Source organism: Callorhinchus milii, unplaced genomic scaffold, assembly GCF_018977255.1.
Source record: "Callorhinchus milii isolate IMCB2004 unplaced genomic scaffold, IMCB_Cmil_1.0 Scaffold20, whole genome shotgun sequence".
NCBI lineage: Eukaryota > Metazoa > Chordata > Chondrichthyes > Chimaeriformes > Callorhinchidae > Callorhinchus > Callorhinchus milii.
This window is the reverse complement of record NW_024704761.1, coordinates 1,305,542-1,424,521: the sequence shown is the minus strand read 5'-3', so window position 1 is coordinate 1,424,521 and position 118,980 is coordinate 1,305,542. Positions and strand designations below refer to the sequence as shown.

At 39.3% G+C, this 118,980-nt stretch overlaps 1 protein-coding gene across 7 annotated transcripts; it reads right to left on the bottom strand.

Annotated features, from left to right (window-relative positions):
• Window positions 1-1,491: 1,491 nt before the first annotated feature.
• mprip (myosin phosphatase Rho interacting protein) lies at window positions 1,492-112,871 on the bottom strand. Of its 7 annotated transcripts, XM_042342470.1 has the most exons (24): window positions 112,701-112,864; window positions 98,209-98,286; window positions 96,301-96,366; window positions 66,205-66,356; window positions 57,270-57,354; window positions 52,703-52,880; window positions 51,912-52,386; window positions 44,606-44,750; window positions 42,544-42,651; window positions 37,327-37,383; window positions 34,147-34,215; window positions 33,218-33,307; window positions 32,350-32,459; window positions 31,527-32,091; window positions 30,248-30,385; window positions 15,520-15,667; window positions 12,823-12,940; window positions 11,631-11,790; window positions 11,250-11,363; window positions 10,429-10,515; window positions 9,048-9,210; window positions 7,586-7,668; window positions 5,164-5,227; window positions 3,315-3,377 (listed from the first exon to the last, which is right to left on the bottom strand). In XM_042342470.1, the coding sequence occupies exons 1-23, from the start codon at window positions 112,824-112,826 to the stop codon at window positions 5,195-5,197; spliced, it is 3,348 nt and encodes a 1,115-aa protein (XP_042198404.1). In that variant the 5' UTR covers window positions 112,827-112,864; the 3' UTR covers window positions 3,315-3,377; window positions 5,164-5,194. The 7 variants fall into 7 exon arrangements, with proteins under 7 accessions (XP_042198403.1, XP_042198407.1, XP_042198405.1 ...); XM_042342469.1 differs by lacking the exon at window positions 5,164-5,227 and having other exon boundaries at window positions 1,492-3,377; window positions 112,701-112,865; XM_042342473.1 differs by lacking the exon at window positions 5,164-5,227 and having other exon boundaries at window positions 1,492-3,377; window positions 31,527-32,088; window positions 112,701-112,865.
• Window positions 112,872-118,980: the final 6,109 nt, after the last annotated feature.

The following is a 118,980-nucleotide window of genomic DNA, read 5'->3' as shown; positions in this document are numbered from 1 at the left end:
CCACCATGTCGCTACATTATTTTCCTCATGGCAGCCTCCTGTGCTGAACTTTTGATTCCACAAATGTTTGGATTTGCTATGATCTCCGTGCAGAAATCAATCTTGGTTAGTAGCAAGATTATTTCTTCATTTCCAGTGCTGTCTGCAATAGTGACTTACGTACCATGTCCCTTTTTTTTAAAGTATCAATGTGAATTGCTATATCAGGTCAGACACCTTTCACACTAACCTTATTGCTATTGATAAGAGTCTTTTAGCAAAGCTTATAGCAATTTCAGCTGTGCTTTAGTGGGTTGTTTGTTAGTAAAGTGATTCATAAACAGACAGCACACAGGATATGCACCTCTTCTGGACTGGTTTGAGAAGCTCTTGCCTGTATGGATTCCAGATTGAGGGAGGGGGAGTAAGACCAAGAAAGAACATATTAAAATGGACTTCAAAATATTGTGTAGATGCTTTGAGCAGTACATCCCACTACTGTCATAAGAAGCAAACAGTGATTGAAAGCTCAGCAGGCGGATGCACTGATTAGCACCAGAAGTCTCTGGAAAACATTCTTTCATTACCTTTGTTGACTGAACAGGAGCTTCTTCTGTTGGTTTCCTGCAGAAAACTTTGCTGAAAGGGCAAATTCGCGGCTTGCGATTGATTGGCGTTTCACATTCTGTTTGTTCCTCTGTGCTGGCCACTGGTCTTCAATTGAACAATGAGAAATGTTTTTTTTAAATAAAAAACAATTCTCATAAATGGGGCTGCAAGAATTTTGTGCTTTTTAAAAAAAAAATCAGCCTTAATTCAAGTTGATAGTTTCATGTCATTTCTGTATATTTCTTGTATTTCTTTCCATGAATAAAAATGAGCAGGTTTTGCAAATAAATCTTAACAATGTTTGTGTAAGATGCAATTCTATACAAGTGTAAGAGTCCCTATGGAACTGTAGCACAGAGTATCTGCCCCTCCAGGAGGTGAATATATTTACTGGAATCATAAATGTTTAAAAAAATCAAATTCAGGAAAGTGCACTTTAGTGTTTTAGAGGGAGATGGACCGTATGGGATGTTACCTTCAATTACATTACCCTGTGTATATTTTTTTAAATAAAGGATGAATTGCTGGATGAACAAATTAGGGAAAAAACTGGCAAATCTTCCTAAACCTTTTACTGGGATTTTCTAACTCAAACGAATACAAAAGCCACAAAGTATTAAATTAATGAAGATGGGAACTGGTATTCTATGCTGCAGCACAGCAGCCAAGTGTTGGTGCATGAACTCAAAATCGGACTTGTTTTTCACATGAATAAATAACCTGATTCTAGAGGTGGGTTCAGTGTTCAAACTGACGGGATGGTGAGGGAAAACACTACATTCTCTGTTTAATCAAATGTTCAACATAATTCAGAGGATTATTAAAGGAAAAACATTAATATTTTCAAATGAGGGAATGAAAGTTAGCACTTGAATATTTTATGAATGCTCACACACATTTGGACATGGTGCAAAAATATTTTATTGCTAACATATGCAAAGTTAGGTGGTGTGGTATTTACTGTGTATTTACAACAGACAGCAGTTTCCTATGACTGGGAAGGGAAGGGAGCAAATTCAGCACAATTAAATACAGTAAATACAAGGGCTGCCAAGGGCAGTAGCTACAAAAGCTACCCAACATACCTTACTCTCCACGCTTGCTCTCTCTCATATATAGTAGGATGATAACCCTTACTGTACATAAAGGAAAAATCGTACCAAGGGCTTTGGACTTCTGCACGGTTTAGGCTTTATTTTCTGAGAAACAGTATCCCTTTTGTCGACCAACAAGGCTGGAATATTAAACTATCAAAACATCAGCATGCTCCTTCACATAATTCAGGCTTGTCATCATCTAGGTAGTGTAACGCACATTTACTCAAACATACCAGTAGTACCACATAAATCAGCTATCATTACTTGCAGTACACATCTGCGAAGAACTGGTTTTGATGCATCAACCAATGCTTTAAACAAAAAGGTAAGCTTTGGGTCAATATCATTTCACACAGTTATTCATTTCATGTAATGTTAATTGTAATTAAACACAAATAAGCAAAATTACTCTTCTCAAAACCCCTTTCACCCACCCACCTCCCCATGATGTTCTTAGTGGCTGTTCAGTTTGTTTTTAATGCTTGGTCCGTTACTTAACCTTTTTTAAAAAAAATCTGTTTAATACACATTTTAGCAGAATACAATGTAGTCACACAGAGTAGTCCTACTGTTAAAAATATAGGTAAATGCAATCCACGTGTCTTTTGTTCAATCTATAGATTGTTAATGAAAGGATTAACAGTACATTATTCATTTGGTTTTGTTTATACTTTTGTCATAATTCTGCAGCACCTATAAAATTCACAGTCCACAATTACTACATTGTAGGTTACCAGCTAGCAGCAGTACAAACATTATGATGCAGTTCACAATATCAAAGGCAAAAAGCTCAAGACCAGAAAAAAAACACTGAACCTTAAAAGCAAAGGTTCAAAATTCAGAATTTTGCTCACATGCCTAATTAACAAGGTGGTTTTAAAAAGGTTCAAATAGAATTATTAGAAACCTAGGACATTTTTATAAGATTTATTGGGAAGATGCTGTGCATGTATGTGTACCCATGTGTGTATATGTATATATAATACATATTTTGATAAATATGTATTATATATTAACATAATGCATGAAGAGTTTAAGCTGCAGCCAAAGTAGACCAAGAAACTGGGATACTGTCTCTTCACCTGTACCTACTGAAAATACTCCAACATCCAGGCCAAATTTTCAGGCCAATAAACAATACACGAGCATCCCTTACTCTGGTTATATACAGGTAGTGTCGTCCGTACTTTTTTTTAAAAGGACTTCCAATCTGTTTGCACAGTAGCTTATACAGCAGTGTATATAAATCAGCTTTACAGACTGCGAGAGGGCCAACAAATACCTCCCCCTCCAAACCCCCCCCCACCCCCAAAAAAAGCTATTCCCAAGTAGTATTTACAATAAGATCGAAATAAGACTAGTTGCAGTGCATGGAACTTAAAAGTAAATGCTATAACTTTACAATAATAATCTAAAGGGAAGAGTGTGCGCGTGTCTGTGCAAGTGAGAGAGTGTGTGTGTGTGTGTGCGTGCGAAAGTTTTTTAAAAAAAAACAGCTTGTATAGCACAGCTGCAGAGCCTCAAGCATCTCATCTGAGGCTGTTTTGGAGCAGTGCGATTTCTCCGCAATGATTAGGACTCTTGCCTCATACATGCAAAGGAGACCTCAGCACTGGAAGGTTAAAATTCTTTTGACTCCTTGTTTTCAAACAGGTGAAACCTCTGTTGAACAGAAAGTCCTTCTTTGAGGCTCTGTGAAGGAAGGGAAGGAAAGGAACCGTTAGTCCAGTCGACCATCTGACAAATTCATAGTATTACACCAAAGAATTTCCAGGGGGTGAGAAGGGTTAATTGTACATTGCTGCATGCAAATTCTGAGATAATCATTTCATTTGTTACTCCCCTCCCTCTCATTATACCTATTTGCTACAAACAAATTAATCAGAGTGACTGTTATATGAAGTCAGCTTTCTGGGTTCATGTACTGCTAGATCTGTAGATACAGACTTAGCTTTTATTATTTTATGCATCAAACTGATGGACTGAGCGTTAGCACACATTCAAGCAGACAGAGCAAGATAAAGACCACAACACAAACCAGTCATTAAAATGGACACCAGAGAACTTGAACAAAACACAGTCTCTTTGTTTCATCAGCGAGACCGAATTTCACCTGTAAACCTGGGGCCAATTGCAAGTTACTCAAGAAGGAGAACAAGACTCCACAATAAAGCAGTTGTACTGCCAGATCTGCAATATTGTACTTGGGAAGAAAATCAAGCATTAAACACAACAAACCATGATCTAAAAAGAGTTAATGAAAAAGTCTTAGTTTGATTTTGTGTTTGAGCGAGACACATGCTGAGGAATAGAACATTTTCCCCAATTCAATGCCAGCAAGGATTCAAAAGACAGGTTGAGGATGGGTTAGAAGTGGGATTAAACTTCCCCAATAACACTCAATAACAAACAGGAACAAGTGTATTTCAAAACACATACAAGTTGTGGTCAGTGGTCAGGACGCAATTACTCAGTCATGTGCTAAGTAGTGCCAGGGTGAGCCTGGTTGTAGTGTAGTGTTTATTGCACAATGCCATCCCAATAGAACACAACTGATAAACAATATTTCATCCCTTCCCAAAGGCAAAACCCAACTGAAAGATCAGCTGTTGCATTTTGATCAGATTTCATAAATTGAAAACTGGATTTTTTCATCAGTGAATAAAACCTAAAATACACCTGAGAGGTCGACGTCTCCAATGTTACAATCTTTTGTAGTGTCTGAGCTTCAGGTGAGGGCTGAGTTAAGATGACATAATTGAGTTCAGTATTCTAACTGAACTAATGGAATACTGGCAGAGGAATGCTTGCATGTGGATCCAAAGTACAACATGTTCAATTCTACAGCACTGTCTGGAATAATTCATGCACAGAACAGAACAAACTCCCAACATAACACCACAACCACATCTACAGGTTAGAATGACTGCAGCCTAATACTGTACCTACCTGGTAAATCACTGGACACATGACCAACATACAGACAACAAAGCACAAATAAAACTGGCCAAGTGAATACACTAAACCTCTAATGCTGTTGCTAGGTTAAGAATAAGACTGACTACCGTGATCCCTCTCTGATCATTTCAAACATTTAGCAAAAGTACTGTGGGATCTCCATAACAATTCTTACAGAACTAGTAAAATTCATTGCCAATCCCCAAATATGTTCACAAGTCTACGTGGACTTATTTGAGGCCTGGCCCAAAGTCTACATTTTAACAAAAAAAGCAAAATAGTCAGACTCCAACATTGGGTTCCATTTGAAGCTATTGGGAGAACGAGTAAAGTCTCACGTTCACCTCACCATAACTGTAAAATAAGCTTCTGCAGACACAGCAATATGAGATTTAATTGCACACAGGCCAAAGCAAGTCTAGGAGATAAACCCAGACAGACGTAGTTGCATGTGCACTCAAAAAGTTCCAACTCCAAGTGACATGCCTCGAGTCAGTGACAATGACCAATAATGGTTTACCTAAAGGGAGGGCGTCAATCACCGAGCAGCTCTAGCTCTCCCAGGCCAGCTCTTTACTCACAGACTAAAAGAAGAGAAAGGGGAGCAAAATTCAATAAGGAAGGTTAGAAAGTAAGCATCACTATGAAGGGTTCAAAATGTCACTCGTGAGCTTCAGACTAAAATACCTGCAATGTGGCTGGAACCTTAGTGTTTATATAAGTATCTTAACGAGAGCTCAAGACATATTGTGCCCATTCTTCATAACAAGCTAATCATGAAAATCTCTCAACAGAGGGGCTCAAAGCATTCGGATTAGCTACAGATGTCTTCACATGCCCTGCCCTGCTCTGGTTTCCTGGTCTCTCAGGGTTCGGGCTGGTTACAGCCCAGAACTGTAGACTTTTGATGTGGCACAATGTGGCCTGGATCAGACCGTGTGTGAGTGGTCGCCTCAGCAACTCTGGGTGGGTAAGCACGTCACTTCTGATTGAGAATTCATTGCTCAAAATGAAAGTTACTGCCTAAAATGTGAATCCATCATTTTTAGAAACTTTTTTTCAAATTCCCATTCATCCCTTTCTCTCCCTCTCTCCTTCTGACTGAAACCCACAGGGTCAGGGGTGGCCATTTGCACAAATGAGAGGAAGGCACCCAGCAGTCACTGAGAGGTTCAGCTCCTGGGCAAACCCTTGTGCCAAGTGCAGAAACAAAACCTGCATCCATTGCTTAAGGCTCCTTTGGTGAACAATTTACTTGAACAATTGTGTTACTTGGCCACACCATAAAACCTCCTGCTCCTAAAATTTATACTGATGATCAAAAGAAAACAGTACACACATTGTCATACCCAGTTCTCTGCTTTGAGCTATTTACAAAGAGCATTTATTAATGATTGTACCACACAATTACCACTTTGATAAACTTGCAAGTCGGTCAGAATGAAATAAGATTGAAGGGTCACAGAATATGTCACCTCGAAGACCAGTTTATGGGGAAGCCAGTTACACCTAACATTAATAAGGAGCACTCGATCCGAGTTACCCAAAAATAAACAAACCGCAAAGCCCATAAGATTGTATGAAAGAGTGAGTGAGTGAGTATGTGTGTGTGTGTGAGAGAGAGAGAGCCTGAAAGAAAAAAAAGAACGGGCTTTATATGGAGTTTCTCCTCAGTGCTATATTGAGAGGTCATGAACATGGCATTCTCCTGAGCTTGTGGAACTGTAGATCACACGCGATACCTGAACTTTATGCATTAAATTCCCATTCAAATTTGGTGCCCACCCCATACCGACTAATATTAAATTGACCAAAGCCCTACTCTGTACAGATTAAGAATGCACAAACTACTTACTGGATTTTTAAAAAAAATACCCTCTGCCATCCTACCCTTTCCTGGCCTTATCCTCACTGCACACCATCCTCTAACACAGTTTATATGGGGGTGGTTAATAAATGCATGTGAGCAGTAGCAACTAAGGCCTCATCTTCTGCTCTAAACACACCCCACAAATGCACGGATGATATTGGCAGTGCATTCTTCATCGATACTTGTGTTCAGTATCACACTAAGAGAACACTTGAAACCACTGGCTGGGGTTGGAGGGTCGGGGGGAGAGGAAGTGAAGAGAAAAAGAAGATATTGTGCAGTGTTGGTGGATTGCACTGATTCACCCTGAAAACTATCTCTGATCAGAGTGAGCAAACACATGCAATGTAATTTCACAGGATCCACAAAGTAAGCTTCATGCAAACAAAAACAGAACAGTTGCATTAAATGGCAGATACCAAAATAAATCGACAGCGAAAACATAACGAACACATGAAAAACGTGAAACCGTGCATTGTAAAAGCAGGTGCAATGGAAAAAAAAAATCAGACGGGGAGAAGTGTATTTCACACGAGAGGCGATTCCGTAGTTATGCAAAATAATTGTAAAATGATGCAAAATAATATTAACAAGCACGATTACAGTTGACGGTTAAAAAAAGGTGTTTATTGCCAGTTGGGCCACACCAATGATGATGCTCCCAATAATGCAAATTCATGAGGCCAAAGGGTAATGGATATAACTGGTTATTGAGTAAACATGCACTTCTGCTCAAAAAACCTTCCTGTGAGACAGGGCTGGAAGGGTGAAAGGGGAAGCTGAGAATTTATTATATATATATTACTAGTTTCCTTGCAGTCTCTAAGCAATATCAATGCTTTGGAACAACGAAAGACTGGGTCCATAACAGTCTGTAGCATATACTACACGGACTGCATTGAGCCAATTTATTATATGGAAAAAGTCAGAAACCCTGTGCTAATGAGTGAGTTTAAAGCAGCTTCAGCCGAGTTGGACGAGGATAGGACTAGAGGGAGTGGGTTCTGCATAGCAAAGTCCTAATGGTATTGCAGAGCCAAGCGGCAGAAACATTGTCGGGGCTACAGCATACCTTGGACCGTATTGTTCGTTCCGCTCGCTTTGCTGCGGCTGCCATCTTCAGTATGTCTGGATTGCTCTTCGATTTCATTATATCTGCAAGAATATATTTTGTTTTGTAAAACTGACTACTTGTTTAATCTAGGCCTTTAGCGAATCTAGGGCTTAAATTCAAGATGTGTTTTACTGCCTTGTCAAAGCTAAAGCCTGCCTTTAGTGCACACTCCTTTCCCCTTCCAAAACTCATCTACAGGTAGACTCACCTCAGCCTGTCAAAATGACAGCAGTGTCTCGGTGTAACTCTACAACTTTAAAAACGTTTCATCTTTGATGAAGACCATGTTAAAGGTTTACCTCTACAGAGCAAATAGAACGACATAATTTGGGAATATCTTCAGTATGAAGAATTCCACGGACTATCTAATCCTGATCTTTCTACCTCGATGGACATATCGCTGAACTCAATTTCTCTTTGTACCATTATGTTTTCTCCCCTCGCCCTGTCTTCTCCTCCTTACTTCTGTTTAGCTACAGTTCCATTAGTTCAGGGAGCACTTGAATTCAAAGGGTGAACTTGGACAACGAGCAGGTTAATAGTTCATTGGGGGAGAGGGAGAGAAAGAGAACGGTGACATCTCAACTGGCCCAATCTTGTTCACATCCATAAGCACACTATTAACAGGTGTCATCGCATTGCAATCATTGCATGGCCAATTTGGACCCTCCCGATCTTAGGAACAAGAAAGATTATTTTCTGTGTTGTGTTGTGGTGGAGGATTGGGGTGGGGGGGGAAGAGAATTGTTATCTGTTGAAAATAGTGAGAGAAGTTGATTTGTGAAAATTTGGTGATTGGGGAATATTGTGAAATCTTTCCTTGATTACCTTTGGGGATCAGTGTGCGTTATCAGTCTATACTATTTCTAGATCACCACTGTCAAGCGCTCCAGGATGCAAGTTGTTGTTGTACTTGTTCCCACAGACCAAGTCAGTGGAGTGAAGCCTATGTTAAAATATAGTTTGTGTGGCTATGGATGCTGTGAGCTTGTTCTGTGGTTTTTATAAATATATATGTAGGGTCTGATAGGCATTGTTAACACAGATGCCTGGAAGTTATTACTTTACACCGAGGGTAATCAATAGCTGGAGACACCAGGACGCTGGACATGTTTAAAAGGAGAGATTGATGATGTCACGAGAAGATGGTGGATTTTCTGGAAGTTGAATTCAAAAGAGCAAAGGGGCCTTTTTCTTCTGAGGCTCTTGTGACATAACTGCTATAGCCTCAATCAGCTCCTTGGCTGAGATCAGTGAATTCAGCAGGGAGAGTGAACCGAACCCCTGCAAACGAGCGTCTTCAGCACATACTCCATTATGGCACGAGAAGAGACTCTTTACCAGCTTATGGTCGCAAAATGGGCTTGAATTAAGCCAGAAAGATATAACGGTTATGTTGAACGCCCCAACCCTGCTGTACCATATCTGCTGTGCTCGGTTTCGTCCATTGGCTGCTCTCCCAGGGACTCGTGTGCCAACTGCAGCTGCTCTTTTAGTCTGTTTACGTCACGCTCCGACTTAGCCTTGACGATGCTCAGCTCTGTGTAGATGTCCTTGTACTTATCTGTGGCATACTTTTTATCCTGTGGAAGGATAGTGTACTGGTTATAGAATTCCTAAAATGCACAGACATTTAACAATAACACACAATTTTTTTTTACTTTTGATACGGTGTCGTTCACTTCGGGAAACTCTGGAACACTCTTCCTCTATCCATCCGCCTTGCCCCTTCTTTCCCCATCTTCTGATCACGCCTGAAGACCTTCCTCTTCGACTGTGCCTACAGTCACTTCCCCCCTCCCCCAGGCTCGCAGTCGTGCTCCGCCACTGCCAAGCGCTCTGGGACTCTACCCTGAGTGAAGGGGCGCTGTAGAAGTTGTTGTTACTGAACTATATATACACTGTTCAATTCCACAAGTGCAATTTTATAACACTAGATGGCACCAACACAATAGGAAAATATTAGTTTGTAAATGGTGAGGGTGGGAAAGGCGAGGCTGAAGAGGGGAGATTCTTGAATTCCACTCCAAGTTCTTTGAAGTCAGGGAGTATTTTATGTAGAACTTTCCCTCGAGAGATTAGTTGGGTAGGGGCCACACAGGGGAGATCACAGCTAGAGCAGCTACAGCATAAACCATTTGATAATCTTGCAAATTAAACCCTCATTAGTAGGTCTTTAAAAGACATACAAAGCGAATCGTATTCTGTGTAGTTAGGCTGCAATCACAAGTGAGGTTCGGACGACAAAGGCTCTTCAGCCCATTTGATCTTAACCTGCCAGAGGATCCACCCGTCTTCTCATTACGGTATCAAACGGGTTTCCACGATCCCCAATGCCCTGCCTCAACCACCCACCCTTCCTGGTAACCATTTTGAAGTGTTAATTCCTTTCCAGCTGCTGATTTGTATCAATTAAAAAATATCTTTTTCGAAAGATTTCCTTATACTGCCAATTCACATTCCTGTTACTCTATATCTGGCCACGAGATGACACACAAGAAAATCAGGCAAAAATCTATTTCCACTCCTGACAGAAGCACCAAACAGCCCTAATCAAGCTTTTGAGGTGATAACTAACTTTCATTTGGGACAAAATAAGCAATATATTAATTTGTGATTGGCTGCTGCGCTTCACCTGCAAAATATACAGTCAATTCACTCAGTATATTCTGTGAAGCGCTTTGAGACGTGTCGAAGACATGAGAAGTGCTATATCAAATGCATTATTATTATATTGCTAAAGCAGCCGACATACTTTGAGAAGATTCTAACCATACCAAGAGACAAAGCAACAAACTTACTCTCTGAGCTGTCTGCAGTTCATCTTTCAGAGAATTAATCTCCTGTTTTAAATATTGTATTTCAGACTCCTTCACTCGCAGCAGGACCTGGATATGGAGCAAGAAATAGATTATTGTTTGACTGTTTCACACAATCCCCGAGTTCAGCCGATTTTGACCATCATCTCAAACAACATAAGAAGTCTGCGTGTTCAGAGTGGAAAGTGTTGTTCGCTTCCAAGTTAATAAGTAGATGGATTTTTGCTAGAAAATAATATCTTGGGATACAATATATAATTTGGGACGTGACATGTCAAGCGACTGTCAGGATAGTGGAAGCCGAACTAGATAGATCTTGGTCGTCTTTCGACTAACAAATTCTTATGTGAAACAGGCTGCTCTAGCACAAGTCTACAGCTCAGTGAATCTCAAGGATCTAAAATACTGGAGTTTCAAACCTACATCCGCATAGGATTCAATCCCAACAGTAACCTGACAGCAACTTCACCATCCCAACCTGCCATTACTAAGGCAGCAAGACAGATCAGTCAACACCTCACCGTAGGAAAGAGCAAAAAGGAGGCGTGAAAGGGAGGTGGAAACAGATTCAATAACAACTTTCAAAAGGGAATTGGAGAGGTAGTTGAAAAGGAAACATTTGATAGCTAAATAGCTAATCTGTCAGGGGAGGGGAAGATGAAAGAGGGTCGGGGTTCTCTTATTGTCGGTGCTGGGTTCATAATGATGCAATTCACAATTTAGGAATTAGGCAACACCGTCAAACTTGAGGAACCTTTAAAGCATTGTCTGTAATACTCTGTGTTGCAGTCATTACAGCTTACCTCCAATTCATAGACTTCTTTGCCTTGCGAAATGCCGGTACCATCTCCACTCCCGTCACTGGAGACCATTGTTCTCAGGCGTGTGATCTCTGTAGCCAGGCGATTATTGAGTTCCTGAGAGAAAAAAAAATCCAGTGCAAATTGTTAGCACAAACCAGTTTTTAAACCCATTGAAATATTTAAGAAAAAAATGTTTTTTTATCGAAGTCTCGTGAAACCCAAAATGGTCAATCTGCTCCTAACTGGGAATTATCCATTCCAAAGTATTTGGTTATTGTTTCGGATGTTAACCTGCTACATCAGCTGAGTGATATTACCAGGGATTCTTATGTTGATCATTGCAGATTTACAACTGTTTGAGTGGGTGAAGGCACCTCATACCTGGTTATGTGCATTCAGTTCCTGGTTTTCACGCTGGCACTGACGCAGTGCCTGACGTTCTGCTTCCAGAGCCTGAGCAAGGTGGGCATTTTCTAAGCACTTCTGGGAGTATTGTTCTGACAGCACTTCAATTTCTCGATGCAATGATGCCAGCTCCTCCCTGTGAAACACAATATCCCAACCTCTAAAATGCTGATAAATGATGTCCTTCCTCAAACACTTATTCAGTAACGACTATTTTCCTTCCCTGCTCTTGAGTATAATTTTGTTAAATGCTTTGAGATTTTCTGCCTACATAAAAACACGATAGAAGTGCATATTGTTGTGGTACCATTGCTCAATCAGTGACCGGCATGGGAATAAGAATGGACAGAGGTCAGTCACTTGTTGTCCTTTCAGTCAGAGAATGGTTCTTTTGTGGAGAGGCGAAGATTACACAGAAATCATTTGTTCTGAAGGCAAGATTCCAGCAGCACATTCTCTTCACAGATAAAAAAAAGGGTGGGGGGAGGGGGAGTGTTTTCACTTCTCTGCCAGGCAGGGCAGTTTTCTCGGCTTCTGTCCCTCACAATGAGGTATCACTTAGCCTCTTCTCTTTTTTTTTTCTTTTCGACCGCGCCTTTGATCACCTTCCCACCCCTCCCCCTGGCTCGGTGCCGGGATCCTAAACTGTAAAGCGCTCTGAGACACCGTCCGGCATGGAGGGCGCTATATAAATCCAAGTTGTTGTTGCTCGTGGCCACCCTTTAATTCGAGCCAGATCCACCCAATGGGTTAATGGAAGATTACAGGGCGCACAAAAATTACTGAAGGATCTGAGCTGGAACCAGACTCTTCCTCAGTCAGTGAATACAGTGATTTGCTAGGATACATCACCATAATGTCCTCATATCTAATGCATCATCAGGTGTGCCACAGGCTTTGCGTCACTGGAAAATAACACAGCCAGCCACGTACCAGTGTTCAGCCACATGTTCTTCCAAACACGCACACACACACACAAATCAATAACTAGCGTGCACACACACCACACCAGAAACAAATTGTAATGAGCACAAGGCTGTCAGCAAGAGAACTAGTAACCTTCTGGGTGTGAACGGCTCAGATGCATTTTAAAAACTGTGACTTTTGCCATATGTCGTCAGGAGCGTTCGGTTTTCATTTGGGCCCAAACCTGTTGACCCTCACTTACTCGTGCTGTTTGCAGATTTCATCCAGATCAGCATTTAAATTGCTGTTTTGTGATTTCCGCACCTTCTCCAGTTCACGCTCTAGTTCCACGCGATGTGCATTTTTCATTGCTTCAATGGCTTAAAAACAAAGAATTGAATCAAAAACACTGGATTTCACAGCAGCAGCAAATCAACGAGATAAATTAATTCAACCGTTTTTCACTGTTTTCCCCTCTGGATGGCAGAAGTGCAATGAAGGAAACCCTACATTCTAGTGCAAGAATATTTGGTGGGGAGGGGGGGGGGAAATCATACAATTCTCACAGCTCTGGTGTAATATCCCAGTACCCCCATGGCCTATATTCAAATAAGTACTTAATTATTGAAGGGTAGCATTGCAGTGGAAGCATTCATTTGACATTTCAAACAAGCTTTTCCAATCAATGTTAGGTTATGATAAACAGCTGAAATCTAAGTGACTTTTCTACTACCACTACAGTGATGCAGAGCAATTTAAACTTACTGCTACTTTGCATCAGACATCTAAGAAACAGTTCTGCGTGACAAGCGAAAACAAAGGTCCGAGCTGATTAACAAGCCATCGAGAACAGCTGTTCTGTGGCTTTGATTTAACAACAACAACTACTTACATTTATATAGCACCTTTCACATCAGGAAAGAGCCTCGCCAAGTCAAAACAGTACATCATCTACAATATCAGAAATCTAAAGATTGTCAAAGAAAGCATTTGATTTGGCAGGGGGTGGATTCAATCAGATTTTACTGACCCACACAATTATTTAACACTTCTATGATCTTAATGTCAATACAAATGTAGCATGCATTTAACTGAGAAGTTAACTATCGTGGAACAATTTGTTGAAAGTCTTATCACATCCCCAAAATATCTAACTACTCAATAAAACCAATTCAAAAGCACTTAAAAAAAGCAAATAATACTTATTTTCAGATAGTAAAAGGCAGTGCTGATATTTCTTGGCAATGTTATATATTTCCATTACAAACTGACAGACCAGCCTTTGCTATGCAGAAAGATCACTGGGAAAATTGGGCTGCAGAATAATAGCTGGTTAAACTTTAGTGGAACACCATTGAGCACTGCTTCCTCCACAGTACCCAGAAGAGTTCTGCAGCTGCAGTCAAATCTAATTATGATGGAGTCTCGCAAACTAGTTTGTCACCTTGTCGAGAACTAAATTCCTGCACTAACCACAATCATACTTCCACTGGGACTAGCAAAAAGGGCTTTTAAAACCAGAAGCTTGTACAGACTTACTCCACTCCATTATGAGGTGAATAACTCTTGTTAACCACACCTAAAGAGACGTTATACAGTTTTTTTTAAACAAACAGAAATTATAAGTGGTGCTATTCAACCAACTTTGCTCCACCTAAACAAAGGGCCACCTAGATCACATTTATGTGAATAGTTTATCAGCAGCTATCCATATGAATATTTGTTAAATTATACCAATTTGCATTTATGTATTCCTGTATTTAACTGTCCTTTTCAAAGCTGTTCCTTTGACCTTGGCGACTGCCACACCTTTCAGAATTGTCCACAGTACAAATGGTCAATTCACACAGACTAACCTTCCCTGCTGATATGTGTATCCGGAATCCAAGTTTCATAGCTTGTGTTCAAAAAGCATAACTTAAAAGTCAGCCACAGTGTTTTACCCGCAATACAAACATAATACATACATTTGGTACAGTGCCTTTCGCATCAGGAAGGCGTCTCAAAGAGCTTCACAGGAAATACTGACTGTACATGCAGTGACTGTACATGTTGTGGGCAAACATGAGCGGTTTCCTGGAGGTTTCATCTCTGCACCCTCTCAAGAGGGCAATTGGTAGTGTATATGGAAAGAATATAGAGCCAAGTCCATTTCAAATCAAGATCTACTTACAGAATTTCTATTCTTGTCATGGAAATTTGAAATGGTTTGATCCAGATTATGAAGAAAGGATTAAATATAATGGGACACAGGAAACCGACTACGCTGAAACATCACAATCAACTGTGTACACATCTACTGTGTTCAACATCCGTCTAATATTTAATAAATGGGACTAAAAGGATTTCTCGAGGGAGACGTCACAGACACGATTCTCTGAATTGAATGGTCTTCTTCTGTGCAGTAAATTTCTATTGTGCTATGTACAACGTTTATCAAAGAAGCACTAAACACTCCAAGAACGGTCAGCAACTGAGGACATTGTTGGCACAACTACTCACCATCCACCATGGTGGTTGAATTAAGAACCTCTTTTTCACTACCCCAGCCTCCCACACACACTCAGTGATCACAACACCACTTGATCTTTAATAATGCCATGTATTTTAAGTTTGAGATCATAGGGCATGATTCATCACGGCCAAAGCTAGTTTTGTTTTCCATTCAGACTAAGAAAGTGGTCAACTGGCAAATATACCCTGAACAGAAGCTTGGATACAATGCTGAACAGACCAGTGATGGAAGAAAATTTGTCCCTGAAATAAGTCATTTAATAATAATCCTTGCATTTGATACAGCACCTTATCAAGTCTTCGAGACGTCTTCACAGAATACACTGTAAAGTGAATTGAATGTATGTTTTATGGGCGAGATTGGACTTATTATATTCAACAAGTCCATAGATCAGACACGTCCACTGATCGTTTGCCCACCCAGAGACAGTGACTGTGTACGTACCAGAGATGGTGGCAGCAGTCTCTTCGGCCAGCAGGCGCTCTTTATCTTCCTGCATTTTCACCAGCTCTCGCTGATGCTGGCGATGTAGTTCTTCTATTACTTTCTGATGAGAGTCTTCCATAGCAGCAAAGCCACGCTCACATGTAGCCTGAAACATTGGGGAGAGAAGGTAATCATCGTTTTAATAATGCTCAAATAATTTAACATTCATAACATCCCGGCCAAGGTTTTTGTCAAACGTTCCTAAATTAAATCAATTCATAAAACAGTTATATTCAAGTGTTTATTGTAGTTCCAAATAAAAATCATTAATAGCCACCTATTTATTACTACCTAATTAGAAAATGTATTTGGTTTATTTTAATAAAATATAATCAATCGAGGGGACTGATTAGTGTCACACTTTAAAAGACAAGCCCTTTTATTCCTTTTATTGTGAGGATCTAGGTTCAAATCCAACCAAAGCAGATGGGCCAAACATCTGTTTTGTTTGACAGATACTGATGAATACATTTTAATTTGGTCCCAATGGAGATGAGCTCACTGCCTAAAAGGGTCAGAGCACAAAGCAGTCACTGACTTATTCCAAAGGGAGAAAAGGCTGTGGAAAGGACACCTTACCAAGCTAGCATGCTACAGTTCAACTTCAATAAACGTCAAATGCACACAAAGAAAAGTCATGTTTGGGCCCATTATAACATCATCAATTTGAGTACCCACTGGTAAAGGCACACTGCACTCAGAGATCACCCACATAATTAGATGTCAATGCCTGAATAACGTGCTGCTAATGTATACTGTGTTACAATGCTGTTTGCTGTATAAAAAAGTTATTTGCTCATCCATCTTTTTTTTGCAGCAAAGTAATATTTCTAGCCGTACACGTGAGGAAAAATTATTTTTCTAATTTTATCCTTGATTTTTCATCTGTCCAGTCTGACAGCTCTAAATGAAGAGCTTTCCCAGCCACTGCTAATGGGTCTCCCCGTGTCCAATTGTCCACAGAGACAGGCAGCCCACATCCATGTAACGCCTCTCTCTCCCCCCAATATTTGCCCCTCTCCTCTCAAGGGAAGACACCAGACACTGCTTTGCATCTCCTCACTTAATACGCCTGAGAGAGATCCACATCTCTCCATCTACACAGCTGGGGTTGGGAAAAAATCCCATTAAACTGTTCAATTGCATAACACTCGAATTCCCTTTTACTTCTCGGTGAGATGAGTGCCACAGTAGGACAGCAATTCAACCATTTTAATATAGCAATAACCTCAAGCACAAAGTTTTAACCATAAAACACTTGCACCCTTTATAAAATAAATTAGAAATGCTTCATTATTCTTAGCGCAAGTGTCACTTTGGAATTAATGAACCCTTGAGTACTGAAATTATGTTGGAAATAGTTTTATTATGTAATATCTGGCAAATTGACATTTAGGAAATTTAGGCTCTTTACGTCATAAATTAATCTCAGACTATCATCCAGTGTAGAGTTGAGTGAAAGTAATTATGAATTGGGGGGACGGGGGGAGAAAAAGAAGAGAAATGGTTGGCTGGTGGCTATTCAGTGTGGAATACCATCAGAAGCGGAGTAACCTTAGTTTACAATTGTACAGATTATGTCACATACTGCAAATTGCACAGCTATATGTCATGGCTATCCATAGAAAAGCAATAGAGACTTGGAATCATCTCCTACTACGTCTGCCAAAATCTTCCATTTCAAACCAGCCTGGCTCAACTAAAAATATGAGTTGCAAGATAAAGAATCATCTTCAAAAGATTGATGCTGGATCCTTTGTTTTGCATTTCAATGTAATTGTGATTACTTTAGAATATTGTACTTTTAACCAACAAAAAGATTACTCCACCAAAAACACAAAATCCAACTAATCTATCTAATTTCCCCCACTCTATTGTAACTCTTGTGGATCTTAAGTGGTAAAATCAATTGGGTAGCAACCACAAATAGCCTGGCAACACTCACTGTTTATATTCACATGAACATGAATTCACATGGATACCTGGGTGAAGTAATGGAGGCCATTGTCTATTTATGCTTAATAAAAACACAGCAAGACAAAGAGGGCAGCGTCTCAGGGGTGTGAAGAGCAATTTCAGAGTAAATACCAGGAACTATTACTTTACCTAAATGACAATCCACAGCTGGAGTGATAAATGTCAAAACACTGGACTAGTTTAGAAAACAGCTCATGTGTATTAAAAAGTGTAAATAGCCTATGAGAATTGTATTGGTATATTAAATAAACCCACTTGGAGGCAAATTAGTTTTACAAAGTTTAATTGAAAACTGATAAGAGTAATTGTATTGATTGCTCTTAAATGGGCATGAAGATGTCTGTTCAGGACGTACTGACTTACCACCAATTCACACTTCAACCCCTCCCTTTTGTCGTGTTGTTCAACGTGTTTTTTTCATGAACATATGTTTCCACTCATTATCCAATTTCCATCTCTCAAAAAAAATCATTCTCTCCCAGGCCCTCCTCCTATAGGCACCCAGTCACTGGAGGTTTTACAAGGAGACTTCATATTCACTCTACCTTGGATTTGTACCCTCCACGTTGCCAGTTTGAAGATACAGTAACAGCCATAATTCACCTCAGGTCTCCGAGGTATATTTCAAAAGGCGCATTACTATGCCACCCCTTTCGCCCTCTACAGAGCTTTGCTGTATTCTGGGTTTACTCCCCTTCTCCTTCATACAGCTCAATGCTGTGATAGGACAAAAGGATGGATATTATGAAAGGATGAGATCAAATGTGCCAAAGGGACTTCTTCATGCGAACATCTCGTATTGAATGGCTACCTCCACACATCTGCTTTGGTTGTGAGGATATGAGCAAAGGTGGTGTGTAATTCTCCACATATTGGGATATCATTGCATTGCACTGTGGACTTTTTGGGGGCCAAGGGCACACAAACAAGTCGTCCCGAGAGATATACAACTGCAATAAAGCAGTCCACTGGGAGTTACAAAAGTTAACTAGAAGTCACTGTCTCAACTCAAGTCCACAATCACAAATTTAAGCAATGGAACACATTGCGTGATCTTGGGCTTCATACCAAGTTTCTCATGTGGGCTACAAACTCAAAGGCAAAAACAACACTTTAATACTAATTGTAACATCAAACTCAATTGACAACCCCAAAGCTGAAATGATGCATTCAGGTGTAAAATCTGCGACTATATGCGACTATGTAAACTAGAGAATACACATCTTTTACAGCAACTTAATTATGGTTTGAATATTCACTGGCTACTAAATACGTCTCAAAACAGCTTCTTCCCCACCCGTAAATTGTTTATAATCTCATACCTATTGATCGGAGTCTGTTACTGCTGCCCACCAAAGGGCAAACCTAAAAATCCTAAAAATGGTGATCTGCTGTCCCTGGTTAGATTTGAACCCAATTTTCCAGATACAAAGGGCAGTGACAGATAGCGCCTCAAAACATATTATTTAGGACTTATTTATTTATTTATTTATTTTATGGACTAATCTGAGCCAAATGTCTTTGGCCCCTCAATTGCATTAAGCGTATTCACTGCATTATCTACTAAGCAAAGTAAACGGTTAGATTTATTAGTGCGACAGAGATATGTAGTCAACTGAAAGAGAAAGAAAAAGGAAGAGATACATTAGTAGCATAACATCAAGACAAACGGCAAAAGGTAACGCAGCCCACGGCTTCGCATAACTAAGCACCACCAGACTGGAAGTGCACATTTCTTATCAAATGCGTTCAAACCCGGTTTCGATAGCAATCGGTTATTTAAAAAAATATCGATAAGAGTGATTTATAAAGTATTATGAAGAGTGAGGCCACTCGAATGCTACCCGCAAAGTAGGGCCGTCTCACAAGTACAGTTTGTGCTCATTTTGACTTCTCAAAATTTGTGTCTGACGTTCCTTTCAATAAGAGTTCAGAAAATTACATTTTGTCAAACTTTGGGCATTTTAAAGTGAAGTGGCATTCACCTACAAACACAGTCACTCGCTTCAAAGTAATTACTGTGAACAGTGTTGGGATATTTTCAAATTATAGGATTACGCTATCAATTCAGAAATAAGTTGGGCCTGATCACAGGAGCTCAATATATCTAATAATAATGCCAAGTGGAAGCCACAGCAACAGAATATAGCAAATACTATCATTTCTTATTGAATACAGGTTTTTAAAATATTCTCTTGGCTTCCAGAGTTGCACATGTGGAGCAATGCAAGGATTATTATTATTATTATTATTATGTTACGTTTCATAAGTTAATGCACCACACAGTTTGTTTGGACATTACTGCATTTAAGCTTTCCTTCCAACGGATGTGGTACATATTTAGCTGTCTGGCAAATATACAGAAAAAAATTTAGTTGTTGAAAATCATTAGCCAGATGTATAACAGGTAAACGGGTTTCACTGCAGTTGAAAAGATTATTGAAGACTATAAGGTAAGCACATAAAAACACACACAAAACCCAACACAAGAGAGAAGAACTGGGCAATTACTGGTATGAACAACTTCAACTCTGATTGTAAGCTGGCTGGAATGGAATAACCTTTACTCAGAATTTGGATGGTCTTGTGCAAATATTTGTGCATTGAGAAAATGTAAATTGTTCCTTGTATTTCACCAAGTATTATAGACTAACCACGTTATTACAATTCAGCTTTACCCAGAATTTGAAAAGGTTTCTTTCCCCGACTTTGCCCAGTTCAACAGTACATCATGCAGGTCTACTACCTTCTATACAGTTTGGAGGACAGTACAGGACACAAACACAGCTAATTGCTGGCAGCGAGGTCTAGAGCTACAAGCCAACATGCAGTTACTAGCCAGTATTATGAAACACACTGACACCTTGAGATTCTCCAGGTCTTTATCATATTTCTGTCGCAGAGATGTTGCATCATCTTTCAGTTCGTGCTGTTCTATCTCACTTCTCATAGCATCCACCTGGGACTCAAGTTCTTCGATGCGTTCCCGGAGCGCAGTCATGGAACGTGGCTCACCTCCAGGTCTTGTACATGGCTCTTCAGATCTCTTCAGATCACTTACAAGGTCCAACTCTTTCGGATCTCTGCTTTCCTTCAAAGTTTCCATTTCTCTTACAAACTCCTCTTTTTCCCTAGCGTGCCTGAGCTCCAGCTCCCTCTTCTCAGTCTTAAATTCTTCCTGCCGTCTCTTCAGCTCTCCAACATGCTTTTTCTTCAGGTTTTCCATGCAGACCGTTAATGAATCAATTTCCTTCACATTCTCCTCGGTTTTAAGTCTTAATGTCTCTCCTGCCCTTGCTATCTCCCTTTTCAATTTCTCAACCTCTGCTTCATATGCTTCTCGAACTTCCCTCAACTCCTTCTTATGCCTTGCTGCCATGTCCTGCAATTCAATTGCTTTGTCTAGCGAGTCAATTGGCTCACCCTCAATTTGGATATGTGTGGTCCTGGCACCAGCTAGTGCACCTGAAATATTTAATTTTTGAAGCTCTGTAATATTTCCTCTTAATTTTGTTACCTCAAACTCATGATCTTGCTTTTGTTTCTCTAGATCTGCTGCACATTTGTTCTGCAACAAAGCAATGGAGTCTGTGTGTTCTCTCTCCTGAGCTTCCAGCCTTATCTGAATCTCACTACTCTGTGCAAGGTCTTTTTGCACCTGAATCCGTGAGATTACATACGATAATTCAGCTTGCATTACTGCATCTTGAAGGAGGAGTGGCCAGATGTCTTTTGCATCACTAGGCCTGCTTAATGCAGGTATACAGTCCATGCTACGAGCCAGTTGCCTGGCCAAGAGGACAAGATCATCATCTGCACCGGACTGAATAGAATGGGAACGTGTTTCAGTAAGTATGCATTTCCCCGAATGTGCTGTGCCAACTCGGTTCTAACAGAATGTTCTAGTTCAATTTCCTGACCAGAGGAAATGGCCAAGGATGATAGTTCAGGGGCTTCAGTACAAGGGGACAAAAGTGATTCACCCTCTTCGGTTTTACATAATTCACGACCGATTTCCCCTATTAGTGCTTCAAAGCAACATGTCCCAAAACCCTCTACAACATCCCTAAGCATCCGTTCATGTTTGCTGTTGCGATCATGTATTTTTGTGTATTTCACTTTCAACTGTTGCAGTTTTTCTTCTGAAACCACCAAAATATTGTGAGCCCAAAACATCATCTCACCTTTTATTAACATACTGTTTGCCATCATGCTCAGAAAACTGTTTATGGGCTCACCCAAAGGTTCTTCCACATTGGAAGTCTGACTCTCATACATTTTGGGCAAATTTGCCCAAAACGTTCCTTCTATCAATACCTTTTTGAGAACAGAATATCCTATTTGAGCATCAACTTCTTCAGTGGGCACTGAAGGCAATGTGATGCTTTCAGAATGTTTTCTAATTTCATGCAAAGTGCTTATTAGATCGGATTCTGAATTCTCTAAAATACTGGCAACTTTGCTAAGTGCTGCTGCTTCAAGGGACAGTTTGTTAATCAGATACTTCAACTTTTCTTCTTCAGTTAATGAAACTCTCACTAAAGCATCTTCGCTACTAAATGCTCTATTCTTCCTGGCTAAATCTGCCTCCATTTGTTGTAAGTATTGTACAGAGCTGCCGAGCACATGTATCAATTCAGACACCTGCTGCCCCTGCTGTTCCACTTCCTTTCCTTGAGCAAGTTTGCCAGCTTTGGATTGTAAACCTTCCAAAACATTACGCAGCTGAAGAAGCTTGGCCTCTAGTGCTTGAAACTCAGAGTTGGTGGCCTGCACTAACATCTTATGTTTGTCTTCAGAGCTAGCAACCTGTTCAAAGTGTGAGCAGATTGGAGTCTGGTTTCCATCTAATGGCTCTTTTGGATGCACTCCAGGGTCTGACATACTTCCAACGTTTTCTGAACTGCACTGTGGGCTTGTGAATGTACTTAGAGGATATGAAGTTTCTGCTTCCATTTGTTGCTCGGCCATCAGTAATTTAGTTTCAAGTGAGTGCATAATTGCAAGATACTTTTGCAGATCCGCGATAGAACTATCTACCATTGCTGTCTGACAAGACTGTTCAGGGTCCATATCGGAAGATGGCATTACTGAAAAACAAATTGGTTCAGTTTGTGGGCCTCGTGAATCAATCAGTGCAGTTAAGCGACTGTCCAAACCCTGAAGCCTTGCCACCAACTCATTAGAAAGCTGTGCACTGGATTTCACTGAGCTCTGAACCTGCTGTTCAGATATACCAGCTGCAGAACAAGGAATGTTTTCAGCAGCTTTAAGTGTTTTGGGAAGCCTTTGGAGGTTTAACTCTGCTTTGTGTTGCTCATGAACCTCCAGCTTTGATTTGAGCTCATTGTTTTGGGAAAGTATTTCCCTGTAACTGCTTTCAGCTACTTTCAGTTTCATGTCCTGTTCAGCTAACCTGGACTCTGCATCTTCTAATCTGATCTGTAGCTCTTCCTTTTTCTCGAGGAGCAGATCTACTTCTGTTGGTACCTGCCAGCCAAGGCCCTTGAGTGTAGCCTCCTTAAGATGAAGCTTCTTTTCAGTTTCCTCCAAGCTGCTACCCAAAGCTTCCAGTTTAATTAAAGCCTCGTTCAAGTCCTTGTTTTTCTTTGCAAGCTCTCGTTCATAAGGTTCCTTCACTGCCACCAATTTAAAATGGTTTTCGGCTAATTCGTTTTTCAGGACATTCACCTCTTGAACGGCTTTTTCAAAATCGTCATTCAAATCCCGATATCCTTCTCGTTCCTTAACCAAATCCAGCTTAAGCCCTTCGACTTCTCGGTCAGCTTCAGTCAGCTGGTTAACTATTTCCTGATAGCGTTGAGTCAACCGCCCATTCTCAGTTGACAAAATGTCTAGGTCCTGCGTCAGTTTCTTCACTGTTCCCTCACTCATCTCAACATGCTCCTCCATTTGTCTGACCACTTCACTGCTTTTAAAAGAGGTGGCGAGCTTTTCTTTTTGAATTTTCTGCAACTGAACCTCAAGAGTCTGGAGGCGATCTTCATACTCTCTCACCCTCTCCTCAGCCTCTCGTACACTGCGTGACAAAAGCTCCTTTTCCTTCTCATATTTCTCTTTAAGACTCTCATACTGTTTCTGAAAACGTTCTTCACTCAGAATAACGCCCTGTTCACTGCACAGCAGTCTGCTGCTGGCATCTTCCAGATGCTCTTGAAGCCGTTTCACTTCTCGTTGATAGTCTTTCTGAAGAGCCATTTGCCTTTCCAGGTCCCTAAAAGCCTGTGTTTTTTCAAGAAGCAGTCCTTCCACTTCCCTAAGTTTCTCTTCACTATCTCGTAACTGGTCACTGAACATAATTAACTTGTGCTCATACTCATCAGCCTGCTCCTTGTATCTCTGGCGTTCCAGGCGCAACTCTTTTTGGACTTTGGATAACGACTGTTCATTAATTGCTACCTCAGACAGAGACATGTCCAGTCTGGCCTGTAAGGTTTGTATTTTTGTCTCTTGCTGTCTCAGCAGTTCCTTGGCATCCTGGTAGTTCTTTTTAAGGCTCTGAGCGTGTGTATTAGCCACCTCCTGTTTCTGCCGTTGAACTTCGAGCTCAGCTTGTAGGTCCTGGTTCAGCTTCTGTAGCTGTTGCCAGGCGTTTGAACTTGCCAAAGGTGGCTCCAGCTTAGAAAAGGGGGACCAGACAGTGGTTAACATAGATGGAAAAAGGTTTTCGAATAAACTGTTTACGTTTTGCTTCTCAGTCCCAATAATGGAGCTTAAAACAATTATTGGTTTGTAAATATACTTTTTCTTCACGTAGATTTCAAAACGTCAGCATTATTCAAGGAACAAAAAAATGTTTCTGTGAGTAAGCAAAAAGGCCAGAGTATTAACTATTAGTTGCGTAAATTAAGCAAAAAATACAGAAAGCATTCTACATCAACAAAAGAAAGATTATGGTTAGTATTTCAGAAAACATGCACATGGAAAATTAGCATTATTGGTCAGGAGGCAAGTACTATAAATGCACAGTTAGCATATAATTAATACTCAACGTAAAGCAGGATTTTTTTCCCCCCATCAAATCTTAAATCCAATGCTTTTATTCTTGGATCCCTCTATACATTTGCCCTTTTATATTATTTACACTACAAACAAATACTGTAACAACTACCAACAATCATGAAAAATAGCACTGACTTCATAGTTTGGATCCATCCAAACTTTCAAAAGCTCAGAACTCTGCTCTGTGCATCATATACCCAGATCCCAGTGTAGCATTATATAATCGCACTACTCTAATAATAAGGAAGTCACTCCAATGTGCAAGTACAATACAAGCTGTTCAGGTTTACTGTCTACCCATCTGTGTTGTGTGCAGCTATGAGCGAGTGAGCTACCGATTGCCTGATGCTTGTCGCTTGCGTACATCAAGGCCCCACCACTACCTTTTCAGGTGTGGAAGGGTGGAGATGCATCTAGGTCAAAGAGAAGCGAACTGTGGGTATGGGTGGTATAGCAAGCAGGAGGAAACATAACTGGGACTAGCGGAAATTGATGGCCACTTGATTAATTTGACCATATATGGCATGAAAGCCGTCTGGGAAATTACAGTCAATGTGGTGTATCGGTATAATAATTGATCATAAGGGACATAATAATACCTTATAAGGCAATATCAACGTATAACATAATCAATACCAAATATGGATGTCAATGCCTTACCCGCTGACCCTGTCATTCAATGGCAGTGTCAACTTGCATCATAATCATACCAACAGGCTAGGTCATTCAACAATGGCGGTCCCACTCAATAAAAAGGGACCTCGAAGGGGGCTAATATTCACTAACAAATCTCGAATTGGTGTGATAGGACTCAACCAGTTGTCGAAGTCAAAATAACCATGACCAAATTAAGATATCGTTCCAGACGCAGTCGCCCCCACAAACGATGTGGGAGAAAAATGAGGAAAACCAGGTGCCGGGGAAGGCGACGAAGGAGAATTAGTCGCAGACCCCGCCATTCAACCTACAGGAGGAGGGTACCGAAGATTGTGCACCGTAAACGCTCCTCTAGGCCACGGGAGGACTTGGATATCAATTTGAAAGCAAAGACCAACAGACGTGTTAACGAATCCTTGAAGCAGCATCGAATGTCCCTGAGGGGACTGTCTAAATGCCACGTTGCTACGTAAGAATTAAGAGTATCAGTTGAAATTGAATAAAAACAAGCACTTGAGACTTGGGTCAAAAAAAAATATTGTGATTGCCTATTTTTTTTAAAAATCCACAAATCCGCAGTTAGTACAGCAATCCTGAGTAGCGAGTTAGATGCTACACTAGGCAGGGGATAACCTGAACCTGGGTGATTTAGGTAGTGCACTTGGCAAGGCTGATAATCTGGCACTGCCAAAGTTTCTATACTATAACCCTCAATGGCAATCACACTCTAGCATTTTTAATATGAGTCAGACAACACGTACCGAATGTATACATATCCCACCTAGCATGGTGCTGTACATCTGCAGTTTGCTCTTTTGAAATATTGCTAAGTGTTGACCAGAGATTTATGAACAATCTTTCAACATTTTAGAAACATTAAGGATTGATCAAACAATGAGACCCCAGATTTCAGGTCGATAAGAGTTTGAATAATCTTGAAAATCAATGTTTTGATGACAGATCAATGTTTGTCCCTATAAGGGGTTCAGCATTTGTCAGGGATTGTCACTTTATGACTAATGTTTAACAAGCCATAAAACAACCAACTGTTTATGGTTTTTGCTCAAGTAAATACACATCATTTCATATTCAACATTTTGGATGGGTTTTTCAGGTGCGACTTTTTATTCCATCTATAATTCCAATGAGTAATGACATTGCTCATTAAAAATGAAAGCTTGAGATTTTGAAACAATTCAGTTTTTTTAAAGAAAAACTTTTGACCACGCCTATAGTCACCTACCCTTTCTCCCCAGCTTGGCATCAAACTGTGCCCTTGTTCAGCGCTCCAAGATGTTAATCCACATGAAGGGTGCTACATAAATGCAAGTTGTTGTTGTTTTGGAAAGAGATCTATATAGGCTAGCACTCCTCAGATGTAAGAAGAAATCTCTCTGAGGACTGGATTTATTTTTTATTTTGGCCAGCCAGGTAACTCACATGTGTAGAAAACCATTACAATGCTTCAGAGTATCCAAACCATCCCTGTATCTGGAATGGAATATTCTCCCTGGTGGACGCTCCCTGCTTACATAAATCTGGAGAGCATTAGGCGCATGCTGGTAAGAGCCAAGGCTTGGAGACCTCAGAGTTGACTGATAGAGACGTAAAAGATTTCATGGAATAGAGAAAGTGAATCTAGATCAATACTGTACATGCCAATTAGGACAACAGGTTTCTCGGTTTCTTTAGGGCGAGTTTGGGTCAGTCACCAGGAAATATTTCTTACATCTTGGGTAATTAATTGGAACAGGTTACCAGGCAGATGATTAAAGCTAGGTCACTGGACTCGATTAAGAAGCATGGGAAGGTGGCATGTGTTCTGGAAGGATTAGATCAAAATGGCACCATAGCATTCTTCATCCAAACCTCTCTTGTGATGGATGACAAGTCTCCTCTCTGTCGGTCACAAACACCATGAATAAAACTATGCAGGGCAGTCACTACCCAGCTCCTAATGGTCATACAATCATGTGAGGAAACAACAAAAATTTGCAACCTTGCTCAAAAGATTGATCGTTGGTTTGAGTAACCTCAAAGGCTTGTGTTTGAAGTACATTTTGGCGCTTATCTTCCATTTGACCTGTGCTTATATTGGATACAAAAAGGGGAAAATTGCAATATTTCTTTCAAGTTAAGCACTTAATACAGAGGAAACACAATGGGACACAATGAGTGACAAAAATATTACAGTTATACTCTCTCTCCCCACCCCCACCACCCCGTTGAAATTACTATAATTTTGAAAAATAATGATCTATTGGTTTTACTTTCTGGGACATACTGTGTGTTCAGGTATACATAATGGCCATGTGGCAGCTGGTGAATTCGGTGCGGAGGCAGGTTGCTATGTGCACTGTGGAGCGGTAGAAAGGTTTTTGTCAACATGCAGTTCGTACTGGAGGGCGGGTGATACAGTGAATGAATGAAGCAGAAGAATCTTTACTAAGTGGAGCAGTGCTGAAATACGTAACTAGTGAGATCAATCAGAACAGTTTCAAATAACACTTAATCTGAGTATTTGTGTGCATGCGTGACAGGCACACTGAACTTTCTAAAAGTCAGCACAATGTGGTACAGAATTCAACCAGGAAAATGTACGAGTCCACAAAGTCAACTAGACACCAATCCCACATTTCTATCGTCAATGAAATCAAGACAACTAGAAGTTAAATAAATACCAAAATCTTAAACTAGCATTTAGGAACCTAGGAAGGAGGAGGCCATTTAGCCCCTCAAGCCTGTTCCACCATTCTATTAGATCAACTGATCTGTACCTCAACTCCATTTATCCACCTATTCTTAATATGCCTTGATAACCCTTACCTAACACATTATCTATTGACCTTAGACTTCCACAATCCTTTGTGTGAAGGTAATGCTTCCTGGTTTCACTCATAAATGGCCCAGCTCTAATTTTAAGATGCTGTTCCCTCATTTTGGATTCCCTCACCAGAGGAGATAGTTTCCCCATAACTGCCTTATTGAGGGTATTATAAAATATAATTTTAAACCAGTTTTGGGTTAAACTGGATCCATTATTGAGGATAACAAGCAACTGGAACTCTATATCTCAAAGAATGAACCAAAGGGCAAAGGGATTTTAAAAAACCACACTTGCTGAACTTGTATGCAACTAAAACTTTATACGTTAAAATCTTTGTGAAAAAACACAGAAGAGAAGATTTCATCCCAGAGCCTTTTCAAACAGATGTCAAGGCACCCATTACACAGAGCTCCAGCCATATTAATGGACGAGTAAGAAAGTAGATCTCGCAGTTCAACTATAAATGCTTCATCTGTGTTATGAAAATTCAATAACATTGTCTATATTTAGTCTAAATTACAAAGAAAGATACTGTAAACACAGCAGTGTGCTATTTAGCTCATTCCACTGGTGAGGAAGGACTCAAATCACTCATACCTGTGATGCTTGTAAATTTCAGGCCTATCAAAATCATGGACCATAATCCCGCACAATTACTTCTGTGAAATTGCAGCTCTTTTTTTACACTTTTGTTTTCCAAGATTGCATCAGTTTTACATGCCTTTCACAGAAATTCCATGAATCAGATTCAGTGTTTACTAACCACAAAATTAAAAGCATTAAAATTCAAACATAGAAGAGGCTAATTCTATCCAGGACACACTCCGATTGAATTTATAAAGGCAAACATCAAAAGGATTAAAACAGGCAATTCAGCTGCAATTCCAGAAACAATGAGCTGATCAAATTGTACTACAGACCACCATTCCAATGCTTGTCTGCTGAAATGTATAAAAACGGGATCAGGCTAATGGAATCATTATTGTTCAGCTTTTAGTCCGTTCCATACTGGAAAATGGGGTCTAATCTTTGATATATGCAAACTAGATTCCTTCCGTTAATCGCAACTTGAAATTCATGGCCAGCAAATCCCAAATCAAATGGGATTTCCGATTGACTAACTGTGAAGTTTGCAAACCAATTAATTAATGCTTGGTAATTAATGCTAAAAATTCCGTTTGCAAATCTCACAAATCAGACCCCAGTGTACTGTTGCTTTGAACATTAGGCGTCATTCATCTCAGTTCTGTTATTTAAACCATGCGGCAGAGTTTACAACATACATAAGAATCACAATCCAGCTGAACACTTAATTTTCTGTAGAACACCTGTTCTAATAACAGCATAACACGAAGATGTGCCACAAAATGTTTTGCCCAAAATGATAGCAGTTCGGGGATAAATGGCGATGAAAATGAAAGATATAAAACTCTGAGTAAAGCTGAAGAAAAAAAACTCAAAATCCTCCCAAAAATGGAGCTTTGTGGGAATGTGTTCAAAAGGAAAATTCCTTTTAACAAACAGCCATCCATTATTTTCTAGTTATTTACAAACATATCAATGCTAGTTTGGGATCGGATCCTAAAACTATGTTTTAGCTATTGAAACTCCGGCAGTTCCACCAAAACTCGCCTCTTGCCAAACCGCACGTTACTTCCCCCCCAGAAATTGGAATGCAGTGTGTGCCCTTCCAGGTAGGGAATGTGCAGATTATTCCATACTGGAAAAATGTCCTTATATAGGGGGCATGAATCTGTGGTCTGGATATTCTCAGTAATCGCAATGGTTTCCACACGTCAGATACCCAGCTGACCTCTTCATCCCCCTCCCCCGCAAAAAACATTTCCAACACTACTGCTTTTTAAAGCCAACATGTACAATACCTTAAGTTCCTTCTCTTCTGCCTGCCTCAAACGTAGAAGATTACTATGTTTAACTGCTCTTCTCCACCCCACTCCCATCCAGATCTCCCAGTTGGCTTCATCAAGCATAATCTACAGCCTTCACTGTTTCATTGCACGTTGGTTGCTATTAATGGCATAAAAAGCACCAATGGTTCAGTTCTCCATGTTGTCATGCAGCAGTCCATGCATTTAAAAAAAAACTTCTGGCAAGTTGTCAGTTACGAAACATGCAAAGGGTTCATACAGGAGGAAGTTTGCTCTACATGTAAAGGGTGATGCCTGTCCGTACAGGGCTTACCTGTGAGATATAGCCTGCCCGGACCTGCTGCTCACGCTCCATGGCAGACTTCAGCTGGGCTTCAAGCTCTGCTCTGAACTTCTGAGAGCCTGACAGTTCTTGCTGGCAGTTCTCCAACTGGGTTTTTAAATCTTCAAGCTAAAGAAAAACAATTTATAACATAATCAGGAGTTACTGCGTCTTCCTCGGTAGTTAAATGGTTTTGAGACGTGAATAATTGATCGATTTGATTGATTTAATCGATTGGAAGACAGAAAGTCACTTACAAAACTATTTTCCTCCTGGCGCCTTGGGACGTCCTCCCGACGTGAAAAGCGCTATACAAATGTAATTTGTTGTTGTTGGTTATGATATTCAGGTGGGAGGGAATGAATGGCTGATTAATTTCAAGACTTCTTATGACAGACAGTAATTAACCTCTATTTTGAAAACTTTAATCTTTTCAAAGCACAAACAAGCTGCTCAGAATTTCTAAACATAATACAATATGCAAAATCTTTACCCATGATTTTTGATATTTTTGCCGGAAAATTTGTTTTACTTTTAAGACTCTAAACATTCGTAACAGCTTGATATTGAAGCATGTTGGTCTGCAAACATACCCACCATGAGGAGAACTAGTGTGATTCATACTCGCTTTACAGCACACAGCAGGCTGCTAGCCTCAAATGGGGTGTTGGAGATGAAATGGGTTTGACAGGTGCCAAAAACATTTAATGATCATTTTTGTGTATTTTTATCTATATATACTTGCAAAAGATTAAATATTTTTACCATAAATGACCAGCAAATATGATATTAAAATAACTAGCCGTACAATTATGTTAATAGTCTACAATGATATTTACCCATGATGGAACACTGAATGAATTCATACATGAGGCTTGGAAGTGCTTCAACTGTACAGTGCATAAAGGAGTTTGTATCGTTTTTACCAGTATTAAACATACCAAAAATCATGGTTGAAACTAAACAGCATCCATTCAACTTGAAGGGATGGATGTTTACAGTCGAAGAGAGCATGCCAGGCGGTGCAGTCACTATCCCAGCAATCCACACGTGCGTCATCATTAGACAAAGATGTCAATTTTTCACTCCAAAAATAACCTTGCGTTAACTTCCAATTTTGGAATAGCTACGTGACAGAATTATTAATTTTTAACAAATGCATTTGTTTACTGTGAACACAGTGCTGGAGAAGAGAGAACATGTGTTCTATATTACAGTCGACAGCATTTGCTGTTATTTAAGGATATTACTCATTTTGTTCTGTGCCTACCTCTTTTGCGTGGGTTTCCAGGAGCTTGTCAATCTGCATCGTCTGAGAACCTGGTGTAACAGTTGCCAGTGGTATCCGCCGCTCTTCCCTGAGGGGTGTCCGCTCCACCTGTTGCCAGTGTTCTTCGATTTCATCGTGTACTTTCTTCTGTCGATCCGGGGGTGGTGAGGTGCTGGCTGATTCAAACTCCATCCTGCCTCCATCAACTGAGCTTGAACCTGGAGTTCCCGTCACCGCCTCGTATCTTTTCCTACGTTCCTCCCGCCGTTTAGTCCGCTCCCAGTCACTCAGTTCTGGTGGAGGTGGGCTGAGGCTCTCCACACGGCTGTCACACAGATCGGATTTTGATGCTCTCTGCTGTGCCAAGGCTTGTGCTATTGGCCTGAATTCTGCCCAGTCAAAAGTTTTCGATCTGCCTTCACGTCTTCGGTCACGTGCTCGACTCCTTCGCTGCCCAGTCTCTTTGTCGATAGATGACGTTTCGGAAGATGGAGAGTCAGATTTGCTGTCATGTTTCCCGATGGTATCTGGGGGCATCGCAGCACACTGCTCCTCTGGTAAGCTGCTGAAACAAAACAGGCTCATACACTGCCAAAATTCAACCAACTAAACATTATGATCAGATGGTTGTCATTGCAGAGATACCACCAATTGGCAAAAAAAACTAAAAAGGGCATTTTACTTTCATCTATAGCTGAAGGAATAATTGGGGCAAAATGACACATTTCAGCAATGACAATCACCTGATCATTGACATCCATCAGTTCTCTTTGCAATGAACAGCTATAGGCTTTCCTATGTAGGGTTATGGGGAATTTCTCACCTAGCAACATCTGGTGCTGTTGAAGGACGAACATTTTTCATTATCGCTTGAATCCAATTGCGCCGAATACCAGCAGTCATCGCGGAGAGGGTGTACACAGTTTCCTGCGTCTGTAAGATAAAATGAAAATTATTTGCAATATCTCATAGAAATCACAGAATAGAAGGAGGCCATTTAGCACATCAAGCCTTCGCTTGTGCTCGCTCCTCCATTGGAGTTATACAGTATATTCTTAACCCAGTGGTTCTCAGCATGTGGCTATCAACACTTACTGGTGGTTGCAGTGCTAGTTTTTCCTAAAAATACTTAAGACATAAGAAAAATGAAGGAACTATAGACATAAGCACATGGTTTTAAGTTATTTCTGTACATTTATCAAACTACATTTAAGAAAAAACTTTTTTCACACAAAACCTTGACAGACAGCAACAAGAACAGCACAACAAATGAAAAACATTTATTATTATTATTATTAGAGACCAGAATTGCCAGTAGTTATAATTGGCTTAGCGATTAAGAGCGACTGTGTTAACAAAAGCATTCGTCCTGGACGCCAATCTGAGACCATTTGCACAAGGTCATACCTTGATCTGTAAGGCTAAATTCTGCTGTTCTATTACACACTGCAGGACCCTACTATATCCTGTATCAAACAATACACTGAATTAATAGAAGCTTTCCCTGTATGACTTCAAAAATATTTCAACATTAATGGGAGCTGGAAAAAGCAAGTTGATAGCAAGGGTTATGTTGCACGGCAACTCCACTGGTGAACGCTTGAACAGTACACTTCATATCAGACAGCAAGAGAGCATGACACCAGTCTAGTTTTAAGAGCCAAGTAGGTTTTCAGAACCGATGAACGTACGTGAATTTGGAATCCGTAGTTTCTCTGGACCTGATATTCGGTTACATTATAGCAGGAAGACAAGTCAATCTCACCATCCAGATCTGATGCCTAAAATGAGAAGCAAATTAGTTACCAGGTAGTCTGCTTAAATGCCATCATAGTACAAACAACATATTCACATTTTTGATCTTCAGCAGAATTTATTGAAACTATCCTTATCCATGTTCAACTGCAGAATTTAATGTTAGCAAAAGCAAATACTTTTGCCTGTAGACACTGTAAACTGACAGCGTGATTCAACCAAGCCTCAAAGATGTCTGGTGCAGGATAAGGAACAATATCCTGATTAGTGGCAGAGGGTGGGGGGAGCAGGAGAGTGAGGTCCCTTTGAAATTTGAGTTATACACGGTTGAACTGAATTAAGGAAGCTTTTTAATCTGTATACGTGCCATTCTAGGCTTTTTCAGATATGGACAAAGGGCAGGCAAATGGTATTGAGTTACAGATCAGCCATGATAAAAGATATTTCTTGCCAACTGTACCTAATACTCTCCAGAATTAGGTAGGCGGAGTGCATGCCTCTGGAGAGAACGAGTATTTCATTCCAGACCCGGGAATTTCCATGTGTAGGTGCCCTGCATGGAGCTCTCAGTCTGCTTTGGATACCCTGAAGCTTGGTGATAAGTTTCAACACGGCTCAAACGCTCGGCTGACCAAACAAAACAAAACCTAAGAAAATGGCGGAGTGAACTCGATGGAGCAAATAGCCTTGCATCTATGTTCCCCAAAACATTCAATTTCATAAAAAAGGGCATTCCTCACCATAAAAAAGCAAGTCATTTTCGTCATTAAGGAGAAGAGAAAAGAGATTAAATATCAATATCAAACACCAATTTGGGGGAGGAGATAGGGAAATAAGAGCAGCAAGTTCTAAGTGCACCACTCACATCCTCAGCTATAGAGTCCTTGTAGTACCGCAGGCTGTGGTCAGTCAGTACAAACCAGTATTTCTTCCACTGAAAAACAGAAAGAAAAAAGCGATTGCAGGGTGAGCTCATCTTCTAATGAACCATGATATTTCAAATGGTATTGCATAAACACTTCAAGTACATTTAGCACTCTGATGAAGGTACCTATTAATATGTTTCAACAGCTTTTTGAAAATGCCATGGAATGTGTATTTATTTTGTGAAAGTGAATATGCTACAGTGCCACTTTCCTTCTGCTCCAACCCCACATCTTTCACTCTATTAAATATTCATCAAAGTCATCTGCAGGTCTGCAGGTACCTGAACAAAGGTCAGCGATGAAGCTTTGCTTAGTTTGAACGGACACACAGGCGGTTTCTGCGTAACCCCCAATTAACCCTAGAACCACCATTTGGTTACCCACTTGATAAGCAGCTCCAACACTATCACTCAGCCTTTTGTCCATCGTTAAGTATTCTAAGAAAATTTCTTCTAGATTATTTTTATTTAAACCATTGCAATCAAATTAAATCGATTAGATTTCACAATCAGTGCAAAGGAAATCATTTTTAAAAAGACTCGATTAATATGTGCATATCAGGTGTAATCTTCGTGTATGACATGATAAACTGAGTTTTAACTCTTACACAATATAAACTGCACACTTGTTAAGAAACTATTCAACTTAGGAAGTCTGTAGTCAGCACCAAATGGACTCTCTGAATTAACCTTCACAGCCTAGTTCCATTGATTCACACATGATCTCACAGCAAAGCTGCTACACAAACAAAATTCCAAAGTAACTTTCAAATAATGTCACATTAACTAAGCTGAAAAGGCTAAGTGGCATTTGCAACCGTTCAATATGTACATGTTTCTAACTTCTAAAGGATACCAGCTTTTTAAAACACAAACTGATACGGAAATTCTTATAACAATTTATCACGAGGAAAAGCTAATTGTTTAGATTATTCACTATTTTTCCACTACAAAATTCAAAACTCTAACAAAGCATTTTGATAAAGGGCCACTGTAGTCATCTTAAAAAATACACATTTGAAACATTAATGCTATCGTGACCACATATTTTGTGTTCAATTCTTAAAGCCACCAGATTACTAGTTCTTCAAATAGCAGTAAAGGGTTAAACATCAAAGCAGAGATACACAAGTAGAAGTTCAATATTTGAGCAAATATCTCGGTACTGACATTGACAACCAATAAAACTAGAGTTGTTAGGTGTTACATGCATGTATACAGAAGTTAGGCTAGTATTGGTCACATTCAGGCTACAGCTACATAACTGTGCCACCTAAACCAAAGGACGTACAGATTTCTCCACCCCCAATCTGTACATACATTGCTCACATTGTGCACATCCAAACAACAACAACTTGCATTTATATAGTGCCCCTCAGGGAGGGTAGTGTTCCAGAGTGCTTGATAGTGATGGAACACGACCCGAGCCAGGGAGAGGTGAGCGGAGGCACAGTCGAAGAAGAAGGTCTTCAGGTATGACAGAGGAAGAGTTCCAGAGTTTCTGGGGGTAGTGGTTGAAAGCACAGCCACCAATGGTGGAACGGAGGGCACGAAGGACATGCAACAAAAGTAACTGCTTTAAAAGAATGGATACCAACCTGTATTGGTAGATTTTCAGTGACAGACAGGAATACCCAAGATCACTAAAGTGTTTAATACTGACCTCCACTGAGGCTACATTGTTGTATAAAGAAAATCAAAAAGGCTTTCAAATTATAAAATTAGGATTTAAAGGAGAGAAAAAGTCTGTAGGTTGTGTCTGTAGCCTTGAGCAGCAGCATCTAGCTTTTCCAGAACTCATTCTGTGACTGTATATTCCTCTACTAGCCAATAATGTATACTTATACAGCACCTTTCGTTGAAAAGCAGTCATCACAAAGCTTTACTTGCGTTATGTTTGTCCATTCTGCAATGTCATCACCACAGTATGAACCAAGCAAACCTCAGCTTTTCAGAGTTTTCTCCTTTCAGACATTCAAAGGGGTAATGCAATCTTCCATGCCGTAGTCATAGCTACCAAACTGCAGCAATAGCGCTACCATCATCAGTGTTTTCCAAATTAAATGGTATACAGTTATGCTCACCACTGTTGTCTGTGTGATGAGATCAGCCTATTCTGGTTGGTCATATTTGACTTGAGCTGCCTTGAAATAACTGCACCTCAACGCCCAGGATATTATAGAGAATGTCAACACCCCACTAACCTCACCAATGTTCAATTACACACAAAATAGGGGAAAAGGTTGATTATAAAATAGGTTTATTGCATCACAAGTAGTCAAATAGCCTTTAAGGTAACCCCTCTCGCCTTTCCTCTGCTTACAAATCTATCAGACAGACAAACGGACCCTCCTTTCCCTTTTCGCTGCCTTCACCAGCACACAAAACAAATCTTGATCTAACAGTTGAATTGAAGGCATTTCTTCTCTCTCAACTCCCCCTTCAATATAATATTAAAGGATTCAGTTTTGACTGTACGATTTGATTGAAAAATAATTTATCGTTTGTGAATTGTGGAGCACCAATGGAAGAGGACATGAGCTGCAGAGTTCTGGATGGTCTGCAGCTTGTGGGGGTAGCAGAGGTGATCCTCCAACGTCTCAGGACATGTATAGAATGTAAACTTTTACCTATGTTTGTCTAATAAGAGCATTTTGATATCCCAGAATTGTTCCTTCCGATTGAGAAGCAACTGCATACTCAGGTCAAATCGCCCACAAAATGCTGTCATTGCACTTTACCATCCAAATGGCTGTGAAATATCCTCCCGATATGAAAGATGCTATATTAAATGTAAAGGTCTTTAAGATAACCAAATCTGCAACAATATTCTTACAAGTATATTATCAGCTTCATTTACAATGAAATGCCACCTAATTTAGGACAACCTGATGAATATGAACCTATATATAGTCATTTATTTGAGCAATGGGAGAGAAACATTCTTCCCAAATCACATTAAGTGAGTGGACAATAATACATCTGTAAATTAATGCAATACCTTAAACATGCAACGTCACATGACGTTGAGAAAAATCGTGTGGTTTTCTAACATTTTCAGAACGACATGCCAATGAGCAGGGTATGAAGTCTACAGGAAGCGCAATCAATCATTCTTACCTCGCCCATTCCATTAAGTTTCACCATCCAACCTTTCTTGAAGTTCAGTAAATCTGGCTAAAAGATAAAAAAACATAATTTGTTAAGGAAACCAGGAAAGATAAAAGCTAATATAGACTTATATATCAATATAAACTTATAGATCTGTATATCAATATCAATACACTGCTGTGCGAAATTGGCTGCAACACTTTGCCCAATAAATACACAGTCAATCCACTTTAAAATATATTCTGTAAAGCGCTTTTGAGACATCTCAACAACGTGATAAAGCACTAAAGCAAATGCAAAGATTATTATATTGTTATTCAATGGCTCAGTTTCAAGACTGAAGATAATTCTAATCAAATGTTTCAAAGCTCAGTCAACTCTCAGAGCTAGATCACTGGACATGAATTACCTTCAATAGTATTTCTAAATCATGTCCAAGGGTAATTATTTATTCACAAAGTTGTCTTGCAGTGCAGTTTTACAAAATTGCTTTGCGTTGGAGTGTATCAGACAAACATCTGGCTCTCTAGCTTGCACAAGACAGCCTTACAACTGAAAAGGATAAAGTTCTGGAGTTCAAATAATTCAAAGTTCAAGGAAACGATCTAAAATAAATTACACAGTGATAAATTAAAATTAATGCCTGAAACATTTTGGACCTTTGAAAGTAGGGCACCGTTCGTGAGATAGACTTGTGGTACACACAAAAGTAGGTCAAATAGTTTAATGCTGCTATGCCAGATTCAGAAACTGAAGATCCCTTTGAGGCTTGACAATGAAACAATTTGATGCTTCTATTTTTAAAGAAATTAAAATTGTTGCATATTACATCAGCTGCAATTCATATGCAGAAAATCTCATTTGAAACAAATATTAAAACATCTGGGATACATTAAAGAAGATTCAATTACCATAACCATTTTTCTTACTGTTCAATTACCATTGTATACATTCTGTCAAGCGCTTTGAAGCAGCTCAACAACATGATAAAGCGCTATGTCAAATGCAAGGATTACTATTATTATTTCATTAATATTTTATGGGGTCAATCAGGAAGACGAGACGTAGGTTGCCATGATTTAAAACAATTATAATAAATACTGGCCCACAATTGCTGAATAGTCTGTCCTTTCTATAGTGTAACAATATGTATTATCATCCTGATTAACTATCGTGAATGAAAATAATTTCAGAAAAACATCATGAAAAAGAATTTGTTCCTCATACATAGAAACAAAATGACAAAGATGCTCTAAATCTTTCGATTAAAAAAAATGCTGGTCAGAAATTAAAAAATAGTGCTAGATTATCAGACAGAAATTCCGTTGTGAAATCCATCACCTTAAAGAGGGAAGGGGAGACTGTGGGCAAAACTGTTGCACTGTTCAGCACAGTTACAAAGTGCATGTTATAGAGCTCTATATAGAGCTCTGAATGTTGAATAGACAGTTATGGGAGAAAATAACTTTCTCCAGACTTTGATGAAATTAAATCTATACAAACCACAGCTTTGCAATCATCAGTCGAGTAGGCTCTTTATTGTAAACATCACAGCAGAATGTATTTTTAGTTGGCATCTGTGAAGTTACAGAGTGAGCTGCCAATAATGGTTTGCATTGCCCTTCGCTTAGCATTCTCTTCTCGCCATGAAGCCACCATTCCCTGTGAGGGCACTGTTACTGACTCACAGTGAAATTATACAGTTTAAATATCATAAAAAGTGCAAATGCCATGCTTCTCCCTTCCTTCTTCCTGAAACCATTAGACTGAATTTGCTTAAAGTCCATAAACATACACTAAGTTTCTAGGTGCCACTCAGGGGGAGATTTCTTTCTGTTCATTTTAGAAATGAAGAATGAGATATAATACCCAACAAATGATATTCAAACACTAAAACCAGATCACCAGAGAAATAAAATCACAATCTGGTCTGAAGAAAACTTGCAATTATCTGGCAAAGGTATTCCCGTTTTCATCAGTATCCAGTAAACTGCTCACAGAGACAGGATCAGACTTGAATGCAATGCCCTCTATGGTTACAACCTGTTGTCCAGACTAACATAGGAAGGCAGTCAATCCATGGATTATAACCTAACTTCAAATAGAGAAAACAAAACCAATCTAGCATGTTTTATGAAATGCTAAACTAGTATTGATCACTGGCTTCATCATTGAGAATAGTCTAGGCAGCATTCAATAACATTTTGGTGCATTGAACAGTGCATTGAAGAGTGTTTAGAGAAGGACAATGATTATTGCAAGACTGAGAGCTCTAATCTGTACAAAATTAAAAGACCTGAACATTTCATTAGAAAAAAAAGTATGAAAGTTTGCATCATTGGAGGAGAAAGGGGGAAACAAGAAAACGAGGGTTAAAATGAGGCAAAATAGCAGATTGTGAGCAGAACTAGAGAACATGGATTTAAATCTTACTTCCCTATCAACAACAAAATTACATTTGTATAGCGCCTTTCACGTCGGGAGGACCAGGATCTTGAACTGTATCCTCTGTATGATATCAATCATATCAATAATGGATATGTGCAAACTCCAATGAATGGGTGCTCAATGGGACACAATGATTCCTAAGGGGAGGGGGGTTAAAATTCCAACCAAAGGACGACACCTCCGACAATGTAACACACCCCAGCACTGCAGTGGAGTATCAGCTTAGACTATTTGATCCAATGTCCCGACATGGGGCTTGAACCCACACCCTTCTGACTCAGAAGCGAGAATGCTACCACTGAATCATTCACACAGCAACTCTTTTGAAGCGGAGAGACGGAGTAGAGAAAGTGGGGGTGAAAGTGTCTGGAGTGAAAGGGGCAAAGATTAAAAATGGAAATATGGGGATATGAATATATCTTGTAGTTTTGGGGTGAAACAATGGAAAATGTAGGTTTTGTGTGGCTGTGGAAGTGTTGATGAGTCAATTAACCTTTTCTTGCTCCAGAATATCTGATGTTCTTAAGAAAAATGACTCCATTTCTGTTAGGTAAAAGATGTTTAAAAACCCTTTCCTAATTCCGCACGATGATGCAGACTGCTGAAGAATGAGAGTTATTCAGACTGTGTGACTATCACGACTAACTGCGGTTGATGTACAATATGACAGAAGCTTTGAAGATACGAAAGCACAACATATTTGCAGAAGCTGATAAGTGGCTTAGATTGAAAGGAAAAGGATTTGCTTTTTCCTTGTAGAAAATCCGGCAACATGAAGGTTAGAAATGCAGAACAAGTGAAGCAGAAAGCACAATATAAATGGAATTAGTCCCAGAGAAAACAATATTAAATACTGAATCATTCACTTTGGAATTATTACAAGAAGGTAACCTAATTAAGAGGTTTAGAGAACTTTATAAACTGCAACAGCAAAGCTCAGGAGATTTGCAACCCCCCAAAAAAGATTAACATTCTCCCTTTCAAATCACTCGGGGATCTTTTTCTAACAAGAAATGACACTTCATCTTATGAGGTGACCTGTATTCAAGTTTGAGGACTTTTAGAGAGTCATTGTCTCATTTTGAAGTGTGCATTCAAGTTTATTAAAGACACAATTCCTGGAAATATATCAAGAAATAGTTTGCAGATGATTTTTGGGACATTCCATTGACAGTATACATTATCCAAAAATAGTAAAACTTGCTTTCTCAGCCAGATTAGTCTGCACATGTAATTTCTGCAAATTTTTTAAAAATATAAACTCCACAACATTCGTACCACGGCCTCGGGATTCTCACTTCAAAGTAATCAGTACACGTGAAACCCTCAATTTTAATATTTAGTTTTAGTTCTTCACAAATCTGTCACAATTATAATAAAATAATAATAATCCTTGTATTTGATATAGCCCCTCATTACGTCTCAAAAGCGCTTCACAGAATATATTGTAAAGTGAATTGACTGTATATCTGTGGGTGAAATTAGAGTTAAAATTCCCACAAAAACTATATGCCAATACAGTGAATGTTTCATTACAATTTAAAAAAAAAATTTCCTGCCCCAGGTGCCTCTGTACAAAGCTTTCAAAAAGGATCCTGCCTACACTCAAATATTTCTATTCAGAGCAGATGGGAGCCTTTTACCAGTAACCTATAGCAACTGGTTCTGATACGAACTGGAAATAGCATCTAAATTATAAATGACAGCATATAATTATTATAGCAAATGCAAAGATTATTATTATAATTATTAAAGACTCACAGTAACATTGATTTACCCAGCTCACAATGTTATAATAGATTGGATATTTAAAGGGTTCCATCGCCTCTCCTCCCTTATCGCGGTCAGACTGCCATCACTTCGTCACAGCAAACGTTTTTTCATCCCGCCCGGTCACCTGAGGGGTACCTCAAGGCTCCATTCTTGGTCCCCTTTTCCTCATTTACATGCCCCCTTTTGGCGATTTCATCCACAGGTAACCAAATTTACTTCTCCTCCTCCAGCTGCAACTTCAGGGTCACTGATGTTCTGTCAGCTTGTTTGTGAGACATCAAGGTCTGGATTAGAGCAAACCTCCAGGCTCTGATGTCTGACAAACAAGCTGAACGTCAACAAGACGGAAGCCATTCACATTGGCTCCCGTCAATGACTTCACTCTTCAACCTCCCCGGTCTGTCCCTAAGGCTTACCAAACCTTTACGTAACCTAGGCTCGCTTCTGAACTGTCATTCCTACCCTACATCCGATGCCTGACCAGAGCAGCTTTCTTCCACCTCCGTCACATTGCCTACCTCACACCTAATGCAGACGAAACGCTTGTCCATGCTTTTGTCACCTCCTGCCTTGATTATTCCAATGCCCTCCTCTATCAATTTAAGTTGTTGTATTTTGTCCGCCAAACGCAGCAGCCAATATGTGCACAGCGACATTCCACAAACAACCATGGAGTGAGGGACCAATTTTATTTGAGGATTTTTGTTGGCCAGAATAGAATTACATTTAACTTTATAGATATTTAATAGGTATTAGAATAGAACTAAAACGTTAACTCTCTGCAGAGTTACTATCAATCATTGCAAATAATTACTCAAACCTCTGAGTTTATAATGTGCTTATTATAAACGGCATACAGACACCCAAATTTGCTTCTCCTCCACCAGCTGCAATATGTGAAAGTGTCTTACACGTCAAAACATCTCAAAAATGCTTCATAGGATTTTTATCACAAGTGTATTGACTGTATTTGTAGGCGAATATTAATGTCATTAATCAACTTACCGTCATTATAGATTCAGTCGTTCGCCTATCAAGGGACTTCGCTCGCCGAAGAGGAGGTATAGAAGAGGAATGAAAATCTCTCTCTCGGGTAGCTTCCTTTCTCATTTCCTATACAAAAACAACAATAAATTACATTTGGATGCACCTTTCACATTGGGGGGACGTCCCAAGGCGCAGTTAAGGTTAAATCCAATTTATAAAAAAATGTAGTGCTGCATGCGGAACAGCCACATTGAACAGCTGAATCATTTGAAAGGCTTAATAACAGTTACATTTTGACTGCTGACCTTTCAGTCTTAGCTTCAGCTAGAACTACTCCGAATTTACTAAGAGATTAAGTGTAAATTATTTTTAGTTGCAGCCACAATTATCTGGAGGAAAGCGAAATACATTCCTCATTCTCAGGGAGTGAGTGCTGTATTCAACAGAGCAAGAATAAACCAATAAACTCGGCTCTTTAAATCAAGTTTCCTGTAGTGCATTTGCTAAGCTAACTGCATGACTTTGCTGCTTAATAAGGATAGCAAAGATCACCACCTCTGGTGTGTTAATAAGGAAATTCCTGGAAAGTGCAGTAATAAACTCCCTGGTTAGGTGGAAGTCTTGAGAGAAAAATACTTTATGACAGGAACCAAATGAATTTTAAAATTCAGTGTCAGCTGTGTACACAACAATAATTCAGCCAATACTAAATTCAAAATCCCTTTCTTCTCGGCCTAAAAAGAATGCTAGTTGGTCCAAACTCTGACAAACATTCATTGACAGTCATGAGGATAGCTAAATTATGGTGGGTGTGGGAAGGGAAAGAAGGGGGAAGAAAGTACTTTCAACGTACAATACTCTTCCCTTACAGCAATATTTCTCAAGATGATACCCGAATAAACCCAACTGCTATGCAAAGTTTTTTTTGAGTCAATGTTCCCAGTGTCTTCAAAGAGTTAAGAAATTAAATATCCACATATTTAGTACTCTTCAATTATTGAAACAAAGTGACTCATGAGAAAGCATTTAATTGAGGGAGAAAATAAGAGCATGCTAATTAAGTGCAGATGCATCAAACTCCAGGGTAGGAAACAGGGGTCTGTTCATTTGATGTTTTGTGATCAAGACTAGCTATTTAGACCGCATTAAACATTAAGACTTTGACCTTGGCAAGACTATTTTCAGCAAAATATTTTCAGTTGAAATCGTTTTCCAAGCTTTTGGCACCATAATAACTGCCATGTGGCTTTGGATCATGGAGGGGAAGAGGGGGTGTTAATAATGAATAATCCCTTCAGTTCTATGACTTTTCGCACAGAATGGGTAACATTAAAAAAAGCTGGACTCTGTGGTGAATAATGGTCTCAATTAGAAATTGTGATTGATTGCCAAAGTTACAAGATAGTAGTGTCTGGGGATTTGGGTTTAGTTTTTATCTGGGGTCTGATTGACTGAGAACATTTCATTCTCCACATAACCAACAATACGCTGATCATTTGGGGGCAGGGTGAAACAATCTTGGGACAGTACTCTCTAGTTTTATAATCTACACCTATAAATGGCGTGAGCTTCCCCTACTCTAATCGGTTGGATGTCCCACTCAATCTAAACAGTTTGTAATTTTCAATGAGAGAGCAGGTTAAACATTTTGTCCATAAGATCCAGATGTTCCAATGAGAGTTAGAAACAGGAGACTGATCTAAGTGAGCTTTTCATCCTAGTAGTTTCCCAAAGGAAGGAATCCCTCCCGTACATGAGGTGAGGTGACTTTTGCTACAAGGACTGGATAGTGGGGTGGGGCGCACACTGGACATGCAATCCCTAGAAAAATTATGACAGGATTAAATTTAACTAATTTTAATTGAAATTCTTCCTCTCACCCAGGATATTTTTTTATAAACCAAAAAACACCATTGATTCAATTGACTCATTAAAAAATACTTTCAGTGGCGATCTTAAGCTTACGCAGAAGCTTGCCAGTCTTCAAAGCACTTACTGAGCAGGATTTTAAAACCCAGAATAGTTCAGATTTTGAAGTATTTATTTCCGAGCAAGAAACAAGTTTTATTGCACGACTTGCCTCTCTCCGTTGGAAACGTCTCGTTTCACTTCTCCCTTGACGTGACTCACTGGGCACTGCTTCTCCTGCAAGCTGATCAGTCTCCATTCGATCAGCATTCTCCAGCTCCAGAGCTTCAAGTTTCTCTATTACAGTTGAGCGCCGACTAAATGAAAAAGCAATTTTAATGAAAAGCTGCACTGTATAAAAACATTCCATAAATGTAACCTGCAGTAGAAATGCCAAGGTAAAACACACAATGCAAATTTGTATTTCTGTACAGAATAAAGCATAAACCGTGTATAATCTGGAATTTCACTCTCATAGTTCGATAGAAGACCAAGTTCTCTCACACACTGATTGCTAAAAATAACAATTATGTATGACGTAAATACAGACAAAAATAACTCACTAAATTTAAGCATTCGGTAAATGACCGCCTGTTGACTTTTATTTAACAAATAAACTCTTACGATGCCACTCCTAATGGCTCAAAGGGTAAAACCTCTACAGTGTGATCCTGAGCCATCCAAAACATAAAAGTCCCACAATCTGTTCCACAAATCACCCTGGAGCCATTGCAGCTTGCTCACCCCCAAGGTGGATAGCTTGATCAGCTTGTTCATGTGTGGGCGTCTGGGTAGTACATGATCAGACTTGGCTAATGTCCTTTGCTGTCAATCAGCCTGCCATCATTTAGTGTTTAGGCTCACAACATAAAGAATAACTTTAGGGAAAAAGTTTTATTACTGCAGTGAGTAAACTTGAATTTATTGCAGTCAGGTGGGTCTCAGGAACTGCAATAAATTCAAGGCGCAAAAAAAGTCGCCAACTTCCAGGCAGTCAGGTCACTGGTGACATCACTTCCTGCAGGTTGTATGCCATTCCTTGATAGCACGCATATGCAGGAAGTGAAGTCAGCAGTGACCTGATGGCCCCGAGATGGGCTTTCTTAAAAAAAAGCAAGGGAAGTTTGCACCAGAAGCCAAGTGTATTGTACTTCTGGTTAACACGGGTCTACAATAAACCCACACTATAAGCGAGGCAGTGGTCTATTGAAGGGCGCTATAACAGGAGTCCCCTGCTGGATAAGATATGCAGGGAATGCTATCACCTGTAGAACCATAATCCAACATGGATCATCAATTTCAGCACAAATGGGTCGCTGTTTAAATTAGGTTGGTGAACCTGAAATGGCTGCCATTAAATAAACAGATCTCATTACAGATTTGAAAACAGATTTTAGATTTCTTAGCCATTTTATTTAACTGTCTGCCTACTGATTGTTCATGTCACCTGTTGTGCATATATTGAAAGATGTTACCAGAGAAAGCAGACAAACTGCCTGAATTTCCTTTTTTTTTCATGTAAAAAATAAACGTTCAGCTTGTTCCTCTATAGATTTGGAGCAAAGAATCCTATTGCAGAGGGTTAATTAAATAAACAGCAACATGCCCTTCTGTTGAAGTATTGATGCCATATCTAAAATGTACTGTAATTCACACATGAGCAGCATTTCTATTTCAGAAGAGTGTGACATGGGTGGTGTGGGATGGACTGAAAGCAAGTCCAATGGTGCACTGTTTCAGTTTACCAGATTGGGAGAACTAGGTTCCCTTTCTATGAGAAATCGGATTCTAAGTGGTTAGCTCAGGAAGGCAATCTCTCCCAAGACGTGTGAGGAAAAACTTTTCTCATACATTCCAAGCATTTTCTCATACATCGTAAGCGAGAGGACCTGGGTTCGATTCACGGGCAGGACAAAACCTTAGGCAAGTTTCCCTACTCCACAAGCCTCTGTTTACATCGCAGCAAAATAGGAACCCGGTTGTTAAGTCGATTGGCGGATTGCTTTTCTGGGGGTAATAATCCCTTAAAAGAATAAAAAAAAGTGGTCACTCGATCCACGACTGTTTGTGGGGCACTGCTGTGCGAAATTGGCTGCTGAGTTTCGCTGACAATATATACAATCAATTCACTTTACAGTATATTCTGTGAAGCACTTTGAGGTGTCTCGAAAACGTAACAAATGCAAGGATTACTATTTACATTTTTTTGAATTACAATCCACATGCATCATCACCCTTTGTGCAAAATATATAAAACTAAATGTACATAAATTTTTAGAGGTCAAAAATAATGTCCATCGATTTTAAATAGAACGATTTGAATTTAATTCATGTTAGGTTTCAAAACTCATAGCAATCAGAACATCTAAAATATATTTTACAGTGAAGGATTTATTTTGTCTGCTCAATTGGATAAGACTTGCACTTTACAACATTCAGTGAGGCTTTCATCTATAACTAAAATATTAGATCTCCATCTCATATAGTAAATTCTCCATTGGTCTCTGGTGACCTTTACTTAGAGAGTTTAGAAAGGTCACCAATAAATAGAATATCTGTTTTAAAAGCAGGAAGAGCAAAACTTCAGAAAAATGTAAGAATAGTATCTACATTGGCATGTAACATTTTATACTATGATTACAGCATCCAATACCCCTTTATAATAGAACAGGCACCGTCTCAATCTCAGACTTGGAATCTCGAGTTAAATGTTTTGCTGAATGTCTTGATGTAGAAGGAAATAAATTTCAAGCTGAAATTTAGTCACACAGTTTAGTCACATTCAGCTTCTCAAAACACTAGTGCCCATGCTTAATTTAAAAAAAATCTAATAGCACTTTCAAAATTAATCAACCTGGAGAAGGAAATCCTCCAACTATTAATTGAAGTTTTATTTCTTTCCATTGTGTGAGGAGTTGTGTGTGTGTGTGTGCGCGTGTGTGAAAATAGGATCACTAACCCCTGCCAGAAAGATCATGGTCTCGGTTGATCAACAGAAAGCTCTGAAATGAAAACTCTGCAGAGCATCTCTTAACTGAAATGGCCACTGAATTTCCAAATTCAGGGTAATTATTATTATTATTATTAATTTATTTTTAAAAATAGCGCAAACCATTGTGGAATACTACAGCTTTAAATTTATTAATTATGTGCAGTTAACAACCGGTTTCAGTTCCAAATCTAATGAACGTATCCCGCACCAGAACATTTTTCTCCAACATGCCTTTCCCGATTCCAAGGGAAAACAGTGACCTTGGGGCAAAACCGCATCCCTTGTGCTTGCCAGCGCGACCCCTCATTGTGGAATCGCTCCCATTTCCATGATGTTTTCCCAGCTTGAGTCACTCCACTAAAAACTGGCACTTGCACATAACCAAACATAAACAGGATGCTACTAAAATAGAAGGGCAATTCATTCAGTCACCTTAAAGCCACAGGAGTACTCCTCCTCCATCCACCCCCCACCCCCCCCCCCCCCCACACACACAGGGATTTATACACAGGGATAAGACTTGCACTCTACAACCTTCAGTGAGGCTTTCATCTGTAGCTAAAATATTATAGGTTTAGCAATGAAAATGATAAGAGTGTGCAAAGTTCCACGTATGCGTGCCACTTACACTTGAAAAAGGGAGACCCTGTCGCTGGATTGGAATCTCAGGGTACGCAAGGTGCGTCCCCACTTTGCTTACCTAATTTCAGAGAGAACTGAAACCACTGTCTGGCAAGCTTTGTGTTGCCATTGGGGGCATTTTAAAAAGAATTGGCCAAACCTATGCAGATAAATAATATTAAAGGGTACAGGGAAAGAGCAGGGAATTGGGAGTCCTGAATTTAGCAAGTTTCTGTACGCAAACAATCCATTTATCTGGTTATCATATTATCAGCCAGGACACTGGGAGCAACTTTATTCTCTTTTGGATTAACCTCAGCGGATTTATACGGTCTCGGAATTTTCAACATCCATCCCGACAGACAGAAGTCTAATCGACTACTTCAAAAGTACCCACACAAACTGTACTATAATCAGTTATGAACAAGTAGAATTCTTCATGATTAAGTTAAGTCAAAAAGAAGCCAAGATAAGGAGCCCCGTTGAACTACAAGCACTCTCAATGTAGCTCCGACGTTTCCTACAGTGACTCTGGCCAAGGAATTGGGAGAAACAGGATGACAACATTATACAGCAAATTACTGCACACAAGCTCTCGTTTCTGTTACAATGAAATCATTGCAGCAGTATTACACCCACTGTTAAAGGAATGTTGGCAGAACACAGGGCAAGGTGATTTTGAAGCCATTTATGGCAAAGATACGCTAAGTGGCCTGGCAGAAAGATGTTAAAATTCCATTTGCTGTCGATTAAAACGTTTTGGAAGAATGTATGCATTCCAATGCAGTCTCAGTTAAAAAAGGTTATAACCTTCCTTTTAAAAAATTGTTTTTAATGCTGTGCTATTAATACTCTTAAAAATATTTTCATGTAGGCGAAGGTAAACAACAGTCACCTCAGAGAAATGAGTTATTATAACCGTCACCTACTGAATTTAGCATAGGACTACCTTGTAAGTTTCATTTTTGATAATATTTTCCCACAAAGCACAGTCACAACACTTTACAGTATATCCTTTGGATGAAGGATCTTCAGCCCATATTATTATTATTTGATCCTATCATTAAACAATATAATTTGCTCGTAGTTCCAGAATATCATTTTAAAATGATTTGGTTTATCTAATTCCAGGACCATCTTTGAATATTTCACCTTTTTAATGAATAAAAATCCAGCAGAGATTTGCTGTTAAAGCAAATTTGGCGAGTTAAACCAGATTTCGCAGCATTCTGTTCCTGTGCCATCTGGATTTGCCAGATTAAATTCTTTATTGCAACATAAAAATATGAAACATTTTTAAAATAGCTGAAACAATTCCTTTTTTAAAAAAATGCAGTATGATTAATATTATAGCTTAGGAACAAACACAATTACAATTCCAAGACCATAATAATATACTTTCTAACTGCTGCTAATCATCACAGTTTGAATAAATGACTTTTTAGATTGGATAATTCACTTTAAAAAATCCATATCCTACAATAAAGACTTGGTTCACAATAGCAATGACAATGTCTCGCTCTTTGTCCCCACACCCCTCCAGCTCCAAGCTATTAAGCTGAAGAAGGCTTTCCACCTGAAAATGAACAGCTTCTAAAGTTTTACAGAAAGCAGAAAAGAAAAATGAAGTCTACATTTGTGAGTTTTGAACGCTCAGCAATTTTTTTCTTTAAGTACCAAAAACAACAGATGGAAAGTGTCTGATACACAGTGCCAAACAGCATCCAATCCAAAACTTACATGAACTACCTACTGAGGCAAATCTGGTAACTCCATTGCTGAAGCAAAACTAGTCATTCACAGCCTAGCCTTTTAAGGAAAATTCCCAATCTACTGTTATTACCCTAAAAGGTCAAAATCAAAAACCACGACCGTTCTGGAAAGGTGAAAGGGCAATATTGCATAATGTTGCTTCTATGCAACATCGTCAGACAACATCAACGCCGTACTTGCTCTATAATTCAAAATAAGCCATTTCCTATTAGAAAAAAAAAGACCCAGATTTGTTTAAATAAGACAACTTCCCTTTTTGTTGGCCTCCAAGGTTTGAGTTCAAATCTTTGAGTTAATTATTTGAAAAACTTTGATATATGATAAACTTCAAGGCATTTTGAACAAACAAACAGGGATTTAAGAATTGTACTACAGGGATTGGGTACAACGTTTATTAAATGGGTAGTAAAAGCAGATAAATTATCTGTAAAGCTTTGATTTTCCAGATTTTCAGCTGATGGGCAGAGGCAAATATGCATTTGGTCAAGAATTTGATTTAGATCCAAGCAAAGCAGCCACAAAAGAACAAGACACTGTTCATATCAATTTCGGGGTGTCTAATCCAGTTATTACTCAATTTCTTCATGTAAATTGTACCATAGTTCTCTTCTTCCTTCTTCCATCTCCCCCCACCCACCCCTTCAAACAACTGACATGGTACCAAGAGTAAAATAAAAAGTAGATAAGCTAATGGAACCTTTATGGTAATAAATGAAAGTACAATCTGTTTACTCAAATAATTGTCTGATCTGGGATATGCAAATTACAGAAAAGTAATTTGCACATTCTGACATGTAAGCATACCGAGAAGGATATAAAGGAACGAACATATGTGACGAGAATGAAAGGGATTAAGGCTGCTTTGTTTAAACTAATTCAATGCAACTTCATCCATGTTTGCCATTACCTCTTTCCCCCATACTCCGGACACCCTCATCCATACCTTCAGACTCTATTACTTCTACACCCAACTCACCAAACTCCGTAGCTCTGCCCTATATTGTACCTTGAACCAAACTAAAGCATGGCCAACAAGTAAAATTGCAAATCAGGTACTAACTTTCCAATTGTATTTATTTTGCCCTCCTGTAGATAGAGTGGCGGAGAGTTTGAGTAACATTAACACTATCACACGAAGGAAAGTATATTATCACAGGGCATTGCCAGTTAGTACTCAATTCGGACTCAATTATATGTCAAATTCTGTACTTGATATTCAGTACCTCTGTAAAGCAAGTGGTGGAAGAATGGATTTGATTATTTTTAAAATTTGAAAAGTAAAAAAGCAATTTACTTTCTGGCATAGTGCAGCATTATGATAAAAGGAATTGCCTTCACATTTTCTCGGCTTCCAGCTCATGTACATACAGAGATGGACAACATCAAATTCCCTCCGTATAACAGACAGAGTTGCACCAGTTCTCAGGAGAACCACTAGATGGGGAAATCACACTTTATACAACCATTACGTTCTGGCTCAATGACAGAACAGCACTGCTATCACAAGACAAGAAGACCACACACTGCTTCCAATACGATGGGACAGAAGCAGACAAACGTGGTTAAGAAACGACTTTTAACAAAAGACAATAAGACAAGCTTTTCAAATTGCACTATTGTATTTGGCATATTCCCAGGCGTTTTAAATTGGGCTCACAGTAAACTGGTGAATCATTATATTGTTTTTTTGGGTCAGCTGGGTGTGACAAGCAATAACTCATAGCTGCGATTAAGATTATGCAAACCCCACAGAGTTCCAGATATGCATTATACTTGCACATGACAACCCTGGAGGGGTGCATCCAGTTTACCTAATTCAGGAAAGTAATAGGTGCCAACTAGCAAGAGCCAAGACTAGCTCTGGGGACCCCAGAGAGTGCTGGGGTTGGTTATAGTTGGTACTGTTAAAACTGCCGTTGCCAATACGGTCCTAGATTCACAGAAGGTACAGCTCAGAAACAGGCCAATTGGCCCAAACGCCACACAAACTTGTAATAGCTTAGCTTTCAGTTCCTATTCAGTTAGTAAGGGGCCTTATATGATTATTCTCAAAATAAATTCAATATAAAATGGAATAAGGAATTGATAGTACCTTCTTTCTTGTCCAAAATTCCGTTCGCCTTCATCTCTCCCTGGACTTCTTGCTCTTGTCCGCTTTTCCATCTTTTTAACTTCAGCCTCATAAGTCTCCCTATTGCTTATTCTTCTGGCTCGGGGAATGTCAGCCAGTGTTGAGGCTCTATGTGCCATACCTTCAGCATAGTGACTGTCTGTGCTCGTTACTGTGCTTCCACTTGCTTCTGAGTCCAGTGAACTCATGGACCCGCTAATATGTGATCCATTGGACAGCAGGCTACTAGCAGAGGGGAAGGGATCACTATAGACTGGTGATGGGCAACGAGGAACCCCACCAGGCTCCATAACATGCCTGCTTGAAGAGCTACCAGTAGGGGAAAGGACACGCATCTCCTGCCTCTGCTGGTCAAGCGATGGGAGCCTTCCTCTATCCACCTCATCTCCATTAACAGAACTGTGATCAGAAGCAACATCAGGGGGACGCATTTCACCTGTACCAAGAGAAGCACAAATACATATTAAAATACTATGCTTGAATGCTGTAAGAAAATACCCTTGTAATAAACAAACCCCATAGGTTTCAGGGTTAAGGCTTGTCAGAATCAACTCACTCTAAAATCATGGGAGAGAGTTTGAAAAATCAAGTTTGGAGATAATGGCATTAATGATACTTTAGGCAACACTGGGCTCGAGATAGAGACTGAGGTGGGTGATGTGCAAAAATGCAGAAAATCAGTGTTGGTCAAGGAACAAATGCAAAGGAGAAAAGAGAAAAGAGAAGAGAGTTGAACCAAACTACCGACTCACCCTCTCTTGAAGAAAACAACCCTCCGTGGGAGCTAGCATCAGGAAGAGGCCAACTCTGAGTTGCTTCCACATCTCTGCCGTGAAGCTCCTCTTGCCACAGGCTGGACCGTGAATCTGGCACCTTCTCTGCATCGGGAATCCCTGAACCAGTCACTGCTACTTTCGCTGGACCAGGCTCCTGGGTTCAGGTAAAAAACACACACAAGGGTTCTGATAACTTCACAGTCTCTTGGTATAATAAATATAATTATACTATCTATTTTTAGTGCAGTCAACAAAGTGTTTTATGGAAGAAACGTGCCTTTGATCCTGACGAAAAATGTTGACGTTATTAAAACAAAAAGCAGGAACAAATCTAGAACAGATCTGCTCCTTTGATTGGAGTCCAGGTTTCAAAAAGGCCCCTCAGAAAAAAAAGGATTTAAAGGGGAACATGTGCGTCAGGCTAAGCGCTTGCAAGTAAAAATACTTTCCTCTCTCTCGGTTTCACAAGACATCTTTGAAAAATCAGACAAACCATTTTAAACTATATCCTTATGTTGAAGACTCCTTCGTAGAGCCCAGGAAATGTACATATTTTATTGCAGCAATTTCAATACTTACATGCTACAAGATCCATGGAGCCTGACCATTAGGTAGTATGGAGTTTTCCAGCATTCTGGCTTTTTAAATAAGGTATTGTTTTGAAGCGCATAACCCTCCTTTAATTTTGATTTCAACAGCACCCCAAAAAATCTCTCCCATCTCATTCAACTTGTATTCAGGTTTCAGAATATGCTCAAATTTGTTTAATTTTGTAGCACCTTGCATAATCCCTGCCTTTTGATAAACAGCGTGCCCATAACTAACTTTAACAGAAAATTAGCTTTAACAAAAAATTAAGCAACATTGTGAAAAGTTGGCTTTTCAACACTATGGTCAAAGCAACATGAAGTCATTTTGTTGTCATTTGGTAGAATGGATTACAGGATGGGTATATCGTGGGTTGCATTGTTACAACCAACTTAATTTTTAATATTCAGGGCTTCCTATGCCAACAATCTACAGAATGGACAGAAATCTATCTAACGGAATGGGACAAGTGCATGGGAATAAAGCACTTCCCTTTTGCTTTCTTCAGAAAGGACAAAGATGCACTCTCACCTGTAAAGGAACACTGACTGACCTCCTGCAAAAATTATATTCTCCTAAAACAGTGTTCAAAAACGCTGCACTCCACTGACCCTGAAATTGGCCACTTTAGCTGACGGCCAGTGTTCTGAAGCCCTGATGAAGCCAGAAAGGCATTTTTGATTTTTTGTGGGTCATAAGCTTCAGGGTCTAAATCCCAACCAATGAAGCGAATTATAGAATAAAGTATTTTTCCAAAACATTTTCCTCTTCGCAACAAATAGTAATACAGTACAAAATGAATTCATGATAGGGATGTTTTTGCATCACTGCTAATGAATAATTAAGGTGACCATCCAAATGACATTAATTTGTAGGCATTATTGTTACGAGTAGTTAAAAGCTACATCTGCTACACACTGGAAAGTGTGCACCACTAATTGTGCACCAAGGCTTTGTCACATAACAGCGACCTTGATTTCTATTGACGTTGTAGTCGCCCAGAGCATGCTGGAACTTGTAATTTTATATTTCAGATATCTATTTAGAACTCAAACATCGGAAGATCCTATGATTTTTTTGTTCACCCATCTATAAATGAATGTATTTCTGCAAGAGAAGTAGAGTACACTCTTACAATCGTTTGGGATAGTTTAAAAGTCATCAGACCAGAAAAATTTGGCCAAGGAGGTGCAGAATCAATCATAAAGCAGGTAGCTTAAGGTGGGGACAACAGCCTTTAACTCGTGCTACTTTGTAGTCTTAAAAGAATGAATTTGTTTGATGTTAACTACCTGCTTGGGACCCGACCCAAGGTAAAATGAAAGTGCATTCTGCACAGGCGACATCTGCCAAATGGCTGTTGTGGGGATGGGGGGGAGGAGGTGCCTCAGATGAACAGTACAGAGCCTACGCAGAGCAATCTCTTGGCACAGTGTACTTTCTCGCACTCTGGTGATTTGATTAATTAGTTGAAGTGATGCTCTTCAGAACAAGATGTATGTGTAGGATAAATTAAGTAATGTTAATCTCCGGGTTCTGTTGAAGTTACTCAGCCTTTTTAATATTTTATAGTAGAAGGAAAGAACCTGCCTCTTTATAGCACCTTATCTCACCAGCTCCTCAAAGTGCTTTATAGTAATTAATGTCAAATGTAGTGCCTATTTTTGTTGGCATCCGTTTTGCACACAGCAGAGTCCTGCAAATAGCCTTGAGTTGAATGAGGATTGTTGGCCAGGATATTGGGAAAAATGTCTCTTTTTGAATAGTGCCATGGATGTTTTTTAATGTCCTGCTGAAGGACAGACGAATGGGATATTAGTTTAGCATTTCATCCAAAGGGTAGCACCTCTGACAATACAGCACTTCCCATAACTGTGCTGAGGTGTCATCCTGCAATTAATTCAAACTTTGATACGGGACTTGAATCTATTCTGGTTAGACCCAGAGGCTAGCATGCTGGCAACTGAGGCAAACTAATATATTAACATATTACTAACACATTAGATTGTGTCCTGGTTTAATGTGGGCATAGTGCGGAGCGATTCTTTACAAGAACAGAAGTGCTGCGCACAAGAGGTGATGTCATTAGTGACCTGATGAGGTGTAAATCGGTTATCTTTTTAATGCTTGTCTTAATGCTCAGGTCCGAGCTTATTGACTCAGCTCACTGTAATAAATTGGAGGATACCTAATTTTTTTGGCATCGCCCTTGCATATAAGGCCCCAAATAATGATCTTGTCAGTTCAAATCCAAGACAGCAATAGTCAGACAGGCAGCTCCTGTCTTTCTTAATAAACTGTCAGCCACAAACCATTAAGCATGTGGCTTCTGCAGTATCACTTGTGATTTGTTCATTTTGAAGAAAATGATTGTACAAATGATGAAAAAAGGCAGATCGTAAGACAGACTCGACGAGAAGCTTGATCTCACCTATTTATTCTTTACTCTCGAATACTTCATATTCAAACAATTTTTCCTAGGAATTTTCTTGCTACTGTTAAACAATTGCTCATTGACTGAACCCTGTTACGTTAGTCACATAAGTAACAAGTCTATACTTATTATTGGCTTACTGCCACGGGTTAGGCACAAATTACAGTTCAATTAACTTGTATCAATGTATATTATTTGACAGGCTTATTGGATGTAGCTTAGTATTTCCGATTACACAATCTTTTCACTTTAAATAAAGCAGATTTCTAAAAGATTACTTTATACTATTCGTATTCAGATCTACATTTAGGCTCCTGGGGATTGTATGTGTCCTTTGAAAAGCAAGTCACTCTCAATTTAGTTCTGTGCATTTCTCTCCACTTACAGGCATGCAGTATAGAGAAGCAAGAAAACACATAGCTATTCAAACCCAAGATTAAAGATATTGGCTGTAGACCTCCAGCTACTGTCAGAGGCAATGCTCTCCACGTACAGCTAATTACCCATAACATTTTTCGACTTTACATCACAGCAATTGTGCATCACAAGAAAAACCTAATAAGTTGAGTGAGTAGCACCAACAGTCATCCCTCTTAGCTCTGTTTCACCTTCAGTAACCAATCTAGATTTATCTGAACATATTTCATATCCAATTTATACTACAGCTCTTGGTTGATGGTCACAGGAACCTCATATTACACAGCAAGTGGTGTTAAAAGCCTGAAGTGGTGGTCACTGCCTGACTGGTGCTTTCCAGGTATCTCTAGGGGACAGCACTACCCTTCCCATAAATAGTGCATGACAACCCCTCAAGGAGTGCAGAGCCATTACGTGGGCTCCAGGGATCTAATGCAAGGTTAAACCTAAATATCATGAAAAGGGAAAAAATATTACATCCACTTCCAAGTAACTATCATTTCTTCACAAAGGCAATCAAAGCCTAGAGATTACCATGCTAATTATAAGAATGTGACTTTTTATACAAAATAAAGCAACATCGGTCACATACAGTTCAGTTTATCTCCAGTCAAAGGCTGGGTCCAGATAAAGCTAACTAGGAATGTTTATGTGAAATAGTGGTCAATGTGCAAGAAACGTCAAGTACACTTAAATGCATAAATAATTCTCCCACATGCAAGATGCAGAATCACATTTTAGCCAACAAATATTTAATGAGTTAGTAAAGAAAGTTCAGATTTTCCAAATTTTGACTGAAGTGCATTTTGTTTTAGAAATATCATCCAATGAAAACACTCAGCCACAGCCCATGGATGGTTGATGGTGGTGTTATTTTTAAAACAACTAAATTCAAAGCTAAATTTAAAGTGTGTTCCAAATAATTTTTTAATATTAGTTACAGGCAAATGGGTCTTTAATTTAAAGTCTTATCTGAAGCATGACAATGCAGTGTCCTGTTATAGATGGTCTTGCTATCTATTAACAGGTAAGAATAGATGCCATTTTTTTTTTGAAATTTCCCAAACTGATTGCACACGTTGCAAAACTGATTGCAGAACATACCTGAGCAGTTGTAGGTTCCACCTTGCGTTTCTTCTTCTGGTTCTGCTTATTCGTTCTGGGATAGACTATCAGCTGCTCGCACCACCTGGAACATTGAACAAATAAGCACCCGATAAAGGTTTTACAGAACAATAAAAACTAAAAGAAAACTATTGGTGGATAAACCTCAGTGCCATTTGCAACTATGGATAGATTTTCAGGTTTTTATAGCTGCAAGGCCATTTTGAGAGCAAGCACAACTGCTGAAAGAGCAAGCAGTGAACTGTGGAGGTCATATACTCCAGAGAGCAGTTTGCTCTAATGTTCCAATACAATTTCACCAAATAAATCAATGTATTACCTTTGTGCATAAAACTCAAGTCAACTGTTAGATAAAAGTCAACTTTATCAGTTAGTATGAAAATTGAGGAGAGGGGTGATCTGACACAGATAACAAAATATATTGAGATTTAACAAGGTAGTTAGAAACTTTTTTTTCTCTGGTAGGGGAATCCAGAACAAGAGGACGTAACCTTAAAATTAGAGCTAAAAGAAAAGAGATTAGAAAGCTAGCTGGATTGAAATTAGAAAAAAAAACACATAAAGGGCTGTGGAAACATGAAATTCACTATTCAGAAGTTTGAAGATTCCAAGGAACATTGAAAGTATTTGTAATACTAAGTGACATTTGGTAGGTAAGGGCATCAAGGGGTAGTGTGGTGAAAGGGCAGGGAACTGGCATTAAGTTGCAGATCAATTATGATCTAACAAAACTGTGGAGCAGACTAAACAGGTTAATGGTTAAGTCCTGTTCCTATCTACATACTACATAGAAGTAACATCGTAAAAAAGACCAGAATCTCCTTTCATTCATTCCCCAATTAATCTCTAATCCAAGCTACCAAAATACATCATACACAATTTCTAGTCTTCTGATGAAGTTCCAAGTATATTTTATCTCCATTATAACATATTTTATCTTTATTAGAAGTCCTTAGCAGTCAAACAAACCCATATTTTGTAGATTTTTATAACTCTGCCAAAACACTTTCTACCCAAAACTTCAAAGGCTGAGGCATCTGCGTTCTGAGTTGAAAGGAGCAAGAAAATTAAGGAGTAAGATTAGGATTGGGAACGACAAATCATCCCAGCAATGAAGCATCTAATCTAAACATCTAAAATTAACAATACATCACTAACTAGGAAACGAGACCAAAACAGATTAAAAGTACTCTTTATCTATCTCCCACTATTAGGAACCCTAACTTTTACCTTCTGAGAAGGAGGCTCTGTTAATAAGAATAATTCTTGCATTTGAAATAGTTTATTATTACATCTTCGAGACATCTCAAAGCACTTCACAGAATATACTGTAAAGTGAATTGACTGTATATTGTGTTTGAAATGTTGGGACCTGGATATGAATCAAACCCATACTGTTGGTATGAAGTATTCTTTTTCTACTACAATAAACTCCTGATATCTTACCCCGGCTTAACTTGTCACTATCACCTATGTCATCATGCTGTTATTTATTTATGTATTTATACATATGCCTAACATGCCACTCCGTTGCTGAACCCTTATCCCTTGGAGTGACTGTAGTTGGAAAGGTCCTAATTCAAATGTATGACGGGTTTTGACAAGATAAATTGGGAGAAGCAATTTCCACTGGGAGTCAGTGACTGGAGGACATAGATATAAGAAAAGCAAAAGGAGATCTCAGGAGGATTTTTTTCACAGAATGTAGAATTGTTGGGATGTGAAATGCCCCACCAAGCAAGATGGTAGAAGCAGAGACTATTATGGGTTTCATGAGTTGACAGGTATTTGAAAAAAAAGCCTTGAAGGGGTATGGTGATAAAGCGGGGATTGAATGGACAGTGCAGAGCCTCCTCTGCACTATAAATTTCTATGACTCAGAAAGTAAAGGATGGAGAAGGCTTAACATTTAAATATGTAAAATAAATTCACCTAAATTAAAGCTTCCTTTTCATCCCGTGATTCATCAGCAATCTATTCTATCTCACAACCTTCTCTCAATTACTGTACTCAACAAGAACTATAAAGTATATAACAAGAGCTATAAAATGGTTAGCTATCAGACACTTCACACATTGTGGGCAATTAACTAGATAACTTAAATTACATGTAAACCTGATATTCCTATATATAAAACAAAAAATCCCAAACCCAAACTGGTTTCCTTATCAATCTGACAGATCAGCTTTTTGAATTGTCAGGCTGTTTCTGGAGTTTTTTTTCCTCTGATTTGATTCACACACACACAGACAGACAGATACACACACTTGTCTCCCCAATTGCACAGTCCAAGAAAGGGGGTGGGGGGGGGTGGGGGGAGTAAAATAAAAGAATGCAGTGCATTCTCCAGCAGCAGCAGACAGGCTAGGGCATGGAGTTTTCCACAGCCACTGTCAATTCCACTCTAATAAGATAGTTCAGGAGATGGGATTTAAATCAGACAATTCTCCCCAACCCCCTCAGCTATGAATGTAGCTCTTCTACGTGGCACATTTTCCAGTAGCTGAGCCCAAAGCTGACAAAACCGATTTGAGGTGAGCTGACAGGAATGCCGATTACATTTCATTTGCTAACTATCCAATCAGATTCTTGATATTTGGGAAATAAGGATATTAAAGGTCATGAAGAAGGCAGGGAAATTTGGCTTAAAGAATTACCATGACCCATGTTCCTATGTTCACGTGGTGTAATTCTCAACAGAATCAATGAACTACTGATTAGCAGTCAAGAGCATAGGCTTCCTTACAAGATTCACCATGTAAGAAGAAAAGAAGACAAGCGATCCAGATCCCTAATAGCAATACCAGCCAATTGACCAGTTGGAACAATGATCAACCTTAATGTATGTTGAGATGTGGGAAAACCAGCCCACTCAGTGAAGTGTGCACAAATGTAATAGAAGGTTGTGTTGCGTCAGCCCTCATTAGCTTTGACAGGTTGCCTCTTGTTTCACGCCACTCACTGTAAGAATGATTGCTAGTGAATGCAACTTACTTAGCGTCTACAGTTGTTAGCTCCCACACAGCACGAGACAGGAAAGAACATAAATATATCAAATAAACAAACGGAAAGAAACAGATTGGGTCTCTATTACGTCCATCCCACTGTATAAAAATAGACAAGGGTCACAAAATGGCTGGTCTGCACTTCCGGCCAGGGTATTATGCCCAAATCTTCCGAAACGGCACAATAGGAATATTTAAGATTATATTGATTATGTACATTGACAGTATATCCTGTGAAGCGCTTTGAAACATCTCGATGATGTGATAAGGCACTATATCAAATGCAAGGATTATTATTATTATTAACCACTGTTAAAGACTTTCCCAAAACAAGAGCGACTGCAAAACTAGTCAATGAACCTGGTCGTGTTGGTGAAAGTGCCAACAGAATCTGTGAACTGGAGTGTAGTTCAGTCACCTGATCTGCTTTCTGACACAATGACATACTGAGGAACAACTTACCACACTTAACCTAAGGACCTTGAACACGGCAGTGCTCGTAAACAACCTGGTGGTGATTGCAAGTTACTTATCCTATTGATGCTAGATATGAAAAGGTAAAAAAAAGGACACATGAGGAGAAGCAGGTGTTTAAACAAACACTTGATGGCTTGGCCAAATTATTTGTTTTCTACCGGTGATGAAACACGATAACACATCCAACAAAAGTAATCCATCAACGCAATCATCTGAAAAATAATGCACGGTCACAGGATATGGTTCTAGATACTCTGGAGACTTCAGTTTATTCAGCTGCAACCGTGATAAACATGCATTGCAGAAAATGGGAAGAGGAACAGTTAACTATCCATTCTTCAAAAGATATTCTGGCATGGAGCACATTCATGCATTGGTATAATATTGGCACATTCAAAAAAATATGCCACAATCTGCAAGATATGCAATCTGTAATAATTTTAATTAACTGATATGAAATTCAGTGGGCCCCTAACCCCCAGAGAAATTGCTTTTCTGCATCTTACGATGACATTTCCATGATTTGAGGTTTTGTTCCAAATTTCTACCCTTGCTCCACTTTTCCTAAAGTCGTGACTCATGCTGAGCTGAGGTAATTCGATAGGTGCTGGCAGCCTTCTGGTAACTTCCCTGGGGAGGTATGTATGGAGGGAGGTACACTGGGTCTCCTTGGCAGTTGAGTTGGCTCCAAAGTGATGTGCTTGGAAATGAAACATCAGACTAGAGTCAACCCTCTGTGGTAGTCTCAGTATCCTATTTCTGAGCCATTGTACTCCAGGGTACAGATAATGAAAAATCAGCCATCCTGGCTCATCAACAGGACTTGGAGGGACAGAGCTTTCCTGGAGGCCAGAATTCTTCACACAGCTCCTGCAAGCAAAAACCCCAACAAGTAGGGTGGTCCTAGCTAAACAAGCAGCAGGAATCTGCCAGACAGTGCTCTCAATGGCAATCTGTACTGTTTTAGCTGGTTAGACTGCAGCAATACCATAGCATACTCTGCGATCTTCAAATTTTGGCTCTTGCCAACATGTGCCTAATAATTTCCTGAATTAGGTAAGCAGGTTGCCTCCCTCATGGAGAGAATATGCATTCCATGCGTAGGTGACACAGGTGGAACTCTGTCTGGTTAGGATACTCATAAACATAGTTATGGGTTTCCTCATGTGTCAGACAATCAGCTGCCTTAAAAAGATAAGTTCCCAACTGGTTATTCTATCTCAATAACTAGAGAACAATTGGTGGCAAGTTATTTGACAGCGAGACGCTCACAGTTGAGCCAGATAGCAAAACAATGCGCAGAAAATACCTAATTAGATTTTCATACATTTTCCCATTTCTTTGCAGCTCCCATTAAGACTCCTTATTATAGGTCTATATTTAGCATTAGGTCATATTTGCTCCAAGCTAAATTCACCTGGAAGATATTTTCACAGTGCTATTTTGATGAGTTATGCCAGTTTCTCTAAACTATCTCTCTTGCTTTTCACTAGGGACAATCACAAAACTATTGTACTTTTCATAAGATAGTTCTTTTCTGAACATTTTCACATTGTGTAAATCTGAAAGCAAGGTTTAGATAGTTAGATAGAGAAATCAAAAAGTAAATGAAAAGCAAGAAGAAACAGCGTAGAAGAAAATAAAAATATTTGCAGTCAAATGCCTGTAAAAGGCAAGTTAGGATAACATTTAATGCCACAAAAAGGCATGAAAGTTGTCGGTGGAAGCAAGACATTGGTTGTCATTTTATTCAATATTTAGAATGTCAAATTCTTCAATATTGAAATGCCGAAAAACATGATGGCGTTTCCTGAGATTGGGGTCATTCTGTTTACAACAATTTTTAAAAAGAACAGGGACATTTTAAATGTTTCATCCAAGCGAGAGTGTATTTATATTTAATGAGAAATAATTTACTGTGGGTCTCTTCAATGTAGCTACAGACAGTTCTCATCATTCTTGATTTGCAAACACATTAACTATGATGTTGACTTGAAATTCAGCACTTGTGGGGGACTATTATGTCATGAACAGACTATGTACACAAACCAATTTACGCAGACATGAACGTTATACAACTTCCTCTGAATTGACTGTTCTCTGGCAGATTACTGAGGTTTTATCATTTCCCATACACATTTCATCAACTTTGTATTTTTGGAGCAGTGCAACACATTGTTCACAATAATCTGTGCCAAATTTGGACGGTGGAATCTAAAGGGCGTCACGGTAAAAAGTGAGGCAGACTGAGTTGAAGAGTAGTAAGACGGATACACACAGAAATAGGTCAGAAATACTGTAGATTGTATGCTGAGGCAAAGTCAAATATAATTATCAAAAAATAAATGTCTCATGGCCAGAAATACGGACAATGTTCAATGTCTTAACTCTTAAATTCTCATCTAACAAGAGATTTTGATATTTCATAGAATCATACAGCACAGAAGGAGGCCATTCGGCCCATCGTGCCAGTGCCGACTCCTTGAAACCTTGCCGCAACCTTGCTCTTAGCCCACAGCCCCTCAAATTTCCTTTTCAAATACCTTTTCATTTCCCTTTAAATCTCATTAAAATAAACCTGAGTTTTGATTATGGAATGACAATGAATCCCACTCATTTATTGTTAACTCTGAAGGGTTGGTTGAGAGGTCTAAGCTTGACAAACATAAAGCATAAAATAATGAGGTTTAAATGGAAAATTGAAAATGCATATCAATTATGTTAAGGTGGTGGGGAGAGGGGAATTCACCTTTTCCAATTCAAATATTTTTCCCCCTGAGCATTATTTTAAAAAATGTCAAATTGATCAAGGCAAAGGATGGTAGTGCTGAGAAATGCAACAGCAATTGTACTTTGGATACCAGTCTCAACAAAGCTGTTTCTCTGCTTTGACAATCTGCCTTGGGCGTAAATTCAGAGGAACAGGACCAATTTTACCAGCATGACATTTTTCATTTCACGCATCAGCTGCCCTTGCGGTCTTTTGACTGCAACTGTCAATTTAATGGCAATCAGTGCTAACAGACAGATTGCTGGTAAATGGCGATTGCAAACTTTTCTTGGTGAGAGAAATCAAGATCCGCTGCTGACAACAGAAAAGAATAAAGAATACACTCCACGGGATGTCATTTCTTTGTGTCCCAGAAGATTTTCTTTGGCAATGACAGCAACATCTTAACTATGCCCTGAGGCTGAATAAATATGGAACCCTAATATGTCTGTAGCACATTTGCCAATACCTGAACCTGAAGGAAATACGTCTCAAAATAGTATAATTCACAGAAGTACTTTTACTTTTCATCATTGCTGTGATCTGTAATTTAAGGTTAGACCCTCATTTAGATATCCATTTCCAACTGAGAGCAAATCAGATTTTCAGCAAACTATCAGTTCAACTCATCTTTCTCCCCAGTGGCCATCAGGAGGAATTAGTTTTCAAATCAGAGTATCTTCAGAACTTAAATGTTAGTAAGGAGATTTCCTCTCAAATCCTCCGGACACATACAAGCAGAAACACAATCATTCAGTTTATCCGACAACTAAAATAGGGAGAGAAAGAAGAACGTTATTTAGAAAGACATATACTGTACTCAAAACGAGTAATGCACAGTATAGATTTACAGAGCTTTCTTTTAATCCCCTTCATCCCAACAGCTGGCGCGAAAGATAAAAGAATCAGGCTGCTGCTATTTTCCATCTTAAAACTAATACCTCAAGCAAACTACAAAAATTATGAACGTAAAGATATTTTTGGTGTTTATAGCATGGGGACAAAGTAAAAGAACATTTATCAAAAGGAATGTGAAGTGTGCATCTGAGCTCGATATGATTTGCTTGTGGGAAACCAGCCAGGGGGGTATAGATGGAATTTTCTAGCAAATAGCGAGAGTAATAGCTTCTCTGCACCACAGTCAATACAACTCCCGCAGAAGCCTGTCAGCGTCTGGTTTAGAATCATTTTTCATATATGAAGACTCGTTATATTTAGGATTGTTCTAAACATGCTAAGACAGGGCCAGACAGAATGTTAAATGTTCCCTCTCTTAAACAGTTTGATATTTTGGTCTTTAACAGAAACTATGCCCTTGAGCTTTTCTCCTCTTCCCTAAGGTGTAGTTATCGACAACTCTTTATATGTTTATGAATCAGTAATACAATTAGGTTATCATATTCATGTAGCACATATAAACGTATCACAGGATTTTACTGTACGATTTGCATTGGCAGCCAACGTGCACACAACAATGCCCCATAAAAGTGAATAACCAATTTTATCTGAGGAATTGTTAGCCAGGAAACAGAGAAGGTCCTTTTCTCTTTTAAAATAATGCCATAGGATCTTTAAACATCCACCCGAACAGGTAGACAGGATATTAGTTTAACAGATTATCTATGGACATCTCCAGCATTGCATTGGGAGTGTCCGCTTAGAACTATAATAATAATAATAATAATCCTTGCATTTGATATAGCGCTTTTCACGTCGGGAGGACGTCCCAAAGCGCTTCACAGAACACACTGTAAAGTGAATTGACTGTATATTTGTGGGCGAACGCGGCAGCCAATGGCGCACAGCAATGTCCCACAAACAGTCGTAGATTGAAAATGACCAATTTATTATTGTTTTTGGTTTTGGAGGATTATTATTAGGCTCTGTGTGGAGTAAGGAGTAAGGAAACTTGCCCGAGGTTTCGCCCTCTGCCTGGAATTGAACTCAGGTCTCTCACTTGCAAAGCGAGTGCTCTAACCACTGAGCTACAGGACTCCACGAACTATGCGTGGGGATTCAACACAATCTTCTGACTCAGATGTGAGAGTGCTACCGACTGATCCTGGCTGACACCTAGACTTTCACTCTCAGACAGCATTTTAAAAGACATCCAATTGTGGATAACAAGGTACTGAACTCAAGAAAGTGAACTCAAAATTCCTTCAGAAATTAGCATCCAATGAACTGAGCTACTCAATTCTCTGCTAAATGCATAACTTGCCATTGTTCTCATCCAAGGCCAAGGTCCTGCCATAATCAATTTGGCCCCCCATTCATCGAGACAAACATACTCTTTGCAATCTACTCTAGATTTTCTTTATAAATGGGTGTTGGTTTCAGTTTGCCAACACGCAATGCAATGAGGTAACAGGCCGATTGAAATATAAATAGTGCAAAGATACCATTCAAGTTTTCCCATTTAAAATTTAAAGTGACTTATGGATTTTTGCTGAGCTAAAAAGGTGCGTACTATTGAATTCCAACAGTATCATTGCAGGTTTGTAGAGGTTTCTATATTTGTGTTCTTATTCATTTTATATCCCAACATGAATATGTATCAAAACCCGTTTTATCAAGATTTATGACAACAAAGCCTGAACCATTGATGTGTTATCAATGAAATGAAAAAGATTTTGGGAAACAATGCTCTAAAGAAACTCACCCATTAATTATTTCTTTGGACTCTCCACGGATGAAGAATTCCCGTTCAGGTGTGATGATGCAGAGCGCATTCTTCTGTCCGGTCTTGGGTTCAGCATCAATGACATCTGTACATTGGTTCATGTTAACTGTCCCCTGTGGTAGGGTACTTGGCTGGAAGTCCAAAAAAAAGCAAGTTTAAGGCAGGCAACATGAGTACTAAACCCTTGCAATACAGCTGTAATTATCATATACATCTCTTGTAATAACAGAAAAGCACTCATGTCAAACACATCAGAAAGCTGCAAATGATTTTGTCTTGATTTGGGAGGATGAAGAATCTAAAATGAACAGAAAATGCTGGAAACACATTTCAGGTCAATCAAAATCCAACTGAGAAAGGTTAATGTTTTGGGTGTTATCAGAACTGGAACTGTGCTACTAAAAGCTCCTTTTATGGTTTTGATACCAATTAAGAAAACAAATTGCTAGGATGTTAAAAAATGGAACCTTCCAACCACATACTCAAAGAAGCAGCCCAAGTAAGAACTGCTACATCTGTGATGGATACCAGGTCTGGATTCAATTTTGTTCATAGAGTGGAGAAACTGAGGTGGGTGCCAAAGGGCCATAGAGCAATACACCACAACAACAACAAAATTACATTTATAGAGCGCCTTTCACGTCGGGGGGATGTCCCAAGGCACTGAGGTTAAAGCCTGGCAATTACACAGTTGCCACCACGGTAATTTGTCAATCTATATCACATGAAGGAAAATAGTAATAAAAATCCTTGCATTTGATATGGCACCTTATTCTGTAAAGTGTACTGTAAAGCTGCAAGCAATGTTCTTATGGTAGGCAATAGCAAAGGATGTTAACTCCTGCACCACTAGGTTATGCACTTGGATTATCTTAAAGCACAGCGAGTATTTTTTGCACTTGTGGAATCTCTGAGTGGGGCTTTCAAAGGTGTGTTGAAGCTTCACAAGATCGGTTTGGATGAAACATTCGCTTTGGCCCATCTGATCTCATCGCTCCAGAATACCCACCCTACTGTTCTCCTATCACAGCATCAAACTGACTTTTTAAATAATCTTGTGATTTAATAGGCGTGGGTTAATATAACAGTCAAGGGTTAATAATTAGTTACGACGTTGCATCTTGATATATGAGCAGCATCAGTACTGTAATTTTCAGTGCGACAATAAACCCTACAGAACTTGTCAGCCCACATAGACCGGAATTTCTGCTAGTTAGGAACTAACTCTGGCATGGATTTTAGAGGGTGGTTTCTGTGAAGTTGAAACATCTCCCCCCACCCTCTCCCCCACACAAATTACATAGCACTGTGAGGGAGGGAGAGGGAAAAAAAGAGAAGGGAGTTTCTCTCTTCCAGTATCCTGGCTGACAATACCCCCGGATAAAATTGCTCACTTACTTCACGACTATTTTCAGGGAGGTTGCTATGCACAAACTGCTGCGTTTGCCTACAGAACACAGTCACTGCACTTTTGCCCCAAAAATATACAGTTAATTCACTTTCCAGTACATCCTTTGAGATGTCTCAAAGACGTGATGAGGCTGTATACTAAATGCAAGGATTATTATTATTTACAGTGAATCTTGAAGTGTTTTGAAACGTCCTCCCAATAGATACTGTAACAAATGTAAGGATTATTATGATTAACATTGGTTTTCTCTGCATTAAGGTAGACCGACCCTCCTCCGGAATGAAACAAACCTCTAAAATAATAAATAACAATAATCCTTGCTCTTGATATAGTGCCTCATTACATTGTCAAAATATCTCAAAGCATTTCACAGGATTTCACTGTAAAGTGTAGTGCTGGTCTAACTTGTAGATGAACACCAACAAAATAATAATAATAATAAATAATAATAATCCTTGCATTTGATATAGCGCTTTTCACGTCGGGAGGACGTCCCAAAGCGCTTCACAGAACACACTGTAAAGTGAATTGACTGTATATTTGTGGGCGAACGCGGCAGCCAATTGCGCACAGCAATGTCCCACAAACAGTCGTAGATTGAAAATGACCAATTTAATTATTGTTTTTTTTGGGAGGGATTATTATGTGTAAGTCTTAAATGTAAATGGGATGTTTGCCACCAATCTTTCCCTCCTCCACCAATATACCCAGGCAGTTCAGAAGTGTGAACCTCCTAACCTGCAGTACCTTGACACAGTTCTGCATTTCTGGCACAGTTGAACCTGTGCTGCACAATGTTATTTACAGACCAGTTAAACTGCCTGGTTGTTCAAAGGAAGATGCTGGTTTCCAGATGAAATCTGAACCCTATCATCTCCCCTGATAAAGGCCTGGCCACCAGGGAATGTCTCAATGCCTGCAGTTCTCATAGTTAAGGACCACAAATGCTGCAAAGGGCCTCTTGAACTCCATTTTAGACTTACACAAAACATTTTATAAAGCAAAGCAAAAAACTCTCGTCACGAACAACATTAAAGGTTAAATGTTTTTATTCCTTGAGGCTTCAGAAAACATTCCCCCCATATGGATGAATGGAGATGTGAAACAATCAAATTTATAAAATCGATCAGGTCACTGAATTCTCCAGGCCACTAAAAGATAAAAAAAAACAATGGAATACCTTTGGGCTTTTCTTATGAATTAATAAAAAGTAAGGAGCAGAACAGATTCTGTCATGGAACAAACTGCAAGGACGGAAAAACAGATTTTTTTTTTATTTTTAAAAAAAGTTGAATCCGCTTCACATACTTCCCTTCATGTGGGGAGGCAAGTCAGGCTCATTTGCCAGGACTTGGAGGAGCAGGATTCTTCCCATTCTGCTCCTAATAACTTTGCAAACCAAATATGGTGTTCCTAGAATGACAAGCAGTGGAAAGCTCACCAATCTTCACCATGATAAGCTCCATGGGTTTAACTGGTTAAACTCTTAACAGTACCACAATACACACTCTAGGGTCCCCGAGCCTTGGTTCTTGCTATTCTGCACCCGAATACTCATTGGGATTCGGTAAGCAGGGGTCCTCTGGAGAAAGAATGCACACTCTATCCTAAATGGAAACTACTTGCGTGGAACTCTCTGTACTTTGGTATATTATTATTATTATTATAGAGCCTCTCAAGTATGGTGATGGGTTTCATTGTCAGGTAACTGACCGAAAACCTCACATATAGGATACTATACATTAAAGGATTAAAGGATGACATCTGCCTATTTTGCTTTTCCATAGCTGCAAATGTGATCTAGTGAGACACAAAGTAATGGAAATTTCCAGAACTGTACAAGTGACGTTTTGAGAAACAAAAAGCTACAAATCCTTTACAGGAAGCACATTTCTAGGTTTTCCCACAAGAAATGAAGCTGCTCTATTTATACAACATTCACTACTGGGAGGAGGACTTGTAGCAAAAACAATGTACATAAGAAAATAGATCATCAGTTCATAAACAAAGGCTAATCCACAGATTTTCCTTTGTCCGTGTGGTTTGAAGGATCTTCATTTACTAAGACTCTACAAGACCAATGGCAAATTCCATTGGGACATTACCATTGCTCAACTGGATGGGTTATTGAAAAGACGAGATAAAGTTGACAGCACTTCAGAAATGCCTAATGGACTTCTTGAAATTAAATTAAACAGGTCTAACTATCAGCAGCAAGATTGCGTAGTTCCATGTCATGATAGTGCCCTTTAAACCATTACAGCATATTAAAATTTATTGAAATAGTCATCCATTCATGGAAAATAGGCTAGTGTATAAGTCACTTCTCCTACTGTGGATGAAGCAGAAAGCACCAACACATTTAAGAGGAAACCTAATGCATACAGGGAGAAACGAACAGAGAGGATCAGAAGGGCAATTAGCAAGAGTCGACTCTATAAACACGAGCATGGACTAGATAGGCCAAATGGCCTGTTTCTGTAGTGTATACAACAACAACATGTATAGTCTATGTACTCTACAGTTCAAGTTGTGTATTATTTGTAGACACAAAAATGTGATGGTGAAAGTTAAACAAATGTTATACTCCTAAATAAACAGGAAGACCAGACAGTCAGCACAAATTATGCAACTAGAATTTGAAGAGGTCTGTTTAAATATACAGTATATTGCTCTGCAGTTTTTTTTNAAATGGTGTCTCTGAATACTAAAACTGGAGACCTAATCAGGTGCCAATTCTAAATAATACTTATGAGGGTTATTGAATACTTCACCAGTTGAGCATCTGCAAATGAAAGCTTGGCCAATTACTATGTAAGATTTATCTCAAGTCTAAAAGTGCACTGAAAATATAAACAGAGTTGAAGTGCAACCACTGAGCATTTGTCCGATGTGCCTCTGGCTGAGGCCCAGTGTGCAACAATTAAATACGACAGGCTGATGATCCTAGTCACCATTGATTAGCTAGCGTGACAGCTATCCAGAGCTGAGAAAAAAAACAATGATACACAGTGCTAGTTTCCTAAACTATTTTCAGTACTGCTACTTGTGTACTACTAGGAAATTCTGATAATAGTAAGTCCCTGGTAATCAGTGACACTCATTATTCTGGCTGCATTTTCACAAGCCTCCCCTTCCCCATTTGAAAGTGACCAAAATCCCAAACTCACTAATGATGGCAAAATAGGCAAGCACTTAACTACAAGTTTCTACTGTAGCTTTTAATTGATTAAATCAAGATTCAAAGACTACTTTGGTTCACGTATTGTCAGATAATATTGACCCAGACATATTTATGCTAATGTATAAATAGAAAAATGCACACATTGAGTTTTCTTCTTTGAAACAAATGGGGATCCTTGATTTTCTCCTTCTAAGCTTTTGTGGAGAGGTTATAGCAACAATAAAAAGAAAATGCAATCTTGGCTTAATCTCCATGGTCATACAAAAATAAATTGGAAATCATTGTCCCTCATTAACCAATAAAGTAGTAAAACCTAACAATCTAATCTTTGATTAGTAGAATTTAAAAATTACAAAGTAGATTGAGGAATCAATATTAAACACTTTTTATGATTCAATATGTGCAGATTTTCAAGGATATTCAATACTTTTTAAAACTTAAATCAGAACGAGAATAACAGAGAAACTTTCAAATTGTTCAACTCTTCTGTTGAGTATTTTTAAACTCAATACAATATGCAGCATTGAAAGAAAAACGGCAGACTTTTGGATTTTCTGTAACATTTCTCAATAACTTCACTCAGAATCTTCCAACATCACATTGTGACTGTATAATTTAATTTTTACATAAAGTTGCCAGACTACCTTAAAATTGGAAACAGTTAAATTATTTTCTGAATTTCTTCACCACAAGGAATATACACAATGTATATATCTATATGAGAAAACCGCAGCAAGATATACAGATCTCAATATTGGGTTGGCATCGGTTCAAATTGAGGAGGAAGCTATCAGAGAAGTAACAAAATGTCACGGTGACATGAATCAACCAACTCAAATAGTACCAAAAATTCCAACTGCATGGCCTAGGTCAGTGGATCACTTATCAACACCTTCTGTGCATGTCGAATGTCTACAGCTCGCTACACTCAATTATGTAATAGGATAAGTCTAGGATGGAGTGGATTCAAATAACTCGCAATAATAATAAAGCAAACTACTTTGCTCCACATTCATTAGAATAGTTGCTAGAATTGGTGTTAATTTGGGGAAAAGTTTTAGAAGGCACCTGCAATACAGCAAAAGCTTTTTATTAAGGCCCCTTTTTAATAATGGAACCATAAGGTGAATTATTTAAAGCACATGGATTATGTGACAAGTACGCGTGTGGCAAATATATTGTATGTGAACAAAAGTAAAATATATTGTACACAATCTCAAGAGACCTACAAGTTTAGGGCATGGTAGATTAAAAGCAAACCATTAGCATTATTTACAGGACTAGGATGGTTTCCAGGACACAGATGACTGGCTCTAGAGTAAGCATGGCTGCCCTGGCACAGCTCCCTTTATTCCATGACATTAAAGTATAAAATATTGAGATCAACATGGCCATAGTACTGTATTTATAGAAATAGGATAGTAAAAAGTAAATCGTCACTCTGAGATTAGTAAAGCTATTGCTCAGTGTGAAACCACCAGACAGATGGGAAGAATCCAGTTTCAAACTACAGTTCTTTGCTGAAGGAAACAAGGAAAACAACAAAGGCACAACAATTGGGGGCTTAGTGTCCCTAGTGACGGGGAAAGGGGAAAAAAGCTCTACCTCTGTTCCCCTTCCTGTGAGGAGGCAATTGATCTCTGCTCAGCAATTCCCCAATGGGAATAGATACACAGGACATCCATTTGCCATGATAAAATAGTGCATGATTAGGGTAGAGGAAAAAAACACCATTTTACCAGTGAAGCTGTACTGAACCAGGACCTGTTAGTACAACAGTTACTGGAAAACTTCCATGGGTTTTTGTATGTCAGAAGAGCCTGGCAAACAAATTAAACTAAGATCTGAAACAAAACTAATTATACTGTATATTGTCTGTGGTCTATGACAGGAAGTGTGATGGTAAGCACAGGAAGCAGTGGCGAGACAATCAATATACCACTTCCTAACCCCAGGTTTTGCTCAGTATGAACCACATTATACATTAACAAACAAGCATTTTGTAGAAGGTGGGGTCATGGGAAACCTGTTGGATGACCAAAATTTGCAGAATTTTTAGAAACTGGCTATAGGTATTTACAACAAATAGATTGTAGTGTAAGTGACATTTAGGAAATGTACAGTTTGCAAAGTTTGCATTCCATCATATAATCGTGGCATGATATATGTATCGAAAAGAGTTCTCCATCCCCGTGAAGTAACAGGATTAAACAAATATCTCATCAAAAGAAAAGCACCTGCGACAATGCAGCGATCCTCCGCACTGCCTCAAGAGTGTCGGCCTTGACTGAGCTCAAAGTCCTGAAATGGGGTTTGAACCCGCAATCAGCTGACTCAAAGGCAAGAGTGCTACCAACTGACCCAGGCTGACATCAATCAGAGTACACATCTTTTAGCCACTGTCTGCAACTCTAGAGCAGTGGAATAACGCCAGTGTAATGTACTTTCGCACTACAGCCATAGTATTGGTTCCCACACACCACAGGGTACCACAAACCATAACAGAAGATCAAAGACATTAAGCAATGCTTACAAAAACATTGGATGGAATAATAAAGTAACAGACTATTTTATTTCAATATAAACTTGTTTTCTCTGAGATTATTTTCATTCTAGCTGGACAATTTGCTGGTCTCTCATTCTGAACCTGTGCCTTGCAATTGTGTCGACTCGTACAAACACTGTGATGCCCAAATTAGGAAGAATACTGCTTCTACAGCAGACATAAATCATGTTCAGTATACAAATTGAAGTAAAGGTAGAAATATCTGTTTTCTTGGTGGTTACACCCTCTGAAGACCTATTATTGCCTTAAACAGGCAGAAATTATTGTGTTACTCTATATTTACTCACAACATGAAAGGAAAGGGAATAGAACTAGTGTCCTTGATATGCAAGAGAAGGTGAAAACCACAAAATACCTTTATTGTGCAATAACTCTATAGTATTCAAAACTCAAAACCTGTCATATTATTACTGCTCCATCAAGCCCTCACTGAAGAAATGTCATTTGAAGCAAGTTACCCAGATGATTGTGAAAAAAAAGTTAAATATATATTTTTATAAAAAAATGAAAGATTATTGAAGAATGCAGTAAATAATTCTACTTCACTTGTGGATGATTTTCAGCATTACCATAAATTGCCTGAATCCTTGCATTTCCTGCCTCAAACTGCACTGACTGAACCGATGTGCACTTAAACACTAAACAGTTCTTGGTGAAACTTACTGGTTGCAGTGTAAAATGTCTGACCTATGTAGGCTTGTAAGTGTGTTAATGCACAACATACACCTTGTTTTTCACATATGTACATACAATTCCAAGGGGCCGCTTCAAGTGATAAAGCAATGTTTGCAGAAAACATTTCTGCAGTTCAGTGACGACAATATAAAAGACAATATATCCTCTGCAAATAGAACAGAATCACTATATCTTTAATATTAAAATGATTACAGCCATAACACTCTTGCAGCATATATAGTTGCACTCAGTTATAACGCAATGATTGGGGCACATCCGGGTCAAGTCACCAAGATGCCTTCTGCATCTGCACATGATAGAGCATTTACACAATAATGCATTGAAACATTGATGGCTAAATGTGCATGTATTAACATGTGAATTTTTTTTTAAGATGAGCTATCTCACATCATACCACACAATATGCTGGCCCAATTCTGGCCATAAGAATCCCCTCGACCAGATTAATCTCGTTAAAAGACAGGCACAAAGCTAATACAGCAGCAGTTCATGTTTGGGCAATTTACCTTGAGCTTTCAATAGTATTGTCTCTTCTCTTTCCTAGTTATAACTACTGAAATCTCTGAAACTAGTTTATATTAAAGTCATCTTCACTACAGTATTACAACCCAGAATTTTGGGTGAGTCCTTTGCAACTCTTAAACCCATGTCCTCTTGTACTGTCTCGGTATTTCCTAAAGTATTGTTCTGCGCTTACTTTTTCAATACAATTAAAAATTTTATACACTTCTACGAGGTCCCCTCTGAGATGTCTTCACTTAAGACTGATGAGCCGTAGATTGTCTAACGATTGCTTGTAGCTCGTTCGTGTAACACTGGGGACCATCCTCATTGCTCTCCTCTGCACTGCCTCTGGGGCGTGGGCAACACCCAAGAGTTTCTCCCAGAGCGTTTGCCCCATCTATTCAAAAAGAATTTCTCCCAGAGTACTGACCATCAATCTCCCAGATAAATGCCACTCGCTTCAAGGCTGGTGGTGAACCATTGATGTGGCAATTGTGTTTGATTAGTGTGTTTGATTAGAAAAATTAATTTCACGATAATTATCTCCTATGAAGAGCTTGGAGACGTTTCAAAATAACAAGATGTCAGAAAAAAATACTAATTCTTTGGTTCATCACCATGGCTGGAATGTGTATTTGTGTGTATTTGCAAGCAAAAATATTACTGTGGTTCCAGCAACCAACAGCCTGCTGCCACTCACTGTCTAAGCTCATTATTGACTCTTGGAGTGAGTTTACTGGATGGAGTTTAAATACAGAACTGTATTTAAGCATGTCCGAGGACCTCATTAACTGAGTGAAAAGAGACATTCGAGTGCAGTTGTTGCTTTTATAGCGAATGTTCACATGAAATGTAAACTGTGTCTAACCACAGGTATGTTCTAATTGGTTTGTTGTTAAAACTATTGCAATTGGTTCAAAGCATACCAAACAACACTTAGATGACATTTTAATGCCCTGTAAGACACAGAACTTAGAAAAGTTACATTTTCTGTAATGTTGCTCAGTATTTTCAAACAGATGCTCAGCCACGGTAGTTTTTTTCTTAAAAAAAAGGCAACAAGTACAAAATGCTTAAGTCAGTTGAACCTTATTTATTCAAAATTCATTTTTTTTGAACATTTTGTGTATTACAGCTTTCAAAACACACAAAGGTTCTAATGCATCAAATTATCAGTTTTGCTTTTCCATGGTTTAGAAACTCATCCAGGTGCCAGTTTACAGACTAATAATTACTCTTAATTTATTCTTTATTTCAACAATATTCACCTTTAAAAGTTCACTTGAACACATTTTTGCAGAGTGACAAATTTGAGTAGTAAAATCAGTAACCATCATTCGTTGTATAATCGTTATATTAAAATAAATCCACTCCAGCTATCAAAACTCAACAATTTAAAATTATTATTTAGTTCAATATTTTAAAAATAAGTCATTGGAATCAAAATACACCCAAAATGTCAAACAAAGGAAGAAAATAACCATGCACAGTTACTGTTCAGCTGGGAGGGATTGGAATCCAATATAAAAAAAACCTTTGTATTTTGTTCTCATTTCCATATTAGGATTGTTTACATGCTGCAATTCACGGACCAGAAGCTTACAGTTCATTCAAAACATTTACCCTACAAGAAGCAGGCCACCAATTCTACGTCAAACATTTTTATAAAATGGAAATATTTACCCTCATTCTGTCTTTATTTTTATTGTTAACCCTTGGAGCACTGTAAAGGAGTGTCTGCTGTATGGGGCATACCAGTTGCAATCAGTGGCTTGGAAACACTGACAGATATCAGCCAGTTTCAGCTAATCAAAAGCCTTTTAGAGAATCTCATTCCCATCTCCAAATTGATGGTGGAAGATAAAAGGTTTGAACAACTTTCAGCTGAAACAGGATAAGGTAGTGAAAGTAAAATGTAAATGAAGAAATATAAAACGAAGAAGTGAGGGACAAGGCAAGCACAAATAAAGATTTTATAGAATTAAGAATGTGGTTGAACATTTACAGTAAAACTCAGTTAGAAGGTGCCCTTCAAAATACTGATGGTCTGTTTATAAGGTGGGCGTCCTGTGGACACGCCGTTGGTTTCAGCTCACAGCCAGCAGGGTTCCTGAGGGCTGAATAAAAATGGCTACCTTCCTGGTGGTCAGGTCATCGCTGGTATCATGCACAGTATGCAGAAAACAATGTCAACAATAAACCAATGTCCCAGAAAAAAAGCAATTGTTTAGCACAGCAAACCTGCCTTCTGCACACATGCGCAGCAGTTATGTTGACAGGCTGCAACTTTTGGTTGCGCCCAGTTATAAGGCAAGCTGGAATTTTATGGACCCCTCCACTACCATCTTATTAAGGGCTTCTACCATAGTCTGTTGTTTAGAGTCAGATATATTACTGTAAGTTTTTTAATGTCACTGGTCAAACTGAAAAAGTAAGTTTACAGATCTGCTTGGGCCAGGAGTTTGCCTAAATGTGGCAGCAATCAAAGTTATGCTAGTTTCTCTTCTCTTTCCCCACCTCACCCACTCACCGGGTGAGGCTCAGTGACAGAAGATGAGCCTATCAGATCTGCTGCTGTTCATTTTGTCTGGTAAATTGGGACAGGGAGGGAGAAGAAGACGGAGAGAAGGGGGATGGAATGTCTCGCTGCAACTCCCTAACTACAGCAGAGTTAAAATGGAAATTCTGGCTAAGATCCAGACAGAGCTTGGTTAACTTATTTTATTTAACCATTTGAGGATTTTATTTTTGCTTATTCTACGATTGAAGATCCTACTCTTCCCACTCTGCCCCCCTTAACCCCCACAACCCAAAGCTCTAATGGTTAAGGTGAAAAGCTTGCCAGGCAGTGGTCTCAATGATAGTGACAAGTTAAATCAGGGTCAAATTATCAGGAGTTTACAGTAATATCATCATCATGTTTAGCAATGTCATACATGACAAGGTACCAGAGGACAATTAGTTCTTGTGGAATCATACCCCAGCAAGAGGCCGCAACTCAGGGCTGGTGTGGGATTGGGAGGTGAAAGAGAGTTTCTGGCATTACATATGGTGTATGCTTCACATGTCCCAGGACAAGAGCAAAAATGATTACATCATCCATCATTAACGCAGTTCCTGCAGATGTTCATCTTTCCACACAACATTAAACACAGTCAATGATAAAGCCAAATGCAACACATCAAAGCAAAAATACCATTTCAAGAAACCAGAAGGTTGGGCAGATCACAAAAAAAGCCTGGTACCAAAGAAATGTTGAATACACAGTTCCAATAATTGACATCTTAAATTACTAAAAAAAGTAAGGTGCCTGCAACACTTTCCAGCGTCTCAGAAGACACATTATAATAATAATTCTTGCATTTAATATAGCACCTCATCACATGTTCGAGACATCTCAAAGCACTTTGCAGAATACACAGTAAAGTGAATTGACTGTATATTTGACTGTTGATCCGCCAATCAACTAACAACGGGATTCCTACTTACTGCTGGGTAAACAGAGGCATGTGGAGTGAGCAAACTTGAATAAGGTTTCGCCCTGCCCGGGAATCGAACCTAGGTCTGTCGCTTGTGAGGCGAGTGCTCTAACCAATATTCCACATTGGAAACATTGGTTTTAAACAGGCTTCCTGGCTCTTCTTTAGAATTTACATTGATGTGAAATCAGACCTTCTGATCCTTGAACTTAAGCATTTTTAATAAATAACACATTCTAACCACATTTTCTATCAACTTATGTACATATACACAGTGGTAATCTTGCAGCCTTTTAATAACAATATACTTGCCAATCTAAACGAGCTAGTTTAGTCACCTGGAGGTCAGCCTTTTAAGGCTGAAATTGTATGAACTAAGGAATAAACAATTGAGGAGATTTTCTTATATCTACTTAAACGTTTACATGTGAATTAAGATAAGCTTTTTTTAAAAAAAATTATTGAGCACTTTGAAAAAAGCTCCTTATGTGATAAGTTAAATCTGAACATGACAGAAAAAGTAAACATACAAAATTCTCTCCAAAAATGAAACAAAAGCACAAAATCATTTTATATTTTCCCCAAATAAATTCTGAGCCAGATTAACTTCACAAACTGTTCAGGCCAAAGGCTTGCCTATTTATGGTAAGAATCAACAATTCAATTTTCTGTCTGAATGATATTGAATCATCACTGCTTTACAGCAACCATAGCAGATAAAGTGGAGTACAAAGTGCTGGTATTTTATGCATCATTAGAGAGATTGGCAGGAGTTAGATTATGATGCAGTCTCAAACTGAAACTAACAGGAAACTACCATTTAAGATGCAAGATTACCACCCTCAATTATCAGAAAACTGATGTATTGAGGAATACCTTGTTTCCCTACTTGTACCTTGATTTAAACCACATTTATACTAAAAATCCGTTTGTGCTATCATTTATATAATATTCTTGCCTAAGATAGCTTTCCACCACTCCCCCCNACACTAGATTTAGAGCCCACATCATGTCAGATGGTTTTCGTTTCCTCTCCCCACTACTTCAGGATGTACTGGTCACTATGTCTTTCTGGCTCGCTTAACAAGCAACAATGTTGATTTGGCATTGCTGTCCTAGCACAGCCCAAAAAAATCAAGTCAATACATGTGACCTGGAAACTTAACTCAGACTCACCGAACCAATGTGCAACCTAGGAGTCCGGTTAGACCCCCAACTGTCCTTTCTGCCCCATAGCTGTTCCCTGACCAGGACCGCTTTCTTCCACCTCTGCCACATTGACCCCCTCCGACCGTACTTTATCCCAAGTGCAGCCAAAACCCTTGTGCATGTGTTTGTCACCTCCCGCCTGGATTACTCCAACCCACTCCTCGCCCGTCTCCCCAGCTCCACTATTCACAAGATCAGCTCATTTAGAACTCTGCATACTGACCTGAGCCAAACTCCGTACCCACCAGTTCTGGGCCAGGCTCCACTGGCTCCCCATCACCAGCCAGGCTCCACTGGCTCTCATGTTCAAATCCATTCACTCCCTGGCACCTCCCTCCCTCTCCAACCTCCTCACTCACCAATCTACCACCCGGCGCCCCGTTCGGCTGGCACCAGCTTCCTGCTTGTCCCTCGCAACCTCCGCTCCACCATCGGAGGTCGGGCTTACAGCCACTACTCCCAAAAACTCTGGAACACTCTCCCTCAATCCCCCCGCCTTGCCCCCCCCCTCCCCTCTTTCAAGTCACACCGGAAAACTGTCCTCTTCGACCGTGCTTACAACAACAACAAACAACAAGATTCCATTTATAGAGCGCCTTTCACATCGGGAGGACGTCCCAAGGCGCTGGAAGGCCGGCTCGGAGACAGGCTTCACCACTGTTAAGTTCTCTGAGAGGCTAAACTGCATGGAGGGCACTATATAAGTGCATGTTGTTATTGTTAACTCATCAAAAGCATTTCATCAAGTGTCCCTTAATAGACTTCTTCAACCAGTTTTTTTTGGGGGTGTGGGGGGGGGGGGGGGCGAGGAGAAGAGGAAGTGAGATGAGGAAAGCTATTCTGCACCTTTACATACACATATTAAAGTACACAATACTCAACATGAACAAAGAATTATTGCCCTCAGCATCCTTCAAGAACTGCAGTTTGTTAATTATAGCTTGCTTGCAGCATAAGGCTTGATCATTTATGATTGCCTCAGTGATGATGACAACAGCACTTATACCAAAATAGCAGTAAAAAGACAATTTCCAACCCCAAAATTATTTTTACAGCTAATCACAGCTCTTTCAAAACCAGCACTGATGAGCTACTCTCTAAATTGGCAACTCTATTTCTATTGAAGTTCAGCATCATTAATGTCATGTAAATTGGATAAATTGACTTAGCCCATCAAATGGAACATGCCCTCCAGCACAGCCAGTATTACCTAACAGGCATGAGAAAAGATCATTAATCTAGAAATTTTCAAAAACAAAACACAGGGCAGGGCACAAGTTATCAATGTGGTTGGTCTGTGGTACACAGCAACCTGCAGACCAGATCCCAGGTAAGAAAGTGTGAAATGTAAAAGGTTTACCAATAATTTACATTTGTATGTAATTAATGAATTAAGTATTAATCAATGCACCTAATACTTTCCAGAATTAGGTAAGCAGGATGTGTCCCTCCAGGATGCGCATTCTACTCCGACAATTTACCTCTGGAATTTACATGTGTAGGTGGGATGCGTGGAATTCGCATCACCGTGCATCAAGTTTGGTTTGGATACTCTTAAGCATGGTGATGGGTTTTCACATGTGTCAGACAACCGGTTGACCAAATAAAAGTGTATCTTTTATTCTCCAGTCCTTGCCTAGTACCTCATCCCAGCTTTACCTCTGACTGCTCTAAAATGAAATGAGTATCTTGGATTCTTACTTTAAGAAGGCTAGCAGGTTTAACTTAACTTTGATCAAAAACGCCAGGTAGTATTTTATCAAAGTCTCTCCTGACAACATACCATCTGTGCCTTGAAGTGCTACATCCTGTCAGCTGAGCACAGTCCTCATCAGCAGATGCCAATCTGAATAAAGTGAGCTATTAGGAGTCGCGAATGTCTGGCACGACATGAAGTATTTCTCAGCTCCTCCACCCCCCACACACATATCTATATATATCTCTCTCTCTATATATATATACACACACACACGATCAGTTTGTGCTGTTTATTAGCTTTATAAGTGTCATGCAAGTGACCAGGGAACAACCAAATTCAATGAACATTAAACCTCTTGCCTAATGAAAAAAATCTAAAATCACCCATTCACAACAGCTCCTGCATCAAGTGAAATCCATGTAGCTTTTCTCCCAGTTATCCTGCCTCATATTCCCTGTGCAGTTCACCACACATATTTTACTTAATTAATGGTCTACTCATCTCTTGGTTTGTGGGATGTCTGTTGCAAATTAGCTTCTACCCCTGCCTACATAATAATACTCACGTCATTTCTAATTAAATTAATTTTGTAAAGCGTTTTGAGATTTATTTAAAAAAATTAGAAAGGTGCTATATAAATGCAAGTGGTTTACAAATACACAGAATTCATCCTATCTTATTCTTCACCACAAAAAGGCACGCAACTAAATCGAGGCAATTTTATTAGACATCAACTGAATTGTTGGGGGATGAACAACTTAGTCTACTGTGAAATGGTTTTGTGTGTTGAACTAGCAGCATATCACTTCCAACTGCAAAGGCCATGTTGGTTCTGCCAAAAAGCATATGCACGTCAGTGGGCTAGATCTAAACACTAATGTTAGGGTAATGTGCAACTGTTGCCTAGGTCTGACTTACACAACTCCTCTGTTACATATTTGAAATTGCCCAACTGTGACCACTGTGGAATAATGTTCAACCCTGCAGCCCCGATCACATGCTGCTAACCACTATTCCGTTCTTAGTTTAGTAACTAGCTGACCTAATGTTTTATTCCCACACAGAACAAATAGCGATCTGGCTGCTCAGTAACTAAATCTCATGTACATGTCCAACATTGAACCTGCACTTCACTGAAGACTGCTGTGGAGGTGAGAAAAAGGTTGAACTCTTTGAACAAGCGCAACTCAGAATCCACCTCAGAAAAATCTCAAATAAAGTAAGATTCCAACTGTACCTACACACAATTGCATAGAACTCAACTTCTGATAGTGGAGATTAAATGCTTCAATAATAGGAGCTGGTATTATTGCCTGCATCTCTGAACCCCGTTTGCTTGGCTATTTCCTGACTTTACATTACACAGGGAAAGCATCAGTCAAGACCGCTGGTAACCACAAAAGCTTTCCCACAGTTAAACTTGGCATACAATCCCATTCTCTAAATGCAGGAACAAAGACACTGTACAGAATTTACAGAAAACTTATGTCCAATTATGTTCAGAGGCAAACAACGAAATGAGTGAAATGGTTTCTCACACTCATGCAGCCAATGTGAATGCAAATTGATGCCAATGCCTAGAAGAAATCGATGAGATACATATAGGATGTGAAAAAAGGAGCACATGTGCTCTTATGCATGGACAGAACTTGCCAAAGGGGAAGCTGAAAGATCTAGGGATGTTAGTTGACTCATTGCTCACCATGCCAAAAAGGCAGCAAAATACAAGACAAGCAAAATGCTGATCTCTATTGCCAAATCAGTAGAGTTCAGATTCCCAGAGGTCATACTCAAGCTGCAAGTCGCACCTACAGTACTGCATACAGTTCTGGTTGCCGCGGTAGAAGATGAAGTCCAGAGCTTAGAGGCAGTGTAGAGAAAAGTATCAAAGACCCACAGTGAAAGACAAATGAGGTATGCTCAACACTGTCCAGCGCCGAAAGGCGCTATACAAATGTAATCTTGTTGTTTAGGGCTCTCAGTCTTGAACAGCGATGACTCAGTGGAACCTTATTTAGGTACAATATTTAAAATGGGATTGAGAAAGTAAACTCAGAACAGATGCTCTGAGACAGCAGAAATAAGAAGGCAGAAGTTCACAGTTGCAAAGGGCAATTTCGGGACAGACACAAATAAGTATTTCTTTACCTAAAGGGCGATTGATTAAAAGAAGTAACCAGGAAGAGTGGCTGTGGCAAGGACACTGGACAACTTTTTTTTAAACACTGGGTTTGTTTTGATTGGAGGATGAAGAGTAGTGGACCTATTTTTTTGAAATTGAAAAAAACTAGGATAAGATCAGAACCCTTGAAGGGCCTTCTTCTTCCCAAACCAATATTGTTATATTGTGAGAACTGACATGGGCATTCCTTGCAGAGTGTGGAAGTGAACTATGGAATAAGAACGTGAAAACAAAAAACTTACCTTGTTGATTTGCTGGTGATTTACTCAAGAGCAGTTGGGTGGTAGAAAGAAAGAATTAGCAATTTAAAATCAGTGGGTATAATATTCATCAATGCAAATGCAAGGATTATTATTATAAAGTAGGATGAAGAGTTGTGGACTTTCTTTTGAAATCGAAAAAAAATAATTTATGGTGCATTTGTATATTCTTTGAGATCAAAGGGAACAAAAGCTACAGGATATACGCACACAAATAAAGGGATAATGTGGCTTGGCTCAACAAACAAGATTTACTTTGGCTCCCTTGGCAAGAAAGCAAATGAAAACATCTTTCTGCCCTTAGGTTTGAACAAACCTCTTTTAGACACATTATACAATTAAAAATTATTTATGTAAAATCTTAGCACTGTCCTTCTGGCCCAGATTTGTGGATCTACATAAGTCGGTCACCTAACATTTAAGCCTTCATCAAGTGTAAAATTGAGGACAATGTAGATTTGGTTGTGTGAAAATGAAATTAACCCCGAGTTCTATTCTACTTAAAAAAAATGTTCCATTACAAGTGATACTGCCAGAGCTTTTCCCTCTCTATACCACTTTCCTGGATCTTTCCCACCTGTCTCTTTCTAATTTTCTGCTTTTGAATTACTTCTTCCCCATCTCTAATTTTGACTGTATAAAATGCAAGTATTATAGGCTTATATTTATACTCTCGGCAAAATAAATGACTTGGAAGGTTACAACAGGTGCTTGGATCACGAGCTTTGTATATAAGAATTAGATTCACAATGTGGTGCACGGAAACCGATGCCGGTGCACCACTGCAAAAAGGTGTTGATTAATTTTGGGGGGCAGGGGGGGACATCACACCAATAAAAAAAGTCACATCATTCAGTATGATAACATTTAATACAACTTACTGGCAAACTTGTATAAATCGTATAAAATCTGATTTAATCAATAATTCAATGCAGCCGGTAAGTAAAGGGGTAATGGAGGATAGAGGAGCGTTATTACGAGATGATTTATTCATAAAATAAGACTAGTGCAAAGAAAGCTAAGCAGTTTTAAAAGGAAACTGAATCGGACTGGGTGCATGTACAACTTAAATAATTATGATTTATAATGATAATACTTATGCGAGTTTCACTGTACTGATTTTAAATGTCCTTAGCACAAACCCGAGAAAGGAAGGATGAAAATCCCTCACTCTCAACAGCCACAAACAACCTACACTACTGACTCCCATTACTTTAATAACATATCTCAACTTTAGACTCACTTAATAAATTTCAAAAAGTAGTGAATACACCAATTACAGCTATCAAACAAGTGCACTAATTGCTGAATTATTTAATTTAATTAACTTTTTGGTTTATCAAATCCGTTCAGCTACGCACAACCCATCTGTCCTTTTTCAATAGTACCACAGTATTATTTTACCAATAGGCCGTAGTTTTACAAATAATTTACTAGGGGTGATTGAATACAGCTATCGAGACAGATTGGACAGGTTGCAGCTTTTCTCTTTACAATTGAGAGGGGATCAGATAGTGGTGTTCAAGATTATGCAGGGATTCAATAATGTGGATGCTGTTTCCACTTGTTGGAGAGTTCAAAACCAGAGTACGTAACTATATTATAGCTAGCAGATTTCATACGGAGTTTAAGAGAAGCTTCTTCACACAAAGGATGGTGAGAATTTGAAACTCACTGATGGAATCTGGTTCAAGCAAAAAAAAAAAAATCAATGTACTTAAGGCTTGAAGCATGTAAAAGGGAGAAAGGTTAGATGGATATAGAAGCGGGGATGTGGATGGTGTATGTGCGTAGTATAAACACTGGCATGAAACAGTTGGCCATATAGCCTATTTCCGTATCACTCTATGTACTGCAGTATTATTTTACAAATAGATACTGTAGCACACAAGCTTTGGAATTCAAATCACAGACATGCCCACAGGGTCCATGTGTTTTTTATGATTCAGGGATAATTCGTCCTAGAAACTTGGATTAACCACTAGTCTATTGCTACAAAACCAAATATGGAAATACTGGTATGAGGAATAGCACTGAGACAAGGCTCTGAACTGATTGAATAAGCCCTGCACTACCAGTCACTCACCCCCTTCAAGGCATAATTAAAAAGACAGCATTGCCTATTCTGCTTTTCCCATAACTAAAACAGATTCAAACATGCCAGGAATCAAAATTTATTGAATTTTATTAAAATGGAAGAAAGCCAAAGCAGTAAAGTGGCCAAAAGTGATGAGATCATTATGCTGCAGTTTATTACGCACTTCTTTCCATTTTCATTCTCTTCTTTTCTCCGTGGTTTTGGATTCCAATAGTCACACAGCTATTTAAATACATCCCCTTAATAAACTGGTACTTGGGAGTCCACAATATCCCAACCAGGGTACAACAATAGTCAGCGCTATCACATTCACTGCATACATACGCAGAAATACAAAATGTTGGCCAGTCAAAATGTCCAACTTCCAGGTCATGAGGCCACGGTCACTTCTCAGGCATAGTGCACACACTATAAGAGACACAGGCGATGACCTGGAAATCAGTTATTTTGGCTTTCCCGTGCTAGAAACTCTTTGATAGAGCAATTTGGATTTTTGGGGTAAGTAAATGTCACCCGAGTAGTGTTATAAGCAATCCCACATTAAAATGCTTTTATTAACAGGTTTTTTTTATTGTAATTTATTCTTCGTACAAGTTACATTTAAATAATTGTAATTGGTTCTTTACTTCATGGCTGTTTGTGGCACAGTGCTGTGTGGAAATTGGTTACTGCATTCACCCACAAAACACACAGTCACTGCACTTTACAGGATATCCTGTGAAGCGCTTCATCCTCCCAAAGTGAAGGCACTAAATCAAATGCAAGGATTATAATGATTATGTTATTGTGTAATAACAATGCAATTGTATAAAGACTTCCTGTATAACCTGCAGATAATTAAACCTCTTACAACCTGAATTAATTTTAATAGCTTTTTAAGGATATAAATAGAAAGATGCCGGAATGTTGTACACAGTTAACAGCAGCACTTAGTAAGGTTATCTACCCACAGTTAATAGGAGGATATCAGCAGTTTTTATATTACCATTGTCAATTAATGAAAATGTAATTAGTGCCCAGATAGTATGAAAATTATCTTCATATACACACGCACTGAAAATCATTGGGGGGAGGGGAGTGATATTATTTAACAAGTTCATCGATCAACAACAACTTGGATTTATATAGCGCCCTCCACGTCGGATGGTGTCTCAGGATCCCGGGGCCGAGCCAGGGGAGAGGGGTGGGAAGGTGACCAAAGGTGCGGTCGAAAAGAAAGGTCTTCAGAAGAGACCTGAAAATGGGAAGGGAGGGAGTGAGACGAAGGGAGTGAGGAAGGCAGTTCCAGAGCCTCGGTGCATAGTGGCTAAAGGCACGGCCGCCAAGAGTGGAGTGGAGGATTCGGGGGACAAGGAGGAGGCCAGACCCGGAGGAACGAAGGCCACGGGTAGTGCTGAGGAGAGAGGAGGTCAGAGAGGTAGGGGGGTGCAGAGGAGTGCAGGGACTTGAATACGAGGGTGAGGATCTTGAAATCGAAAGTGGAGATCAATCAAGATTCCAGTTCATAAGCTCAAAGTGTCAATCCAAACCTAAACTCAGATTCTAAATCCAAAAAAAAGCATTGTAAAGCTTCCTCCATTCCCACCCTTTCATTTTATCTCATGAAGCTGTACTCGGCAATGAATTTAATGATGCAGTGAACAATTTTCAGCAGGATTTTCAAATTGTGATACTGACTTTAAGCTTTCAAGACAATAAATTCACTCCTTCACCTATGTGAGAAATCATGTTACTAATAAATAAATGAAATGAACACATTCAATCAGCCACAAATAAGATGAAAATACAATCACATCAGGAAACATTCACAACCATGGAAAAAATTACTTCAGCACTGAAGGGCAGGTCACATTAACAAAACAAGTCTTTGCAGATGAAAGATTACATTTCTACTGGACTTTAAAATGTTCCAATCCATTTTTAGTAGTATTATTTTGCTGAATTTGTTGTTGTTTGTTGTATCCATCTTTAATCCCACTTTATGACCTATCTCTTCAACTGTGCCCATGAATAACTCCCCTTTTCTCCCTTGCTAAGCATCCAACCTTGACAATGACACTCCAAAACACTGCCCTGGGAGAAATATAAAATATTGGTAACATTGGGCTTTTTCCGCTGGAGATTGAGAAAGAATACGATGGACGATTATAAGATGTTGAAAGAACATGACATGGGTAAAATCTATTCCTTTTAGGCAACAAGAGAGCATCTTCTCAGAATCATTTGTGGAAGAATTAGAGAGGGTTTAGTCGGATTTACTCATTCAGAGCATTAAGATTAGGAATACATTACCACAAGTGACTCGAGGTTGAATCAATAATCATTCAAATGAAAATGCAGAAGAGCCCAGTTATAACATGGAGGTTGGGGGATGGAAGAAAGAAAACAAAAATCCTAACCAGCTTTATGATAGGCTGCAGTAATCCTAGCATTTGATGTAGTTCCTTTCATAATAGGAGGTCATCTCAAAGCACTTCACAGAATTAGAGGAGTATTAACTATGGAAAGCAATGCCCCACAAACAGCTATGAAATGAATGACCAATTTTAGAGAAACTCCCTTAGATTTTTGAATAGTGCCAGGGGATTTTTAATATCTTCCTGAACAGGCAGTTGAGATCTCGGTTTGAAGTCTCATCTGAAGGACAGCACCTTCAACAACGCAGTATGCTCCATTGGAGTGTTAGCCCCGACAATGTGGGTTCAAAGTCCCAATAATGGAGCTTGAACCCACAATCTTCTGACTGAGAGGCGTGCGTGCTACCAGTTGAGCCATGCTGACACACAAGTCAACTGAAGAGTTAGAAATGCTAATTATTGGTGGTTGTCATGGTAGTGGAATTTACTTTCAGTTTATCCAACAGATGGCAAAAACCAAATTAACAATGATATTTGTAGCTGTGATAATCAGATAAGGATTACATTTCAGTCTACAACACTTAGGGCACTCATTTTTTTTACCATAAAGCAATACAATGCACTCAGACATTATATTATTATGACCTTTATTAATACAAAATACCCATTAGTGCAATAGTTTTCTAGTTGCAGAAACATTATATCAACCTTTCAATGTAAAAGTAAATACTCAAGTATTACCTTAAATATTTTGAAGATACGGTCAGAAAAGCTGAAGAATAGAACCTATAATTCTTACATTATAGCCATTTACATTAGGAGAACCTTTCAAAGCACATCACAGAATATATTATAAAGTGGAGCAACTGTGTATTTTGTGGGTTATAGAAAGGGAATGGAATAGGTTTTCAAATAATCATAGATTTTCTGGGTATGTTTAATTAAACCTAATAGCAAATTAAACATTATTTCTTTGAAAAATGCACATTAAAAAAAATGAAGTTGCTAATTTCACAATAAAATATATTACTCAAGTCTGAAAATCTATAAATAATAATCCTTGCATTTGATATAGCACCTATAAAATGAAAATAATTGCTTGTATGTAAGAGTTAAAAATTGGATTGAGAAAGTAAACACAAAACAATACTTCAGATGTACCTGGACAGCAAAGAGGAACCCAGGTTCAGGATTGCAAAGGGTAAATTCAGTCCAGACACCAAGAAGCATTTCTTCTCCCAGAGGTTAATTAACAACTGGAATAGATTGCCTTTAGAAAGGGCTGTTGATGCCAAAATCCTACACTGATGCATAGTAATCTATCTACACCATTAAAAACAATTACTGTACAAGCGGCAAGGAGAGTGAAAGTAAAATTCAACAATGTTATCGCAGCAACCTCTGTTCAGGTCCAGCTTACATTATGTATTTTTTTAAAAATCGCAAACCCTGAGAGATTTTACTGGGAAGCTTCAAATTTCAGGGTACCTTGGGAGTTAAATGCTCTGAGAAGGAATTATTCCCATAGCTCTTATTTTAGAAAGCTGAATTTATCTGCTGCTTAGATTAAGCATAAAAAGGTTCTCTCTACAAAGCTAATATTCCTTGCCTCTCCAATGACTAACTAACTAAGTATCAAAGAGCAGAAGGTAATTTACTGAACACATTCATACTTTAAAGATTGGCCCCTTAATTGATGGTACTGCCAGATGGCTGATTTTCAGTTCAGTATAGGTTCATGAAGCACACCAATGGTTAACAATCAATAAGCTAATAAGCAATTGGTATCCAAATCTGCATATTACTACATTCGATGAAATGGTGAATAGCTCCACATGAACAATTAAACTTTCTGCAGAATAGCAACGAGAAGGAGATGGTCAACTGTTCCACGGTTAGTATATTTGGTGTAGTTGCTGTGGAATACCAAATGTCTGGTCACAATAATAGATTTTTTGCCCCGACCATGTGCCGAATATGCCGACAAAATAGTCACTATATCTCACAATAAAAATCCTGTGAAGCACTTTGAGACATTATCCTACTGGAAGGCCAAGTATAGACATTAAAATTGTTAGTGGCAGCACAACAACGATATGATGAGCAGCTTTATCAAATGCAAGGATTATTATTATTATAATAATAATAATAACAACTGATGTCAACTTTCATGATGGCTGTCAAGCCCACTGGAGCCACCCAATGCATGTGGCAGATTTGGTGTTCCTACTGTATGTTGAATTATTTTCAAATTAACAGGCTGAGAAATAAATTAGCTGTAATTCTTTAGGATTAACATTCAGTCATTTTCACAAATGCTGCAAAAACAAAATGAGCAACATATTATACCATTCATCATCATAAAGCATCCTATGAATACACCCTTGTGTGTTTGCACCTATGCAGCCTTCTCCAGTTACAGGAAAAATAAGAAAGCAGCCTATGAATTTCTGCTCTATGATATTTAGAGTTCGGCTGAGGAAACATCTCCAGTTACAGGAACAGAAAGGAGAAAGCGGCAATTAAGATTTTGCCACCATCTGCCCCCACTGTCTCCTGCCCACCTGTTCCTCCATGTACTGCAGTTTAAAGAGTTATATGTCAAAATAATTCAAGTCTTATATAGTTGCTACAGCAGCCAAACGGTAAAGCTTGATTTTTAAAAACACAAAATAGGTGATTCCACGCTTATATTTTAAGAGCCTCCGGCCTGTGCAAATACTGAAGAAAGCAAGCAGATCCAACAACAACAAATTACATTTGTTATAGTATCTTTCAGGTCGAGAGGACTCCCAATGCACTGGACAGTGTTAATGGCCAGTATATGACAGCTAAAGTTGGAAAGAATGATAGGTTACTACAAAGTGAGAATGCATAGAAGAGAAAGTATATGCAGAGGAATAACTAAAGCAGTAACCAATAAAACAGAAAAAAAGACTACAATAGAAAGGGAGGTTATAGAGCAAGCTACTTGCATCCTGTCTAGGAATGTTAGGCAACCCTCCCCATTTATGGGAAAATTAAGTTATGGACAGTCTTGGGCTTTATAATAAATCAATAATGGTTGTTGGGCGCGAAAGAAAGGCATTTTATGCAAGCAAAAGCAAATCAATTAGAGGCAACTTTAGCAAAGTGAATAGGAATGGGAGTTCCAACTTGTAATCAAGGGGCTGTAAAGCAAAGAATAAATCAACAGATGTAGGTCCTAAAAGTCAAGTCATCTAAAACAAGAAATGAGCAAAGCATCATGTTAATAACATCTATATATAGAACCCAACTAACTAATCAATGCAAGATCTTTTAACAGCGAGTTTAAAAAATTCACTGGTACAGGAAAAGCCAAATTAGTCAGTGAGGATTCATATAAGCAGCTTTACACTGATCACCACTATGGTAACAATAATCATCTTTGTATTCGGTAGATCGTGTAGTCAAGAAGCGCTTCACAGTATGACTAGGTATTGTGTAGGCAAACGTGGCAGCCAATATGGCACAGGAATGTCCTACAATCAGACATGGAGCGAATGACTAATTCTATCTGGGATTTGTTGGCTATGACACCAGGAAAAATTCCCTTCCCTTTTCGAATTGTGCTATGAGATCTTTAACAACCATCTGGACAGGCAGACAGAACTCGGTTTAACATCTCATCCAAACAAATATAGAGTCAATTCACTTTACAGTGTGTTTTGTGAAGCGCTTTGGGACGTCCTCCCAATGTGAAAAGCGCTATATCAAATGCAAGGATTATTATTATTAAACAATAGCAACTCCACCCCCAGAATCACATTAGTTATTGGGTTATCACAATTCCAACAATTGGACCCATTTTTAAAAAGACATATGGAGCTGTATTTTAAATGATGGCAGTTGAATAGTCAGATCCAGTTCCCAATCAGTAAAAGACTCTGGATATTAGCATACAATGAACAATTGCACGTGATATAAAACAAAACTTGATCGAACCTGCTAGTGCAGTCAATCAATGGAAATCGTGGGAGACTATTGATAAGAGTGCCAGTGTGGAGCAAGGTGAAGAGCACCATTTGTAAAAAATGTTTACATTCCAGGTTTGTGCTAATTGAGCCATGAAAAGGGGAACAAAAGGGATACTTTTTTTTAAATATAAAAAAGTGGCCCATAAAAGATTTGTTCTATTATTTGTGACAATGACAGAAATTGATACCACTTGTGCGTAAGTAATGCAATTAATAAAAGAGAATTAAAAACCTAGTTGAATGTTACTTCATAACACAATGAAACCTCAGAATAATGACAAGGATGTTCACACATAACACATGCCTTGATAAAAGTTATTTTACTTTTTCTCCAAAAATCCTATTGTTATTCAAAGTTATTTTTGCCATACAGACGTTAATACTAGCCAAAGAGAGCATTGTTATATCTCATCTTCTAACCAACACTACGACTCATGCTCCAACTTGAGCAACAATTGTATGTTTACAAAACTTCTGGAGCACTGGACCCAAAGGAAACCACATAAATAACCACCAGGAAGTGACCAGATAGCCACAACAGACAGGGTCAAGGCTTTGATACTTGTTATTGCCAACCTTTCAGCTACCAGTCAGTATTTTCCCATGTGGAGATCGGGTAGCAAGGCATTAAAGAGACAATTTAATGGGATCTAAAATGTTCAAGTCTACCATACTAAGCGACCTCTTGCTGCTCATAATGGAGAGGACAGCTGGGCAATAGGTTCTCAGATTACCTTCTAGATTACATCAAATTACAGTGTTAAATAACAGACCTGCACAATCATTCGTCACATTTTAAAGTTGCACATTATGATTATTAGAATCTGGTTTAAAGTTTCAATCTGATCAACTTCATCATTATTTAGAAATGAATCACCCTAAAATCAAACTAAAGCCTGGATAAGAGCTGAATCTAATAGTTGTGTGAAAAAAGGTCAGGTCCAATTAATTAATGTTCAGTCCTCGAAGGATCATTGTCAAACTACTAAAACATTCTTTGAACTGATGAAGGTATTACCAAATTCTTATGTCCTTCAACTTCTGTTTGCTCTCAATTAAAAATGCATCAAAAACAGTTGCTCACACAATCATCTTGACCAAGTTGTTACAGGAAAGGCACCATCAAACAGCTGTCAGGCACTCCCCCTCTACCACCCCCCCACCCCTCAATATGGGGAAGGTAAAAAAAAATGGTGACTGAATAACCGGAGTCCACGCTACCTCATGCTCACTGAAAACAAACAAAATGACACTGGCCGATTGCCAAGGAATGTATAATACAGAGGAGGAAGGCAAAATAACTTTCTTTCAAAGGGGGAAAGGGCTTCTTGGAAAGAGTGAAATAAAGCAAGATGTTTTTTATTTAAAAAAAGGGAGAAAATATACATATTTAAAGCTTCAAATTGTTTAGCTATATTGCACCACAGAAACAGTAATCAGTTGACTCATATGTTCTAGCAATTGTTTACATGCAACAACCATATTATGTACGTAAGAGCACAGTAATCAATTTGAGTTAATACCAGTAAAAGTTTTGAAGAAAAGAGCATTTTGAGCTTTGAAGCACAAAAGAAGGGCATTGGATAGCTCCATTGAATTGGTTTTACTGCACTGTGGACTCATAGACCAATTTAGGCAACAAATTGGAGTTTTGCAAGCAACAGACTAAAATTTATTCTTATGACAGTTCATTCGTATAACAGGGTTTTACTGCGCGTTAGCAAAGAAATGCTTTACATATTTGTGTGAATAACTCATACAGCAGAAGGCATTATGCAATTATGAGGTGCACATGACTGGCTTTAGTACTGCAATAATTTTATTCATGATAAAGAAAGTCTACATTACACAATTTCCCCAGAGACTGTTTTCACGATTGTGCTCCGCCTTTACATGTCCAGCTGAAAGTCTCATGCACACATGAAGCTGACTTAACACACACAATCAGTGTTACAAGGCAAAGCCACATTGCCTAACGTTACAGGATGCCATATTAACCACAGTGAAGGACCACTTTAACAAAAGTCTTCTCTTTTTTGGTTAAAGGTTTCCCCTCCCCCTTTTAAACCAGAGTCTCTTCTGTTTCTATATGTGTTTGTTAACATTATTCTACAAATCAACCAGCATTCCATTAGTTCGCTTTAACCCATATAGATCAGGCAGCTATTCTCCTGGGATGGTGTTGGGGGTGGTAAGGATTATGGTTAGGGTTAGCCTTGACACTTGCCAACCAGCATCTGAAACTTTCCAGAATTAGATAAGCAGGAGAGTGCGCATTTCATTCCAACAATCTACCTCTGGAATTTCTACGTGTAGGTAGGATGATAATAATAATAAATAATAATATGTATGGAACTCTGTTTGGTTTGGATATGCAGGGCGATGGGTTTCCTCTTGTGTCAGACACCAGGCTGACAACAACAAAATTACATTTGTAAAGCGCCTTTCACGTCGGGAGGATGTCCCAAGGCGCTGAAAAAAAAGAAAATATGGAGCTGAGCTTCAATCTTGGCGGTGAAGTTTCAGAAAGCAAAGTAGAGCATCTGGCACATGTTGTTACGACTAATTTTTAAAAGCAGTTGATTTGCCACAAAATACACAATCGGCATGGCCTTCACATTTTTCCACCACAACATCAGCCAAAGAATGAGAAACATTTGTTGACCCACAAGATTTTTAAAAAAAAACTTATTTTTAACTTGAACAAATGTCTTCATTCACTAAGAATGTTGCAAATATATTGAACTAAGAAATAAACATATTTATTAGTACACGCCAGGCTCTTCCTTACAGAGATTAAGAATTTCACAGATTAGAAATTAATGGCAGTGCTTTCACAAATATGCAGTACCGACAATAATTCAGACTTGAATGTGATATTCAACCTGTTACTGAAGTAGAAGTCTGCCTATCACATCCATGCATTAGTAATAGATATTAACGCATTGATGTGATAGACATGACTTCTTGGATGTGAGATAGACTTCTACTTCTATCCCCCTCGCCAAACCAGCAGTGACCTCTTCCTTATAGAATGCTACACATTTCCCCCAAGCTCCTGAAGACGCTGACATGTGCTGGAGTAAAACAGGCTGCAGACATCTGCCCTCTTGTCACTCTCTCACGTGACTAGGACACCAAGCTTTAATGGGTTAGTCAACATGGAACCACCACGGCAAAACACCACCATATCCTCTCCAGACATCAATACATGCCTCACTTTAGTGAGGGTCAATAGACAGCTATCACAAGGGGAAAATGTGGCTAATATTGATTTCCCTCCCTTGCTCACCGAAGAAATGAGCAAATGTAATGTTTGCCCAAATCAGATATTAACTAACCAGCAGTAGCCTGGAACAGAGCAGCCTTTGTGTTTTATGTAAACACATACAGTAAACTCCTGATAGCTCAGCACTCCAAGGGAAAAGAGCTCAGTGTCAGGTTATCCAGAGCAGTGGATTAGGTATTTGTATAAACACAAAAATAAATGTGGCTTGATAATTTAAGTGATAGTAATAAGTTAAGCCACAGTCAAATTATCAGAAGTTTACTATATTTAAGTGCTTGAAAGCTTCAAAAAGAAAATATACATAAAATGTTTCCATTCAAAATATTTAATGTAGTACAGACACAATTTTTTTTTTGGAGGGGTAGGTTGAAAAGAATAAAAAAAAACAGATATACATTTAAACTCAACTCGTTTTTTAAAAATGTGACAGAACAAGTTTGGTGCTTAAGATCAGGCAAAGATAAATGTTAACCATACAAATGTCTTTACTTAAATTCCATGCTGCTAATTTTATGGCAGGCATTTGGCTCTCTCCAATCCCAGTTACTATTGTTAGCAATAATGGGCAGATTTTCCTGCACTAATTTCCGATTTTTCCTCTGTATGTTCCCAGAGCAGATGAAAAGAGCATAAAAACAATGTGCTCAACTATGTCGTTTAATAAATGACAATCAGAGGAAAAGCATTTGTTGACCTAATAGTACAAAAACATATTCCCAATAATTCTAAAACTCAGACTTAGTATTAAGAGAAAAATATAGCTAAGGCAGTGTTTTCCAGTAGAAATCGCTGACAAGCATACCATTTCAGCCACATGTACTAATTTTAGTAGAAAACACCTTACATACACTTACACAATACAAGTAAGTACACTGTACTTCACAATGTTCTTTTTTCCCCCATTTAAGATTATGTGACAATTCAGTGGATTTATTTTCAGCTTTACTGTACAATAGGTTTGCAATTAAAACATAAAACTGAATACCAATAATTTCAGATTTAGCCAATAAGGAAAAAAATGTCCTGGATTGCATTTTAATTTATGAATGTCACCTTATCTGACAAACAGTAGAAGTAGTAGCAGTAAGGTACTGAGTAAAACCAATTGGGAATAATTATACAAAACTAACAAAAAAAACTTACCGATTCATCCAATGCATAACGAAGACAACCATGCTCATACAACACAAAGAATCTGCGCTGCCATTTCTGAGGGGAGGAGGAAAAAGAACACATTTTGCATGAATTTAACAAATTTACAACTTTAATTACAAAACAACAACTCTAGGAAACATTTCTGTAGCACATCTTCAAATATACACAATAATGAGACTTCCCAGACATCTTATGTTGTGCAATAAAGCACTTCCTCACAGAACGGTGTGTAAAAAAAAATTAGAGAAGACACTGGGTTGCTCTCAGAAGGTTCCAGTTCATAATTTTCATCTGGTTCTCTATTATTTTTTAACTTCAACATTAGAGTTGGAAAATGCCCGTATGAATTTAATTAACTGTCAGAAAAAATTCCTGGCAACTCAAACTTCAGTTTTTGATAGGGTGTACATAAGCAATTTCTTTGTCACATTTTACGAAGTCATACACAAAAAAAGTTGCTTACATCCCTCAATTTATCCAGGTCATACACATTAAATGTGTAATGTCTGCAAATTTTCTATTACATGCAAGAATAAGAAAGATGATCCAGTGTACTTAAAGGTTATTTCTGACTCAGGTCAATAGCCATTTGATTCTTTATCTTTAAGAATGTCCCACATGTGCTGCAATATTTTAGAAAGCCCAGTACATTAAGACGTACAACCAAAATTAACTCATTCCAGCTTTAATCTAGTATAAATAAAATGTCTGGATAAACATTTATATTTTTAGATAAGATTAAAAGGTTCAAAGGATTTTTGTAAAACATACGTCATTCTTGAATAGGTCATAGGAGACGAGAGCAAAGCAAATTAATTCATTCATCACTACTGTAGGGGATGTGATTTTAACTTTGTGCGGTATTCACAAGCACCTAATTTCAGGAGATCAGTCAGCACAAGGTTTGCCATGAAGATGTTCCATTACACAGCAGATTCAAAGGCTGGGCCACTTGTTTAGGAATAGAGGTTTGAAGTTCAAGTACCAAAAAAAGGTTCAAGACTGATGAAGCTGCCAGTTTTGACTGCATACCCATTGCTGCCTCAAATTTGTCAAGTAACTGTTAAATACTGCAGTATTTCAGCTAATAAACCAGTTGTTCAGAAAGAGATCTTTATTCGGTAGGGCAAGCTCTTTTTAAGTGTTTCCAGTCCTAAAAATGAAGGAAGACTGTAGGAAGAGTGCATTCAAAGTATGACCTGTTAAAATATAAATGCTTAAAAATTGGAAGAAGAAATTCTCTGCTAACTACCAAATAACAATAATCCTTGCATTTAATATAGAACCTTGTCACATCATTAAGACGTCTCAAAGTGCTTCACAGAATATACTATAGAGTGAATTGACTATATATTTTGTGAAGTCAATACATCAAGCTATACAACACAGTTAAAATATCAGTATTTCTTGAGCAAGTAGGGAATCCATCACTTTTATTTTAATACATTACATTCAAATGTTTCTACAAGTTTCCAGAATAGATTTTACCAGTGACCCAATTCCAGGATTCTGCTAGAATGAATAGTGAACAGAATACAAATTGTTTTGCAATAATCGTTCCAAATAGTTTAAGCATTTAGTACGCTGAACAAACATTAACAACTCCACTCAAAAACAGCCAACTGCACTGCAACTATGTTCCAATTCTCCCAACCTCTGGTCAAACATATAATTTTAAGATGAAAAATATTTTCTCTCATATAATGAATCTGTAATTGCAGTGGGGGTGGGGGCAAGAAAAGGAGAAACTGCTTCATGGCAATACACTACTGATATAGAAGACTTAACCCACAATGGATACCACAATATTTTAACAACAGATCTCTGTACTTGTGTGTGTGTTGCACGAGACAAAAGAATTAAGTCAATACCAAAAATCAGTCCTTGGAAACTTACTCTTGATCTCTGCATTGGATTTTCAAAATCTGTGCCTTCAGGTGCCAAACATAGCCAGCCTCCATAGATGGGTTTAGCCTGCAATTAACAAAAAACAAATAATTAGAATTCTAACCAACCAAAAAAAAATTCAATCTTAAAAAAAAGTTATAATACACTTTTTCAGCCAGTTACAAACTTCCAAAGAGATTGACCATTAAAGTAAACACTTCTGAAGTCAAAAGCCTGTGAAGGCACAAAACAGGATGTTCTCTGGCCAGGTTTAAGTTCCACTGTAATGTCCAACATAGGCCACTGCAACTTGACACATGATGTTCAGCGATGTTAAACAAGATATCCAAAATACGCAAGGCTGCTGGCAGCCACCGAGACCTGAACTGCAGTGGCAGGTCATCGCTTTTTCGGGGGGGGGAGGGGGGGGGGATGTCTCTCCTCTTCTGAAAGCGGTGACTCATGCTGGCAGTTCAACCAATATCCCAATATCCAGTTCAAGTAGCCATTCTTCAAATGATGGCCAAGCTCAATCTTGACCTCACACAACAACCATACACAGGAACTTTCAAGAGACACTGAATAGCAATCACAAGATGGAATCTTAGTTGACCTTCTCCTCGCTCGCCCAGGAGCTCCAAGATTAACTATAGCCCTACCAAGATCAGCCAACATTACCGAAGTTCAACAATTAAACCAGCAATCTTGTTTTTGTGGCCCAGAGCTACCAGGCTAAGGGAGAGCTGACTTATTCAAAAATACATTATTGTAATTTGATGACCTGCCAAGATTAACACAATCAAAACTCAACTGCTCTTTCAGATCCTATGGGGATTCTTCGCCAAGACACCGGGTAAAACTTATTTCTCTTCTCAATAGGGCCATGTGATCGTTAACATCCACCTAAATGGGTGGGGGGGGGCAAGACATCTTATTTTTTAATGTTTCATCTAAAAGACAGCACCTCCAACAATGCAGGGCACCCCAGCATTGCACAGGAGTGTCAACCTAGACTGCGCGCTCAAATTCCTGACATGCGGTTTGAACCCACAACTTTTGACTTAGAGGCAAGAGTGTTACCAACTGAACTAGACTGACTGACAACTGGTTGTGTCACCTTTAACTTAATGGATACATAGGAAATAAATCTGTCATCACTGCTCTAGTAGATTGAGTTCTATGTTTATCTTTAAAACTGGAATGAAAGAACATCAGATCTTTAAACTTAATTCCTTCTCCAAAGTTACAATCTGTGATGAACACTCTATTGAAATTTATAATCTTGTGATTGAGAATAGTCCAAACATAAGTACATACCGCTAGCATTTAACATTAATTGCACTTTACCTAAAGAGCACATCATAAGCATACCATCATAATTATGAAAAATTATTTGACGAGCAAATCAAATTTTGTGGATTTGTCTTTTTTGGGGGAAGGAGGGGGAAGGAAAGAGGAGAAAGAAACAACCAGCGGGCCCAACTCAGACAATTTTTTCCAATTACTTTAGGATGTGGATTATAGGTTGTACTATTTAGTAGACTGTGTAAAAAACGAATCCAAATCCACTAAATTTTATTTTGCACAATATGAATTTCTAGTACCTCAGATGTCCAGGGTATAGGCCCACTTGGCTGGAACAAATAAAATGTTGAAAAATCATTTTTTTAAAAACTGCCAAACCATTTATGGAATCTTGTACATTACCATCAGTTAAGAAGCTAATGGAAGCAAGAGAGTTCAGGAATACATCAACAACCATATTAGTATCTATAATAGCTAAACTGAGAAAATATGCACTATTATATTTTATCTAATTGTATTTGCACTTCAAACTAAAAGGCTGTTTTAAGTAAACAGGAAGTCAGATAAGAAATTATATATTAAAGGGTTACTTTATAATCTTTCTTCTCCCTCATTACTTAACACAACCATCGTTTAGAAAAACACCACATGATTTTGAAGCAAGGCTGGATCTGGATCTTTCTCAGGTCCTTTTTTTTTGCAAGATTACGACAGATATTCACTGCTTCACAGACCTCTTAATAAAACAGGCCGCAAAATCAGCTCCAAGGAACTCAATTACAAGGAGCTTGGAGTGGACGTACACCACTTATATATACTAGTGTGTGTATATATATACCAAGAGGGTTTAAGTATTTTGAAAAGCTTGAGAATATAAAAGCCAAAAGTCAGCAAACAAACAGTTAGCACACTCACTGGAATAAAGCACTTTTGGGAGAGGAGGCACGATTCATTAAAGCTAAAACGATACCATCAATATACAGCAAGTATAAGAATAGTCATTACAAAAACAACTGTTTTCTGCTTTAAATCTTATTTGTACATTTTGAAGCATTCGTAGACAAATGAGGGCTTTAATAAACTCCCTTCTCGGATTGAGTAAGAGATGCTGCAACTGTATAGGGCTTTGGTGAGACCGCACCTAGAGTAGTGTGTGCAGTTTTGGTCTCCTTATTTAAAAAAGGACATACTTGCCCTAGAGGGGGTGCAGCGTAGATTCACTCAGTTAGTTCCCGGGATGAGGGGACTGACCTATGAGGATAGGCTGAATAAACTGGGGCTCTATTCTCTAGAGTACAGAAGAATTAGGGGGGATCTTATAGAAACTTATAAGATTCTTAAAGGACTGATAAAGTAGACACTGAGGGTCTGTTTCCCCGGTAGGAGAATCTATAATCAGGGGTCACAGTCTTAAAATTAAGGGTCAGCCTTTTAGAACAGAGTTGAGGAAACATTTCTTCACTCAGAGGGTAGTGAACTTCTGGAATTCACTACCCCACAAGGCTGTAGATGCTCAGTCCTTGAACATTTTCAAGGCTGATAGATTCTTGAAAAATAGAGGGGTTAGGGGATATGGGGATAGGGCAGGTAATCCGAGTTAGGTGAGAAGATCAGCCATGATCTTATTGAATGGCGGAGCACAGGCACGAAGGGCCGAATGGCCTACTCCTGCTCCTAATTCTTATGTTCTTATGTTCTTATAGTTGAGCTCACTGTAGCTTATCTTTAGGAGTGAACACCCATCAATGCAAAAATTATTTCAATGCATTCGTTAAACTTTTGAAACAAAAAAAATAAGTGGTTAGTGTTCATATGGAACAATTTCTCCAGTCATAGAAATTTTATAGAATTTATAAATATCTAGAAGTGTTGCAGCAATCAATTACCACCAAATTCCAACTTCGTTACATCTTAAAACACAATGTTTGGCAAAAAATTGCAATATCTGACTCAGAGGGCTTCTGACTAAGATGTGAGCTAGAAATGGGGATTAAGGAAAAACAAGCGAGTTAGAAAACAGCGAGCTTGCCTCCTTTTTTATTGAAAGTTCATTTGGGCTATGACACCATTAGCTTCTTATTACTTTGTCGAGACATCTCAAGGCACTTCACAGGATATACTGTAAAGTGTATTGAATGTATTTCGACACCATTGAGAACAGTTTCTCCCAGTGTCCTGACCAAAAGTCCCCAGATTAAATAGTTACACCTTATGGCTGTTTCTGGGACCTTGCTGCAGCTTTCGCTTACAAAATGAGTCACTAAGTAATTTTCCGTGAAGCACTTTGTGACGTTTGATGTCATAAAATGCAAGTTTTCCTTCCATCACTCCTATAACTGGAATACTTATAAAACTAGAACTGAAAACACAAAGCACTTAAAAGGTCAGATACAATGACTTTAAGAAAACAGTCTTATTGTAGTTATAATGGAATGAAACCCATGCACTCTTAAACCACCAAGTAAACCAGCAGCATTAAGACCACACAGAATAAGGAAAGCTGGAACACTGTGGGATGAACTAAAAAACTAATATTAGTCATACCAGAATACAGTATTGAGGAATGGACCTTAAACCTAATCAGAAATTCCTTTGACTTTAACCCTCATAGTGTCTGAGCTTCCATGTAAACTGATAAAACTCTTTTCCCTTTAGTAACAAACATCAAGGGAAAATAATGATTAAAAATGATAAATGGGAAACAGATTTTAAAAAATGGTTTCTGCATAATCTTTGAATTGTACTTTAGTTAATCACCACAACTGCAGCATGTTAACTGTATAAATGTTGCCACTACATATATCATGATAGCTCTAAATATACAAGAATCACAGCCAAACCATTAATTTCTTTCTCCTTCAGTTGATCATATCAAGGTTGGATTATTGTCTTATGGCACTCAATGTCAAGCCTTACAAATGAAGATTTGAGCATTGACTAGAAATAAAGTCAGCAAGAGGCACTGCCTGAATAGGGTGACCTTCACATATGCAGTCAGTCTCGCTTTGTTTTCAATAGAAAATAAAATATTTAATGGACAGAAGTGTTTTTTTTCCTAAATGGAGCAAATTAGTTTCAAAAGCAAATGAGACACATTACTGCAGTGCAACAGTAACACTCCTATAATCAGTGCAGATATTCATTACCATTTGGTAATGTTGTATCTTATCAAATTATTTTCCTTTAAAAGAGCAACATCGCTTAAATTACCGAATTCTATTAAATGTCTGTTTCCCCAATTTTTTTAATTGCTGTGGGGGGTGGGAGAGAGGAATTGCATTGACCTGTACGATCAACAAGTTTCTCCCAAACAGTTGTGATCCTAGATCCAAGATTGAAGCTGTTCAATTCATTCAGTAATGCATAATCTGTCACTTGTAACCAGTTAAACCAAAAACCTAATATTGCACATAGTTGTATAAATTATATCAAATATTCTTCAACCAAGAATTTGTATATTTTTCACTTAGTGAGTCCTAAGTGAAACAGGATTTCTGAGGGTATGATTGTACAATTGGGTGGAATCCCATTACAACATATGTGGATCAGATTATTTGGCTTTAACTAGTCACAGCGACAAGAATTAGTTCTATCCATACAGGAAAACAAATGGTCATTTGATAGATTTTCATGTATTGTATAGTGCATTTACAATGGCCGGACTACTTTCTGCTTGCACAAACTTGATAAGGAGCACACCTGTGTGCAGTCTCATTAATTTTTTTGAGTTACTGCCTGAGGTTAAAGCACAGAGAGTTTAAAGACAGTTGCTCAGTGTGGTTCAACAACCAAGCAACCAGCTGCAGAAGGCATAATTTCTCAGGGACATAGCCTTCATAAAGGCTATGTAGTATATTTATATAAAATATACTACATAGTGAATAACATGGTAATTTATAACTAAACAGCTAGAGTGGTCGTATCCTAGTATATCCTTCATTGCTTAAAGAGCATCATAAAGAGTCCTCCAGACGTGAAAGGCGCTATACAAATGTAATCTTGTTGTTGTTAAAATGCGGGTGGCAAATATCGCTTGGTCATACAGTAACTCCCACAGCATTTCGCTCACAAAATAGTCAATCCAATAGACTTCTTCATCTAAACCATTTGCAAAAATCATTATGTTTCTAAGAAAATGGTTGCAAACACCAGACCTAAAAAATGGTAATATGTCGGTCTCTAGCTAACTTAGCCTTAGCTAAAACCCTTCAAACTTCAAAAAGCTATTGTCAAACTCTGTGCATAGTTTTCCCCCATTTTAATTTTAGTATAGGCAACATACAAACTTCCTTCCTCCTTTCTGTGTTGCTAATAGCACAGCTGTTCTACTAAGATTCCCAGTTCTTTCCCCTCTTTGTCAAAAGACAAATAGTGGACCTTATACCACCACCAACAACAACTTGCATTTATATAGGGCCCTTTACACAGGGTAGTGTCCTGGAGCAACATGGCATGGTGTGTTCTTGCACAACAAATAAAATACAGTATATGCAACACTCTGCAACACTCCGCAACACTCTTTGATGGGATTGAATACATGTGTAATTAAATAATCAATTGGCGGTTATTTTTTATTGCAATAAATTAAACATAATCAAAAATATACACCCTGTTAGCTTACCAGGAAATTTTAGTATCATAATGTATATCATATTTAACAACTAAATATTTTTATTTTGTTATTTTTCATAGAATGTCATCCACTCAGAAAATCACGCTGGGTACTTTTGAGTTGGTGACCAAAGTTATAGAATGTTTCTTGTAACATAAATACTTGGATAGCACAATGCTTTAGAAATAATTACTGGTTGAATGCTAGCCTCTCATTTTGATCAGTGATCTCACCATTTGTTTAACCAAAACAACTAGCATTTATATTGTGCCTTTTACATAAAAGAACATTTTAAATTGCTTGACGGGTAGGAGTGGCACAGAACAAGGAAATCAAGATAAAGATGTTGATTAAAAGCATAGTCACAGAGATAAGCTTTTATACAATTTACTTATATAAACTGTAAATGATTTGATCTAGGAGTAGAGGGGAGAAATCTCAAAAGGTAAAGAGGGATTGGTAAATACCAAGGCGGATTAAAATAAAATGCAGGTTGATAGGATGGCTGAATAGAGCAGATGGAGTTCAATGAAAAAAAACATGTGAGGTAATCCATTTCCGGAGGAAAAACACGAGCAGAACCTATAACTTAAAGGGAACAATTCTTAGAGGGTTCTTGTAGTGCAGATTCACAATATGGGAATGGACTACAAGGATTAAAGAGGTCATATTGAATTTGTATGGAAAGTTAGTCAGGTGACAGCTGGGATACTATAATAATAATAATACTAATACAGCTGGGATACTGTGTGCAGTTCTGGGCTTCTCATTATAGGAAAAATATAAAAGTGCTGGAGGCAGGGCAGAGAAAATTCACCAGAATCTTGCCTTGAATGACAGGGAAAGGCTTGGTAGACTGGGGTCATTTCTTTGGAGGTCAGAGAGGGGATATGATTGAGGCATGAAAAATGAGGCTTAGATAAGAGGGACAGGGAAAGATTTAAAGTTGAGGGACATGGGACTCGAGATAGGGTCTAGGATGGGCCCTCATGTGGAGTACAAACACCAGTCAGACTGGATGGGCCAAATGACCCGTTTCTGAGCTGTACTTTATATGTAGTTTGTTCTGTGTCTGAAAGCTTCTTGTGGAGCAAATAGAGTGAGGATAAATGACCAAAGTTGAAAGAGTTGGAGAAGATTGTATAGGTAAGATTAGAGCAAGATCTTGGATGGTTTTGAAGACCAGAACAAGATATTAAATATGATTGTTTGAGATATTAGGAGCTCTAGGTTTGAAAAAAAATAAAGTCACGCATTTAAGGTCTCTAGATGATTCTGAAACAACACCTTTCGTGCAGGATAATGTCTGACCACTGAAATAAGCTGCAAACCAAAAAATATTCAAACATAATCTAGTTCCAACCAGAGCCGTTCATTCTTTTAATTATATGAATGGGCAGAAATCAATTAAAATGCATTATTGCCCAAGACAAATGCCACAATAAAGCATTGAAAATATATTTCTGAACTCAGGGCCTTCAAAAAAACAAGCAATACATTTCAAAATGTTTGAAGTGTCTTGGTTATTTTAAGCAAAATGGAATGCTCTGCTGATTATGTGCTGTATTCTTTGGAGATAGCCATCACACTTCACAATTATAACAATAACCTAATATGGTAAAAGCACGACAGTGTTTTATAAAAGGGCAACAAAAATGTTACAGTAGAGGAGCAGCATAAACCCATTTAAAATGAGGCAATAGTGTGGGTGGAACACAATGAACTAATCTGTGATTCACCACGAAAATGCTATCATACCATTTAGTCATCTGAAACACAAATCCGATCCATCACATAGAAGTGCTCACATTGGTGGTTGCCAGTTATAACTTTGGCATGGATCCCAACAATGACTATTTCCCATTCCCAACCATTATTAACATAGCGGTTGGGGAGTGGAGCTGAATTATCATCACTGGCAGAGATAGTTCTAAACCAGACATATGGATAATTCAGTTTCCTCGCAATGGTCAGCCTCAGTAACATTTCCAATTCAGAATTCCCAACTGATTATCATTTCTCACTGTTTTATAATAAAATCCCCAAAGCTGACCAAAAAAGTACATTTAAAATCATTTTTCCCCCCCAACCTTTTTTTTCTCCTTACCCAAATGCATTTTATTCAATTCCCCCTCCCTCCAGCCTCCTCTGATATTATTATTTATTAAACTCCACCACTGAAGTCGCCATGTTTCATATACAAATATCGCTCGCAACATTAGCAGGATAATAAACCACTAATACCATTCTCGATAAGCCAGGTCCTATCCTCATTTAATATTCACAATACAGGCTTTATTGCAGCATAAGGCCCTGAGGCTACCTGTAGCACTGCTTACTACTTTCAACTTGGTTAAAATCAGCTAGTCACAAATATATAAGGGACCATGTCCATGATAATCCTAATTTTTATTGGTCAGTACCACAACCAAATCATCAACAGTTAAGGATGGAACAGGAAAATGAAGATTGAGAAAAAGATTAGTTCTAGGCCCTTTGCTATTTTAGGAACTGCTATAAAAACATCTGAGTTTATCATGCACATCTCAGAAAACATATTTCAAGTAAAACACTTGCAACTTTGTTAGATGGAAGCAACAGAAATATTGACATCCATATCCCTTCATAATTTCATTCTTCCCCTCACCCACACACAAAACCACCTGACAAAGCATATCATTTCACAGCAGCAGTGCCTCACACCATCAAATTATTTTCTATTAAAATGCCTAGAGGCGATGGAATTACATCCCTAACAAAAAGATACCCAGTGGCATCCATTAAGATTTGTTTTAAATTGAGAAGCCTAGCACAGGACTCAAGCAAGAGGAAATAGAAAAACATTGAAGTTGGGGAAGGAAAAGAAAAAAACTATTGGCGTTTATCCAACTAGTCAAGATTGATTTGCTGAACTCAAATGGGGAGCGATACAAGAAGTCAAACTGGCTATTTTTATCTGCAGCTTATGCAAATCCTGATTCAAGCACAACATTTCTTGGCAAACAATCATGCATTTATCAGAATGCAACTGCACAGACACGTTGATTGTACTGGTTACAACAGGCAGTGCTTTTAACTCACTTAGCACTGGAATTGTAGGTGTGCCTGTGTGGACTGAAACCATTCTGACAGGTCTGTATGTACCTTTTAAGGCTCAACCTTGTGCAAATTCAATTTAATGACAAAGCTGTAATGTGCACTTAATTTAATTTTTGATAGTATTCACCTACAAAATAGTCACTATACTTTACAATATATGCTGTGAAGAATTTTGAAATGTCCTTCAAACTGTATCAAATGCAAGAATTCTAACGTTATCAATTAGTTCAGCACCAGTAAAAAAGAGTCCCCAGAGATTCAGTTTACATACCACTCAAACATTCTGTCTTCCTTTCAGCACAGAATAACATGGAGAACAGCAGTAATTTTTTTGAAGATGGAAACTAAAACTAGAATGATGGAAAGGAAAACTGGTTATAAAGACTGGATTCAACTTTACTATTCCCTGTAGCAAACTGAACTTACAGCATATCCATCACTTCCTTTAGATAAAGCCCTCCCCAATTTCTAAAAATATGTCCACTACAAACCAGTAAATTGATAAGGTAATTTAAGAGGCACGGTTTTGGTAATGTTAGCTCTGCCAAATAAGCAGACTTAGCTAGGGTATAGATAGCTTAAAGCAAAAGATAACTGAACATAAAATTCCTTTGAGGCACTACTTTGAGCCACTTATGTTACACATTGTACAGTGTTCCAATGAGAATCAGCAACAGAGAAATGCTGCTTCATTTTGCTTTTATAACTAACTATAGGAAAATACAGTATGGCTTTACTTCCTCTAGGTTTGGAAAAGGAGCCTGGTGGTAGTTCAATTTAACACATTTTAAATGTGATGGTTAAAGGCAAAAATGAGCACTAAGGTTAATTAACTTCCACTACGGATAACCAGAAAGTGTTTGTCAACCATTGCCAAACCCTTTCTAAAAATAAGGCAGAGATGCAGACTACTAAACTGTAATCCTAAAACCATTATGTCTATCCCGAAAAAAAAAATTCCTTTGGTTCATTTAGAAATTTAATCTGGAAATTCTTTGACGGTTATTCCAACTGACCTCATACCAGATGCAATAGTTTCCTAAGCCTACCTTGGAAAGGGAAGTTTTAAAACAATCAATTTTGTTTATATAAAAAGAGGCATCTACTTCCGTCCCAGAGTCTCCACCTGAGAAACACTGGGTATCTAACTTTCAATTAATACTTGCAATGAATATGGTGCCTTGTTATGTTAGAACGTTTCAAGGTTCTTTACACAAATGTAGTGACTGTTAGGTAGGTAAATTCGCCAGCAATCTCTCTTGTAACTGCAGTTTGATAAATTATGAATTGTGTTTTTGATGGAATTTGAATGACAGAACATTAGCCACGACATCACAATAGTAACCCAAGATCTTAAATATCCAACAAGCAGACAGGACCTAGATTTAATCTCCCACTCAAAGAGCTGCATATCCAAGACTGCAGTGCGTCCATATCCCAAATCATGAACTTTTATGCAACTTGAATCCACAAATTTCTGACCCAGAGATAAGAACTTTTGTGTGAAGTTGTGTGAAAGAAGGTGCTAAGTTCCAGAATGTAGGAAAGGACTTTTCATTCAATTAAACCATTTCATGGCATTATATAAAGGAGAGTGCGTAAACAGCCAATACTTTTCCAGTGAAACACATGCAGCATTCATGATGTGGTAGCAAGGTATATCAACCTAGTAGATCCCTTGTTTTTGCCCAGTTAGCTTATAACCAGGGGACCAAAGAGTTACCATAATTAGCCTGAAGACTCTCCGGGGAGGGGGGGGGGGGTATGGGGCTTAAGGGAACAAGATTCAGTCAGCAATACTATCCAGCTCTCTGTGACAGAAAACGGGAACACAAAAGTATGCAGGTTTTCCCATAGATTGCTTACAGTTACTGACCAGACTGACGTGAAGAATGGTAATTTGGGAAAAGGACCTGAAGGCTTCCAACAAGCACAGGACCCTTATCCCAGCATGAGTCACTGTCTCAAGAGAGACTGGAAGAATGATCGAACAGGAGGGGGTAGAATGAGTACAAGGAATATCAGTAACTAATTCTAAATTGTTCAAACAGAAAAAATACTTTCCAGAGACAAATCACCCTTGCAGCAACATGATTTGCTGTGGCTCAAAAATCTTTATGATGTTAAGTAGAATAGCACTCAAATTTGATTGATTGCTTCATTTTCAAAAAAAAAGGAACAATGAAAAGCTACAAATTAAGGTCTCAGTTTTGTTAAAAAAAAGTTTCTCCCCATCATCTCAGTTTTGCAAATAGTGTATATATTATATATAATGTCAACTTAAGAGTGATGGAGAACACAGATAAACTGGCTTGAAGTTTGAATGCGACAACACAGAAGAGCTGAATTAACATACCCAGTCAAAATTAGAAAGGTTATGTTATTCACGGATATCCATTCAGCTCTCCCAAATAGTTCCCTAATTAGAACAGCAGCAAGTAGCTGACACAAAAATATTCCCTGGCCCAATTTCATCCTTTGCTGCTGGAAACTTTCTTTCAAATCAATAATTAATTTGAGGATGTAGCAAATCAAACATTCTACAGAATCAAATTAGTATTATTATGACTTAATTTGATTATAGTTATTTAACAAGAAGTGCAATACAATAGATTATACTAAAATATTGTGATATTTAATCCTATTTTCCTTCACCCTCCTCAAGCTCTGAAAAGGTTTTGCCCTGACAGTAGTTTTATCTGAAATTCCTATTGATCAGAATCATCATATGTATAAAATAGAATCAACGAAAAAATGACACTGCCCCAACAAAATTCAAAAAGGTGCTGTATATTGTATATGACAAAACAGATTCTGTTTACATAAAATCTAAAAGCATGAAATTTGAAGTTTTAAATTGACATATAAAACTAAAGTATAAACAGTCCTTACAGCAAATGTTGTAAACTTTTCCAATGTTGAAACATGCTGCAAAGGAAATGAATCTCTCCCAGTTTACAAATATTTTCTTTCTGTTTGTTTGGATTTGGTAACAGAATTACGAGTACAAACAAAAGTGTAAAGCTGCAATTATGCTGCACTAAACAATGCTGATAAAAAAAATGTTGTCCCAAATTTACTCTGTCCATATCATTAATAAATCCCTTTGACAAAACTCCATTTCTAGTTTTCAAACAGGCAAAACATAAATTAATCAATCCTTTCAAAAGCTTGATGGGTTTGCTTTCATGGTCCATAGAAGTTTTGTAGCCAGTACAAACCAAATTACAAAAAACAAAGACCGAAGAAGAAAACCACCATTTTTAGTCAGCAACAAAAAAAGTCAACATTAAAATTAGCAGCAATGTTTCAAACTTTTCTACACAAGACATACCTAGCGCTCAGAACAAAAATATTATAATAATCCTTGCATTTGATATAGCGCCTTATCATGTCGTTGACATGTCTCAAAGAGATTCACAGAACGAATTTACGGCAAAGCAAATTGATTTAATACCACCAACTATTGTTGCACAGTTGGAAATAGACCACGACTGAGCAATCTTCAGATAAACCAACCCCAACAACTTGCATTTATATAATGCCCTTCACACAAGGTAGCGTCCCAGAGCGCTTGACACAAGTACACCAGAAAACTGATTCAGAACATTGCAAATTTCAATCTCTCACCAGCTGCTCTCCATTTGAAAGAAAACCTATTTTCCTCCAGCTGCTGCAACAATCGACAGTCATTCCAACTTTTGTTTAATTTTCACAAATATAGGCATGGCATCTAACAGTAATAATACATTGGAAGCTATTTTAGGATATGTCCAGAGTTTTTTTTTATGCTTACTGTACCAGTTAACAACTGTTACCACTCGAAAACATTTGATGGCCTTGAACTATTAATGGTTTATTTCTACTCTCAGTATTATGTCTAAAATTATAAATTACTACAATAAGTAAAGACAAAATTGGCATCCTACTTTATAAAGTACTAAAATAAATGTAATACCACCTAAGATTTTATATAATATTTTCCCCTAAATGCCAAAATATCACGGATTCTATTGCAAACTTCGAGTTGCAGGGCATTAATAAAAGCAGCATAACAGAAATATTTTTTTAAAAAAACTTCCAATCTAATTGAAGCTCTTGCTTGAGGATACAGGGCTTTTTTAAAAAATTGTATTTAAGTGCACCCAAGCATTTCTCATCACATAACATTTGGTGAAAATGTGTATTAATGGGGGGGGGGGGGAGGGAAGGGTCACATTATAATTTCATGTTGTGAGTAAATGTTGCTGTCTAATAAAAATGTCAAGCAGTTTGCTTTCTCCCTCAAACTAATGAGTACAGTATATTTACTCCCTCTGGAAATTTCAAGAATCTTTTGAACAAAGGAATGAGCATATCAGTCCTTTCCTCGGGATAGCGGGACGATTACATGCTTTTGATTTGGAACATGATTCACTACCCCTTATCTCCTTCCCTCAAATCATTTTGCAATAAGGAGGGAGCAAGAAATAAAGAGAGAGAAGGTGGAGGGAAAAAGAGCTGTTATACCTTCTCAAATCTTTTTATCAAGAGGACACAAACCCAGATTTCAAGACCCAGACACAGCGCATCAGAAGCATAACACATCGCAGACATTCATATACAAAGAAAATCCACTGTAATTTTTAAAATGCAGTTTATGAAACCTCTACACCCCCCCCCCCCACCCCCCCAAAGCACACACACAAACAAAAGGATAGGGAGAGAGGAAGCAAATAAGGAAACTGCCTTTCCTTCCCAACTTCAACCCGAATTGTAAGATAAAGGCAGGAAATCACACCCCGATTTGGGAGACTGATTTCGATCGCTGCCCCTTCCCTACTGAACACCGGCTTGGGCCTACAGGGAGTATCACCCCCCCCCCACACACACACACACACACCTCCTCCCATCTCCCCCTCTCTCCCAGGGCCCGAACTGAAGCCGGGAGACAAGATTTCAAGGGTAACCCAGACATGAAGCGCCCTTCCCTTTGAAGGGTGTGGGTGTGGAGGGGGTAATGGTGTGTCTGTATGTTGGGGGTAATGATGTGTGTGTTGGGGGGGGTAATGATGTGTGTGTCTGTGTATGTTGGAGGGGGTAATGATGTGCGTGTGTATGTTGGAGGGGGTAATGATGTGTGTGTTGGGGGGGGGGGGGGGTAATTGTGTGTGTCCTGTGGGGGTAATGATGTGTGTGTATGTTGGAGGGGGTAATGATGTGTGTGTCTGTGTATGTTGGAGGGAGGTAATGATGTGTGCGTGTGTATGTTGGGTGGGGGGGTAATGATGTGTGCGTTGGGTGTGGGGGGAGGTAATTGTGTGTGTGTGTGTGGGGGGGGGAGGGATGAATGGAAGAGAAATAGAAAAAGGTATTACAATATATATATACCTTTTAAATTCTCCACCCCCCTGCCCCCGCTCTTTGTCACCCCCTCCCCTCCCTCTCCCTCTCTGAACACACGGTAATTTAACAGGGGTGGGGGTGGGGGTGGGGGGGCTCTGACCTGGTTCAAGTCCTCGTCCGTCAGTAAGTGCACCTCCCGGGGCTTGAAGCAGTTCTGACATTTGCTCTTGTTGAAGATGTTGGCCTGGAACTTGCGGCAGGGGTTGTCCTTGGCCCCGGCCAACATCTTCCCTCCCGCGGCCGGAGATTAAGATGATGGGTGATATATGGAGGTGGTGGGTGGGGGGGGGGGGTGAGGGAGGGAGGGAGGGAGGGGAGTGGGTGGTGGGTGGGTGGGGGCAGATCGGAATAAAAATATAGAAGAATAAGAGAGAGAGAGTGTGTGAGAGAGAGAGAGGGCGAGAGAGAGAGAGAGAGGGGGGAGATAACAATGAGGGAGGGAGGTGAGGAGGGTGAGGAGGTACTGAGGTACCTGAGCCCGAACCCCCCCCCCCAACCACACACGGCACCTCTCGCGCTGTCCCCCCACTCCTCCTCCTCCTCCTGCAGCAGGAGCCGCCGCCCCGATTAAAAACGGCGGCTGAGGTGATGGGTGATGATGATGATGATGATGATGATGGCGGCCGGGGGTGGGGTGGGGGGGGGGGGGGTGGGGAGGAGGAGGAAGACGACGACGACGAGTCTAGTGTGAGGCGGGCGGGCGGGCGGGCGGGGTGTGCGGTTACTGCGGGCTGGCCTGCCTCATGCCTGCCTCACCCCCACTCCCTCCCTCATCGGGTGGCGGGCGGGCGCACGGCCTAAGGCCCCGGGTGTAGGTGGGGGAGTGGGTTGGGTGGGTTGGCGGCGGCGTCGTCGTTGTCTTCCTCCGCCTCCTCCTCCTCCGCCTCCGCCGCCGCTGCTCCTCCGCTCCGCTCCGCGCTGCGCTGCACTGCCCTCGCGCTCGCCTCGCGCCGCTGCTTTTATCGTCGCTGCCCCGAACCAACCGCCCGCCCGCGCGCCGCCGCCGCCACCACCACCACCGACTGACTGACTGACTTGACACCACAGCGCCGCCGCCGGTCTGTTACCGCAACTGCAGGTCAAGTGCCCACAGCGCAGCGCCCGTCCCCACCTATATATATATATACTGCCCCCCCACCCTCACAGCACCCACTGCCTGCCCCCCCACCTATATATATATATATATATATACACTGCCCCCCCACCTATACAGCACCCACTGCCTGCCCCCCCCCCTATATATATATACTGCCCCCCCCACCCTCACAGCACCCACTGCCTGCCCCCCCCACCTATATATATACTGCCCCCCACCCTCACAGCACCCACTGCCTGCCCCCCCCACCCTCACAGCACCCACTGCCTGCCCCCCCCACCTATATATATATATATATTGTCCCCCCACCTATATATATATATATATATATACACTGCCCCCCCACCTATATATATATATATACTGCCCCCCCCACCCTCACAGCACCCACTGCCTGCCCCCCCACCTATATATATATATATATTGTCCCCCCACCTATATATATATATATATACACTGCCCCCCCACCTATATATATATATATACTGCCCCCCCACCCTCACAGCACCCACTGCCTGCCTCCCCCACCTATATATATACTGCCCCCCACCCTCACAGCACCCACTCCTTTGCACCCCCCCCCCCCCCCCCCCCCCCCCCCCCCCCACCCCCCCCCCCCCCCCCCCTCCCCCCCCCCCCCCCCCCCCCCCCCATTCCCCAGCTATATAATGCCACCTCTACTCTCACAGGAAAAACATATGGGAGTAATAATCCCTTCCCCAAAATAATGAGAATTTGGTCACTCGATCCACGATTGTTTGTGGGTTAGAGTTGGGCTGCCGCGCGCCGGGGGCTACCGCCACGCGCCGGGGGCTACCGCCACGCGCCGGGGGCTACCGCCACGCGCCGGGGGCTACCGCCACGCGCCGGGGGCTACCGCCACGCGCCGGGGGCTGCCGTGCGCCGGGGGCTACCGCCACGCGCCGGGGGCTGCCGCCACTCGCCGGGGGCTACCGCCACGCGCTGGGGGCTGCCGCGCGCCGGGGGCTGCCGCGCGCTGTGGGCTGCCGTTCGCCGGGGGCTGCCGCGCGCTGTGGGCTGCCGCGCGCCATCGACTGCCGCATTTCACCCACAAACAGACACACAGTTAATCCACTTTAGTGTATCCTGTGAAGCGCTTTGAGACGTCTCGACGACGTGAAATGAGGCGCTGTGTCAAATACAAGGATTATTATTGTTATTATAAACTGAAGCCCCTGCGCTCACACACAAATCCTTGGACCCGGCTCAGACTTCTATTTTGAAAATATATATATTTATTCACAAATATATTTATTTACAAATATAATATTTAGTACAGCAGAAATCCAAAACAAACACGACATCGTCTGTTACAATTTTTTTTCCCCCTTTTCTCCCGATGCAAAAAGCATTCTGTTGTTTACGGTACATTCCTCCCCCGCACATAGGTTGTGCACACGTTATTTTGGGGGACGCTCCCTTTAACACAGTCGGGAGTCGCCCCTGTGTACACCAAATCCATGTGCGCGCCCGCCCGCCCGCGCACACCCTGGTAAGGCGCTCTTGCCGCTTTCGGAAGGTGCGCCGATGTGCGCCGTATGGGCACATGTTTAACGTACGTACATTTTCAGGACGCTCTTTGGTTACATCTCGAGCGTCCTTCTGTACGTCAGTTTTGGGTGCGCCCTGTGCGGGTTGTGCCAGAGCAGCTCCTGGACCCAGCTCAGACACTGCCTGTGCAACTTCTACACTCAGAGCGCCGGCTCCTTGCATCCAGATATTAGTGCGACCCTTACTCTCGTTGTGCATAGTTCCTACACTCAGCTATAGTGTAACCCCACGCTCGCAGTGTAAACTCCACCCCAGCAAAAGTGCAGCTGTTACACTCGCAGCACAGCCCTCACATTGATAACGCAGCTGCTATTCTCAAACAACAACAAATTGCATTTATATAGCGCCTTTCATGTCGGAAAGACGTCCCAAAGCGCGGGGGTGCAGCCCCACACCCACTCCCAGTCAGTTACAGGGAAAACCCCAAATCACAGAGCAGATTATGATTAATGATTTAGTATTAGCTATAAAGTCTGATCATTGATTAATGAGCTCTATTAGTTATACATTATACTAATTACTAACCTTATCATTTTCCTTACTCTTATTGATCTCATTATCTCCTGTAATACACCTTTTTTTCCCCACCCCCCACTTTGTCTTTCTTCCTCAGCCCCTTCTCTGTTCGTTCTTATACACTGCTCCCTTCCAACATCCCCCAGTTCTGAGGAAAGAAAGGTTATCGACCTGAAACGTTAACTCACATTCCTCTCTCCAATAGTTGAGTCACTGTGGGAGTCATTCTTGCTACTCTTAGTTATATTTCTATTTGGTTCTTATTGATGATGATGTACCCTGGTGTGTCCTTGCCAATAATTCTCCAGATAAAATGGATCATTCACTTCCAGACAATTTCTGGAACGTTGTTGTGCTATGTGCAGATTTGCTGCCTTGGTTGCCTACAAACTATAGTCACTGCACTTTGTAACAACAACAATTTGCATTCACTGTAATATTGTGCCCTTCATGCAAGGTGGCATCTTGGAGCACTTGCAGTAAATCCTGTGAAGTGCTTTGACATGCAAAGATGTAATGATTATTGTATTTGCTAAAATTACTATTATTGGTGTTATATTACAACAACAAATTTACAGTTATATTATTACTGTTACTAGTGGTTTCATATTTATAATTAATGATTATTGCAGATATATTCTTGTTATTTAGCTGATTAATATTTTAAAATTATTTTGTAACATTGTATGTTATTGCTAATTTTGTTATTTGAATAACTTTGATGTTCATTTATTGGTTTGTATTGCCAATTGTTAATATATTAATATAATGAACAAAGGCAAATTGAACATATTAATGTTATACTTTTAGCATTGGTATTATTCAGATTTTAATATGCTATTTTTTGGACTTAGTATTGTTATTAAGTCAGTCACCTTCAGCCAAACTACAGTATTTCTGATTTTTAATCAGGAGTTCCTCGAATAGTTCTTAGTTTACTAAAAAAAAGACGTGTTTGTATATTTAACAGGTATTGTATGAGGAAGCCTATTTCTCGTAATGACTTCAAGCCAATCTATTGCTTTTCCCCTTCATTCCTTCCTTTGATACGTTAAGGTTTAATTATTGCATCAATTATTCACTTGCAGTTCCAAAAAATCAGTCATCACAGAAAGACCCGATAAGCTGCCACAACATACTGCAACATGTTTTTCAACATGTAAACACAACCCTATTCTTAAATATTTTTTCAATGCACATTTACTAGTTTTTGGCAGATATAAATATTTATATAAGGGTACCAATCCATCATTGAACCCTCAAGATACATATTTGTTGCAAAATCCATCGTGAATAAAATTTGTGATTGTGCTCACCCAATTATAGAATTGTTCCCTTCTTATTGTGTTTGGATGTTAGCTTCAATTATGTCTGGATTCAGTGAAGGGCAATTATTATTTTTTCCTCGTGTGTTAAACACAATTCACCAGAAGATGTGTTTTGGATCTTGCAAGTTCTTTAAATACTATGTATATAAAAAGTATTATTAGGAAATTGCAGTTTATAAATAGGACAGTATAATAGTATTGTAATGTCACTGAGGAATGTTTAAGAAGGTCACATTGCTTTCTAAAAATAGTCTCTCTCCTTCCTCCTCCGCAGGCTTGCTCTCCTCCAAGGGACTGTTAATGACAGACCAGCTGAGCTGAATCATTCACCCACAAAACATAGTCAATTCACTTTACAGTATATTCCGTGAAGCGCTTGGAGACGTCTTGAAGACGTGATGGGGCTCTACATCCAATGCAAGGATTATTGTTATCGTACACACGTCAGCATTAAACCTGGTAACTTCCTGGTCAATATAGTACAGTACAGCTCAGTTTCCGATTGCGCGGCGATTTACCAACAGAGCCATCGGAAGAGCTGCTCCGATGGTTGTTTACCAACGCTGGCGATGAAACATTCGGTAAAATCGCTTCAGCTGACTTTCCGAGCTGAACCTCTGCTGTTGTAAACACGTTAGCATGGCCCTGTGGGGGGAATGGAGCATTACAACAGCGGAATTTAATTCACAATTCAGGAACACAATGCAATAAAAAAAACATTACATTTGTACGGGGCCTTTCACGTCGGGAGGACTTCCCAAGGTGCAGGTGGAACGAGGCGCAGGGACTGTGGGATGGATGTTCCAAAGGGTGGGGGCAGAGAGGCTGAAGGCCCGACCGCCGATGGCGGGGCCGGTCGGGCGGATGACCATTACATATTCAAGATCGCTAGACGACAAGAAACGTTTGGCTGAGGAGGGCCCTTTGGGTCATTCGAATTTCCAGAATGCCCATTCTGCCCCATCCTTCCATCAGAGCATCAAAGCTTCGCTCACCTCCCCACCTTTTGCCCCCGATAGACCTGCCTGCGAATCACAGCCGAAGACTTTCATCTCCGGCCGACCGTGCTGGAGGGAGTGACCACATTTTACGGGGTGGGTGGTGGGTGGGGAGATGGTTGACCAGGACAACCGGAGAGCGAGGCTCCCTTCTCTCTTGTAATGGTGCCGCGGGATCTTTAACGTTCAACCCGAACAGGCAGACGGGAGCTCAGCGTAACGTCTCGTAGTAGTAGTAGTAATAATAATAATAGCGATCCTGGCGTTTGACCCGGCGCCTCGCCACGTCTCCGAGACGTCTCAAAGCGCTTCACAGGACACGCTGTCGAGTGTGGTGACTGTGCGCCTTGCGGGCGAGGAAGGTCCCGGGAGGATTCTCCCAGTCGCCACTCGATTAGGCTCAAAAAAAAATGTAACTTGCGTTCGGAGGAGATTGGGGGAGAAATGTTTTGCCTTCTGTCCTGGGGGCCTCGGCACCAACTCCCGCCGAACGGCCCTGAGCAGCGCCGCTAAGTAGCCCTAGCAACGGCCCTTAGCGACGCCTCCAGAAACCCTAGCAACGGCCCTTAGCGACGCCTCCAGAAACCCTAGCAACGGCCCTTAGCGACGCCTCCAGAAACCCTAGCAACGGCCCTTAGTGACGCCTCCAGAAACCCTAGCAACGGCCCTTAGCGACGCCTCCAGAAACCCTAGCAACGGCCCTTAGCGACGCCTCCAGAAACCCTAGCAACGGCCCTTAGCAACGGGTCCACAAACCCTAGCAACGGCCCTTAGCGACGTCTCCAGAAACCCTAGCAACGGCCCTTAGCGACGCCTCCAGAAACCCTAGCAACGGCCCTTAGCCACGTCTCCAGAAACCCTAGCAACGGC

Bases quoted from the DNA above. Each gene is read 5' to 3' on its own strand.
- mprip (XM_042342467.1), bottom strand. From the start codon at position 112,826: ATGTTGGCCGGGGCCAAGGACAACCCCTGCCGCAAGTTCCAGGCCAAC. The intron at 33,308-34,146 runs GTGAGTGGTGCA...TTCTCATTTTAG, and splicing joins AGGACTCTATAGCTGAGGAT to GCATCAGATCTGGATGGTGA. The intron at 32,092-32,349 runs GTGAGAAATTCC...GTTTTGTTTCAG, and splicing joins ACAGCACCAGATGTTGCTAG to CAGCTTACCAGAGGAGCAGT.